This window comes from Garra rufa, chromosome 3 (assembly GCF_049309525.1).
Source record: "Garra rufa chromosome 3, GarRuf1.0, whole genome shotgun sequence".
Classification (NCBI taxonomy): domain Eukaryota; kingdom Metazoa; phylum Chordata; class Actinopteri; order Cypriniformes; family Cyprinidae; genus Garra; species Garra rufa.
Window position 1 is genome coordinate 11,579,017 of NC_133363.1, and position 144,179 is coordinate 11,723,195.

The 144,179-nt window shown below is 38.4% G+C and overlaps 1 protein-coding gene across 1 annotated transcript; it reads right to left on the reverse strand.

Moving 5' to 3' along the window:
* Positions 1-9,823: 9,823 nt before the first annotated feature.
* Positions 9,824-86,526, reverse strand: LOC141330994 (neogenin-like). Its single transcript, XM_073835813.1, has 2 exons — positions 86,117-86,526; positions 9,824-10,203 (listed from the first exon to the last, which is right to left on the reverse strand). Exons 1-2 carry the CDS (start codon positions 86,187-86,189, stop codon positions 9,824-9,826), a joined length of 453 nt encoding a protein of 150 aa, XP_073691914.1. The 5' UTR covers positions 86,190-86,526.
* Positions 86,527-144,179: the final 57,653 nt, after the last annotated feature.

Genomic DNA, 144,179 nt, shown 5'->3' on the forward strand with positions numbered 1-144,179 from the left:
TGCGTGAACTCTGTGTATTCCAGTTCAAGACAGTTAGGGTATGTCGAAAAACTTGCATCTCAGAAGTACCCATATTCCTTGTCTGGGATCATTTGGAGCCTTTTGAAGCTGCATTTAAACTGCATTTTGGAAGTTCAAACTCGGGGCACCATAGAAATCCACAAAATGGAGAGAAATAACTGAAATGTTTTTCTCAAGAAACATAATTTCCTTTCGACTGAAGAGAGAAAGACATGAACAACTTGAATGACAAGGGGGTGAGTAAAGTATCTGTACATTTTTGTTCTGGAAGTAAACTTTTAATTTTTCAGTGAAAATTTTGGCTTCAAATGATCCTGATTAGACATTTTTAAAGGGTTGTTTCATAGATAGTGTTTTCCAACCCAAAGTACACATTTTGGATGTCTCACTTGCTTGAAATAACAAGAGTTCATTACGTTTTTATAAAAAAAAATCAAAGTCACTCCAAGCAAAGCGTTTGCAGGCAAATTTATCTTGACTCTATTTGAAATTAAATTGTCATTAGTAGATTTTTTTTTTACTTATTCTTCCTACACTCTCACATTTATAGTGTTTTTGGTAGCTACTAGCCTTCTTGCTGCGCTGCACTGACGTTTCCATCCTCTCACATTACTGCACAGTAGACATCTAACTGTCAGCACATTGACACTGAAATCAGTTTTTAGATGATAACAAAAACAGACCTTAAAATAGAGCAAGTTCCTTCATGCACAAACCCCACCTCTCAATACACCCTGGCTCCTGCACTAAATATTATTGATCTATTCCTAGATCAACACATTAACAAATGGGAAAATGGACAGCACAAGCAAGGCCAAACATGCCAAAGTCCCTTCAAGGCAAGTCAGGGCATTTCAGGGAGTATTTTGAAAATGCCCTCAAGCAGCTATGGTCATGCCAGGCAAGTACGGTATCTATGAAAGACCCCTAAACTACTGGCTAAGATTACGTTCCTGAAAGCATGTGAAACCGGACAACAATAGCACAGAAAAGCACAGAAAGTATTCTCATAGCTTCATAAAATTACAGTTGAACCACGGATGTCACATGGACTATTTTAACGATGTCTTAACAATTGGATTTTGTCTATCTGTCTATGCAGAGTCAGAAAGCTCTCAGATTTTATCCAAAATATCTTAATTTATGTTCCAAAGATAACCAAAGCAAGCAATTCATGACAGTTTTTTAATTTTTGGGTGAACTATCCCTCGAGCTGATTGGCTTATTAAACCTAAAGGCTTTTTTCCCTACAGCCACCATATTGAGTGCTGTGGTTTTCTCATTCATTTCTCTACAAGTGATCCATCTTCTCCCTCTTATGCTCTCTCTGCATGATTCTGTTTTTATATGTATGGGAGTTGGAATACAGCAACACAGACAAATGTTGTTGGCCTGTACACAAGCTAAAAATGCCCTGCACAGACTGCACAGCTGAAAGCCACAAGCGCGGGCAGTGGAGCCAATCCAAAGACAGACCTGAGTGCTCACAGTGAATGACAATTCAGGTCACTGAAGTCATGTGGCAAACTTTACCACGAAACAACGGATCTGTGTTCTCTTCCTGAGTGTGGATGTTGTGTAAATACTACTCTCTGGGAGGTTTCTGTGTCCCTGATTAAGTATAGGAATGAAACCTAAGCCCCTAAACTTGATCCATACTTATTGTCTACGCCCATTCACTTAACCAAAACACCCTCCAAATGACATACATATAAATACACAAGCACACACAAGTACTAATACAGACGTCAGTGGAACAGTAGAGGCATGTTCTCAGAAAGGCGCCTATCTGGGGAGTAGCGATATACTTCACCGCAGCACTGATAAAGCATTTCAAACTCAAATGAGCACACAATGAATTTCAGACAGCATTCATTGTCTGAGATATTATCTTGGGCGGCAATTCATTTCAGTGTTCAAATTGAAAGCTGACACAGGAGCAAACAAGCAATGCCTCTTCATAGCATTTTAGCACAATGTACCATGGCGCGCATACAGGCACTGCAAGTTTAATAGGATGTTCTGATTTTCTGAGCATAAGCAACAACAAAGCTTATCCATAACAGCACAACTGCTAGAACTGTACCGGAACCTGCACAAAATGAAACATCCAAAATATGAATGTTTCCAGTGTCACTGGTGTTTGAAATTCATGGCTGTTTGTGTGTTGTTTGAATTTCATTGCTGGGCCGGGTGAGCATAGAGGGCTGAAGTGTGAAATGAAACACTGATTGATTGAGAGACCAGCAGACAGCTCGGGGAACAGGACAACTCCACTCGAGCAGAGGTCACAGGAAGACGGGGATGCAGAAGGGCGAATGAGGGCTATGCAGCCGGGGTTAGGAAAGATCCTGGATTGATGTCACATTCTGACCCCGGATCAGTTCGTATGGCATAAAACATGCCCTGATTATTCAGAGCACCAGCACTCTGCAAACCAAATGTCATTTAAACTACTTCAGATACATTCATGGGAAAACTGTTGTGTCACTGAGGCACTTTTAAAAGAGAAAGTTCACCCAAAAGTTAAAATTCTGTCAGTAATTACTCCTCCTCATGTCGTTCCAAAACTGTAAGACCTTCGTTCATCATTAAAAGTGTGTTTACACTTGTCATGTTTGGTTTGATTAAAACGAACTCTGGTGCAATTGCTCTAGTAGTGCGGTTCATTTGAGTAAGTGTGAACGCTGCCATCTGAACCCTGGTGCGCACCAAACAAGTGGACAGAGACCGCAAAAAATGTGGGTCTCGGTCTACTTCCAAACAAACTCTGGTGCAATTGCTCTGTTAGTGTGGTTCATTTGAGTAAGTGTGAACGCTGCCATCTGAACCCTGGTGCGCACCAAACAAGTGGACAGAGACCGCAAAAAATTTGGGTCTCGGTCTACTTCCAAACAAACTCTGGTGCAATTGCTCTGTTAGTGTGGTTCATTTGAGTAAGTGTGAACGCTGCCATCCGAACCCTGGTGCGCACCAAACAAGTGGACCAAGACCACTAAAAAGATGGGTCTTGGTCTACTTCCAAACGAACTCTGGTGTGATTGCTTTGTTAGTGTGGTTTATTTGAGTAAGTGTGAACGCTGCCATCTGAACTCTGGTGCACACTAAACAAGTGGACCGAGACCGCTAAAAAGATGGGTCTCGGTCTACTTCCAAACAAACTCTGGTGCAATTGTTGTTAGTGTGGTTCATTTGAGTAAGTGTGAACGCTGCCATCCGAACCCTGGTGCGCACCAAACAAGTGGATCAAGACCACTAAAAAGATGGGTCTCGGTCTACTTCCAAACAAACTCTGGTGCAATTGCTGTTAGTGTGGTTCATTTGAGTAAGTGTGAACGCTGCCATCTGAACTCTGGTGCACACCAAACAAGTGGACCAAGACCACTAAAAAGATGGGTCTCGGTCTACTTCCAAACGAACTCTGGTGCAATTGCTCTAGTAGTGCGGTTCATTTGAGTAAGTGTGAACGCTGCCATCTGAACCCTGGTGCGCACCAAACAAGTGGACAGAGGCCGCTAAAAATTTGGGTCTCGGTCTACTTCCAAACAAACTCTGGTGCAATTGCTCTGTTAGTGTGGTTCATTTGAGTAAGTGTAAACGCTGCCATCCGAACCCTGGTGCGCACCAAACAAGTGGACCAAGACCACTAAAAAGATGGGTCTCGGTCTACTTCCAAACAAACTCTGGTGCAATTGCTGTTAGTGTGGTTCATTTGAGTAAGTGTGAACGCTGCCATCCGAACCCTGATGCGCACCAAACAAGTGGATCAAGACCACTAAAAAGATGGGTCTTGGTCTACTTCCAAACGAACTCTGGTGTGATTGCTTTGTTAGTGTGGTTTATTTGAGTAAGTGTGAACGCTGCCATCTGAACTCTGGTGCACACTAAACAAGTGGACCGAGACCGCTAAAAAGATGGGTCTCGGTCTACTTCCAAACAAACTCTGGTGCAATTGCTGTTAGTGTGGTTCATTTGAGTAAGTGTGAACGCTGCCATCCGAACCCTGATGCGCACCAAACAAGTGGATCAAGACCACTAAAAAGATGGGTCTCGGTCTACTTCCAAACAAACTCTGGTGCAATTGCTGTTAGTGTGGTTCATTTGAGTAAGTGTGAACGCTGCCATCCGAACCCTGGTGCGCACCAAACAAGTGGATCAAGACCACTAAAAAGATGGGTCTCGGTCTACTTCCAAACGAACTCTGGTGTGATTGCTTTGTTAGTGTGGTTCATTTGAGTAAGTGTGAACGCTGCCATCTGAACTCTGGTGCACACCAAACAAGTGGACCAAGACCACTAAAAAGATGGGTCTCGGTCTACTTCCAAACAAACTCTGGTGCAATTGCTGTTAGTGTGGTTCATTTGAGTAAGTGTGAACGCTGCCATCCGAACCCTGATGCGCACCAAACAAGTGGATCAAGACCACTAAAAAGATGGGTCTCGGTCTACTTCCAAACAAACTCTGGTGCAATTGCTGTTAGTGTGGTTCATTTGAGTAAGTGTGAACGCTGCCATCCGAACCCTGGTGCGCACCAAACAAGTGGATCAAGACCACTAAAAAGATGGGTCTCGGTCTACTTCCAAACGAACTCTGGTGTGATTGCTTTGTTAGTGTGGTTCATTTGAGTAAGTGTGAACGCTGCCATCTGAACTCTGGTGCACACCAAACAAGTGGACCAAGACCACTAAAAAGATGGGTCTCGGTCTACTTCCAAACAAACTCTGGTGCAATTGCTGTTAGTGTGGTTCATTTGAGTAAGTGTGAACGCTGCCATCCGAACCCTGGTGCGCACCAAACAAGTGGATCAAGACCACTAAAAAGATGGGTCTTGGTCTACTTCCAAACGAACTCTGGTGTGATTGCTTTGTTAGTGTGGTTTATTTGAGTAAGTGTGAACGCTGCCATCTGAACTCTGATGCACACTAAACAAGTGGACCGAGACCGCTGAAAAGTTGGGTCTCGGTCTACTTCCAAACAAACTCTGGTGCAATTGCTGTTAGTGTGGTTCATTTGAGTAAGTGTGAACGCTGCCATCCGAACCCTGGTGCGCACCAAACAAGTGGATCAAGACCACTAAAAAGATGGGTCTTGGTCTACTTCCAAACGAACTCTGGTGTGATTGCTTTGTTAGTGTGGTTTATTTGAGTAAGTGTGAACGCTGCCATCTGAACTCTGATCCACACTAAACAAGTGGACCGAGACCGCTAAAAAGTTGGGTCTCGGTCCACTTCCAAACAAACTCTGGTGTGGTTCAAATGAAAAATGAATGCAACAAGGACCAAATACTTATAAACAAACCAAAAACAGGAAGTAATGACAAGATGCAATGCTATGCAACTTTGTTTCACAAAGGGAACAAGCAGTGTCTCCAAAACAACACGGAGCAACGAGGAGATAAAATACCTTTTATGAGCTCTTTGTGAGTTTGCAGGTGGTGAAAATAAAATCATGTACACGCAACAATGAGCGCACTTAGTTCATCAGACGGCATTAGGTGTATTTGAATTCCGTCACGAAATATACGTCATTTAACCCGACCAATCAGGTTGTGAACGTATCACTATGACTTCAGGTTCGGTATCTTTAGGCTCACTGTCAAAAATACCAGTTTGAATGCTAAGCGGACCAGAACAAATGTATCATTTTCCTTTTCGGTCCGGACCAAATGAACCAAACGAACTGAACTACAAGTTTGAACACACCCTAAAACACAAATTAAGATATTTTCGATAAAATCTGAGAGCGTTCTGATCCTGTGGAGACAGCAACGGCCCATAAAGGTAGTAAGAACATCATTAAAACAGTTCATGTGACATCAATGGTTCAACCTTAATGTTATGAAGCTATTAGAATAATTTTTGTGCACAAAGAAAACTTACAATTTTTCTGGGCCTTGAACGTGGTAGTTGCATTGCTGTTTGTGCAGGGTCAGAAAGCTTTTGAATTTCATCATAAATATCGTCATTTGTGTTCTGAAGATGAACAAAAGACTAACTAATGACAGCATTTTCATTTTTGGGTGAACTATCCATTTGAATCGCCTTTTTTATTGTGATATGACAGATCAGTAATGACAGGAAGCGAAGTGGGAGAGAGATCGGGAAAGGTCCTTGAGTCAGGATTCGAACATGGGATGCCCGGAGCGCAAGGGCGCTGTATTTATTTATTTTTTTTACTTAACAGGTTCCAGTGAGAGAAAAACTCTCTCAGAAAAAAAAAAAGAGTACTCTCTCAAACAATGACAGAAGGGAGTACCAGCGGATACTGGCATGGATCATGAGCAAAATGGCAGATTTCCATGCATGTTTTAGGGAGGCATGTGCCAGCAGAGCAACTGCCATTGAAAAGTATCAGAATGCCAACAGAAAGCTTTCTTCAGGTACTATAGACCTCTTTTCCCTAAGCCAGGACCAACAAGAAAGGTGATCCAGGAACATGTCCTACTTGGCAAAATCACTTCTAAACGAGAGCGCCAAAAGCTGATTCTACACGGCAACAGTTTGCCTCATTTTTAGAACCTGGAAGAAATGCCGAAAACTATTGCAGCTCTTCCAGAGTAGCGGTGGAGCATACAAACAAGGTCTTTCATTTCAGGTGTTCTCTTTGGCATCCTGAACGACCCCGCTTCTAGTCTGCCTTGAGGAGTTGGATTTAAAGTGTGGAGCGTGCTGTGAGGCGGCACGAGCTAGACAATTCCCATTACCCACGTCTTGCTCCCTGCCCTGCCATCTCGAGCCGACGCTCCACGAATACAAATAGCCAAGGCCGTGGCTAATCCCCTCTTCTGAATGAATGCGGACGTGACGGCCACTGTCTCACTGCTGCAAAGAGATAGAAAAGGGCCTTTGTTTTTATGTGTGGTTAAGCAGGAAAAGAAGAGGTAAGCGAAAGAAAACACGACTGATGGAAGGAGGGACACGGTTTTCTTCCATCCATCATGTTGATTACTCTCGCATTTGTCTGAGTGCCTGTCGCTCTGACGTCTCACAGGTTGTGGCGGCGGCGGAGCTGTTCCCAACGCAATGGCATTGTAATAGCCCACAGCAAAGACGCAACAATTAACCTTTTTATTACACGCCTGTCAGCCACAGCAGACGGTTCATGGTCTCAAAGAGAATAAAATGTGGGAGTGCAAGCGAAGAAAGGCAACTTTTTATAAGCTCACCTGAAAACAGAACAAAACACCACAGGCATTGTTTGTGCTAGTAATACAAATAAATCTGCTCTTTTTCAAGGTATCAAAGTGGAAATCTCATTTTGTACAAAACAAAAGAAAGCTGTTATAGCATATAGATCATATGATATGACTCTGGACCACAAAACTAGTCTTGAGTAGCACAAGTATATATGTAACAGAAGCCAAAAATACATTGTACGGGTTTTTTATGCCAAAAAATCATTAGGATATTAAGTAAAGATTTTTGTAAATTTCCTACAGTAAATATATCAAAACTTAATATGCATCGCTAAGAACTTCATTTAGACAACTTTAAATGCAATTTTCTGATTTCAGATTTTCAAATAGTTGTATCTTAGCCAAATATTGTCCCATCATAACAAAAACCTATACATCAATAGAAAGCTTATTTATTCAGCTTTCAGATGATGTATAAATGTCAATTTCTTATGACTAGTTTTGTGGTCCAGGGTCACATATATACGTGTAATTTTATGTATATATTATCACTTATATACATAAGTACATTTAGTTTGGTTTTACAAGTGCACACTGTGATAGACATCCATTGTCAGTGCATGCACGTATATGTTTTTTGGAAGATGATGGTACTGCTGTATATGATTTATTGATGATCTTCCCCTCTTTGACTCCTAGACAGCAAAGGTTGAGAGCCATACAGTGTAGCAACCCAGCACATACAGAGAACTTTAATGGCTTAGAGTTTTCTATTTCAAGCTCAGGAGACTTAATGGGATTCTCTGTTATTTTTTATTTAAATGTCAGCTTTGTCACTGACATTTAAATTAAGGTTTCGTAAGGCAGAAAAACCCATCCTTATGTGGCATTACAATGAATGTACATACTGTATGCTAAAAATTATCTAGTTAGATATGTGTAATACAAGTCATGTGCTTATTGAAAAATTAAATGATTCAGTTTATTACCATTAGTAAGGCGAAGTAGAAACTAAGAATACAGAGTTATACAACAAATGTGGATAGCATAGCTCAGATCATTTGTTCTAGAATACATTTGCTGAGAAATGTCTTTTACATTTACAGTTGAGATCAAAAGTGAACATACACCTCGCAGAATCTGCAAAATTGTAATTATTATTTTACCAAAATAAGTGGAATTATAGTACAAATTGCATGTTCTTTTTTATTTAGTACTGACCTGAATAAGATATTTCACATAAAAGATGTTTACATATAGTCCACAAGAGAAAATAACAGTTGAATAATAGTTGATTCTTAATACTATGTTGTTACCTGAATGATGCTTCAGAAGGAAACACAATGCATAAGAAGTCGGAGGGTGAAAACTTTTAGAATTTGAAGATCAGGGAAAATTCAACTTATTTTCTCTTCTGGGAAACATGCATCTTCTGTAGCTTCTGAAGGGCAGTACAAAATTAGAAAAATATGATATTTAGGCAAAATAAGAAAAATGTACACATCTTCATCATGTTCAAAAGTTTTCACCCCCTGACTCTTAATGCATCGTTTTTCCTTCTGGAGCATCAGTGAGCGTTTGAACCTTCTGTAATAGTTACATATGAGTCCCTCAGTTGTCCTCAGTGTGAAAAGATGGATCTCAAAATCAAAACAAACAAACAAACAAACAAAAACAGCTGTGGATCATTCAGATAGTATTAAGAATCAAGTGTGTGTAAACTTTTTAACGGTCATTTTAAAAAAATACTATTATTTTCTCTTGCGGACTATATGTAAATGTCTTTTATGTAAAATATCTTATTCAGGTCCGTAATAAATAAAAGATATTATGCACATTTTGTAAGATAATTAACATTTTGCAGATTCTGCAAGGTGTATGCAAAATTTTGACTAGACTGTAATTAAAAAAAGGCTGCTTTAGACTAGACATATGCAAGACCACTACAGTCTGTTTCTCAAAGCAAAACTATCTAGGAGAAACATTTGAGATATATAAATTGTGATTTTTCCATCCCAATGGGAAAATCCCTAAAACCAGTAGGATTTTCGCTGAAACACCATTTAAGCTGTGTGGACTCAGAAAACCACACACTTTGGTCCAATCTGTTGCACAGCTGAGAATACCTCACTAAAAAGACCAATGAAAATTTCCAGCTCGAAATGAAAAGCTTGTTCACTCAAAACAGTCTTCCAAGGAGGAAAGACTCTTGTGCTCCTTCAAAAAAAGCATGTGTCTCCGAACTTTCAGAGCAAAACTCTTCAGAGAAATTTTAGTGAGGTTACACAGTCAACTCTGTGAGACTGCAAAGGCTTGATGTAACTTAATTGCATTCCTTTTCCCCTCCAACAGCAAATTGAATTTCAGGGTAAGACCCAACTCAAACACCTCATAATCCCCGCTGTTTGCCTCCTGCAAATGAAACAAGGTCACTTTCATTTCGACTCAAAGGGCCCAATATAGCAGCAGCTGTACTGCCAAACCTACCTGCTCTCACACATTTACAACAATGGTGCTGCATCAGCAGACGCCCTGACTGACTTATTAAAGTCCACTGCAGGCAATAACGCTGAAGGATGAAGACAGGACAGACAAACAAAGCTCTCCCATTGTCATCATGTCCTTGAATTTATAACAACAAGGTTTTGAAGCAAAACCAGTTGAGAGCTACTGGCCAACATGGGTCAATATATGTAGCAATTTGTGTAAGAAAATCCAACGTGGCTTACCTGCGACACTGAGTCTAGCTGTACGGCTTATGATGGTGCCCAGGTTGTCTATAGTGGCCACGCACTGGTAAACCCCCTCATCGGGTTTATTGTGTTTAGAGTGGACCACTGAGCTGATGAGCAGAGAACCGTCGGCCAGGACCTGCCTGCGATCGTCCGAGGCCAGGCTGAGGAAAGAGCCGTCTTTCTTCCATTCGATCTTGGCAGGAGACTCGCTGTGGACTGAGCAGTTGAGCAGCGACGGCGCTCCTCGCACTGCCAGCGTATCTGAAGGCTCCGTGGAGAACCGGAATGGACTGAAGCTCCTCACTGCTGATCCTACGAAGAAAGAGGATAAAATCAGGACTGGATTTCTCATCATAACATAATATGATGAACTGAAATTAGGTTGAACTTTGGGTTGAGGGATTTAATAACAGAGGGTATTTGCATCACTGCAATAAAATTCAAATTATGTGAACGAAGCCATGGCTTCAGATTCCAAACATTTAATATATTTCAACATTTGTTCATCTGTATATTTATTTTATTCTTGCATTTGAGAGCCAAATACATCAATTCAAATGTCAAAGCTTTATTACTAGTGTCCAAAAACGACCAAACATTGAGGTCAAGAGAGGATAACACTGAGCAAATGCACTGTAAATCATTTTAATTACAAACGTAAAATTACAAACAGAGCCCTTGGACATAAGGAGATTCATTTGAATAACTTGTTATGCCTTCTCTCGAAAAGAAACGGGGGTTAGAAATGACAAGTCTAATGCAAAAAGTCAAACTAAGCACAATTACTTTGCATTTGTCCTCATAAATTATTCAAATCTCAGCCTCGAGAGTCATCATGACTTTGTGTGGATAAATAACTTGAATCATCTGTACTTCTTGGATGGGAAATGAATAATGAGCTTTTTAAGGCTTTTTTAAATACTGCACCAAGTGATGAGTCGAATGCTAAATATAGCTGGAAGCAGTTGAGACCAGTTTATGGTGAGTCTACTAAGAGACGGCATGACTGGGGCCAGGACAAAAACCAAAAGTCATCATTCTGACATTTTAAGTCATGGGTTAATGTCTGGGATCACTGCTAATGAGGATGCCCTTCTCCTCTCCTAAATTCAAAACTGAAGCTGTTGGAATCACAAACTGTCAGAGTAGTACTTTGATTTGTTGAATTTGACAGAATTTACTTGATACTATAAGTAAACACTACAACTGGCGCATTGATTTCAGGGCGGTCACCCTCTTTCCAAGGATGCTGCAAAAAAAAAACTGATTTTTGACACTCATTATAACCAAGGTTTCAAATTTTTGAAACTAAATTCACTTTGACATATACATGAATTGCCTATTGAGAATCTTAGAGAGGCAGATCCAGTGGTGCCATCCAAATCCACTTTCCTGTTTTCCAGCTTGATTTAAAATCCACTCTGCTACTTGAAAATTGCAAGCAGGTGTTTTTGGAGCAGGGCTGTTACTACTGATAGTCATTCTAGAGGAAGGCTGGCAAGTGTGTAGTAGATGCGTTCCATGATGTGTCATAACACAAGTCTTAGTGCAACCTAACTAGGAGTTGCATTGTCAGCATTGCCACAAAGACACTATAGCATCCATTAGCATAAACCACCTTCTCTACAGTAAGGGCGAATTCCATCTGGAAGCGAGCATGCCTATTCCTTGACCTTGAAGTGGGGACTTTCAAGGGAGCAAGGCAATTGCGTCTCATAATATGACTGTTTGGAATGACCTTCGGTAACAACCATGAGGGAGGGAACGCTGTGAGGTAGTTATGTTGCTTATTTTCACTTGGAATGACCCTTCGTGTGACGTCTCCTTCATGAAATGCCCTTCAAGGGTGCAAAAATGTTGTTTGGAATTCGCTCTATAGTGTTTCTTTAAAGGGATAGCTGACCCAAAAATGAAAATTCTGTCATTAATTATTTGCTCTCTTGTTCCCTGCTGAAAAAAACAGCTAATACCAGACTGGCCAGGCTGGAAAAGTGGCAAAAACCCCTCTAAAACCAGCCTGCCTTCCAGCTATGACCAGCTAAAATCAGGCTGGTTGACCAGCTAAAACCAGCCAACCAGCCTAGGCTGGTTTTAGCTGTTTTTTTCACCAGGGTTGTTCCAAACTTGTAAGACCTTCGTTCATCTTTTAAATACAAATTAAGATATTTTTGATGAAATTCTGAGAGCTTTCTGACTTATCATAGACAGCAAAAGGAGTACCATGTTCTAGCCCAGAAAGGTAGTAAGGACATTGTTAAAACAGACCATGTGACGTCAGTGGTTCAACCTTAATTTTATGAAGCTATGAGAATACTTTTTGTGCACACAGAAAACAAAAATAATGACTTTATTCAACAGTTTCTTCTCTTCCGTGTCAGTCTTCGACGTGCGTTCACGAGAGTACCACACTCTCGGATTTCACCCAAAATATCTTAATTTGTGTTCGGAAGATGAACGAAAGTCTTATAGGTTTGGAATGACATGAGGGTGAGAAATTAATGACGAAATTTTCATTTTTGGGTAGGCTATCCCTTTAAAGACACCTACTCTCATGGAGAACGATGAAAGTTCAACTGTTTACTTGTTTGTAGCTGCCAATCTGAAAAAAATACATTTACTATATTGTGCCATAACGTAACTGTTTCTGTGTCCAAGCCTCTACTCTACTCAAGTGAGAATACTATCTTAACAGCCGTTTATGAACACTATTAATTTATAGTGGACCTTTAAGTACTCTGCCGTCTCCAGGCTCACTATCAAGGACAACAATACTTAAAGACTCAGATAAGATGAATCACTGTCTGGCAAACTGATATTTCTGTATGGAGATAAAAGTTAGGCTCATGATTTTTTTGGCAGTACTACAACACAAAGTGAGTGTACATTAACATTTTGACCTGGAAACAGCGACACATGATGTCAGACTTAAAGGATTAGTTCACTTCCCGAAGAAAAATTAACATTTAATTTACTCAACCCCTTGTCATCCAAAATGTTCATGTCTTTCTTTTTTCAGTCGTAAAGAAATTCTGTTTTTTGAGGAAAACATTGGATTTTTCAGCCTACAGTGGACTTCAATGGTGCCCGCGAGATTGAACTTCCAAAATGCAGTTTGAATGCAGCTTCAAAGGGCTCTAAACAATCCCAGCCAAGGAAGAAGGGTCTTATCCAGCAAAACGATTGGTCATTTTCATAGATAAATTACAATTTGTACATGTTTTAACCACAAATGCTCGTCTTTTCTAGCTCTGCTTTATGTATGCACATTGCACTCCCGTCTCATTTTCTCCTTCAACTTCAAAATCGTCCTTCATCACTGCAGAAGTACCAGCCCAGGGTTTACAAAGTGAAAGTCAAACGTCCTTTACAAAAAAGGTAAAACAGCGATGTAGGATGATTTTGAAGGCAGAAGAGAAAATGAGATTTTTGACATACCCTAACTGTCTTGAACGGGAGTGCACAGAGTATCCATGTACGTCACCGAGCTAGACAAGACGAGCATTTGAGGTTAAAAAGTGTAAAAAAAAATAAATTCATTTATACAAATGACCAATCTTTCTGATAGATAAGACCCTTCTTCCTCGGCTGGGATCGTTTAGAGCCGAGTTCAAACACGTGGGCACCACAGAAGTCTGCTATATGGAAAAAAAATCCTGTAATCCCTGCTGAAAAAAACAGCTAAAACCAGCCTAGGCTGGTTGGCTGGTATTAGCTGGTTTAAGCTGGAAGTAGCTGGTTTTAGCTGGTCTCCCAGCCTGGCCAGGCTGGTCAGGCTGGTTTTAGCTGGTGGTTTTCCAGCCTGACCAGCTAAGACCAGCCTGACCAGCCTGGCCAGGCTGGAAAAATGGCCAAAACCCCTCTAAAACCAGCCTGGCGACCAGCTATGACCAGCTAAAACCAGGCTGGTTGACCAGCTAAAACCAGCCAACCAGCCTAGGCTGGTTTTAGCTGTTTTTTTCACCAGGGATGCCTCCTTCAAAAAACTATTTCCTTACAACTAAAGAAAGAAAGAAATGAATATCTTGGATGATATGAGGGTGAGTAAATTATCTGTAAATTTTTGTTCTGGAAGTGAACTGTTAGCAATAACTTGGTTCAATGGCACATACATTTGAATGTCACCTTAATGTGGAACATTCATATGCATTAAAACTGCATTTGTGTATACAGTAGATTAGCCATTAGCTACCACAAGCCTCACTATGACCTATTCACATAGTGGAAGCATATTTCCTATCCCAAATGGTTTTAAGGTCTCTTGTAATGGAGTTAGGGGGTGTTGGTCAGATAGGAAGTATCGGGGTCTGTGGGTAGTAATTGTGGTCAACCCTCTGTCCACTAAGAGAAGCCTCCTGGAACCAAACACTTCTGTTTATGCGCCGACTCGCACTTGGACTTCTATAGAAACAGCACCGAGAGCTTTACAACAACTGCTTTTGTTGGCTGAACTGCTCTCCTGCTATATAAGATAATTGCGCTCTGGCAAATGTTAAGCTTTCCTCGAATAGTTTCCTTAAGACTGATGCGAGGCAACAGTTGTTCCAGCATAAACACATCTGGATTAGATTAATTCCTGTAAGATAGATGCACTTTCTGTTCACAAACATCATTTGCACTCCGTAGTCCAGAGGTAACTGTTATTTAGCTTTCAACAAAGAATTGCAATAAAGAAACTGCGTTTATAACAGACACCAATAAACTCTGGTATACAGTGGGGTCTGAATGTTTGAGACCACTAGGTCTCGCACTTGGTCTAACGCTACATTCCAATTTATATTATCATCATAAAAACTCGAGTGAGAAGTTTAACTTAAATATTTACATGAATTTCAGGTACAAGATGTCCCCCTGCTAATGACATCTCATATAAACTGTAGAAATTTCTGGAGTGCTTCAATGGAAAAAAATCGGACCTAACCTGAAAAGTTCAAATGGTCAATTTCACACGTTTCCTATCACTATACCATGTTTCCACCATAGTATTTGGTGGCGAGATTCCAAAATGGTTTCCACAGATGGAGAGGCCTGTATTCCACTGGTGAGAAGGGAATTCCACCCTGCAGCAGAACATCAGAAGATCAGCATACTTAATCATTAGCATGTTAATGGCTGTTTGGATCACGCACAGAGGTGTGCAATACAGCTCATCCAGCTAACACTTCACCATCAGCTACAACTGATGACCATCTGCTGCTGTTCAGAGCTTGCATCCCAGAGTCCCACAGTAAAGCTGATATTGACACCACATTCATGGTCTCCTCCTTTTAAGCAATATTCAAAGCTCATTAGGCTTTTAGAGCTCTGCTACACATCTATAAGCCATAGCAGGGACAAAACAACTACTTTAGCATACAAACCAGAGAAAATGATTTGTGCTGCTACCTCTGGATATATGAATATAAGAGAACTCTTATATGGTTGAAACTGATTGGTAAACAAAGTGTAAAGCTGAATGTACACTCTTAAAAATAAAGGTGCTTCACGATGCCATAGAAGAACCTTTTTGTCTAAATGGTTCCATAAAGAACCTTTAACATCTGAAGAACCTTTCTGTTTCACAAAAGGTTCTTTGTGGCAAATAAGGTTCTTCAGATTATACAAAGGTAAGCAAAAAATGGTTCTTTAAAGAACCTTTGACCGAATGGTTCTTTGTGGAACTAAATTTGGTTCTTCTATGGCATCGCTTGAAGAACCTTTTGAAGCACCTTTATTTTTAAGAGTGTATGTTGGTGTTAGTGGTCTCAAATTCCATTCATCTAAATGGAGTTTGGATGAAGTTAAAGTTGATTTTCATTATCTATTTGGTATTTAAAACCCTCAGCAGTTTACAGGTATCTATAGTCTAGGGATGCACAATATATTAGAGATTCTAACAATAATATTATAGAAATTGGTATTGTTTAATATTCTTAATTAGGACAATTCCAATATTTTCTAAATTTACAATGTTTACTCTGGTTGTTTCGGGTACGATTTTCTTTGTTCTGTACATTATAGTGTTTTAATTTCTCTAATAGCTCTAGTAGTGATTTCACTCAGTGTTAACCATAAAAAAACTGAATGTGTGACCCTGGACCTTGGAGATTTATCTAAAAGCTGAAGCTTTCCATTGATGTAAAGTTTGTTAGGATAGGACTATATTTGGCTGAGATACAACTATTTGAAAATCTGGAGTCTGGGGGTGCAAACAATCAAAATATTGAGAAAATCGCCTTTAAAGGTGACCACATGAAGTTGTTAGCAATGCATATTACTAATCAAAAATTAAGTTATATTTTTATGGTAGGAAATTTACAAAATATCTTCATTTAACATGATCTATATATCCTAATTATTATAATTTTGACCCATAACAAATATATTTTTGGCTACCAGTACTAGTATACCCCTGCTGCTTAAGGTTTTGTGGTCCGGGGTCACATTTTATGAGATTTATAATACTGGCAATAATACTGTATATTGGTCATAAATTATCTGTCTCAACCAACAAATTAGCCGAGTCCAGTTTGTCTGAATTTGTTACTACAAGGAATTTCCACAAACATGCAAATATCTCTGGCTCTTGTAATGAGATTCTCGTTCAGTTTGCAAATATTTATGCTCAAGATTTAAAGCTGGAACCATATTTATCATTTAATGGGCACAAAACACAGAGGAAAAAAAGTGCAGCATAGGCCAATTACACAATCTCTTTAGAGTCACTTGAAATTCAGATTAGATACAAGGACTCTGCGGGCGTGAATGATTTTAAATACTAAGCAGGTCAGAAGAATATTGGATTTTCACAGGAATAGTGTCATATAAATGATGAATAATGAAAAAGAGAACAACCTTGACCATCCCCGCTGAAGGATTAGAAATATTTCTAAAATACAGCCCACTTATTTAACCACCTCAATGATTTTGAACTTGTCAAGCCCAGAAAATAATATCTTCTCATGGTAACATAGCATATGGAAAGGGAAATCAATGCAGCTGTACTAAAGATTAAAACATTGTTACCATGGTATTTGTCTGAAATACATATATTCACAATCATATGTTTTTGTTAGTGACTCAATAGTGATTTTTGGTGTCAGGTTTGGTTTTCACTGCTCAGGAATTGACTTGAAAACGTGTTCTGCAGTCCACGGTGCAGGGAACCAAGAGAAAATGAGGTTGTCTGTTTGATAAGTATGAGCTGTTACTCCTGTCCCTAGTCCTGTGAAATCCATTTTATTCCACATCCAAAGAGCACTTCAGAGCCACAGCTCCAGTCATCAGAAATTTCTGAAGCCAGGCAGATAGGGAAGAAAAAAAGGTTTGTCTTGTGCCTCATCCAAAGACTTTCACCTCTATAAAGTGTCTGTCAGACTGTAGAGGACAGATGGGTAAGATAGCTACAGAGAGTTCTTTATGATCAGCAAGTATGCAGCTTTAATATTTTTATTAGAGATCTCAGTTCAGAAAAGCAAACATGTATTTTCCTGGGTGTTAAAGTAAAAATACATATATTTGAATGTAAATTTACTACATATTACTAATCTTAAAATGTGACTGTATCTCGCAAATCCAATGAATGTGACTCTATATCTACTAATATGTGACCCTGGACCACAATACAAAATCTAAAAGCTGAATAAAAACCTTTCCATTGATGTATGGTTTGTTAGGATAGGACAATATTTGGCCAAGATACAACTATTTGAAAATCTAGAATCTGAAGGTGCAAAAAAAAAATCTAAATACTGAGAAAATTGCCTTTAAAGTTGTCTAAATGAAGTTCTTAGCCATGCATATTACTAATAAAAAATTGAGTTTAGATTTATTTTCAGTAAGAAATTTACAAAATATCTTCTAGGAACATGATCTGTACTTAATATCCCAAGGATTTTTAGCATAAAACAAAAATCGATAATTTTGACCCATACCTGCCTATTTTTGGCTATTGCTACAAATATACCCATGCTACTTAGGGCTAGTGGTCCAGGGTTACATATTCTCTTTTATCTTATATTAAGAGAAATGTGCTCTAACCTACCGCACTGCCAGTCTCCTATAAGTAAAATATCCACACAGAGCTCTTCTGAAACAAAGACCTCCTGTACCTGGTTTCTTCACAACAGGAAGCCACATGGTCTCTGCTGGCTTTCACACAAAGACCGAGCTGTGCCAATCAGGTACTGTACACAACCTTCATTTTCAACAGCAGTGTGACGAAAGACCATGTTCCCTCCGGATCACCTCTTAATGAGGCTCAAGTCATTTCCAGAAAACATTACGGGAATTCCACATAAACATATAACCAAATCAAAACAAATCCCTAAAATAAAAGAGCGCACATTGAAATAATACAAAGCAGTCTTTGAGACTAAACTAAAATAGCTAATTTATTGCACCATGTAGAAAGAAGATTAATAAGCTAAACTATCAGTTTCTTATTAATCAACGGGATCACATCTGGAAATTACATCCGAGTACGCCTTTTTTGCCAGAATTTCTGTTTCTAGTTTATCCACTATAGTGAAATTGCCCTGCGGCTTTGCATTATTGAGTAGAAGGGGCTTCTGAGCTGTTTGACCTTCAGCTGAATAAATATACTTAGGGCAAAAACCGTTTGCGCCTTGGAAAATAGCCAGTCACAGGTACAGATTTTATTTCCAAGATATCATGCAGCTTCCTCTGCTCTCCTAGACTCAATCCCAGTTCTTTGTCGTTCCTTTCCAGGCTCATTAGTCCGACTGGAAAGCCTCATTCCTTTCATGTCTGTCCACCTCCAGTTTGTCTGCTTCTCTCTCGGCTTGCCTTTATCTTCCAGCATCATTTCTTCCCCATCTGTCACTGCTGAGCAGTGAGGAATCAGCAGTCATCTGCTTACGAGAGACGAGGCTCTGAGTGTCAGGGAAGTGACTCAAGGATGTGTAACTTAGGTTCGGACTTCCCTGTGGAGATATCGCATTTTAAACCCATCTAATAAACTGTTCTCTCTGCGTACGCTTTATGATCTCATGCTGAAAGCTAAAACTGAATATCATTTTCACACACAAATTTACAAATGAAATAAACACTGTTCCTTATGAGCACCTCAGGCCTGCTGAGAATCGTAATCTTAAGATATTCTTTGGCAGCAAATGTATCTTATTAAACTGGATAAAGATCACATTTCACTTTCATTGTATACAGTTGAGGTCAAAAGTTTATATGCACCTTGCAGAATCTGCAAGATGTTAATTATTTTACCAAAATAAGAGGGATCATTCAAAACTGCACTGACCTGAATAAGAACATTCACATAAAAGATATTAACATATAGTTTATATAGAGTATACAAAAAATAGTTGAATTTATAAAAATGATCCTGTTCAAAAGTTTACATACACATGATTCTAAATACTGTGTTGTTACCTAAATGATCCACAGCGAGGGCTGGGCCTATAAACGATATCATATCGAATCGCGATCAAATTCATGTTAATAACGATGATAAGCTCTAGACATTTTTTGCTCGACATGGATTAATCTAAGAGCCAATCACACAGCAGAAATATGCGACAACAGCCAATCAGTGTGCAGCGTGCGTGTGCACGTCAAAGTACAAAGTTAATTTCCTACCGCACTTTGCGCAGCAAACTTAACACCAGGACGAAGCAGCGACGAAAGTGAATCTAACCTAGAGTTATTATCCAAAGATGTTGAAATTGTCGAGAAAAAAGGTAGCACGAATTCCGTTATATAAGTGGTTTGGCTATCTGAAAAGTGACTCTTAGTTCAGCTGGGAGTTTGGCGCGATTGTTAAAACTGAAACCGAAAGCAAAACACGCACACGCATTCGAAAGCAATTTTAATCCCCCTTGTTTAGAGAGTGACTCCCCAATGCACGCAAATTAGGCTCCATGACATATCTAGGCTGTTATTAGTATGTAGGCTATAAGAGGTTGTGTATCATGCTTGAAATATTCGGTCTCTATTTGCACTTTGAATATTTAGAGAGTAGCCTACTTTGATTATGGCTGAATTGTCTGCACTTAATACGATTAAGAAAGAACTGTGTCGTAATTGTTTGTTATTTATACTGTTTTAAAATGCAGTGGTTGCCTCTAATTTAAATAGCTCAACCTATAATAGAGAAAATAAACAATTGTGTTAATAATAAATAAATAAATAATTGTGTTACAAATTATGTTTTTACAATAATTTTATGTTTACATTTTGTACATTTACTCTCATGTACCATACTCTGTCACAACTTTTATTTTTTTAATTTATTTTAGTAAATTGTTTTAATTTTTAAGGCCAAATCTGTAATCTGTTTTTGTTAATAAACTATACTTTAAAATGTAATTTAATGAAGCCGTTCATTTTTGTGGCTTTAGTCATTGTTGGGATACTATTTTAAAGCTGGCAACATCAACAGCTTATATCGAAATATATATCGTTATCGTTCAATATGGGAAAAAATTATCGAGATCACATTTTTGCCATATCGTCCAGCCCTATCCACAGCTGTGTTTTTTTTTTTTTTTTGGTTTAGTGATATTGGAAGAGTCCCTTGTTTGTCCTGAACAGCTAAACTGCCTGTTGTACAGAAAAATCCTTCAGGTCCCACAAATTCTTTGATTTTTCCGCATTTTTGTGTATGTGAACCCTTTCCAACAATGATTGTATGATTTTGTGATCCATCTTTTCAAACTGAGGACAACTGAGGAACTCAGGTTCAAAATACTCGCTAATGCTCTAGAAAAACAATACAGTAAGAGCCTGGGGTGAAAACTTTTGAACAGAATGAAGATGTGCCTATTTTTTTTTTTTTTTTGCCTAAATATCATATATTTTTTTCATTTAGTACTGCCCTTCAGAAGCCACAGAAGATACCACAGAAGTCAAAATAATTTAAATTTACCCTGATCTTCAAATTCAAAAGTTTTCACCCCCGGCTCTGAATGCATTGTGTTTCCTTCTGAAGCATCAGTGAGCATTTGAACCTTCTATAATAGTTGCATATGAGTCCCTTTAGTTGTCCTCAGTGTGAAAAAATGGATCTTAAAATCATACAGTCATTGGAAAAGGTTCAAATACAAAAAAATGGAGACCTGAAGGATTTTGCTCAAGAAAAACACAGCTGTGGATTATTCAGGTAACAACACAGCATTAAGAATCAAGTGTGTGTAAACTTTTTGCACAGGGTCATTTTCATAAATTCAACTTTTTTTTTTTTTTGTGAACTATATTTATACGTCTTTTATGTGAAATATCTTATTCAGGTCAGTACTAAATAAAAAAATAACATGCATTTTGTAAGATCCCTCTTATTTTGACTAAATAATTAACATTTCGCATATTCTTCAAGGTGTATGTAAACTTTTGACCTCAACTGTATATAAATTACCACAATTAGAATTTAGAAGACATGAATTAATTGTACTGAAAACTGGGTTTCCTTTTCAATACAAAATAAAAAATTACATTGTGTATTGATTTTTTTAATGAAATGTGACCTGTACATACATTAAATAAATTTCAACCAGTTACGTTGAATATTGACTGAAGTTTACTCTCTGGTACAGAGTTGCCTTGTATCAAGTATCCTTTTGGTTTTATTGACCCATTTAAATGAGTCATGTTTTATTGTTTGGCTTTAGGGGTCTATTCAAATGCTGACCTCCTCTCAAATCTTGGATGGATAGACTACAGTGATAATAGCGGGGTGGGAAGATGAGCCATTTTTAAAGGTCACTGTCACCACAGAATAAAGAAACGAACAGAGAATGACAGTCTCCTGTATTGTCTTCAGCACTCACTTCCTTTTTTTTTGTGTGTTTCACAGATGCCCACTTCATCTTTCACAGTGGCTACTAAGAACAAAGCCTGCTCTCCCACTCAGGACCCCTGGCCAGCGGCAGCCCCTCACCCCATGGTCTGGATGTTGCGATAGTGCCTTTGCCCTCTCGACAAGGGTCCAAGGTGTAACGGCTGTACAAAATGATTGGTAAGCCTCCATGCCGGCTTTATTAGTTTGGCACACGCTCAGCTGGCAGAACAGAGGCAAAAGGATACAATTTTCGCAACTCAAAACACCTCAAGCTACCCTTCATTCTCCTGCCAGGGAGCATTTCCAAGGCTTAAAAAATCCTGAGCACAAGCTTAAGCCAATTCTGTCCCCCCGCTACCGTATTTAGCAGAATTATAGGATATTTAGCTGAATTAATTTTTGACTCTAATAGACCTGCGAAAAAACAACACCTTTATTTTGATGCTGTGATTCCCTTTGCTGTATTATTAAAGGGATAGTTCACCCAACATGAAAACTGCCCCATGATTTATTCACCCTCAAGCCATCCTTGGTGTACTTTCTTCTTTCAGACAAATACAATCTGAGTTACAATGAAAAAAATATCCTGACTCTTTTGCATTTTTTAATGGCAGCGAATGGGGGCCAAAATATTGAAGGCCAAAAAAGTGCATCCATCCATCATAAAAAGTACTCCACACGGCTCCAAGGGGTTAATAAAAAGGCCATAGAAAAAATATGTTCAGAAACAGAAGAATAAATATCATACAAGTTTGAAATGACTGAGTAAATGATGGAAGTTTTTATTTCAATACTTTAAGGTGAAAGCATTTACCCAAAAATGAAAATTCTGTCATAATTTACTCACTTTAAAGTTGTTCCTAAAACCCTTGTGATTTTCTTTCTTCTGTGGAACACAAAAGGAGGTATAAAGCTATTCCTATGCCTCCTCAAGACTTGAGCCATATAGACTCCACTCTCTTGAGCTTTTAAGGCTTTCATTGTATAGAAATAAGCAGCTTGGATAGTCAGCAAAAATATGTCCTTTTGTGCTCCATGTAAGAAAGTCTTCTGGGATTGGAACGAGTAAATAATGACAATTCTCATTTTTGTTTCAGCAAACCAAGAGTTAGCTATCATGACTGCTTCGCAATTCACATCTATTTGATATTTAAGCCTTAGAGAAAAAATGTCTATTCCATTTGTAAATACCTGGGGATGCATTTTAGTATTCCAATTTTCTACAAAATGTTTAAAACACTCTAGGTAAACAACAACTATAACACTTTTCAATAGTGCAAAAATAGTGCTCTTCTCATAAAATGCTCGGGAGACTTAATTTAGGCCCTGTCCCAAATGGCACCCCCTCCGACTCTACACTTTGCCACATAAGACTGTTGGGTAATAGTCCACTGTGGAGTTCGCACTAGTGGATCATAAATCATAAAATGACAATTGGAATACCCTACAGTCCTATGGACTTACGGAAGTGCCACAATACTGCAATTTTATAAGAAGTGCAGAGTTTGGAACACAGCCTTACAATTGATTCCAACGGTCTGACGTTAACACTCTCTAATAAGCACAAAAATCTATAACACACAAATATTGAATACAACAGTCCATATGTAGATGCTTCTCTACCTTTTATACTCAAAGGTTCCCTTCTGTCCAACACAGTATTCAAAGAGCCCCATAATTCAGAGCTGACAAAAATATCTGTTCTACACTTTTAAAAATCAAGGGTGTTTTTGCAGTGATGCCATAGAAGAACTGTTTTTGGCTCCCTAAAGAACCTTTCAGTAAACGGTTCTTAAAATAACCATTTTAAAGAACATTAAAATCATCTAAAGAACCTTTTCTGCATTTGAAAGATTCAATGGATGTTCAAGGTTCTTCGTGGAACCATCAATGCCAATAAAGAACCTTTATTTTTCAGAGTGTAAGAAGGTGTTGCTAAGGTTCATACTACGAAAATGTTATTTCTAAACATTCCGAACATCAAAAACGTCTCTTTTTTGTTATGCAAACTTTCAGGGAACATTCTTTAGAATGTTCTACTTTTAAATGTTCTCAGAACATTCTAAAAACATGAAAAAAAAAGTGTTAGATAAAAGTTTAACTAAAACACTTGTGTATAAATAGCATTTTTGTGCTAATGTTTTGAGAATATTTTATTAAAACACCAGAAAACTCTGAATGAATGTTCTATTAGCATTACTTGAAGAGCATTTGTTCATAACCTCACACTCTGCTGTAATTACAGCAATGGTTCTTGTTTTCATACTTTTTTTTAATTAACAGATATCAGGAATGTTAATATATGCATTCTATAATTTAACCATGGTTCATTTTTGTGATTCATAAGATTAAATATTGTAATAAAAAGAACTTTTCTGTCTAAATGGTTCCGTAAAGAATCTTTAACATCTGAAGAACCTTTCTGTTTTATGAAACGTTCTTTGTGACAAAAGAAGGTTCTTCAGATTATAAAAAGGTAAGAAAGAGATGGTTCTTTAAAGAACCTTTGACTAAATGGTTCTTTGTGGAACCAAAAATGTTTTTTCTATGGCATCGCTGTGAAGAACCGTTTAAAGCACCTTTATTTTTAAGAGTGTAGAGACTGCATTTCTCTTATCTTCCACCATATTGGATTTTTTTCACTCAGGGATTTACTGGTTTGAATTATTGGAATTTAGTTGCTAGAAACCAACATAATGTTGCTACCTGGCCAATCAGCCTGTTGGGAAAGTGTCTATGATGTCTTAAAATGCTACTAAACTCTTTAAAGGGTATTTCTTTTTTTTCTTTTTTTATACTTTATTATGTCTTTTAAATAAAAAGAAGAACATATTCAATACATTTTTACAAAAATAAATATTTCTTTAAAGACATACATTTTCTTTTTAAAGTTATTCCTCATTTTTTTCTCTCAATTTCTCATCCATTTTTTCCCTTTGTGGTAATACCCACCACCCACATAATCAAAAAATTATAAAAAAAATAAAATAAAAATCAAACCTCATTTACATACATAGACATCATTAAAAAAAAAAAAAAAAAAAAAAAAATCAAATATTCATATCAAATTCCTTGTGATCCTCAATTCCAAATAATTTCAATAATGTATATATGTATATTTTTTTTTAGCACCAACTAATAATAGTATTTAATCCCATAAAATAATAAACAATAAAATTAAAAGAGCGGGAGGCTTATGTAGAGAATAATTATTAGAATATATTTTATTTATAATAAATACTTTACTTTTAGGGGAGCCCATATCTTTTCAAAAAATACCGTTTTATTTTTTTATTTTTATTTAAAAAAAAAAAAAATATATAAAAAAAAAAAAATAAAAAAAATAAAGGGTATTTCAAGCAATGCCATAGAACAACCATTTTTGGTTCCATAAAGGACCATTCAGTCAAAGGTTCTTTAAAGCACCATCTCTTTCTTACCTTTTAATAATCTGAAGAACCTTCTTTCGCACAAAGAACCTTCTGTGAAACAGAAAGGTTTTTCAGATGGAACCATGTAGACAGAAAAGGTTCTTCTATGGCATCGTGAAGCACCTTTTTTTTACTAGGTTTGAAACAGAGGTTAAAGCTAAGATGATACATTTTTAAGTTCCACATTGGTGGTGGATTCTTCATACTGGCTTCCAACTGCAGTTAGCGATCTATAATAGATCTGAAAGTAGAACCGTATGCCAGTCAAATGCAGATGGAAGCTCCACAAAGGTGCAGCTGAACATTGCAGCTCAGATGGGGGAAGGGCAGGGAAGTCCACGTGAAGCAGAAAAGCCTTCCAGCAGCAAATGAATGAAAATAAGATGATACGAATCTGATATTGGGAGTCGGGAGCTGTCTCTAACAGATAGCGAATCCCCTGAGCACACAGGTAATTTCCCGCCTGCAGAAAAGCCTCGCTGCATGCACACCTCTCACCTCAGTTGGACATAGTAATTAACCATGCTGATTGGAACTCGATCTCCTTCAATCATCAAAGCTGGCCAGCTCGCTCTTGAATCAAGCGGTACAGAGACAAGGACACAGTCAAAGAGGAAAGAGAAAAGAAACACAAAAAGCTTCACCTTTTATTCTCCGCCAGGTGCTACAGCAAATGGGACAAAGCAGATTGTGACAAGAGACACAACTATGCACCGCTGCCTTGAACATACTGTCAAAAAATGGTTTTCGAAGGCAAAAAAGGAATGCTGTGACGAGACAAATCAGATGCGCTCCTTGTAGCTAATATGAATGCTCACTTTTTGAGACGTCAAGCGAATGTGTTAAATACCGAGGCTCCCGTGTAATTATATCAGTTTAAATCCACAGGGGTCCATTATGTGACACTTCACTACATTAAGACTGCACACCACGAATGTGACACACCAGGATAGACAAACTCTATCAATAAATGATGGGACTGCTTGAGGCAGGACCACCAGACACTGGAAGGGGGGTTAATCGGGAGTGCAGTGACCTGATGATGGGCTGTCTAAGTTCTCACTCGGACCACTCCCACAGCTGCCTTTGAGGATTTTTACTCTCTCGCTACAGGGATCATATCGCATTAAGCCGAAAGTATACTTCCCTTGTGTCTTTTTTTTTTTTTTTTGTCAAAACAGTCAATGCTAGAAAATCATACATCCATGCTTACTGTCACTGAGCTCTCTCAATTGAATTTGTGGATTAGTTTCCATTAGATTGTTTCATATGTTTTTATGTCATTATTTTAAAAATGGATTGGAGCACTATATTATTGTTTTATACAAAGGTGCATTAGGGTTGCCAGGTTTTCACAACAAAACCTGCCCAATTGCTATTTAAAAGTAGCCCAATCATGTTTCGAGGGGGGTTCCTCATTAAAAATCACATTCTGAGTTGTAAAATACATGCTTTTTGTCAGGGCTCCCCTGGTAACTCGCATTCCAGGGGCTAAATATGATGTTATTGTGATCATTTCAACCAACGGAAATCAAAAACAACCGCAAACTTGACAACATAGATGGTAGCGCTCGCTAACTTGCTCAAGTACTCTTCTCTGTGCCAATCACAATAGGCTTGGCCAGCTGACCAATCAGAGCTAAGCAGGCTTATGGAAAGAGGGGTTTACAAACATTACGCTTGAAGCCGCTTTAAACAAACCTTTTCGAAATCACTGACAAACGACTATGTATAAATGTATATTCTGAAAAAATGACATTGTTTTCTGACCTTAGATGCATTTAAACAATATTAGGACACCAAATGCACTTATACCTAGAATCTGAACACGTATGCATGCCATGACGTCACTGTTTTCGCAAATTCATGTTTTTGAAGTTCACACAGAGACAATAATAGTATCACTTTTAAAAACGTGCACTTTAAAACCTATTTTCAAAAGTTTTCAGCCTCCCACAATGCTGTTGTTGTGTAAATGTTTCCAAAACGCATTAAAAGCTTTGTTTTTAGTTGAAAACGCTGAGCGCTGAACAAGTCCATCTGCGCTCGTTGTCAATGGAGCGCACTTTAAATGGCTTGCACGCTCAACTGTGCGTAAGAAGGGGTAGAATGCGGAATATGAAGCATACTTGGGGGTTTAAGGAACGCTGCTGAATTGAGGTGATTTAAACACATTACATTTGATCTCCACCTTAAAACAGGTATATTTTTCTTAATGGTGCTGTGTGTGATTTCTGTAGTCCCACTGCCAACTCTCACCATTGGTGGAAAGAATGTTTTTTTGTTGGACCCCTACAACCACAAATGGACCACAAAGAAAGCAATTTTGTGGGAAGCACTCTTTTGAAAGCACCACAAAAGACATTTCGGCGAAATCAAGCTAGTTATTTTCTTCCACAGTAACTTTAACGTTAAAAACAAAATTTAAAAACATTGCTCATTCCAACACGTCTACTTCCAACTCAACCAAATCGTGTACGTTTGGATGGTCTATTTGAAATAAAATGTTTCTGTTACTTACTATACTAAATGCTAGGTCCAAAATCAGAAGGCTTTCCAACATTCTGACTGTTGTGATTCTTTACAGATGGCAAATCTGCACAGTTGGGTTTTTGACAGACAAGCCTGGCTAAGTTACCATCTTTGTTAGCTAAATGTTATGACTCAAAATTATTTCATTAAATAATAATAAAAATAAAAACGCTTTGCTTTACAGGATACATGCCATTTGATGTATGTCCTGCAGTGTCAGGTTCTCTGTAGTCCTTTTGCTCATTTGTTGTGAAACTTCATTGTTCTGTTTGTCACTGGGATGATAGAATGGCGGTGTCTATACAAGCATATCACAGGGAAAGCGATGTGCAGCACTTTGCTAACCAGAAAGCTTGTGCTGTGCTCTTCATCTCCAGTGGCCTGAGGCAGATGAGCGAATAATACAGGAGGGACAGAAACATTTATCTTTCTGTCCTAATAGTAAAGAAAATGAAGTGGTCGTAATTAGATATACTATGGATTTTTTTAATGCAATACAATACAGTGTTTTTTCCTTTTTCCTCCCTCGCATGCACACCAGAAAAATCAATATACTCCAGCAGAGCTTTGCAAAGTCGACCACTGTGCAGCATCAGATTTCAAAAACCAGGAAATCAACTCATATTGCTTTCAGAGTTCTTTCTTTCTTTGTAGGGGCACACGGAGCTATCGGCCGGCTATAGGACATTGTTATGATGGTCTTTGTGCTTTAGTTAGGGGTCATCTGCAATGCTTCATTTGATGTCTAAAATGTGGCTCTAATATAACTAGATATTAGTCTTATTTAACTAGAATAAAAGCACACGACTGCATAACATGGGGTCATTTTTATTTTTTTAAAGAAATTAATTCTTTTTTGTTCAGCAAGGATGCATCAAATTGATCAAAAGTGACAGCAAAGACATTTATAATGTTACAAAAGATTTGTATTTCAAAAAAGGTTGGTTGTTGTTTGAATGTTCTGTTAAACAACGTATCCTTATTCCAAAAAAAAAAAAAAAAAACATTTCCACAAAAATATTAAACATATCAGAATATTTGATTTCTGAAGGATCATGTGACACTGAAGACTAAAATGATGGCTACTTAACCCTCTAGGCTAGGGCCTGAGGGTGTTTTGTAGAGGTCGACCGATGTATCGGTTTTGCCGATTAATCGGCACCGATAGTTGATTGGCCGACCTATCGGTTATCGGCAAAAATCCTTGTCGATAGTTTTTCGGGTTGCGTTCTTTGATGAAGCGGCTCACGCTCCGCTCCGCTGTCATAGAGTATGAGAGGTTAAGCCCCAGACCAATGTTTAATGTCAGGATTGTTACCATATATTTGTATTGATTTATATCCAGCTGGTCATATTCTTAGGCAGCAAAGTTGCAGATTTAAAGACATGACGTGAGAAAGCAAACTGTGTTCATTCAGCCGACAGAATCCTGCCGAGTCACAGCGGCGCCATAGTTTTACAGATTACAGATCTGTCCCAAATTATTGTTAATGTTCATAAAGACTTGACCCTGGGCTGGAAGATTGAGCAAAATATATTTTTTATTTCTGTAGCTCTAATAATGTCTGTGTGCTTCATATAGAGCTATAATTTATGTTTTAGCCTTTTCGTCAGGCAGCAGAAGCATAGTTACGCACTTTATTTTACAATGCCATTTTCCTGTTCTTATTTTATTTTAATAACTGATCAACAAAAATATCTATTAAAAATTAAGATAAAAATTATACAAAACGAATTTCGTTTAAGAAGGGATTTTCCACAAATAAAAACGTACTAAGTGGTCAAAAATTTTCTGACCCTCTCAAATTCTCCCGGCGTATTGCCGTCCAATTCATACCACGTCCTTTATGACATTTACAAATTACACAAACTTCTCTGTAATTAATATATTAAACTGAAACAAAACAAATAATATTTAAACAAATGTAAAACAGAAAAGAAATTGTTTCTGAAATGGCTGCAATTGACGATATAGATCGCACTTTCTCTTTCCGTTTGATCTGTTCTTTAATCTAACCTTTGCCGCTTTTTTTATCATTCTTGAAGTAAACATTTGCCCGTTTGGTGATTAAATAAACTGTTTTAGATTTCTGCTTGAACTACACAACGTGTCCTGTGTGTGTTTGATACCTGCAAGTTATCCGTTAACGCAGCGCTGCACTTTTGTCCGGTTTCATTAAGGGTGGGTAAAAAAAAAAAAAGGATTCTCGGATGCATCGCAATCCTCTCTTCAATGAGCGTGTGTTTTCCTCGCAAATGGCACGTGCGTGCGCTAGAGACGCGGCGGGCTTCATTGCACAGGATTTGCACTGTGAGCTACATGTGCATTGTTTGACAGTGTGAACTTTCAACCGCAGTTTTTTTACTTTACATATGCCTTCATTTCTGCCGTTTGTAATGCAGTACTATTAGATGCACAAAACTCGCGCACTGACAGACTTTCACTTGTGCTTTGGGTTTGTTTGGGTTTTATACGAAACTTATGTACAGTAGCCTACAGTCAGTTATGTTTTTAGAGCAGGACAAAACATTTGATATATCGAAGTAGATCTGTGCATTCGTTTTAATGCAGCCTGTTAAAGAAGCTACTGTCTACGATCTCATCAGTAATAATCAAATGATAAAGAAAAAAGAACACTTATTTTAAATAAGTAATTGTTTAAAAAAGTAGCCTGCTTATATAAAGGGAAAATCAATTAGATATAAAATGTAAATGAAAATTTAGCCATGTGCAGTAATATTGAAAACTGAGAATGTGACGCATGGTTATATTTAGTTGATATTGAAAATTTTAATTAAATTGAATCTTAATTTAAGATGGCAGTAGGCCTAAAGAGATTCCAAATATAAACAAAAAGGCATAAAACCAGCAATTTTACATATTGTTCAAATGTAAAGATTCACACCCCTTTACAATGAGCCCATTTGTAACATCAACTAAGATTGATGAAAGCTGTAGAATAGAATTATTGTTCCTTGTTAGAGTCTGTTAATTTCAACATTTTCTGTAATATTGTTAAATTTTGAAATTTATTTTGTTAACATTAATGAACTATGAAATAACTTTAATGATCAATATATAATTAATATTAATATTTGTATTTATTTACAAAGTATGGTTTAGTATTTTTTTTTTAATAGTAGATTACTATTTTAGTTGCCGTTCAGTATCCATTTTCAAAAACTATCGGTTAATTAATCGGTATCGGCCAGTGTGGCCCAACCTAGCTATCGGTATCGGTAAAAACCAATATCGGTCGACCTCTAGTGTTTTGGGGCCCTGGAGAAGTTTTGACATGCCCTGACATTTGTGCTTTTTTCAGTATCTTAAAAACATATGAATGGTCTAAATCTGATTACATTGTAATCAGCACATATTGGGCTTTCACATAATTCAGCTTTGCCATTACAGGAAGAAATCACATTTTAATATATTAAAATAGTACAACGCCATTTTAGTGGCATGTTAAAAAAAATCTAAAATTACGAAATTAAAGTCACAATATATTCCCGTAAATTCTCATTTATTCTCAAAATATTTTGACTTTATTCTCAAAATATTTCCACTTTATTATTGTAATTTTATTTCCATTTTATTCTCGTGATTTTTACTTTTTTTTCTTGAAATATTTCCACTTTATTCTTGCAATTTTATTTCCATTTTATTCTTGTAATTTTGACTTTATTCTTAAAATATTTCAACTTTATTCCCATTTTGCTGCAACTTTTTTCTCGTAATTTTGACTTTATTCTCAAAATACTTCAACTTTATTCTCAAAATACTTCAACTTGATTTTCGTAGTGCTGACTTTATTCTCATAATTTTGACTTTATTCTCAAAATATTTCAACTTTATTCTTGTAATCTTGACTTTATTCTCAAAATATTTCAACCTTTTTTTCGTATTGCTAAGACTTTTTTCTTGTAATTTTGACTTTATTCCCAAATATTTCAACTTAATTCCAGTATTTCTAAGACTTTATTGTCGTAATTGTGACTTTTTTCTATCAAAATATTTTAACTTTAGTCTCGCAATTTTGACTTTATTCTCAAAATATTTACACTTCAGTCCTGTATTGCTATGATTTTTTTCTCAAAATATTACAGCTTTAATCTGGTAATCTTTTTTTAATTTTTTTTATTTTTAAACATGCCAATAAAACACTGTTGTAAAATAGAAAACCGTTATTTTAAATTGTAGTAATATTTTATTAACATTTTTACTGTGTTTATGATCAAATCAATACACTACTTTGAAAAATCTGGCCATCTTTTAAACAGTAGTGTATGTTTGTGTTTTAAGTTACCACACAAAGGTTTAATACCAACTTTTTTTCCAATAATCAACCACTTTCACCCATACACACACACGCTCAAAGCTGACACAATCTCAGTACAGGTTCATTTTGTATTTGGCACCATGTACTCCTTCATTACCAGAGCCAGTGAGCAGTAGATCCTGTTAAACCTTTTTAATTAGGGAGCGATTCTAAAACTAACAACTCTAAACTCCCGAGACAAGCTCTTGATCTAATCTCTCATGGCGGAGTCATTCAGGAAAGTCAACGCTAGAACAACGACTCATAAACTGTAGGGTAACTAGATGAAATACAACTGGTTGTTCTTCCACTAAAAGAGAAAAGTCAATCCTGTGTTGGGCCAAAAATAAATCAATGACTGTCTTGATTCGTATCGGTCTTTACCAAGCAATAAGGTCCTAGAGATCGAGTCTAAAGGCCTTGATCGACTTAGCACAGTTAGTACAACTAAAAAATGTTATGAACAAAATAACTGTAATTTTAAAACATTGTAAATCATTAAGTGGCATTCTTCCGAAGATATAACGTTTGAAATGGTTGGAACGTTGCATTGACCAATCAGCATCCAGGACCAGAATTGTGCAGTTTAATAGAAAATTCAATGAGCCGTGGGAAACAAATAAACACTGTGCATGAATTCTTGTTTAGTCGTTTCGTAAACTCACTTTGATGGCAGCATTATCCTAAGCTGTAGCAGCTCCCTTCTTCCTGGAAGTTGCAAAATAAGGGGGATAAGTGTCCGAAAGTCAAGCACGACTGCAAAGATAAGGTAAACTGAATCCAAGTAGAGCAGCCATAATTAGTTAGAGCTATTTGCGCTGATGCTATCTTCCCGGTTGCACTGGTTAAAAGCCGGGTCTGCCGTTCCACTGAGATTCCAAGGAATGGAATTTTTTTTTTTCCAGGTCCGGCAGTCGATTCTCTTCTGTTCCCTATTACAGGCTTTTGTTTGCCTTTGTTCTGCATCGAAAGATGACTTTGTGCAATAGAGCTTTGTTTGATCACAGTGTTACAGCCCTGCTGGAAAAACCAAGTCATACCAGTTTATAGTGGTTAAGATGTTTTTGGAACATGGTTTCTGGTTTGTTGCTCATCCAGTGTGGACAAACAATTCTAACCAGCTTGACCATGGTGGTCTACTTGGCCGAAAAACCATCTAGAACAACTTACACCAAAGACTCTAGATTTAACAATGTCATGCCATGACCGACTTCGTGAGAACTTAAAAGTAACAGATGATAATGTTCACCACATGATAGACTCACAGACAAGACTATCTCTTGACTACTGTATCAGTATAAACTCTAGTCTACTTTGCAAGATATAGTGGACTTCTATGGTGCCGTAGAGTTGGAACTTCCAAAATGCAGTATAAATGCAGTTTTTAAGGGCTCTAAATCCCAGCCGAGAAAGAGGAGTCTTATCTACTGAAACGATCTGTTATTTTAGTACAATTTAAGTATTTTTTAACTTCAAATGCTCATTTTGTCTAGCTCTGCATGTACTCTGGTTCAAGAAAGTTATGGTTTTACTTTCTCCTCCAACTTCAAAATCCTACATCGTCTACACTACTGTCTTAACTTTACTTGTTAAGGGTTTGATCTTCTTTGCGCATAGGATGATTTTGAAGCTGGAGGAGAAAATAAGATGGGAGTTTTTTAAACTGCATTTTGGAAGTTCAAACTCCGGGGCACCATAGAAATCCACTATATGGAGAGAAACCCTAAAATGCTTTTCTCAAAAAGCTATTTCTTTACAACTGAAGAAAGAAAGACATGAACATCTTGGATGACAAGGGGGTAAGTAAATTATCTGTAAATTGTTGTTCTGGAAGTGAACTTCTCCTTCAAGGTATATTTGTAGCAAAACAAATGTTGACAAGAGAATGCGCATTAAAGACTGACACGGAAGAGAAGTTATTTTTGTTCTCTTTGCGCACAAAAAGTATTCTCGTAGCTTCATAAAATTAGGGTTAAACCACTGATGTCACATGGAGTATTTTATCAATGTTCTTATTACCTTTCTGAGCCTTGAACGTGGTTGCGCTCTTGTCTATGCAGGGTCAGAAAGCTCTCGGATTTCATCAAAAACAACAATTCATGTTCTGAGGATAAACAAAGGTCTTACAGGTTTGGAACAACATCAGGATGAGTAATTAATGACCAAATTTTCATTTTTGGGTGAACTATCCCTTTAACATCTGTTCATTTGAATTTAAAATGTATATCACTTAGAATTTTCACATCATGTCAATAGGTCTTAAAGGGATGGTTCGGAGTAGAATTGACTTCATTGCTATGCACTCCGAAGCCCATGTAAATTCCCCATCCGAAGTTTTTTTTTTTACCTTAGTCAAACATTTATGGAGATATTAGAGTTTTTCGAATTGCTTGTTACAGGAGTGAATGGTACATGTGATGTATCTCGTAAATTGCACCACTAAACGTGCAAGTAATCTTACCAAACTTGTACAGTAGTGTAAATAGGTTATGTACTCACAAAACGCTGCATCAGAACATTTGTAAGTCCACCATGAGTGTTTTAAAAACACGTTTTACCCGATCACTACTAGTCTCAAAAACTACAAATAGCGACACGTCGACGTCACTTCCCTGGTTTGAAAAAAGCACGTAAAAGTCCTCCTACAAGTTGACATGCACACAGATGTAGTAGGAGGACTTTTACGTGCTTTTTTCAAACCAGGGAAGTGACGTCGACTTGTAGTTTCTGAGACTAGTAGTTCTCGGGTAAAACGTGTTTTTAAAACACTCATGGTGGACTTACAAATGTTCTGATGCAGCGTTTTGTGAGTACATAACCTATTTACACTACTGTACAAGTTTGGTAAGATTACTTGCACGTTTAGTGGTGCAATTTACGGGATACATCACATGTACCATTCACTCCTGTAACAAGCAATTCGAAAAACTCTAATATCTCCATAAATGTTCGACTAAGGTAAAAAAAACTTCGGATGGGGTATTTAGATGGGCTTCGGAGTGCATAGCAATGAAGTCAATTCTACTCCGAACCATCCCTTTAAGACAGGATACAGCCGTCTAACAGACATGCCAAGTGTTCGAAACAAGGTTTGCTTTGTGAAAATGACTTATAAGTCTGTAATTAGATGTAGGCCATTTGACTGTAGACAAAAACATGGTAGATCTATATAGCCTGATTGATTTTGAAATGCCTGCACCAATGTAAAATCTGAATCTAGAGAGTATTACAGATCTATATTTGTTTTTGGCATCTAGATACAGTTGGTATAACAGAACTGTCAAATCTTACTAGACAGAAACATGGCTGCAGCTCTGTGTGTTTGCACGCTGGAGGGGGATTTACTTGAAGTGACGGAGATGAGGGATTCTATCTCTCTGTCCTCTATCTAGTCGTTGTCATCTCAGTGCCTCTCTCATAAACACAGGAAGGAACACACTGAAGCTCTTGACACAGATGCCATCAAAAAGCAGTCTTATCTTCAGACCATGACATGCACAAAAGCTCACAGCCTAGCCAAGAATATGACCTTCATATCTACACAAGACACACAGAGATGCCAGTGGAATTGTACACTGTATGCGTTTCTGCTGTAGATACTATCACTACAGTATGTGTGATGAGTCTTTCTTGAGCTCTTTGACACTTTTATGGACAGGGAAATGAAAACGGGAAAATGTAGCGAGCTGGATTTAAACTCACAAGGCTTAATGTGTAGTGCCACTAACCTTATTTGTAATGTTTGCTTCATCCCTTCACAATATTTATGACCTGGAAGATGCAATCCTAATGAAAGCATAAAAATCTATAAAAATGGATGGCGGGATCTATTTAATATTCTCCATACATCATATATGGGTGGATATGATGAATAATTAATAATATTCTATTGGAAAGGGCTACATGTGCTGCGCAAGGACTTTCAGGTGCCTTCAGCAACATTTAATCAAACCAATAAATGCAAAGACAGAGCTGAAATGCAACTCGCTGCATTTCCGCCCCCGGTTCCACTTATTTTCCCATTCAAAAAGCAGATGTAGTGATAGCAGAACACGTTTGAGTGGGAGGGAGTCATTTGATAGACACCGTAAAGCCTGGCATTTCCCTGTACTCATTAAACGCTGCCTTGATGGCCACATTTCTTTTGCATGTGCAGAGCAATCCAGCTGCAGAGCAAAACTGTCCATCAATGCATAGGTGCTTCGAGCCTCGTTCAATAAATCCATTTCCTGCTAAGATCTAAGGCCGCCTTATCAAAGTGAGCAAGGCCAATTCATTCCACCTTGAAGGACATGGTGCACAAATGCAGCGGCAGGGATCCAGGAGAATGATCCTGAACTAACACTGCATTGCCAAAAAAAGAAATAGGCAAATTTTCTGATTAATAAGACATTGACCTTCATACATTCCAAAGGGTCTGCTGGACGCCCTTTCTGAAATAATTTAGCTTTTTTTCCACCGAATGTTGGTTGCACAACTTGACATTGTAATAATAATAATAATATTCTAATATTTTTTAATAATAATAAATAATTCATAAAAATATATTGCATGAAACTACTTTAAATGTGATTCTTTATATTTTTCTTCATTATGAAATGATGAGAGTTCAATCACCCTCACATTTTTGGCTTTATGCCCCCCAAAAGAATCAAAATTAACTTTTTTTTTTTTATATTCAAGAGGTATTTCAAATCATTTATGTTTTTATGTATATTTGAATAAATAAAAATATATATAGTGTCATTGATGCATCTATCATTCATATCAAAACCCCCATTTAAGAAAATGTGCATACATTAAATGATTGTGGCATACAAGCAAAATATTAAACAAATATTATAAAAAGTAGTTTTGAAAGTCAATATCAATGTTGTTATCCTTACCTAAAACTATTTTAAAACATTTTGTTGATTTAAAGTTGCAATAAAATATAAATATTCAATGAAAAACAAACTAAACAAAAACTGAAATATAGAAATATAAAAAATAATAATAAAAATGAAAAAAGCACATTATAAATGTACATTTAAATAAGGATTTACATAAAAAAAATCTCATTTAAAAGATAAAAAAACTATATAAATAATTAAAAATAATGGTATTTATATTATTATTATTATCATCAATGTTTTAAAAAGTTGAGCACATTTTTATAGGTTTGCTTGATGAATAGAAAGATCCATTATGAATTATAATTATTTTATAATTTTAGAAATTGTTTCGAAATTTTTGTGAAATGTTTTTTAGGAGCAAATCAGAATATTAGAATGGTTTCTAAAGGATTATGAGACTGGAGTAAAAAATTATGCTAAAAAAAATCAGGTTTGAAATCACAGGAATAAATTATATTTTAAAATATATTCAAATAGAAAACTGTTATTTTACATAGTAAAAATATTTCAAAATTTTACTGTTTTTGCCATACTTTGGATCAAATAAATGCAGGCTTTGTGAGCAGAAGGGGGAAAAAAAACAACATTTTGACTGGTAGAGTGTATATACATATACATAATTAATTTAGGCAATTTTGACAAACTCACAAACAAACAAAAAATGCTACAGACACAAAGTATATTTGTACGGTTTGTATAGTCCCATGTGCTTTCTTGTAAACATTTTTTTAAATCAAGCAAGACAGACTGCAATGCAACAAGAGTAGATCTTCAGTAGCATGAAGTAGACATGCAGTAGTGAAAGCAAGACACAGATGAACATGGTTTGGACAGGCAAAGAGAGAGTCACCCCAGCATGGCTGCCAGTTTGGGCTGTGCCAGCCTCTTCAGAGCTGAAAAAAGAGGGGAAGGTCACACAGACAGTTCCCCCCGCAGCTGTGTTTGCGTGTTAGTTTGTGTGTGTGTCTGGAAAAGAGACACTCTGGCTGAAGCTGGGTAATTATTTGTGTTTTCACAGAGCCCTTCCCTCTAAACACAAGGGTTCTCTGGCCGTGAACCCTTCATACCCTTTACAAGCCTATTTTTATGTTGTGTGCATCTGCTTTCATGGCTCTCCACTCTCATGAATGTATAAATACACAAGGAGTCGCTGTTTCTGATTGGCGGGGAGGAGAGCTATTTAAAATGCCTGCAACTACAAGCCCTCGAACACAGAGCGAAAGCAACTTACGCCGTGTTTGTCTTGTGCCAATTACTCACTCTATCCCAACTAACCCACGAGGAGAGGCTATTCAAGTTTATAGAGACAGCTAGCTGGAAAATTGACGTCTGTTCTCTGTAATTCAGGAGGAAATGACAAAAGAACAAACGGCGCGTCCGTAACCGCAAATCTGTGAAGAAAAAGCAATCACGTCCAAAAAAAACAAATGACAAGCTGACGAGCTAGCAAACACGGAGTGGAAAAAACAACAATACTATTAACACCAACAAACAATTTTTATATTTAATCAAGAAAGCCTCTTTTCACAGCTGGAGAGCTTTTTCCCCCAGGCCTTGACATCTCCTCCATCACGCTAAGAGGGTGCGATTAATTATTCATGCGGACCTGCAGCAGGTTAGAGATAGACGTGGCGTCTGCGTGCCGACTACACTCGTCCCCTGCTTGTTTACACGCACAGACCCGGTGACGGAGTACAACCTTGCGCCTGCTTCACTCCAGCGCCACATAAACATGCAGCAGTGCCTATGAATCACACTCATTCAATTTACATGCACTAAGGGCCCGGATTTCAAAGAGACAAACAGCAGAACCGGCGACAGCTTCTCCTGCGGCCTTTCTGCGATGATCCGATGAGGTCAGAGTCAGAGATCACGGCCCTGATTCCACACAGAGAAGTGCGACAAGCTATTAGAAGCTACAGCCTTGCTGCTATTTTTCTGAGGAAAAAATACAGATAATGCAGGAGATGATGTGAGTTTCTTTGACTGATCGAAGATTGGACGATCTTTCGAAGATGAATTCCCTTGGTCGTCTTCATCTCTAGACTGCCCATAGGAAAGAAATAGCATAAATATTTAATTTAAAAATGAAAATTCGGTGATTGTTTACTCTTACCCTGTTCCTTGAGGCACACCAACAGCAAACATGATAGATGTTTCACTTATGCCGCCCATATAAATGATTTTTAAAGTGGTCGCGTTACACAATATTTCACTAGGAGGAATCTCTGACAAATCTTGGTTATGAAAAGCATTTGCAAGAAGTTATACAGGGAAACACATAAGACTACGACTCTTCCCAGTGAAATTTCCCTAGTCTGTATCTTGCTTTCTCATTGGCCGTTGGTCATCGCCTTCGCACTGCAAGACTCTGAATCACGTATGCGTCCAGATATTTAGCTGGCGCTTCTCTCTGTGATCTCTAGTAAACTGCCGTTTTTGTGAAAATCGGGCCTTAAATTGTGTAGTGTATACCTGGCATTATCTGATGGCCTTCATTTGAGGTCTTGCAGTGTCTGCTATCAAGCTGATGAATTGAATCAAGTGTGTTTGATTTGAAAGCTTTTGAAAATCTGTGTCTCCACATCTGTTGGTGTGACTCTAGGAACAGTGATGAACAGTGAAACACTTGAACACTGATCCAGATGTGTCCAGATATTTGACAACTTCCTTTTTTATAGAGTGTTTTCACATCACGTCATCAATCGGCCATATTGGCAGCACTAAGCGTGAACTATGCCACTGAACCGGTTGAAACTCGGATATTATGGTGATTACTGATGCTGTTTTGGGCTGTACTAATCGGTCAGATGGGGAACAAATATTTTGAGTATTATAGACTGCCATAAGTCAGAACAAATCAAGGAGAAGAGCGCAAAAGGAACAAAAGGCTTTTGTGGTTGGCCAAACTGAACCAGGAATTTCAGGGCAAGTATCTTGACAACAGTCATCTTTGTTCTTCACATTTCCAGTCATGTATGTGAAATATTAGACTAATATTTTAATTAATACTGCTTATATGTATCTTTACTACCTATTAACTTTAGATTGTCAAAATATTGCGCCCTTTCCTGCTTACTAAGTCCTTCTCTATATGATTTAGAAGCTTCCACACATTTTTCCTGTGGTTTAGACAGCATAAATGAGCAGAACCATGTATTCAGTAGTGCATTAACCGTACAATCCATGCTGTACATCTGAGAATCTACAATATGGCCACTCAAGTAACTGACCAAACCGTGACATAAGCGCAAACACTCCATTTTTAAATTGCTCCTTGTCCAAACTAGTGTTTTCCAAAAGTTGCTCATCCAATCTGACACATTTGTAAATACATAAATTTACAAAAAAAACAGGGGTGTCAAACTCATTAATGCGTGTTGTTACAGACTATGACTGACTGGTATTGATGGTAACCGCAACATTTAAAAAACTGATATCTTGTTAAAACTATATGTGACCCTGGACCACAAAACTAGTAGCACAGGTTGAAATTATTGATTTTTCTTTTATGCCAAAAATCATTAGGATATTAAGTAAAAATCATGTTCCATGAAGAAATTTAGTAAATTTCCTATGTAAATATATTAAAACTTAATTTTTGATTAGTAATATGCATTGCTAAGAATTTCATTTGGACAACTTTAAAGGCAATTTTCTTAACATTTAGATTTTTTCACCCTCAGATTCCAGATTTTCTAATAGTTGTATCTCGGCTAGTCTCAGCCTCAGACATCACGCCCAAGAAACGTTGGCTAAACGTCTGATGTATATGGTACGCTTAACTGGAAACACTTCAGGAATGTCGAAGTCGTCATCTGATTAGTTGAATTTGACCGGATTTCCGGAAGACACGAGTGTCGCGTTTATTTTCGGTCCGCCGGGAAACAAAGTGCAGACTGATTTACTCGCCGTTTTGCTAAGATGTGCTTATGCAGACGGCATTGTTGTTATACACATATGCAACGTTCGCGAACAAATTACTGACTTACTGCTTGTTCTCCCTCTTTTTCGTTATCTTTAAATGCTGGTTATTTCAATGACTGACTTGTTGCACGCCAGTCTGTTGTTGTGGGGGCATTTCCCACGCACAGAAACGTGACGCTGAACGAAACGAACTGTAATTGGTTGTTTGACATGTCGATCAAACGGTCTTATGGGCGGGACTTGGCCAATGAAAGCTGCCATGAGTTCCAGACTTTCAGCCGTCAGTCTGAAGGTCTGGCTACGCGAAACTATATCTCGGCCATACTATTTATTTATCTTTCAGATGATGTATGATGATGATTTTGTGGTCCAGGGTCATGCATGTATAATATTGTAAATTATCCCACATGTTGCACTTCAGTTGCATAAAGATGACACACAAAAGCAAGACACCCTACTAGCACCCAAAAATAGTTACCTTGCCAGTGTGGGAGTATTTTGGATTCTGCAAAAAAAAGAGTGTCTGCAGGAAGTGTCAATCAACGGTAAGAGTGAAAAGGGGAAATACCACCAACTTGTTCACCCACCTTTTCCTCCTGCAGATTTTGCCATGGTAGAAAGAGCAGTGAGAAACATCTGATCCTGACAGCCCTCAAACCAGTGTTGTTTTTGACAACCATCTTAGATTTAGTCTTAGTCTTTTGGACTAAAATGCTTCTTAGTTTTAGTCAAATTTTAGTCACTTCTATATGTGATAGTTTTAGTCCAATTTTAGTCGACGAAAAGTCAAAAAGGTTTTAGTCTAGTTTTAGTCGACGAAAAGTCAAAAAGGTTTTAGTCTAGTTTTAGTCAAAAAAAGGGAAAAAAGTAGTCTTTTAACAAATTAATGTAGGTCAGTAAATATTTTGCTGTTGGGTAGTGTCACTTATAAGTTCTGAAAATAGCAGATCTATAGTTCAACACAATGTGAGCTTCCGGATCGACTATTTTCACCAATAATTACAATAATGAAGGAATGTTTTAGAACATAAAAGACAAACAAGGATGGAATGCTAAAACGGCTTGCCATACTAGTACAGCAAAGAGTATTTAATGCTAAAACGGCTTGCCATAGCGTCAGATACTTTTTAAGTTTTAATTGGCATGCACAATAAGCGGAAATGTCATGCATTTTAAACGTCTGACGGACCACCCACTAACATTTTCGTCTATTCTCGTCTCGTCAACGAAAACTCACACACGTCTCGTCATGTTTTAGTCATCAACGAGCCATTTTTATCTCGTCATCGTCTCGTTATCGTCATGAAAAAAAGTGGCGTCAACGAAATGATTTCGTCATCGTCAACGAAAACAACACTGCCTCAAACAAACCCGTAATGCATACTTGTGAAATACGAATGTCAAATATATCTTATAAAGGCCTCCATTGTGTCCCCAACAGAGTTTTAGAAGAGATCTAAATAACTTCTCAAACTGCGCTCAGATTTGACAGAGTATCAAAATATGAAACACAAAAGAAAAACTTTTTACAGCTCTTACAATGAATCAATGTCGATTATTGTCTCATTTCCACTTATTTTCCACTTATAAACATCTGATAAAAAGTTTATACTTAAATCATAACCAAGAATAACAGCGTCTCCCATGAAAGAGTAACGCAATTTCCGCTTTTCTCTCATATCTGTTTCAAAGAACACAGACCTGCTTGTTTAAATCAACGACTTTAACAGCAATAACAGAATCACAGCTAGGGCCACGGGGTTCCTACAGCGTCCTTTGAGTGGCCCGCTCCTTACACTGACTGAACAAAGGCGATTCCAGTTTGGCTGCCGCTTTCTGAGAAGTGAATAAATCAGTGAAAGCTAGAGAGGGTGACGGCAGGATTTGAATGTCTTAATTCAGTCCCGACAGCATGCTGGGCTGACTTCACAACACCTTTTCATGTCAATTCTGGGGGCACCTTTGTTGAAGCACCCAGTCAGTGCACACTAGACGATTATGACAGCCAGTTTTTCAGGACTGTTTTGTTATCCCTTCTCATTTGAAGACAACACAAACCAAATGAAAGAAAAAACATTCAGAGGGAGAGATTATGGCTGTTGGAAAGAGCTGAAATCGTCTTTGTGTTTCAAATAAAACGTGCCCATCTTGGCTTTCCCGGCTGTGTTCTGACTTGGTCGTCGGCAGTGTTAAAGGTGGGGGTGCTAATTGGTTCGGCTCCTTTGATCTGCAGATGAACACTGTAATCCGCTTTAATCATATTAACATAACCCCTTCTCTGCAAGATCAGGCCGTCTATCCACATCCTACATACACACAATTGTGGAGTCTCAAATCTCGGATGCATTTAAAACACAAGGTGAGATTTTCACTTTCCCAAAAGTCTCTTTCTCTTCATTCATGATTGAATTTAGAGAAACTGCATTACCAATATGTGGCTGCAAAAGCGAGATAGAAATGAGCAAAGCCCATTGTATCGCAACAGAGCATGATAACGTCAGATCAGGGTGAGGCAGAGCCTCATTTTCTTGGAAATCTCCAGAGAATGGCTGGAAGTGTGTGAGCGAGCAGGTGTCAGCTCACCAGGGGGCTAGTCAACAGCAGCATGGGACTGGTGGGCCAACATGTCACTTCCTGTATATCCTCTGCAAATGCAGCATTACGGCCCCTCGGGAGCATATGGTATCGTTACATGTCTCTGACCTCAGACAGCGCTGCGACCCTGCAGGCGCAATCCAGACTGGCTGTTTTAGTGCATAAATCATCAGATGCTTTTGCTCACGAGGGGAAGATTTACTCACATTTAGTTACTCATTTTTTTCAGTAATATTCTGTGGGCTTTTATTTTTGTTGGCTTCTTAAGTTTCATGAGCTTTACTGGGTAAATTGCATCATTAGCTGCGTTCCCCAGCAGTGATGTGTATGTAATGGTAAAGGGAATAATTAATGTGATGTCATTTATACAGATTTAGCAGTATAATCTGGATGAATGGCAGGTCTGTTTAATTGGTAATTACTAACTGCATTGATTTAGGGGGAAATATGGGGAAAATTGTACAGAGTGGAAACTTAAAGGTGCTTTCCACATTAAAAAAGCTGCACTCAAATTAATAGTACTGCTGAAAAATATGTTTGAAATCACATCATTTTAAAATGAAATGGCTGCAGTGTTAAAATCACATGACCTTTCAAATATGAATCACTTTTATTCAAATATCCCTGCATTATTCAACATGTTAGCTTAAAGAATAAATTAATCGTGGATAACTGAGCCGATTCTGCAATGGCGTCATTAGTTGAAATCTTTGGGGTACGTTTTTTCATATCAATTTGAACTTTTATTTAGAAAGGATGCTTTAAATTGATCAAAAGTGACTGTCACAACATTTATCATGTTATAAAAGATTTCCATTTCAAGTAAATGCCATTGTTTTGACATTTTTGCTCATCAGAGAATCCTGCAAAAAGTATGGCTTCTAAAAATAATGAATTTACTCGCCTAAATGTCATCCAAGATGTTCATGTCTTTCTTTCTTCAGTTGAAAAGAAATTAAGGTTTTTTGAGGAAAACATTCCAGGATTTTTCTCCATATAGTGGACTTCAATAGGATTGAGTGGGTCAAAACTGCAGGTTCAATGCAGGGTTAAATGGCTTTGCACTAGCCCAGCTGAAGAATAAGGGTCTTATCTATCAAAAAGAGCTGTCATTTTCTAATAAAAAAAAAAAAAAAATGTGATACTTTTTAAACCACAAATGCTCGTCTTGCACTTGCTTGACTTCACGCATTACGTAGTCATATTGTAAAGGTCACGTTTGATGTAGGCGGATTTACCAACCCTTTTAGCTTTACAAAAAAAGGTAAAACACTGATGTGTGGTGATTCTGAAGTTAGAGGAGAAAAAGAGATGGAGTTTTTCACCCGACCCTACCTTTTTTAACCAGAGTACACTTACAGTGTGTGACCTTTTCAACATGATTGCGCAATGCATGAAGTCGTGGACACAGAGCATTTGTGGTTAAAAAGTATATAAAGTTTCACTTTTTTTTTTGATAATGACAGGTCATTTTTAGATAAGACCCTTATTCCCTTAATTGGGATCGTGTAGAGCCCTTTGATGCTGCATTGAAACTGCACTTTGGACTTTAAACCCGTTGATCTCAATTGAAGTCTACAATATGGAGAAAAATCCTGAAATATTTTCCTCAAAAACCTTAATTTCTTTTCAACTGAAGAATAAAAGACATTAACATTTTGGAGTGAACTAATCCTTTAAGCAGCATTTGTAAAAAAAAGTTCACTTCCAAAACAAAAATTTACAGATAATTTACTCACCCCCTTGTCATCCAAGATGTCCATGTCTTTCTTTCTTCAGACATAAAGAAATTATGTTTTTTGAGGAAAACATTCCATATAGTTCTCCATATAGTGGACTTCAAAGGGGTCCAAGAACTTCCAAAACGCAGTTTAAATGCAGCTCTCAGGGGGTCTAAATGATCCCAGCCGAGGAATAAGGGTCTTATCTAGCAAAATGTTCACTTTGTAAACACTTGGTCAGTTCTTCTGCAGCGATGTAGGACGATTTTGAAGTTAAAAGAGAAAAATGAGATGGGAGTTTTTTGCTTGACAAGAGAAGAATTTGTGGTTAAAAACGGTTTAAATATTAATTTATTTAAGAAAATGACCCTTATTTCTCGGCTGGGATTGATAAGAGCCCTTTTAAGCTGCATTTAAACTGCATTTTGGAAGTTCAAACTTGGAGGCACCGTTGAAGTCCACTACATGGAGAAAATTACTGAAATGTTTTCCTCCAAAAAAACATAATTTTACAACTAAAAATAGAAAGACATGAACATCTTGGACAACAAGGGGGTGAGTAAATTATCTGTAAATTTATGTTTTGGAAGTGAACTAACCTTTAATAATTGAGAACCAATAATAACTAAAAAAGAACTGAGCACCAAATCTGCATATTAAAATGATTTCAGAGGGAACAACACAGAAGACTGAAGTAAATACAAGACATTTTAAAATTTAACAAAATAAAGAAAACTTTGTCATAGTTTTATGAAAAATTATTTTACTGTATTTTTGATCAAATAAATGCAGCCTTGGTAAGCATACACTTCTAGTATCTCATAGTATTTTGATATATACCATCATACTAACTAAACTAACAGTTGCATACGATAGTATTTTGTATATTCGCATATCATGGTATTTGATACATGCTACATGTGCTTCAAAGAATATCTAAAAAACCTGGCATTTACCATTGTGCCTTTACATAAACGCTTTTGAAATGCAGGAAACACAAGATGGAGATGCTGGTCAAGAGCTGCCGGCCAACCAGTGATCCTCCTGTTGCAGATCAGACCCATACCTTCTTTCTCCAACCCCCAACACACACACACACACACACACACACACACACACACACACACACACACAATCTCTCTACATCTTCAAACACACAACCGTCTCCAGAGCGCTCCCTTATGAGGGCAGGCGTGGCTTCAATCCAAAGCAGCACCATCCATCATTGCACAATTATACCGGAACAATCTAGCGCACACAATTACTGCCCTGTAAGTCTGCACCGAACACTTCCATGCAACGCACACATACAAATGCATGCAGTCATACCACACCGCCACTCTACGAGCTGTCAAAAACACCCTCACTCTGTCCTTGGCCAACAATAATGTAACATAGTACGACAGGCAAAAGAAGAGAAGCGGACAGAGCGAACGAGAGAGAGAGAATTTCGTGTGCTGATTGGGGAAAATGGTGAGGGAGGTTGGGGGAAGGCTTGGCATTGTTGTGGGAATCACATACCAACCGTTACCATGGTGACCTGCTGTCAGTGATGGACTCCTCGCAGTAATGAGTGTGCTGGGTCCCAGAGAGACCCCTCTGCCTAACCCCTTAACACTACATCCCCCACCGCCCTCATGCCTCCGGCGGAGCCAGGGCTTCGCTCCAAATGGACACAAATCAGTACCTCGTCCAGTATTTCCCAAATTTAGAGCGCATAGTTTTGATGGTTTTAAAACCTCAAGGCATGAATGAACAAAGACACGCAGCATGACTGACAGGCAGCGCCCCCCCCTTGCCCGCACAGGTGGGTAACGTCGAGTGGGCGGGGTTTGGCCGTCTGCCAGATACGCTCTCACTTAGGTGGGCTGTAGCGGTAATGTGGGCAGCCCCCGCAGACAAACAAAGACGTTTACAGAAAAGCTCTCGCACCACTAATAATCAGACTGTTTTAGTACACATCGCATTCAAAATAAAACAAAAGAGGCCCGGGAAGCTTTTGAGGACGCTTGCATTAGAGAGAAGCAAACGTACAGGTGAGGGACTTCTGTTAAAGGAACAGAGGCAAAAAGTACCGTGGTTTCAAGGATTTTGAACATGGTTTTAGACAATAATTCGCCTGTTGGAAAATCCATCTCAAGGTGATAGTTCTCGGTGGGTCTATGCTGGTAGATCATTTTGGACCACCAACAACCAGCTGGTCATTTCTGGAACGTTGTGGCTAGTTGAAAAACTGGCCTAATGACAAACTAAAATAAATTTATTTAATTTTAAACACAGCTTAAACTCTATTTTTTTATCAGGGTCAATACCAAAGTATCATGGAGCCATCATACCATATTTATATATGTGACCCTGAACCACAAAACCAGTCATAAGTGTCAATTGCTGAATAAATAAGCTAAGATACAACTATTTGAAAATATGGAATTTAAGGGTGCAAAAAAAATCTAAATATTGAGAAAATCGCCTTTAGAGTTGTCAAAATAAAGTTCTTAGCAATGCATATTACTAATCAAAAATTACATTTTAATATATTTAAGGTTGAAAATTTACAAAATATCTTCATGGAACATCTTCATGGAAGATCTTTACTTAATATCCTAATGATTTAGCAATTTGGCAATTGCTACAAATGCTACTTAAGACTGGTTTTGTGGTCCAGGGTCACATATACCTTTAAAAACTTTAGGGTCAATATCCAACCTTATTTTTTTGACATGAAAGTAAGCCTATGAACAAGACTTTCGAATCATTAACTGCTACAGGAAAGTAATGAGAAGAATAACAATACTATGTATATAATAATGTGCAGTAAACAGTAAAAATGTTTGTACTATGAACCAGTGTGTTCATAATTAAGATGATACTCTGAAATAATATGGTAAGGCTCACCTATTTGCAATATCAAGCAGAAAAACTAGCTGTTTTGTACAGCTAAAAATAGCTGGAAGCGGATGAGACAAGAAGCCAGGCCCATAAAATTTACAAATGGCTGCGCCGCTTTTACAGGAAAAATGAGGTGGACAAGATTTTCTTTGCATCAAATGGATCAAAGGTGGCAGCAATAACTTTTAGATTGTTACGAACACACTCTATTTAAAGTAAATGCTGTTCTTTTTATCAAAAAAATCTAGTAACAAATTGATAATAAAAAAGAAATGCTTCTGAAGCAGCAAATCATCATATGTGACCCTGGACCACAAAACCAGTCATAAGGTTAAATTTTACTAAACTGAGATGTATATAGAATATGAAAGCTCAGTAAATAAGCTTTCTATTGATGTATGGTTTGTTAGGATAGGACAATATTTGGCCGAGATACATCTATTTGAAAATCTGGAATCTGAGGGTGCAAAAATATCAAAATCCTGAGAAAATCACCTTTAAAGTTCTCCAAATTAGGTTCTTAACAATGCATATTACTAATCAAAAATTACATTTTGATACATTTACAGTAGGAATTTTACAAAAAATCTTCATGGAACATGATCTTTACTTAATTTCCTAATGATTTTTGGCATAAAAGAAAAATCAATAATTTGGACCCATGCAATGTATTTTTGGCTATTGCTACAAACATACCCCAGCGACTTAAGACTGGTTTTGTGGTCCAGGGTCACATATTAGAATGATTTCTGAAGAATCAGAAATAAAACATTTGAACAATTTGAAAGTTTATATATTAGAATTTTCAAAAAAAATTCCCCAAATAAATGCAGTCTGGATGCAATGCCCTTCATTCAAAAACATAAGAAAATTTCTTTCACACTGTAATATAGATATATACTATATTCTATGAATTATGAATTGTTATTTAATGTAATTCTATATAAAGACATGAACTGGATAGTTTAATTAAAGGAACCCTTCGAGGTGAAGGTTATTCTGTCACATATGAAAGCACTTTCAGTAATGTGAAATACAAAGTCACCTAAGCCTCAGATATGATTTGCTAATATAGTAAGGAGGGACATAAAACCACATATTCCTCACATTAATTTCCGTCTATGATCCTCTGCTGTGAAGAAAAAGAACTTTCCCTGACCACAAGAATTCATTACTAACCGAAGGCAGAATATCACGCTCTCTGCCTAAATTTGAGATCATGGTTTGTATTTTTAACCTCGTAATCCAAGAAGGGTGTATTGCTGTGATATAGATCGGCCATATTGAGACTATAAGAGAGTGTCTTCCTGCGTTCGTCAATAACAAAGGCCGTTTAGCACCTGAGAGCAGCTCTAATAACAGTGTTACGCTCTAGTGAGCTGTGACTATTTGCACATTTCGTCTATTGTGCAGGTATGAAGCTGTCCTCCCACAGACACGTGTTACCAAAAAAAACGAGAGAAAATGAGGGGAGAATGCTGCTCTGACAGGCACACAAACACTCGTCTCGCACACGCAAACGCAGTCTAGCATTTTGTTCTCATTGAAAGCGTTCAAGGCATGCTTCCTGAGACAAATAGGAGAGGAAAAACACTACGACTTGAGCAACTTACTCACTCCCCCGCTGAAAAGACTTTCCAGGGAGAGTCGCATTTCAGTTTAATTACAGGTCTCATGTAGGCCAGATCTTTCTCCAAAAGCTCTAAATTGGAGGGAGGAGGTTTCGAACGGTCATATCGGCAGCTCTATTCCCAGTGGTTTTAGAAGATTATAGTTACAAGAAAATACGAGAAGAAAAATTCATTTCGGTGCAATTTAAAACTAGTTTGAAAGAAATGCTTGCTAACCAAATAAACCCTTAAGCCTACGTATTAAACCTTGCATCCTGATACACTGAAAGGACAGTTCACACAAAAATGACATCTCTATCATGTCCTTCCAAATCTGTAAAACTGTGGAACATGAAGATATTTTGAATAATTTTAGTAACCAAACCACAAGTTTCCAAAGTTGGTAACCAAACCAACAAGTTTCGGTTCACAGGGACTTCTATTGTATCTTTGACCATACAATGAAAGTCAATGGGAACTGAAACTGTGTGGTTATTCAAAATATCAAAATATCATATTGTAGGCTCTGCAAAAGAAAGAACTCCATACAGGTTTGGAACAACATGCTATCCCTTCAAATCATATATCTTGTTCTTTGTAGACCGTAGTTAACAAAGCCATGTATCAACGCTAGTGAAAAGTGTCCTGCTTTCCAAACAATGACGACAGAGACGGATAACAGCCTTGTCCTGAAGCTCCTCTGAGAATCTCAGTTCACATCTGAGCAAAATAAACATGTCTGCACAGAGCAAACCTCCGCTAGATGTCTTCATTTCTGTCAGCGGGAGCCATGCAGCCTGTCCTAGATCCGGATCTGACCACTTTAGCTCTGCTCCGATCAGCCAGTTAATACATCATACGACGTGTCATTGAGTGCACACTGTCCCACTTGAAAACATGTTCGAAAAAGAGGTTTCCAACCCATTTGGAATCTGTAACGTATTACAGTTATGCATTTCAGATTTAAACATTCAATGACCAAAAATGCAGGTCAGGACTCGATTTTGTTTAAAAAACGAGGAGGTGATCTCAGCCAAAAAGGTAAGCTGTTTCTGAGGCCAACGAATAATTTGATAAATGATTCTGAAAACAAACATTATTTTTCTTTGGAACAGCACACGCCGATGAATCATGCACAGTAAGGAGCATGTATTAAGAGAGTAAATAAGGTCAATTATGACTTCATGTTGACTTATGTCAGGTGGGTACAGGTATATCCACCCATGTCTGTGAGAAATGAGAGACTGGTTTTGCCGGCTTAGGAGGACATATTTTGAAAAATGTATACAGTGTATGGGAAAACAGGATTTTCTTTGACTTTCTAAGTTTGATTTATGAAGAGTCTGACCTATGACAGTCAATCATTACAGGTCTTAAAGGAACAACAGCAAAAAGGTTTTTGAAAGAGTCAAAGAGAGATTATGATTATTTGGTTAAAATTATTTTTGTTGTGTTTTGGTAAGAAAAAAACTTTACTAACATGATCAAATTAAATAAAATGAATGAGTTTGGATATACAGTTGAGGTCAAAATTTTACATACTCCTTGCAGAATCTGCAAAATGTTAATTATGTTACTAAAATAAGAGGTATCATACAAAATGCATGTTATTTTTATTTAGTACTGACCTGAATAATATATTTCACAAAGATGTTTACATATAGTCCACAATACACAAAAATGTATAAAAATTCAGAAGTTTACATATACTTTATTCTTAATACTGTGCTGTTACCTGAATGATCCACAGCTGTGTGTTTGTTTGTTTTTTGTTGTTGTTGTTTGTTTGTTTGTTTAGTGATAGTTGTTAATGAGTCCCTTGTATGGCCCTTCAGGAAAATCCTTAAGGTCTTTTTCAGCATTTTTGTGTATTTAAACCCTTTCCAACAATGACTGTATGATTTGAGATCTTTCCACACTGAGGACAACTAAGGGACTCATATGCAACTATTACAGAAGGTTCAAATGCTTACTGATGCTTCAGAAGGAACAGGGGGTGAAAACATTTGAATTTGAAGTTCAGGGTAAATGTAGCTTATTTTGTTTTCTGATAAACATATAAGTATCTTCTGTAGCTTCTGAAGGGCAGTACTACATGAAAATATAATATTTAGGCAAAATAAGCTAAATATACACATTCCGTTCAAAAGTTTACACCCCCAGCTCTTAATGCATCATGTTTTCTTCTGGAGTGAGAGTTTGAACCTTATGTAATAGTTGCATATGAGTCCCTCAGTTGTCCTCAGTGTGAAAAGATGGATCTCAAAATCATACAGTCATTGTTGGAAAGTGTTCAAATTCACAAAAATGCTGAAATTTGTGGAACCTAAAAGACTTTTCTGAAGAACAGCAGGCAGTTTAACTGTTCAGGACAAACAAGGGACTCATGAATAACTATCACTAAACAAAAAAAAAAACAGCGTACGGTGTATGTAAACATTTAAACAGGGTCATTTTTAAAAATTCAACTACTATTTTCTCTTGTGGACTATATGCAAATGTCTTTTATGTGAAATATCTTATTTATGTCAGTAATAAAAAAAAGATCCCTCTTATTTTGGTAAAATTATTAACATTTTGCAGATTCTGCAAAGTGTATTTAAACTTTTGACTTCAGCTGTGCATCATTTATTATCAATTTTGAACATTTTAGAATAATAGTGAAGCGATTAAAACTATGCAATACCACATTTAAATACAGATATTTGAAAAAGCTCTCTTATATTTGGGTTTTGTCATATGGTCTTCTGCCAACTAACATCATGAAGTGCATCAGGAGATGCTTTTTGGAATTTTTTGACTGCTTTTCCTTGACTATTCGATCCATCTCCTCCATTTAAAAAAATAGTAATAGTACTAATAGTAGTATTTACTAATAGTAGTAAAGGCGTCTTTACACAGAGTTAAGGCTGCTCTGGGCCTCAGAATTACATATGTAATTACATATTGACATACAGAAATACATATGTAAATACATATTGTAGCATAAAAGGCTGATCAGGGTTGCCAGGTCTATGCAACAAAACCATCACAATTGGTACTCAAGATCAAGTCATGTTCGCTTCAACCCTGCAGACTAAAACAACAACTCATGGCAACAGTATAAAAGTCCCCTCGGCCCCTAATATAAAAGCATACAGTAGTGTTTGCTATGTTAATGCATTCATCCCACTTCCGAGCTGCATTAAACAGTGTAAAGACACCTAAATGCCACTTCAGAAGTGCTTCTGTACCACTTTTGCGTAAGTGTAAATTTTGTATACAAATGACTAAAATATGTCAAGAACATCAGAATACTTGTAATCAAACAGCTTAATCAAACTCTGACCTATTATCACGTTAGTAAAGAGACAAGCACAGAAACTAACAGTGAGAAATGAGCTGTCCCAAGCTGATTGAACCATACTGTAAATCTCCAGCCCACAGAGCACCACAGGGCCTCGCCAAACTCCTGGCAGTGATGTGTCAATGGAATGAGTCTATGTGTGGCGCCTCCAACTGAGCTAGTTGTTCCCAGCAGAGAGATCTGTTAGTCTGTAGGGCATCCTTCTCGGTCGGCTGCCTTTTGTGACTCCTGGTCCTGAATTCTCAAAGCACTCTTATTTGCATCTCATTTTCGAATGACAAAGCGGCAGGGGTTAAAATTTCTGGTATGGAACTGATTGCTTCCTGTTGAGGTCTTGGGCATGTATGCTGATCATAGATGCTCTTCTCAAAGAACTGAATCACTCGCACGTCTACGACAAAATAAACGCACACTTTCCTTTTCAATAAAGGAACACAAATGCAAATTTCCAGGAGCAGAAGAATGCCAGTAAAGCTAACAATGTAAAACATGTCAACAACTAAAAACAAAATTTGCATATCCTCTAAAAAATACCAGTGTTTGCAAGCAGAAAAAAGTCTATCGGCCATGCATTAGAAACAGGCGGTGTCCGAAATTGAATACTCTTTTGAGTTGGTACTTCTATTGAATAAGTAATTACTTCACCACCATTTACAATAGTATGTTCGTGTGTGTGTGTGTGTGTGTGTGTGTGTGTGTGGTATGAATGTAATCCTGACATACTACATTTGTCATGTTTACTATGCTAATGTCATGTGACTTACCAACGTCAGTCATATAGTTTCACTGCCATTTAGAAATCCTTTCACATGACCTAATAGAATAGTTAGGTATCCACTAGATAGGCACGTAATGTTACACTAATATCACGATACTGAACTCATGATACGATACTGTTGCGATATCTAAGCCAAATAAAAGAAAATTTGGTGACCATTTCAACATTTTGAACACTTAAAACTGTATTGATTTTTGAAACTTTAATCATTGATTTTGTAAAAAGTGCAGAGTTTAAACCAAAATGAAAGACCATGCTAGTTGTAGCACAAAAAATAAAAGTAGACCTATTTTCACTGAGCATACGTGACCCTGGACCACAAAACCAGTCTTAAGTAGCACTGGTATATTTGTACCAATAGCCAAAAATATAGTGTATGGGTTAAATTATCAATTTTTTTTGATGCCAAAAATCATTAGGACATTAAAGATCATATTCCATGAAGATATTTCGTAAATTTCCTACTGTAAATATATCAAAACTTGATTTTTGATTAGTAATATGCACTGCTAACAACAACAAGACAACTTTAGAGGCAATTTTCTCAATATTTAGATTTTTTTGCACCCTCAGATTCCAGATTTTCAAATAGTCGTATCTCAGCCAAATATTGTCCTATCCTAACAAACCATATGACCGCTTTTGTGGACACATATGGCTTTTTTTTTTCTGCACTGGTCTGAACAAACAATTTGCATATGAAAATCAGACTAAACATTTGTGTTGGTGTGAATAGGCCTTAAAACTTCAACTTAGCATAATTCAATTTGCATTGCACTTTTTCGCAAATCGCAAAATTCTAAACTGCAATTCTGAATTATTTGCACCAAATTGTGTAGAAGGATGACAATAAAATTTAAAACACTGTAATTATCCGCTGTGAAGAGTGACTGCGAGTACAAGAGTAGGACACTGAGGCAGTGCGGGACAAGTATTAATTGAGACATTACCAGGATCGCCAGAGGGGCCAAAACACAGATCTGGTGGCCACTGGAACAAAGAACATTCGCAGTGGATTTGACATTGTCCAGACACGGCGTGCCGGTGGCAGGGGAGGAGTTCCAGGCTGAGTGAATGCATATGAGCTCAGTCCAAACACTCTGACATCATGTGCACATTCATGCATGCCTGACACCCCCCCCCCATGCCACACACACACACACACACACACACACACACACACACACACACACACACACACACACACACACACACACACACACACACATTCACACAAATGTTCTCAAAGTGCACAAAGAGCTTGGTTAGAAATGACACACTTTCTTTCTCCAAAGGTTCAAGGTACATTGTTATTCTACATTCATACTGACAACCAGGAAAAATCCCTTCAACAAAGACACTTCCTGAGGAGGCTGTGCATTGTGCACCGATGAAAAGAAACATCTATAGAGAAAAGTGAAAAGAATGGCAAAAAAAAAAAAACAAGGCACTCAAGCACAAAGACAACAGTTATAGTTTGTTGGACTGGACCAGGAGACTATTGCTGAAAGACCTCAATCTAAGATCTAGAACGAAATGCGCAGAATCAGAATCACTTCATTCACTGAATCATCCGAACAGACAATTCGCTTTAAAAATTTGAATTACCATGTTGAACAATTGTGTTAAAATCACAGCTTAGAATGCACTCTTAAAAGTAAAGGTTCCAAAAAGGTGTTTTTACAGTGATGCCATAGAAAGAACATTTTAGTGAAATGTTCTTAAGGAACAATCTAAAATCTAAAGAAACTTTTCTGCATTTGAAAGATTCCATAAATGTTCAAGGTTCTTCGTGGAACCATTGATGCCAGAAAAGAACCTTATTATTTATTTTCTTCTCATGATCTTTAAAGGAGTAGTTCACTTTCAGAACAAAAATTTACAGATAATGTACTCACCCCCTTGTCATCCAAGATGTTCATGTCTTTCTTTCTACAGTCTTAAAGAAATAGTTTTTTGAGGAAAACATTTCAGAATATCTCTCCATATAATGGACTTCTATGGAGTTTGAACTTCCAAAGGAAGAAGTGTCTTATCTAGTGAAATGATAGTTTTTAATTACAATTTCTATACTTTTTAACCTTAAAAACTCATCATGTGTAGCTCAACTTCGTCTTACAAAATTGTCCTACAATGCTGCAGAAGTACCAACCCAGTGTTTACAAAGTGAACATGCAAAGAATGTCAAACATCCTTTACAAAAACAGCCCAAAAGTGATGTAGAACAATGTACGACCCTTCTTTCTCATCTGGGATCATTTAGAGCCCTTTGAAGCTGCATTTAAACTGCGTTTTGAAAGCTCAAACTCGGGGGCACCATAGAAGTCCATTATATGGAGAAAAATCCTGAAATGTTTTCCTCAAAAAACATCATTTCTTTATGACTGAAGAAAGAAAGACGTGAACATCCTGGATGACAAGGGGGTAAATACATTATCTGTACATTTTTGTTCTGGAAGAAAACTACTTCTGAAATTCTGAACTGAAATCTGAATTAATTGCACAAAATTCAATCTAAGATGTAGAAACAAAGAATCAGAATCACTTTATTCACTGGATCGTCTGAACAGACAATTCATTCACTGCACTGATGAAGTAGAATTAGCCTTTTTGGCATAAAAACACACCAACAGAAAACAATACACAAGAGGAAATGTTATTATTAACTAGAAATGTATATTTTGTGAACAAAATGTGAGTGGTTTAAAATTAGCTACAATGCTAGCATGTTTTCCAGGGTGTTTTGGTTGGTTTATCTAATAAAATAAACAACAGAAACTATCACAGAATTTGTAATAGTTTTAACGGTTATAATGGGAATTGTATTGGTTTTAATGGAAACTGTAATTGACTCTGTTGGTCTCTACTGGTAATTGGTCGCCTTCTATTGGTGGCTTGTTAAAAACACTAAATCCTAATGGAACATGTCCTAAAACACACTACAGTAAACCATTTAATGGTTTTAATGGTTAAAAGTTAATGGTTTGTAATGTTTGTAATGGTATTTGGAAGCCTTTAAAATTTCTGTGACCGTTTCTATTGTTTTTTTCAGCAGGGTTCTTACTACCCAAATCAAAAGTCTTAACTCTCAAGTCTAGAACATTCAGTTCCCAAAATAAACATCCCTCTTTCAGTGTATGTTTTGTCCACCACCCAAAAATCACAATAGTCAGCACCCACCTCATTTTTCAACGCAAAATTAAGCAATTTCCTCAGAATATGCAGGACGTTCGATTCATTAGTCACTATGGGCAAATATCTAGAAGAGTAACAAAGTACATTTAATGGAAAAAGCTGCTTAATGGATTGTTGTTGTGCAGCCAAAATGACTGGAAACCTTGAGGCTAGAAGCCTTGCATTTTAAAATTAAAAATGGAAGCACCACTGTTAAGTTAAAAATAAGATGGATACAGTTAAGTGGACATTATTCAAAAATACCTGAATACAGAACGCCGTAACTGACCAATCAGAATCATATTCAGAGGGCCGTGTAATATATTATGCTAAGTAACGAGATTTGACATTAGTCAGGCCCGTGAGGAGGTATTGGAGGGTAGATATCTCTGTCACAGTTCCAGGAGCTCATAAAAGGCCAGCCTGATCCCCATCCACAGCAGCATTTATCTTCATTCTCCATACATGGGTGGGATAGTCACTGATGGGGGGGAGTGGAGGCTCTGACTGATTACACCCCTCTACCGCCCTCTACGACTGCACAGTGGGGTGGGGTGGGATGGGGGACATTCAGCGATTGAGGGGTGCCTTCGTTCGCCAACATCCTCCCCTGGGTAAATCACAGGCTGGAAGGTGCATGTTGAGGCTACAAGTAGAGCGGATACAGGCTAATTGTTTATTGCGGCCTTGGACAACTGTTATGGGGCAAAGGGTGCGAGAAACAATCAATAAAAACATGACTGTGTGGGGCCGTCAGTTCCTGAGGCAGCATCTGTACAGCGCTGAGCCAAACTGCATGATGGTTCCCTCACACAGTCAATTAGCCGTATTAATTAACTGTCCAATACATATCATTTAAAATCAATTTAGCCCTCTTTATGGACTCTCTCAGGCACAATTTCAGGCCAAATAAAGCTGAAATAAACACAGCCATTATTCATGCACAAGGAGGTCTGGTATCGCAGACTTTATATCACAATTCAGACGAACTACAAGATAAAAAAAAAAAAAAAAAATCAATTAAATACATATCAATCCATTGCAAAAAAAAAAACTAAGTCACAAAAAATATACAAACATTTTACTTTCAAAATTGTACAAAGAAAAGTACTTGTCAAAAGTATTGGCATTAGTGATGCGCGGATGGCGGTTATATCCGCGGGCGCTGCGGATAATCCGCGGGTCGGGTGGGTCGGGTAATAAAAAAATGCATTCTGATTATTTGCGGGTGGGTCGCGGGTGGATGAGATAAATCAATAATGATGCAAATATTAACTACATTTTCTAAAACTTGAACGTGTTTTAAATATGTTTTTCATCAGGCAGAGACGATTTCATTTGTGTGCGTGTGTGTGTTTGCCTGTTCTAAGTTTTTGGTGACAGAAACGTTGACATTCCATATAAAGTTTGAAGGGAGTTATGCCTGTGCTAATGCTATTGAGCACGGTAATGCAGCGGTGTAGTGCATTGGTCGCTTTGCGTTTACCCACGTCTCTGATGCGCATCATTCAGAAGTGTCCTGCATTAGCCAAAATCATGACAGTCCAACACATGAATAGCTAATTCAGTCGCATGTTAATAAATTGAAATATTCCCTAAAAACACCCAGTAAAGACAGTGATGTGGTCAGGACCGTGGCGCCGGCTTCTTTTGAAATATATTTGACGATTTTGCCTGATGCGTCCATGCTGCCTGTTCATTCTTACGCGAAAGCATGTCAGGCTAGACGCGCAGTGGTAGGCTATAATTATTATTGATTACTTATTTGAATCAGTAGATTATAATGAAAACAATACCTTAAAAATGAAAAGAAGCAGATTTTTATGCTCAGACCTTTCTTAAACTGGTGAACCCCTGTAAACTTCAGTCCAAGCATGCGTTCAAATACTAAGCTCAGAGCGGCTCTAATAGAGAGAAAACCCGACCGATTTCGTCAGAGATTGCGGAGAGTCGCATCCAGATGTCAGTTAACGTTATTCTTTTCTGCATGGATTTGGCTTAAAATCATGAGTGATAAACGTATAAGTGTGCAGCGATTTGCAGATCAGCTGAATCAATCTGCTGTTAACATGAACCATCAATTTATCATATCATCATGCAAAACTAAGAATTACAATAAGTGTAATATGACGATCGGGTGCGGGTCGGGTGCGGTTATCTAAATCAGAGAAAAATATAGGTGCGGGTGGGTGGCGGGCGGATAATTTATTTGAAGCTGCGGATTCGGGTGACGATTGAGCCCATCCGCGCATCTCTAATTGGCATACTAAAATAAAGTAAACTTTGGCAGACATATGGTTATTTGAATTTAAAAGCTGTGGTGAATAATGACTTATGTTTTGGTCTGTTTTGTATGGAAGCCCATTTCTGTCACTAAATAAAAAATAAAAAATGTAATTGTGACTTTTTATCTCACAATTCAAACTATTTTCTCACAATACCAATTTTTTTTCTTAGAATTATATGGTACAAACTCGCAATTCTGACTTTTTTCTCAGAATTGAGATATAAATTCGCAAGTACATGTTATAAAGTCTCAACTGCGAGATATAAACGTTCAAAGTCAGAATTGGGAGATAAAAAACTCACAATTGTGACTTTTTTTTCTACGAATTCTCGCAATTGTGACTTTATATCATGCAATTGTGAGTTATCAAGTCAAAATTGTAAGATATAAAGTCGCAACTTTGAGAAATAAAATTGCAAGATATAAACTCACAATTGTGAGTTATAAAGTCAGAATTCCAAGATAAAAACTGGCAATTCTGTCTTTTTTTCCTCAGAATTGTGATATAAACTCGCAATTGCGAGTCGTAAAGTGGGTTTGAGGTGAAAAAATACTATGTTTTAGAATTGCGAGTTTATATCTCATAATTCTGACTTGATAACTGACAATTGCGTGTTATAAAGTCAGAATTACGAGATATAAATTTGGAGAAAAAAAGTCACAATTGCGAGTTTATATCTCCCAATTCTGTCTCAGATATGCGACTTTATTTCTCAGAATTGCAAGTTTATGTGAGTTTATAAATCACAATTCTGAGAAAAAAGTCAGAATTGCGAGTTTGTATCACGCAATTCTTAGAAACGAGTTAGTAGATAAGTAAGATAAGTAGCAGTTACCTTTTTTTTTTTATTATTAAGTGGCGGGCTTCCAGAGTTTTGCACACAAATCTGTAGTAAAGTTTTAGAAATCTTGAAATAGTTAAATAAACTAAAACAAAATCTTAATTTCAGTTAAAATAACTACAATAAGTTATTTCATCTAAAATAAATTACATTTTCTAAAAATTATTTAGACATTAAAAAATACATAAAAGTAAAAATGTCAAAAACACTTATATAGCGCATATGTAGCATAAATTGCTTTATGGGGGTTTTATGCCATTTAACTTGATATCATTCATCCCCATTCACTTTCAGTGTGAGCATTATGCATAAGATCTCCTTTGTGGCCTACAGAAGACAAAAAGTCATATGGATTTAGAGTGACATGAGGGTTAGTAAATGACACCAGAATTATCGTTTTTGGTGGAACTATCCCTTTAAGTCAGAGCACTCCTCTGGTAGTGGATTAAGACAGTATGTCTGTGAAACAAAGCCGCTGTAAATCAGCGAAGCCAGGAAGAAAACAGCAGCGCCGTCCACACAGGGCAGTCAGCAGCACTAATGCTCTTCACGGACAGACTCTGTCTACCGGCCAAACTAAACTGCTAAGACTGACACCAATTTGTACAAAGACAACCGACAGTGCCTCAGGAGCAAAGCCTTGCTGTCAGATCTCATGGAGCTCTGTACCAGCATTGTGTGGAAATGTCAGCAACGGTCTCTGCTGAGAAAACATTTACGCTAAGACACTATTCAAATACCATTTACTTGCATTATGCAACACCCTGAGAGAGGGAGAAACAACCATTCATCTATAAGCCAATTCAAAATGCTTTCAGGCTTTCTGTGTTTCGCAAAGAGAGACAATAACTTCAAACTAATCTCTTATGGGATCATGCAAATCATGATTGAATTATCTTTTATGTTAAAAATAGACCTCCTTCTGTTTCTGCTGTGCAGAAGTGCTGTTTTGTCTTGTTTTGTCTCTCTGAAGACCTAACTCATGCCTCTGCTTCACTAAGCTCTGTATTATCCTACCCAGAATTCCTCTCAGCATTCCACTGAGCTTCAGCACAGTTGATTCTTCCGGTTTCACGGCTAAATGGTACCTACAACTAACACATGAAAACGACATTGATAATGAACAATGATACCATAGTAATACACTCAGAAATGGTCTGAATATATGATTGAAGTGCAATACTTGTGCAACAAAGTATAATAATGTGAAACACAATGCAGTACTGTGATACACTTGTATCACATGGCCATGGTTTAATTCACTGCATGACTTCCAGTTTAAAATATAATTATTGTACATATTTCTCCAATTTTATGTCAAAATGGTAGTATTCAAAGAGAAATTTCTTGGCTCATTCATCCCACTCATCACAAAATGAATAGTAAGGTGAGTGCATTGCATTGGGTTCAGTGTTACACATTCTGGTTATATACTGCACATATTTGCAGTCATAAGGGTCAATTTTTTGTAACTTAGATTTAAAAAAGACAAATAAATAAGATTTCCATTGATGTATGGTTTGTTAGGATAGGACAATATTTGGCTGAGATACAACTATTTGAAAATCTGGAAACTAATTAAGAAAATTGCTTTTAAAGTTGTCCTAATGAAGTTCTTAGCAATGTATATTACTAAATAAAAATTAAGTTTTGATATATTTACGGTAGGAAATTTACATATATTTATACTTAATATCTTAATGATTTTTGCCCTAAAAAAAAAAATCTATAACAATGTATTTTTGGCTATTTGTACAAATATACACGCTACTTAAGAGTGGTTTTGTGGTCCAGGGTCACATATGTGACCCTGGACCACAAAACCAGTCTTAAGTCGCTGGGGTATATTTGTAGCAATAGCCAAAAATACATTGTATGGGTCAAAATTATTGATTTTTCTTTTATGTCAAAAATCATTAGGAAATTAAGTAAAGATCATGTTCCATGAAGATTTTTTGTAAAATTTCTACTGTAAACCTATCAAAATGTAATTTTTGATTAGTAATATGCATTGCTAAGAACTTAATTTGGACAACTTTAAAGGTGATTTTTAAAGATGTATCTCGGCCAAATATTGTCCTATCCTAACAAACCATACATCAATAGAAAACCTATTTATTGAGCTTTCATATGATGTATATATCCCAGTTTTGTAAAATTTAACCTTATGACTGGTTTTGTGGTCCAGGGTCACATATAGCTCTGAAATGCGATACTATGAAAAGATAATATTTAAATCACACAGATATGAAGTTTCCTTCCAATAGAAATAAGACCACTTCAGTAGCTCAGAAACCCTTCCCTTATTCATGAAAAAGTACTAGTAAAAGTGTTTCTGTGAAAAAAATAAATAAAAAAGGTTGTACACATAAAAGAGATTAATGTTGAAGACATTCTAAAAGCCTTTCAAGACTAATAGTATAAAACTATCTAGGGGAATATTTGAATCTTAAAGACTTAAAAGATTGCGAATAAATAATGAAAGAAAATCTTTGAAACCAGCGCTTCTGAGGCACCGAGAGATTTCAAATCAAATCTATTTTACATTTTTGCCTTTATGGCAACAAAATATTAAGACAAGTACCAAGCAAAGTAAAAAGAAATCAGCAGGCAGAAGAAAAAAGACTGTGATAATCAAGGGTTTTTTCTGTACAAAGACCAAAAGGTGTACATAAAATACTGGAAAGGACCTGAGGATGAGATATACACATACACACACATAGAATTTCACAGAACTACTATTAAACACACACACACACACTCTCAGAATAAGAGAGAGAGAGGTCTTTGGATCATGAACTGCTCCAAACCTGCATAGTAAAGATCCTGTGGTGTGAATTCCTAAACAGGGAGCCAGGAATAAGGATGAATTATTTATGGCGGCCCTTTGCTCCATGTCAGCGGCTCCACTGGATGAAATGATATTTATGAAGTCCCATGGGCAGGGGTAGTTAAAGTGAGGGGGGGAGGAGGCTTCCTGCTCTGATGGGAGAAAACCAGCCACTGATTGAGGGATGCAGCATGAGAAGATGCTAATAAAAGTCCAGAGGAGGTGGAGGAACATGTTTTCATCAGCAAAGAGAAAAAAGAACGGATTGAGAAAAATGAACATAGTATGGGCAAATAATTGGGCCTGCACAAATAAATAAATAAATAAAATCTAAGGAGATGACTAGCTTGGACAGCATTGCACAACAGCATCTCTTTTTTTTCACAGTTTATTTAATCAGCCTAATAGAGCAGACTGGCAGCAAAGACTGTTTGCCTACAACACTGTAGCAAAAATCACCATTCATGTCTAAATTTGTCACACTTTCTGCAGAACTAATTTTTGTTGCATTCATTTGTCACCATTTACCAACTTTTGTGTTTTCAAACCAGTATGACTTACTGTATGTCTTGACATATGTGTCTTAAAGGGGTCATCGGATGGCCATTTTCCACAAGCTGATATGATTCTTTAGGGTCTTAATGAGAAGTCTATAACATACTTTGGTTAAAATTTCTCAATGGTAGTGTAAAAAACACTCTTTTTACCTTGTCAAAATCAGCCCTTTTTAGAGCGAGCTATTCTGTTGCATGTTCCTTTAAATGCTAATGAGCTCTGCTTGCCCCACCCCTCTTTGCCGTTGGATGATGAGCCGTAATGTTTACTTTAGCCACATTTAGCTGTGAAACTTGCAAACTAGCACATTAATAAGGAAGGCCATTTGCAAAGAAGCATTAAAAAAACCTTATACTTATTTTTGTTGTGGGTGAAGCTACATCACAAATGATTCGCACGAACATAGACGCATAGTGGCTCAGATGTCAGGAGTAAATGATGACTGCTATGTCCATTTGTCAATCGCTCAAACGGAGACATTCTTGTCTTCCCCTGCACCTGAGTCGACACAATGGTGATCGGAATCGGACTGTTTCAGCTCGGTGAGGGCGGGTCTAAGGTAAGGCGCTCATGTCAATCAACTATTGTGGGAGGGGCCTCTGTTGGTGTGTCGTCACACCGACAAGAAGCTGAGAATTACCTGAATTTAAAAAGGGGATATTACTTTTAAAGATTAAAAAAATACCACTGGGTGGATTTTTATCATCGTAGGGTGGTTGTGTACACAAACTGCCAACACACATTAATGTTCAAACAACATGTAAAAGTGAGTTTTGCATCCGATAACCCTTTTAAAAGTGATACTGTGAAATATTACAGTTTAAAAGAAATGTTTCCATTTGTGATCCTGGACAACAATAACCAGTAACAAGTGTCAAATCATCTGAAAGCTGAATGAGCTTTCCATTGCTGTATAGTTCGTGAAGAAAGGACAATATTTGGCTGAGATACAACTATTTGAAAATCTGAGATATTGAGAAAATCGCCTTTAAAGTTGTCCAAATTAAGTTCTAAGCAATGCATATTACTAAAAAGTTTTGACATATTTATGGTAGGAAATTTACAAAGTATCTTCATGGAACATGATCTTTACTTAATATCCTAATGATTTTTGTCATAAAAGAAAAATCGATAATTTTGACCCATGCTGGTACTTCTTATGACTGATTTTGTGGTCCAGGGTCACATTTGAATTAGTCTCAGCCTCAGACATCACGCCCACGGAACGTTGGCTAAACGTCTGATGCATATGGTACACTTAACTGGAAACACTTCAGGAATGTCGAAGTCGTCATCTGATTAGTTGAATTTGATCGGATTTCCGGAACACGCAAGTGTCGCGTTTATTTTCGGTCCGCCGGGAAACAAAGCGCAGACTGATTTACTCGCGTTTTGCTAAAAGGTGCTTATGCAGACGCCGTTGTTGTTATACACATTTGCGACGTTCGCGAACAAATTACTGACTTACTGCTTGTTCTCCCTCTTCTTCGTTAACTTTCAATGCTGGTTATTTCAATGACTGACTTATTGCATGCCAGTCTGTTGTTGTGGGGGCATTTCTACGCCCGAAACGTGACGCTGAACGAAACGAACTGTGATTGGTTGTTTGACATGTCGGTCAAACGACCTTATGGGCGGGCCTTGGCCAATGAAAGCTGCCATGAATACCAGACCTTCAGCCGTCAGTCTGAAGGTCTGGCTACGCGAGACTACATTTGAATACATTTCAAAATGTATTTTATTTCTGTGATTTCAAAGCTGAGTTTTCAACAGCCATTACTTCAGTCTTCCGTGTCACATGATGCTTCAGAAATCATTTTAATATGCTGATCTGATGTTTGGAGAAAGCTTTTTTAGAAGAAATTAATACTTTAATTCAGTCCGAATACATTACATTGATCAAAATCAATAGTAAAGACATTTAGACAAAATATTTATATTTCAAAAAAATGCTGTTCTCTTATTCAAAGAATCACATTTTCCACCAAAATATTAAGCAGCATAAACTGTACTCAACATAGAGAATAATCGGTTTCTTGAGTACTAAATCAGTATATTAGAATGATTTCTGACAGATTTATGTGACACTGAAGAAATAGATGCTGAAAATGCAGTTTTGCCATTACAGTAATAAATTATATTTTAAAATATATATTGAAAATGAAAGCAGCTATTTTAAGGGGAGACACTGCAGGCAAAAACAGTGTTTTTCATGCACCTGTCAAGATTAAGAATTTGGGCTTTTTTTGTTTTTTCAGACTAGTGGAAAGAAAACATCCAAAAGACACCATTAAGTGTTTCTTTTTATAGCACTTTATCTATTTGTGTCAATAGATTTAAATTACAGTACATATTTTTTAAAGGCCGTTTTCTCAAAATGAGTTCTTAGTATTTTCTGAATTATGGAGTGACAAAATGAGATAACCAAAATCCCTTCTGTAAAAACATTTGACTCTAAAATGTCAAAAAAAAATTAAACTGACTTCATTCAGTGTTTAGATTTTTGTACTAGAAATGTATACAGAATTTCATTAAACAATGCCTCATTTGCATATAAATCAACTGAGTTAGTAAGGTGATAGCTATTAGTTATTTTTTTTACCCTATTCACCAGCAGTGTCTCGCCTTAAACTGTAGTAATACTTCATACTTTTTAAAGACTATTAAAGAATTTAATTATAGTGTATGAACTATATTACTTACACATTAAATAATTTTCTTTAAGCATATTTTAACACATTTAAGGACAAGTGGACACCTTGTATCAAGTTCCACACAGTCATCGTTTGAAATGAATTCTTGGATTGTGCGCTCGCCACAGTTTGAAATCTTGTGGTTTCTTTCCATGGTCTTTTTTTTCCATAGCTGAGCATAACATCCACATTATCACCACGTTTCCAAACTCACAGTGTGGGAGGTGTCAGTCTAAATGAAACAGATTGAGAACGTTTAAACTCAACATGTAAAAATATCCAAGACCACACAGGGTACGTTTAATTAAAGAGCGTAAAGATTATAATTTACCCTCGCAAAACCCTTTAAAAACCATTCGTGTTTGCTAAAAGTCTGCTGGAAAAGTAAAAACTATGCCAAGCCACTGACCAACACCAACACACAATGAGAAATAGAAATCATCTCAAAATAAGGCTCATTTGATTCCCCTTTGAACATTTATGTGCTGTGTGAACGAGAGTTCTCTTCTCTTTAAACAAGGGGAACATTTGGGCAGTTTTCTTGATCGCTAGGCAGTAACCAGAGAAAATGGGTCTCAGTACAACTAAATTTAGGCAGAAATTTATTCAGCACACAGCAGTAGCTGAAATATGTCACTTTCCATTTCTTTCTCAAGTCATTTGCGATCAGAATCAGATTTTTGTTCCAGGAGTGATGCATCAAAACAAAAACCTCAAAACACACGTTTACCCCTGGGTGAAGAACCGCTCATATCTGAGAGCTAATATAATAATGTCTGCCTTGACTTTTATGACACCATCTCAAAACATGATCATTTTTTCCAGCAGACACAGATTTAGACATCTGATATCCAGTATACAATCATTATTCATGCACTATTCATGCACATCGCTCATAATAACACATAACCCTGCTTACGCCAGCCGCTTATGAAAAACATTCCCGTCTGTGGTGCAGCTGAAATATTTGCTTTTACAGCAGTTGTACAGAAGCAATTAGCATATTTCATGGCAATGGGCAAATAACACTGCTGTGAATGGTGCTCCACACACATACTTCTCCAAACGTGATTGGTGTGATTTCTTTGAGTAGCTTTTGAGGTTTACCAGTGTTAACGGTAAGTGCAATCATAATTAAGAAAAAATTATAGTTTTTAGTTTTGTTGCTGCAGGCCTGTTCTACTCATTCTGCTTGTCTTTTCATACAACTGTCTGCTTTCACATCTGCTTTACAACTGAAGTGTGTTTGCTATTCTACTATAGTTATTGCTTATGGTTAGGAACTAGAATACAAACTTTGATTATGTATAAAATCTTTCTATCCCAAAAAAATGACGGGTTAGAAATCCCATTTCACATCAATCCCATTCAGTTTGAACTAGAGAGTCATTAAAATATCAAATTATGAAATATTACTGAACTTGAGACACTTCAGAGGTCATTTCTATGATATCATTTTCAGTTTTTTTCTTTCTTGATTTATGTTTCTTTATTTTGGTTGCACCACATGCCTGTGATTCAGCAGACAAAAAAGTTTGTCAAATATTTACAATTTGTTCATTTTTGACTTCAAAACTAAATATTTTTTGACTTTTTTGACTTCATGTCACAATCTGGTTTTCCTTTCAAAGTTGTGAATATAACTTATGCGCAAAAATGGAATATTGCATAAAATATTTGAGAATAAGCACCTTTTCCATCAAACTAAATCATCACTTCCTGATAAACTGCCACAAAATATCACTAAGAAAAGTAGGAGAAGCCACTGAATATAATAATTTTCATATATAATAAATTACTTGCGCCTCAGAGAGTGCAGAAGAAACACAATAAATGTAGGGCTTTCGCAATTTGTCGATTCTAATCAACTATTAGATTTTTAAAAATCCTCAATTTCGTTTTGCCCACATCAACTAACCGGCAAAATACAGGAAGTGTATATTCGGAATACACAAGTATATATGGAAGCTTATTCGCAAATGTTTTATGCAATATTCCAATTTTGCGCATAAGTTATATTCGTGACAAAGTCAAAAAAGTCAAAAAATATATTCATGTTTTCAAGTCAAAAATGTTTTTAAGACTGGCGTATTCTTATATTACTACCTAAATAAATATAATTTCACAGAATGCATTATTAGACTGTTTTCCAAGGCTGCAATATATATTAAACCCACTTAAAAATCATAATTATGCATAAATAGCCTAATTATACTTATAAGGTCCTATGAAATCTGTTTTATTTCCAAATTCAGTTTTTTCCGTTTTAATTTTTCTATACTCTGTTTTAATGGTTAATTTTTTTTTTTTTACCAAAAAGCCTGTGTAATTAATTGACTTTTACAGTTTTATTTTTTACCAAATTCTTTTCCATTACTTTTCTGGATTCCATTTTAAATGTTCCATTCAAGTTTAATAATCAAAAAATAATATGCTCTCAAGTACAATTGTCAATTTTGTAGAAATTTAGTCATTTAGATTAATATAGGAATTGTAGAAATTATAGAAAAAAAGTGTTTTTATTTTGAATTAACAATGGTTTTACTACAATTAAACCCCCTAAAAACACATTTAATACATTTAAACCACAGTAACCGCAAATTAACCATGTTTTTGACAAACTCACCATAGTTTAACCATGATATTTATAGTAAAACTGTGGTTATTACTAGGGCTGGGCGATTAATCGAAAATTAATCGAAATCGACATTCAGAACCTATAATCGATCAAATTTTTCCAGGTCGATTATTTCAATTACTTTCCCTTTAAAAACATTACTGCGTGTGGAGTCAGGTGACCCCGTTCCGTTACGTTCCGTTATTCCGCCGACATGTCGATGGAGAGCTTAAACAGTATTTATACAGTAAAAAGTATTTACAGGATATACAAGAGTAAATTTATTTAGAAGAGATACTGCTTATTTTCTACTTTTAATATTTATTATTATTTTATAAATAATTTATTTTGTTTCCAAAAGTGCAAGTTATTTTTTTCACTAATTTAAGAAAAATGTGACTTTTCGTTTTAAGCAATGTGTGCTTTAATTTCAGTTGTTCAACACTGATGTTCAATAAATAATCATAGATAGTAGATAGTGTGTGCACCCTTCATTCAAAAATCTCTCACTTGTAATATGTGAGCATATTTACTGTACAAAACTTGTCAGTGAACTATGAGGGCAAAAAAATAAATATTATTTAAATATAATTAAATATAATTTTATTAATGAATAAAATAATCGTTCATTAATCGTAATCGGGTTAAAATGTTCAATTAATCGAGATTTTGATTTTAGGCCAAATCGCCCAGCCCTAGGTTATACAAATGGTAATCAATTAGCAACAAAAAACATGTTTAGTACACTTCTATTATAATAAAACCACCTAGCAACTAACTGAAATAAAGCTAAACAGAAATCACAAAAGCACTTAAAATTACAAAAACAACGTAAAATTAAATAAAACTAAAAAGTATTACTAAATACTGCAATAGCATATAAATTATACTAAAAAATCACTGAGGTGAAGTGTGAGTTCACAGACACAATCACAACCCTAAAACCATACAATGTCAAAAGGACAGAAACATTCCCAATAGTAATAATGAATTTAGCAAGTGAACAAAATGGAGGTAAAATCCCTAGAGTATATTCATAATCTCTATGTCGAGAGAAAATGATTCCAGTGCTATTTTAGCACATTCTCAATGTCAAACATCAATAACTCCTCCCATCTCCTTTTCAGCAGCCTCTTCTACATATTCATGAATGCAGGGATCAATGAGATGACAGAAAGACTGATGGACAGAAGAAATCGCCTTTCAGACGACAAACGCCCTGGAAGCCCTTAAAGTAATTCTGACTGAAAAGTAATGTAGAGATTATAAATGAATTTCAAATTAAAGAAAATGAGATTCACAAAGCTCAGATAAGCGCTTCACCGCAGTCAATATTGAAAAACCAGAAGTTAAATTAGTGGCACACAATGAGCGGCTGAATCATCAAATAAATAAACTGCTCTGTAGACTGAGCCTTCAGATCATTTTCATAATTTACATCTGCAAAGTTCAGGCAGGTGGTGTTTACACACATTACTAAACAAGCACCGTCAGCATTCGCTAACAACGACTTCTAAAATTAAGTTTTAATAAGCTCCTAAACGAATCTAACTCAGGCAGAAAAACACCTGTTTGGGCGAAGATCTTTAAAGCATTTGACTGAAGAAATGTGATTCAGACTACATCCAGACACGAGAGCTCTTTCTCTAACAATTACAGTTAATGGTGGTGGTGTGATGGACATCTGAACACTGGTCTAACATAATGTTCAGGTTCTGCTACCGCCTGAAATGGAAAAAAGTGGAAATATGTTCTCCAGAAGCCCATTCAACTATGCCGGATCAATCCAGACACCTCTGTACAGAGTGATATTACCGACTAGCTCCTCAACGGATCAGTGAACCTCTCAACATATCCTCATACACATCTCACAGCTCTCATTTCAGCAACAGCAGAGCTTCTGAGGTTTATGGGTAATGCTAGTATGTGATAAAGTGAGATGGATGTGTTATTAGATTGAGAAGGCGGTTCTTCACTACTGAAGCATCTAGCTGAAATCAGGGTTTTTCATTTATAGCCATTAGCTGGTCCAAGCCGGTCAGCATGGTTGATCAACAGAACTACCACCTGAAAGTCTGAGTTTCAACTAGGTAGATGATCTTCAGTAGCATTTGTGGCATAATGTTGATTAGGCTATCATAAAAATGAATTCCCACTTGGCCTCTCTTCAAAAACATTGGTTTAAGTGAGGCGCTGTCAAGTCATTTGTGACCCTAGACCACAAAACCAGTCATAGGAGTCACTTTTTTTAAATTGAGTTTTATACATCATCTGAAAGCTTCCCATTAATGTATGGGTTGGTAGGATAGGACTAACTATATGAAAATCTGGAATCTGAAGGTGCAAAAAAATCTAAATATTGAGAAACTCACCTTTAAAGCTGTCCAAATGAAGTTCTTAGCAATGCATATTACTAATCAAGAATTACGTTTCGATATATTTACGGTAGGAAATTTACAAAATACCTTCATGGAACATGATCTTTACTTAATATCCCAAAGATTTGTTGCATTAAAGAAAAATCGATCATTTTGACCCATTCAATGTGTTTTTTGGTTATTACTACAAATTGAACATGCTACTTAAGACTGGTTTTGTGGTTTTAGCAATACATATTACTAATCAAGAATTAAGTTTTGATATATTTAAGGTAGGAAATTTACAAAATATCTTCATGGAACATGATCTTTACCTAAAATCCCAATGATTTTTGGCATTAAAGAAAAATGTATAATTTTGACCCATACAATGTATTTTTGGTCTGGTTTTGTGTTCCAGGGTCACCTTTATTTACATAGAACTTTATTGCATAGTGTTTCAAAGAAGCTTTACATTAATAAACATGAATCAGTGTTAATGTTATAAAACTCATCAAATACTAAACAAAATCAACTGTAAAGCAACTCTACAGAAGATAACAGTGTTATTATTCAGCTCAAGTTAGTTCAGTGCTGTAATAGATAATAGAGCTGTAAATGGTAAAATACTCATGATTTAAAATGAACCTTTTCAACTCCTTGGTGTAAAGATATACTGCATTTATGGTATACATTTAAAAAAAAAATAGGAGTCGTATTGTTTTTAGTGTAAGTACTTCAATGTAACCTGTGGACAAATTGAAATTTATTTCATGGTAATCAGCATTATGCCACAAATGCTATTGTTTAACTGAACCCAGAATATTCCTTTAAGCTGATTCGATCTGATAGTCCATCTCAGACCTTCAACAAACCAGCGATCACATTCCAAATACCAGCCTGACCCTCTTCAACTGGTATGACCTTGTTTTTCCCCCAGGATGCAGAGTTCTGAATCAGCTCACCATGAGCCATGCTTTAATTTTTCCTCATTGATTCATCACTTTCTTCATTCATTGTGGCAGTGGGAGTAAGCCTGGCCAGTTTCTTACATCATACACTTGGCATTTCTCACAGCTCTCCTCTTCAACTCTAAACTAGCCATAAATCTCCAGTGCTCATGCGGCCCCTGACCCCTCTGCATTGTGCCACTGCTAAAAGAGAAGGATAAAAAAACCCACATGGCTCCTTGAGCACAGCATGAAGGTATCTGAAGCATTGTCCAGTGTGACCTCAACAAAAGAGAGCAGCATTTCTATTAAAACGTCATCTCGTGGCAGTTGGCTTTGTAACACAACAAAGCAGACACCTCCTGATGCACTTGGCTAAACCAACAATGGGAGTAAGTCAGAGTGGAATATGATGTATAAGCTCAGCCCCGAACCTAACCGGGATAGTCAATGATGGGAACCACAGCGGAGCAATGTGGGGGGCTGGGAGGGGGAATTTGTGCCCTGCAGGACTCAGATGGGGGAGAAACTAGCATCCATTATTAATGGAAGTCGGCTGCAAGGGGAAATGCATCAAATGTGGCTTTTGGTGGAGCTACTACCTGAAAAACATGAATTATTTGTTGTTCATCGCACAAGCTTTGTCCTTTTCGTCCTCCCTAAATGTCTTTTTCACACTGTCGGGTACAATCTCATTTCAAAACCTGCTCATTTGATATCACCGCAGAGACCGAAGAGATTCAGCGAGCGCCATATGGAAAGGTAGAGAAACTGCAGAATTAGCATTTCCCAGTATGGGATGCATTTGTAAGAAACACACGGTGTCAGAAGCGGAATAATTCAATCACACATTATGGTAAATACGCATAAAACATATGGCTGGTTAATGGAGTCCAGGAGACAATTATGCTCTTGAACCCCGCAGAGTGAATGACATGGGCTAAAGGAGCAATGCTGCTACCACAGCACATTTAATTCAATATAGCAAACTAAGGTGTGGTAGATGTGACAGCACATGATGAAGTGACACACAACAAGGAGAAGGAGATGGAGGTAGGGAGGGGGTTAATATTGATTGTACCACCTCCAGTCTGAGATCAGCATGTTCTAGCTGGGGACGTCCGTAAAAATAGAGTGTTTGCAAGCCCAGCGGCTAGCAGTTTACGGCATGTGCCCCCTGGGACGCGAACGGACACAAACGAGCCTCAAATGAGTCTCCGTCGGTCACGCCACATATTCCACCTTACCTCCATCCCCCATGCCTTCACATAACAACACATCAAGCGCTGATTGAAATTCAAATAGGAGCAGCGCACGACGGGATAGACGTAGCGAGGCATCGCGGAGGTTCTCAGGGGCCCAATTCAGCACAGCTCCATAACCACTTAACTACTAGTCAATTTTCCACTGAGATTTTAAAGTGATATTTGGTGATATGTGATTTCATGGATGATCAATGCTTTGTATAACATTTTTGGTGAAGAAATCCAAAGCGCGAGTAGGCAACGATCTTTTTTTTGCATTTGCCATTCACCAGAAATGCACAAACTTAATGGTCACATTTACTTGTTCATTAGCAGAAAGAACTCGCCGGATGAAAATGGACGGCAAAGCTTGAAATTATATTAGGAAAGGTTTACCTTGAGTAATTCAGTTACGAGGGTTCAATAACAACAACCTGAATGAGTTCCAGAGCTCGTCAAGGACTTTAAATCAATTTGTGCACAACAAAGCATTAGAAATGAACGAAGGTTTATATCAGGTAAATCTCATTCTGAAGATCATCGCTCACGGTACACTTAAATTAGCCAGACTCTTGGTTCTCTAAAACATTGAAAGACTAAAGGCTAAAATGAACATCAGTCCAAAACTGACTGCTGTGAAAGGATGGTAAAGTGATAGCAACAATTTGAAGAGTACTGAATATTGAAAACCATGATAAGGGTTAAAAAAATTTGACTCTGAACCACAAAACCAGTCATAGCGTAAGTAGCACTGGTATATTTGTAGCAATATCCAAAAAATACATTGAATGGGTCAAAATTATCAAATTTCCTTTTATGCTAAAATCATTAGGATATTAAGTAAAGATCATGTTCCATTAAGAGCTTCATTTGGACAACTTTAAACTTTAAATTTAAATTTTTTTTTTGCACCCTCAGATTCCAGATTTTCTCAGACAAATATTGTCCTATCCTAACAAACCATACATCAATGGAAATCTTATTTATTTAAATATTGTATAAATCTCAATTTAACAAAAATTTACCCTTACGTCTGGTTTTGTGGTTCAGAGCCACATATGATGGGATTCCAAGTGTTTCCAAAAACAATATTGATTGCAAGCATTGCTAAGACTTTGACATTTATGTCATAACAATTTTGCTACATGAAAGATAACTAATATCTAAGAGATGCTAGATAACTTAGAAACTAATAGCTGCATTGTTTCTTTTTTAAACAACTGAACTTACAATTTATGCTTTTGGGGCAATAAAACATGTTCACAAAGAACTTCAGACTTGGCCCAATAGGAAACCAATTAGTAACGCCAAAAAGTATTGAAACTGAAGTATTTATTTGGCTGAAAACCAACAAATATATGTACCTACAATCCAATTGTAGTACAGTTCTTCTGCAACTTTCAATCAATGTTTTAGGCCCTCCCTCCAAAACTATTTCAAACAAAACCATTTTATTTTCCTTGCTGTTTTGGCTACACAGTTTTGTTTGTTGCATCACTACCAGCAACTATCCAAAACAATTAGGTAAAATATAATAACACAAAAACATCAATTTAGAGCACCTTAGCATAGCAACTACATAATATGTGACCCTGGACCACAAAACCAGTCATAATCATTTTTTATGATTTATACATCATATGAAAGCTTTCCATTGATGTATGGTTTGTTAGAATAGATTAGAATAATATTTAGCCGAGATACAACTATTTAAAAATCTGGAATCTGAGGGTGCAAAAAAAAAATCTAAATATTGAGAAAATCACCTTTAAAGTTGTCCAAATGAAGTTCTAAGCAATGCATATTACTAATCAAAAATTACATTTTGATATATTTATGGTAGGAAATTTACAAAATATCTTCATGGAACATGATCTTTACTTAGTATCCCAATGGTTTTGGCATAAAAGAAAAATCAATACTTTTGACCCGAACAAATGTATTTTTGGCTATTTCTACAAATATACCCATGCTACTTAAGACTGCTTTTGAGGTCCATGGTCACATATGGTTACTTCAGAAAAATAACCTCAAGCCTCAAAAACAAACCATCAACTGTTTTCCCTGATAGAACACATCCGAATGTTGTTTTTCTGTGGGTTTTGTTGTTCATTTCACAACAAAATTATCTTCACAAACACTAAAGCTCATCCATAGTGCTTACACAAGGGGCTAGACACTGTTTACTGGCTGCAGATAGATGTGAGGCCCAGACTTCCTAATGGCTTCCTGTATTTCACAGAACAGTTTCCTCTCAGGAAATTTTATCAATACAAGCCGCTTCAGCACTGACCCAAAACCACAATACACAAGTCACCTACTTTAATTAAAAGCGATTGAATGCGCTGAAGGCGCGCTTCCACTAAGAGCAATGAAACGAAAGAGAGTAACTATATAAAAAATGAAATGAACTGGGATGGGTTTATTGAACTAGAAACAAGAAGCGCGAAAAACTTCATTCAATCTCACATAAGACTGAAAAGACAAATCTTTTTCATATCGCTATATTGCGATCTAATCAAAATAAGTGTTGAAAAGCTTCTAGGAGAAATTACACGAGGAGAGTCGACATCATAAAGTGAAATGGAACTTCTGACCTACTGGAGAATATTACACACTCTTTAAATAAATGGGGCATAGAAGAATACGTCTGGAGCCCGTGGGCTCAATGCTGGCTGGCACAAGCGAGTGGTCCAACCCTCATTAGAAATTAATTACTACTGTAGTCAGCGTGGGGCAGCTGTACAGTCACTATGTATCTAAGGCTTTACCCAGGGGGAGCAATTGAACCCCTGACCCCCCTCTTTTCGGCAAGCAATGTGCAACACCACCCTGACCGTGAATTACTGGCCCAGCCATGCTGGGAATGCAGGCAGCAGCAGTAAGACTATGAGTGGACTGGGTCGGGCCAGTCCACTGCTCAGTGAAGAGGTTCATTATCTTACTAACTCGATATGTACAGAAAAAAACCTCCTCCAAATGTCTACTTTGCCCCCCAAAAAATGCAAAGGGTAATGACTGCGATATCATCTGATTGCAACTGCTAATTATCCAATCATCAAGTTATTGTACACATGATTCTGCTTAATTCAGATGAAGTGGGGCGATTGTGTAAGTGTCTAGAGGTGAGAAATGGAAGATAGAAGTAGCATTTTGTATAATTAATTACCATATGTAAAAAAAGATCCCGAAATCACGGCTTCCTGTAATTGCTTTTTGATGAACATAATAGGCCTGATACCACTGCTGCAAAATCATGGGCGATTGCTATGTCTTCCAAAATTGTCCAATTACCAATATCAAACCTTATTATAAGGTAAGGAAAAACAGAAACAAGAAAAATATAATTTGTGAACCTTTGATAAAAGAATCCCAGGAAGATTTTCCCTCTGCCTCAGAAAAAATCCTACTTTAATCTAGTCAAATATTAAAAGCAAATCGTCTCCCAGCTAATTTGCTTCATTTTCGTGTACCTAAGTGAAAAGGGGCACATTTGCATAGGTCTGTAAAAGCGATTACTTATTTCAAGGCCCGCATGCAATCTGCATATTCTGCAGAATGAATTTAAATGGTAAATGTGTTAAACTGCTCAGAGTACTAAACTCTTAATAGTAGCTGAAAGTTACTAGTTCGCTCAGAGAACTTTCCAAATAAAAAGTTTAAAGAAACAGAACATTTATACATCGGATGAAACTTTCGTGAAATGATAATGCGCTGGAAAACTGTGGAGCTTTCTGTGAATCCACGTAGGCATACTTATTCCACAGGTAGTCTGTCAAATATGCATTTTCATCAAGTTTTCATCCATAAAACAGCTCATTAGGCATATTTAGTAACAGCTGGCCTCCCTCTAATGATGCCTCCTCCTATTCAAGCACACTCGGTGGAATCATGTGACACGTGTCCATGGGTCCAGTGCTGGAATGTCAGGCCTACTCTGCAGGTGCTTCTCTGGCTTTATCTTCTTCTCCTGGCTGTTTTTTCTCTAGCTGCGTTTATCCATCGTAGGGTCAGAGGCCAATTCTTGAGGTCAGGGACCCAGAGCAGCTGGTTTCCATCATTCCCGCTGCTCCTAACCATCGGGAGGAAATTCTTCATATCTCATCTTGCAAGCACTGCAGCTGCAAAACCATCTACAAGTTATAAATGCAACCCTAGAAACCACCCAGACTGTCTTATACCATAACAATGCCTAGAAAATTGACAAATCTACATTCATTTGGGTGTAATGTGAAACACCATAAAAGGTCAGTAATGCACAGCTCCTCCAGGCTCTCTGACATCTGTTATCTCATAAGGTTCAAGACTCATAAAGAGCAGATCTAACAAACACGAAAGCAACTCTATCAGACCTTTCAGAGACTTATTTCAGTCAAGATACAGTATTCACAGGATATGATGTAACCTAGGCTAATATAAACAGATTCTGTAGTCCTTTTAATTATGAAATACATAATCAACATGCTTTATAACATATATTCAGAAAAGCATCATATGAAACAACTTCTATAAAGCGAAAACCTTGACACATCCTGCCTTTATTTGTCAAACAAGTATTCTGAGAATATTCAGCCATTTATTTACTCTCATGTTGTTCATCAATGTATGATATTTTTCAATGGAAGCTTGTTTTTGTGCTCTTCTCAATTGGCTCTACATTCTTTTCAAAAGGGTGTTTTTGCAGTGATGCCATAGAAGAACCATTTTTGTTTCCCCAAAGAACCTTTCAGTGAACAGTTCTTTAAAGAACCATTTTAAAGAACATTTTAAAAATCTAAAGAACCTTTTTTGACTCAAAAGAACCTTTTCTGCATTTGAAAGGTTTCATGGATGTTCAAGGTTCTTCACTGAACCATCGATGCCAATAAAGAACCTTTTTTTTTTAGGAGTGTGGCCAAAAGTTTTGAGAATTACATAAATATTGGAAATTGGAAAAGTTGCTGCTTAAGTTTTTATAATAGCAATTTGCATATACTCCAGAATGTTATGAAGAGTAATCAGATGAATTGCATAGTCCTTCTTTGCCATGAAAATTAACTTAATCCCGAAAAAAACTTTCCACTGCATTGTTAAGAAGGCTTCAGGGCGTCCAAGAAAGTCCAGCAAGCGCCAGGATCGTCTCCTAAAGAGGATTCAGCTGCGGGATCGGAGTGCCACCAGAGTGCCAAAAAGTATGGCGAATGGACTGCTGAGGACTGGGGCAAAGTCATATTCTCTGATGAAGCCTCTTTCCGATTGTTTGGGGCATCTGGAAAAAGGCTTGTCCGGTGAAGAAAAGGTGAGCGCTACCATCAGTCCTGTGTCATGCCAACAGTAAAGCATCCTGAGACCATTCATGTGTGGGGTTGCTTCTCATCCAAGGGAGTGGGCGCACTCACAATTTTGCCCAAAAACACAGCCATGAATAAAGAATGGTACCAAGACACCCTCCAACAGCAACTTCTTCCAACAATCCAACAACAGTTTGGTGAAGAACAATGCATTTTCCAGCACAATGGAGCACCGTGCCATAAGGCAAAAGTGATAACTAAGTGGCTCGGGGACCAAAACTTTGACATTTTGGGTCCATGGCCTGGAAACTCCCCAGATCTTAAAACTTGTGGTCAATCCTCAAGAGGCGGGTGGACAAACAAAAACCCACTAATTCTGACAAACTCCAAGAAGTGATTATGAAAGAATGGGTTGCTATCAGTCAGGATTTGGCCCAGAAGTTGATTGAGAGCATGCCCAGTCGAATTGCAGAGGTCCAGAAAAAGAAGGGCCAACACTGCAAATACTGACTCTTTGCATAAATGTCATGTAATTGTCGATAAAAGCCTTTGAAACGTATGAAGTGCTTGTAATTATATTTCAGTACATCACAGAAACAACTGAAACAAAGATCTAAAAGCAGTTTAGCAGCAAACTTTGTGAAAACTAATATTTGTGTCATTCTCAAAACTTTTGGCCACGACTGTATATTTCAATTCTGAAGTCTGAAGCCAAAAATTAGCTTTGAGTGAGCAACAAATTGAAATTTATTCAATATTCACTGAAAAACTCGGAATGTGTTCTTTTTCAAAGCTTGAAAGCTCCAGTTTATATTCATTGTAATATGAAATAAAGATCAACCAATATATTACTCAAAATTTCCAATTTTCTATCTTGCGGAACCAAAGAAGATATATGGATTTTAAACCACTGTCATAATTTTAAGTAAATTATATTAAAATGGTAATTATTAGGTGAACTACACCTTTACTGATTAGTGACACCTGGAAAATACAGGTTACTAATTTACATATGAAAAAAAATGAGCAAATATTGCACTGTTTAAATATAGAGTCCCAGCTTTCCGTTTTCACACTTCCTTGGTTAAGCAAAAGAAGCAGTGTTTGCTTTTCGAGCAGGCAGGTATGACAAGCCCTTTCCGGACCTTTGCGATAAACCAAAAGCCAACCTCAGGATGGGGCGGCGAGAAGATCTTAAGCATGTCTTGAGCTGCCAAGAGCAACAAGCTGAGTTCAGGCAGACTGGCACCTTTTATTGAGCTCATTCACAATCCATCTTCAGTGATACGTCTACAGACTACAGCTCGTCATCAAAGTTCAAGCAATGTGCAACTACAACAGGGTGCTTCAATCATCTTCAATGATTTCACAGCTTTAGTCTGCCGGAATGCTTGGCACAGATATCAGTTCATGCTGTCGTTACTCACATATAACATTTACTGCTGAGAACCGGGAACCGAATGAAGGGAAATACAGCACAAGTTCGCTTCAGCAGGTGTGTGGAGACTGTAATAACTGGTCCATTCAGATTTTCGTGATTAAGTGAAATGCTACAAAACAGGCCATAAAGAAAACAGACCCCATTTCATGACAGCTCAACTACCAGCACAGGAAGATGGAGAAAGAACAATACTAATTAATACGGTAGTGCATGTGAGCAGCCAAGCTGCCCGTGCATTGTCGGAAAGAAGTACAAAATCGAAACATTCCAAACTAACTGGGTCAGCAATAAATGGGTTTTATTTGGACTGAGCAGTGAACAGATCGGTTTTGCACATGGAAAAATGGTTTCCCGCAATTGAGTGCTCATATTTGTTCTAGTTCAGCGGTATGGTGCCGACTGTGAAATATGCAGAACAGAACGGTGCAGAACAGAACTCCGGAAGTTGGGGAGAAATCACACACACACACACACACACACACACACACACACACACACACACACACACACACACACAATACAGAATTAATGTTTACATTTTCTAAAGATAATTGAGCTGAGTGATGTTTAAAGGGATAGTTCAGCCAAAAATGAAAATTCTGTCATTAATTACTCACCCTGATGTCGTTCCAAATCTGTAAGACATTAGTTCATCTTCAGAACACAAATTAAGATATATTTCATGAAATCTGAGAGATTTCTGACCCTTTGTACTACCACAGTCAAGACACAGAAACAGACTAAGGACGTCATTAAAACAGTCCATGTGACATCAGTGGTTCAACTGTAATTTTCTGAAGCTACGAGAATACTGTTTGCAAAGAAAAAAAAAATATTTCACTTCGACTTTATTCAACGATTTCTTCTCTCCCGGGACAGTCCGCCACCATTATCGAGAGTACCACAAAAAGTAATCTCATAGCTTCATAATATAATGGTTGAACCACTGATGCCACATGGACTATTTTAATGATGTCCTTACTACCTTTTTGGACCTTAAATGTGTCATTTGTGTTGCTGTCTATGCAGGGTCAGAAAACTCTCGGATTTCATCAAAAATATCTTCTGAATATGTTAATCAATATATATTAATACATGTTAATAGATAAACAGCGGTCTTACAGGTTTGAACCAACATCAGGTTGAGTAATTAATGACAGAATTTTCATTTTTGGGTAAACTATCCATTTAAAGGTTACTTGGGAGTTCTGGGTCACTTAATGGTCTCTATAAGGGAGCGATTACCAAACACCGTTTTCAACTAAAAACAAAAAGAATTGTATGTGTTTTGGCCAATTGTCCCATTCTTGGGTCTTCCTTTAAGATAAAGAGTTAATTACTCATCCTCATGACATTCCAAGACCTTTGTTTATCTTCGGAACACAGATTAAGATATTTTTGATGAAATCCGAGAGCTTTCTGACCCTGCGACTACCACATTCAAGACCCAGAAAGATAGTAAGGACATTGTTAAAATAGTTCATGTGACATCAGTGGTTCAATCTTAATTTTATGAAGTTAAAAGAAAACCAAAAAAACTACAAATATATTCAACAATTTCTGCTCTTCTGTGTCAGTCTCTGCCACACGTTCATGTTTTTTGGGTGAACTAACCCTTTAAGTGATGTACTTATGATGTACTTGTGAAGTAAAATTCTGGACAATGCAGATAATTATTGTAAAAATAAGTGAAACAAGTATTATTATATATATTATTAAATATTTTATATAAGCCAATATATACAATATCAAGACTGGATTATGATTTGCAGCTGCAAAACAACTAATGTAGGACAAGTTACATTCTAAGAGTTACATTCTACAGTTTGTTCAAATCTGTAACCCTTCGTATAAGCAACAGTAATAGTGTTGCCTGTCGTTGCTAATAAATAGATACTGTTTAGCTAGTCATAATTGAAGCTTTTCAAATACAGTTTCATATGAACCCAATTCTGGACTTGCTAGGGTGAACACAATCATACCAAGAGGAAGACATTGCAAATGGCTTATCAGAACCACTAGTTGGAGTACAAGCATTCATATCACACATGCATCATAATCTTCTCCAGCTGCTGAGGCTGGCAAAAGACACGGCAGTAAAAGAGAGATCCACTGGGAACTGTAGCCACTCAGATCCCAAATGAGGGTGTTGACCACCAAACATTCCGTAGGCATGACCATTCCATCGGAATTCCTTCAACAACAACAAAAAGCCGTACACTACCTCGTGTGTATTTGCGTAGACCGGTCATTTTCTCAAACGCTACACTAAAATAGTGCACTCAGTAACATAATGATACACTACTGATGGTAATGGTGCAGATTTGAGCTGGGCTGGCTTGGATCATCAGAAATCTTTCCAATAACCTCACAGAGCGGAAGCTTACCATTTTAATAATTGGACTCAAATTTTCACAAGTAGCTTTAACCATTTATACCTCAATTTAGCGACCACTAAAAAACAAATGCTGGTGAACAGTCTGTGTTGATGTTAAGGTTTCCTGACGCAGCCTATGTAGTAAAGGCAAGCTCGGAATGGAATATTTGAGCCTACGTACCACTTACTATATACTGTGCAGTACATACTGTACAATTTTTTTTAATAGTAATTGAAACAGCATGTAGCATTGAACATTTCAAACTGTAGTGTGCTAAATTGCTGCCATATGATCTCACTACGTGGCATGTTTAAAACCACAGCTTACATTCAGTCGTCGAAATCAAATATGCCAATTCACACTCCAATTTTCCTCATTTTCGCTGTCTGATCTAATGATGAATCAAGAAAGTGAGATGATATGGACCATCCGTGTAGATAGTGGGAAATGGCAGACAAGTCGAATGCACTGCATACTGGGATACAGAATCCTATGCAGTGTGCTCCGGTTGTTTCCTCCTCGTTTTGGCAAACGTAGTAGGTTATTCATTCCATTCTTTGCAAATACATATTTTTTACATGTAGTATAAAATAGTAAGTATGCCATTCCAAACATACCAACACACTGCTATATCACTTAGTACAAAGTCAATGCAAGGGTTTGATTTCCTCACCCAAACTCAAATTATATGTTGACAAATATCAGGTCAAATTATTAACCAGCACTTTCGCCGCTAGTGGAATAAACAAATATCTCCATCAATCATAATCCATTTACATGCTACTATCACCCCTTCATTTGCACATTAGGCAATTAGCCAAGGGCTCATTGTCCATCTAAATTAATAAAGAACATTGATGGCTAGATCTCTCAGCTGGAGCTTATTGTGACGCCCTATTTCCAGCGAGATTCAATTGCTGACAATACTTAATTTGTTACTGTGATATTGATCCTCTTTGTTCCCTGACATCTGAAAACATGCAGCTGCTTCAGTAATGATGACTTTGGATAATGATTACAATGCAAAACAACGGACAGGCTAGTGCACTGATGGGATATTACCAGAAAAGGCATCTATTTATCTATGATAAAAATACATCTCTCCATGTTCTATAAATAAGCAAAATACAACACAGCTTTTACTAAAAGCACTCTGCTGGTACTATGGTCTAGTGATGCCATTAGATATGTGCCATAGTACTGAATAATGAAGTAACTCTAGTAAAGAGCAAAAAACATAGTGTTGCCATTTTACATTTTTTGTTAAAAATATATATGTGACCCAGGACCACAAAATTGAAATTGAGAATTATCGATCATTTAAAATCTGAATAAAAATTCTTTGAAAAAATCACTGATTTAGGCATTAAGACAGGACAATATTTGGCCGAGATGCAACTATCTGAAAATCTGGAATCTGAGGGTGCAAAAAAAAAAAAAAAATCTAAATATCGAGAAAAATCTAGAAAAGTTGTCCAAATGAAGTAACGATAATTTTGACTCATACAATGTATTCTTGGCTATTGCTACAAATATACCCATGTTATTTATATCTGGTTTTGTGGTTTTACCGTATCTAAACTGTGAATGAAATTGACACATGGCCTATTCCTGGTTGCTGAAATGTTGGTGCATCACTTGGTTATAATATACTAATATCAAGTTTATTACTTCACTAAGTTTTATAATGAAGTGTCGCTTAGAAATAAGTTAAATACAGCATTGTAAAGCTTTCTAATGATCCACTCAAAAAATATGAAATTATTTTACTTATAATACCAAATGTTTTGAAATAGTAGAGAAAAACTTTGCTAGAATAGCACAGTCCTCTTGTTGAGGGTTTGCTTAGGTCTATGCAATGAAGGCCTCTGCGAAGAAAGCAGATCTCTTAGTGGTTGCAGACAAGGTTGTGAGGGTGTTTATACAGTTTAGCATGATGTTTACATTGTCCGCAGGGAAGCCATCAGCACACAAATCTCTCCCAGCAGGATTATGCAGATAAGATGGGATGTAAAGGATGCAATGACAACTTTCCCCAAAAAAAAAAAAAAAAAAAAAAAAACTCTCACATGAAGACATGCCCATTTCCTTTCCAGCCCAATGAAAAGTTGGAATGCCGTTATCGACAAGATGTAGGTCACCTGAACTTTTAAAAAACGCTTTTGGTTCGCATTTGTGTGCTTTAGGACCTCAAAAAATGTGTTTCAAATAAACACATATTTTCGGAAGGGGACCCCACAATTAGTAACTTGAAACTCGCTCTCCGCATGTAGGTCCAATTCTCTGGGATCAATCAAAACTCCCAAAGGAACTCCCTGTTCCCCCCTTAATCTCCTGGTTTTATTACTTTCCAGACAGAGTCTGCCCGTTCCACCCAGCCCCCCATTCCTCCCTTTTGTACTGATCTCCAGCAAAGCCTGTGATTTTTTACCACAGCACATTGCTTTTCATGCAGCAGAGCAGCTTTCATCAGCCTCCGCACGCAAGACAGCCCAGCCGCAAACTCCACTACGGCCTGCTCTCACCGTACGTGATCCTAATAAACAAGCCCAAGATCCAAACTAGTGAAAACCTGTTGCCAATACTAATGAAAGAGTTAAGTGATTCATCACGCAAATTAAATGTGAGCCTTTTCATATTCAATTTGAACAATGATTATGAATGAACTAACAAAAGACTGATAGATTCAATTTCTTTGCTCTGAAGGAAAAATCACAACCACCTTATCTAAAGGCAAATTTGCACAGCTGATTTAAAGGCTGCTTTGTGTCGGCTCCATGTTCTGTGCAAGAATGTAGTGTATTAGCACATAAAACAGTGCTAAAATAACATATGGTAGTTCTGACCCAGCTCAGTCCCTGTATCAAAAGCGCCTATGATGCTGCATTGGCTGTGAGTGCAATTGATTCTTCATTCTTCATTTCAAATAAATATTTAAAAAATTATAATCAGTATAAATGCACTTATGTTGCATATGTGCAACATAAACCAGTCTAAATGCACCTTTTCAGGTATATATGCAGCTTCTATGCTGCCTTTTCACTGTAAAGACACCATTACATGTGGCATATGTAAGCAATGGTTTTTGTCCCAGGTATGTTTTCTTTTTGGACACTTGGACTCCAAAATAAATACGTTAGACGTTCTTTTTAAAATACCATGTTCCTCTTTTCTTTCAAGTGTGCAGTCAAAACAAATAGCCTACCATGTTTAACTTATGGCGTCTTTACAAAAAATAACCACTTTTTTGCATTTGTGATGCAGAAGATCTATAATTTCTTACATAGTGTCTAAGGTGTAAGTGACACTCCAACAGTGCGTGAGCTCTGATTTTAAGCCCAGACAAGAGGTTATTAGCCTATAATTACGAGATTTAATTTACTTCTTTTCCATGAGGCCGGTTTGGTGACTCATTATTTAATAAAGGAATGAGGTTTTCTATTCAGGTGAAAATGTGAAGGTGTTAATGCAGATCACACCCTTGCAGTTAATGAGCCTTTTCAGAGTAAATATAAAGATTGCAAAGCGATATCACGCATATGTTTTGATTTATGAGGCTTGAACGGAGCGTGTTCGATGAACTGGACAAAATCCTCGATTCTGTGTTAGTTGTCCAAGTTATTAAATGTTAGTCACACGTACTCACTCCTGCACTTTCCATAAATTTACACGCATTTCACACATTTGTCACTTTCACGCTAACAGACGGCGGGTCGCAGCACAGAAAGTTTGAATGCTCTTTAATCTCTGTCTTACCTTTTTCAGCATGTGAAACTGTGATCGTGAGGCAGAAAAGAGAGAGGAGCAGCCGGGCTCCCCGCTCCGCCATCACTTTAAACACAAATAAAAGAAGTGTGAAAAGCCTCGAACACAATCCGTATTAAAAATCCTTCTGAACGCGCGCACGGATCAGTTCAACAGTGTGAACACATCCGGAACGAGTTACTTCCGAAAGTTGCCGAAGGAAACATGAAGCTCGTTGAGCAGAGAGGCACGACCAGCCGGAGAAATGCGCTTTAAAACTTCAACAGGCGACCGAGTAAAATCAAAGTCAATCCATATTTCCGAGATTAAACCAACGCCGAGCTGGAGAGGAGCGAAGTGCGAGGCGTCAGTGCAGACATAATGTGTAAAGGTGAAGAGAGAGAGAGAGCCAGTCCGGACGGTTGGAGATATTTTTCACTGATCTCACAGAGAGAGAAAGAGAACAGCAGGAATTCAGATCGGAACCTGGGAAAACCGGAACTGGATCGCAAAGAGATCAGGATTCATCTCATGTGGCCATCCCAAAAGCCTGGAACGGCTTTAAACGGGTTTCCCATCTTGAAAACTATTTGAAGTCATTTTATAGGTTCTTTTGAACAATTTAAGATTTTAGTTAAAATTCAAATCCATATGTTAAATATTTTTAAATACCACACAAAAGGATCTACCTGATCCTTGATCTGGCAATCTGGTTTTGAAACCAATATTGTAGCCTATACTATAATGTAATATTATATAAACCCAACTTAAAACCTTAATAAATAAATGAATACAGTTGAAGTCAAAGTTTGCATACCTTGCAGAATCTGCGAAATGTTAATTATGTTACCAAAATGCATGTTTTGTTTTTTTTATTATTTAGAACTGACCTGAAGAAGATATTTAATGTAAAAGATATAGTCCACACGAAAAAATAATAGTTGAATTTATAAAAATAACCCTGTTCAAAAGTTTACATCCCCTTGATTCTCAATACTTTGTTGTTACCTGAATGATCCACAGCTGTGTTTTTTGTTTAGTGATAGTTGTTCATGTTCGTTCTGAACAGTTAAACTGCCCGCTGTTCTTCAGAAAAATCTTTAAGGTCTTACAAATTATTTTGTTTTTAACCATTTTTGTGTATTTGAACCCTTACCTACAGTGACTGTATGATTTCCAGATCCATCTTCAAGATCCATCTTTTCACACTGAGGACAAATGATTGACTCATTTACAACTATTGCTGAAGGTTTAAAAACTTTTGAACAGAAGGAAGAGGTGTACATTTTTCTTATTTTGCCTAAATGTCGTATTTTGTTCATTTAATACTGCTCTTCAGAAGCTACAGAAGATACTTACATGTTTCCCAGAAGACAAAATAAGTTAAAGTTACTTAAATCTTCAAATTCCAAAAGTTTTCACCCCTGGCTCTAAATGCATTTAAACCTTCTGTAATAGTTGCATATGAGTCCCTCAATTCCCCTCAGTGTGAAAAGATTAATCTCAAAACCATACAGTCATTGTTGGAAAGGGTTCAGATACACAAAAATGCTGAAAAACCAAAGAATTTCTGGGACCTGAAGGATTTTTCTGAAGAACAGCAAGCAGTTTAACTGTTCAGGACAAAAAAAAAACACAGCTGTGGATCAAGGTAACAACACAGTATTAACAATCAAGTGTATGTAAAAAAATAAATTCAAATTGTTTTCTCTTGTGGACTATATTTTATGTGAAATATCTTGTTCAGGTCAGTACTAAAAAAATAACATGCATTTTGTGTAATCCCTCTTATTTTGGTAATTCTGCAAGGTGTACTTAAACATTTGTCTTCAACTATACATACACAATAATTATTTGTTAAATATCTCTAGTGAAACAAACTAGCTTCCATCTAGTTGCAAATGCTCAAGTTTTTTGGGTAAAAACAAACAGATTCAATGTCACAAATTAGTATTTCTTAGTTAATTATAGACTAAAGTTATGTTGTGCTGTTGTGCCAAACATTTCCACTGGGATGTTACGTTGTGCCAACCGTCTCTACTCACACTCTTTTCCTATATGATGTTTGCCAAGTGGCATAATTTATCATAGGCTTCCAAATACTATATCAATATGTAACTGGTTCCAGTTCATTTTTAAATATTTGTATAATATATTTTATGCCAAGGCTTTTTTTAACATAAAAATAACAGAGAAAAAATGTTAACAACTTGACAGAAGCAATGTGGCAAAAATCTGTTCATTCAACTGCCACTGAAAAATGCAACACTGTCAGATCTGCTCTGGAAACATTCACTTGGAAGAGCTCCATCTACTGGCAAATTCACTCAATGAACTGTGGTCCAGTGATGGAATCAAATGGTAATACCATGGTACGTAAATGATTACCATGTTCATGTGCCATTGTGTTCATGTGCTATTTCAAGATCTGTAAAAACATATTATTGCATGGTTTTTTGTTGGTGTAGAATTTTCTTCTGATTGAACAGGATATTGTGGGGCATTTCTTAAATTAACCATGCACTGTTTACCTGTGTAATATTATATCCCTTTTAATCTGCTTCAGTAATTATTATTCACCATTTACCTCTAGTGTACACATTATTTGCTGTGGTAAAATTGGCAGCAATGTTCAGGATGTACCCATGAGGTGCTGGGTGTTATTTTATGTTAATAGTGATATGGGATCTTGTACCACTCACGGCTGAACATGCTTCTCTTGATTAGCTTGAACCTTTGGGATCGCCTCAGTGTGTTTCTGATCCCGAAAACCTTGCTTTAGGGTTTCAACAAGGGCCTCTATTTGTTCCTGTTTGGACAGACGTGAAAGATGAAAGTTGGAATGATGGACAGAACCGAACTGTACGTCTGCATGGCTACTTTAGTATTTTTCACACTTGGTGGCTGAAGGATTAAAGCACTTGGCAGTGAAACCGCTGAGGATTACAGGGATTTATACAGGTTTAGAAAACGCTGGCGGAATTAATCTGATCACTGTAAGCACTGAACCCTATTAATTTAAGACAGATTATTTGGTTGTGGACAGGGACATCATATGTCATACGGACACCAGTGTTTGGTGAATTGTCAGTATTGCAGCCCACAAACTTATCCTGACTGATGCAGGTTAATATATCTTCACCCTCTATGGCTTTTGTGTTGACATTTCATCTACTCACTTCTTTCTAACTGTTTTCTATGTCACTCTTCTTCTTTCCAAAAAGTTTCCAAGTTCTTCCAAAAATAAAAGAGAAGTTGGTCATTCCAAATCTGTGATTTCTCAAATATTGCAGGTATACAATGACACAAATTCATTCAAGTCCACCAAAAAGGCTGGTCGTCCATGTTAGACAAATGCACAAGACAGGATAATGTGAAGACTCTCAATGGGCAATCGGTTCATCACTGCAGCTGGAATTGCTCAGTGCTGAGCAGGGTATAAATCTGTCTCTGCATTTTAAAAGAAGTCAGATTGAAAGCACACTCTGCAGTGACCAAGTCTCTCACCAGCAGAAAGAATCAAAAGGTTAAGCTTTGCTGAGGAGCATGTTGTGTGGACAGAGAAGAACTGGTCCAAGGTTTAGTGATGAGAGCAAGTTTAATTTATTTGGGGTTGATAGAAAATATTTTGTTTGGCATCAAACTTGGGAAAGGACTGAAGGCGTAAAGAAGTCAGTGAAAGGTGGAGGAGGAAGTGTCATGATTTGCGGGATGTTTTCTCCAGCAGGAGCTGGGCCTCTTATACAGTTACATGGCAGGGAGAATGCAAATATTTATCAGAACCTTCTTCAGCAACATGTGGTACCTTGCCTGCAAGCATCTCCCAGTCAGCCTGCAATTTTTATCCAAGACAATGTCCCAGTCACACTGCAAAACAAAGCAGTTAAAGCAGTGCCTTAAAGCTAAGAACACTGAAATAATGAAATGGCCTGCCCAAAGTCCTGATCTAAACCTGATTGAGAATCTCTGGAAAATCCTTGTCGACAAATTTATGGCTAAGAAACCCACCACAATTACCGAACTATGAAGAAGAGTGGACCAAGATCACACCAGCGCAGTGTGAGAAACTAGAGCTGTCCTGCGGCTGCAGATGTGCTAAAGTCATTCAAAGCAAGGGCCGCTAAACTTCCTACTAATTTCTGACAGCTGTGACCCTCCAAAAGTTTAATTGTAATCTTCTTTTGTGGTCCAGTGGTTACTGTTTTCTAATTTTGTTCACTGTGTTTTTTACAAAATAAAAGTTTTTGTTGAAATGCCTTGGTTATTTTGTCAAACATGTTGGTAGAACAGCAATATACCTACAGATAATATTATATAATATAAAAAATCAAGTATTTATTGATTGTTCTCTAATTTTGATCTCCAGTGTGTGTGTGTGTGTATATATATATATATATATATATATATATATATATATATATATATATATATATATATATATATAAGCTTTGTTTGTTTGCAGTTGTAACATTTATATCGTCATCTAATACAGTGAAATTCATACATTTATAACCTATGTATGCAAATACTAGTCACTGTATATCAAAATATCATGGTATTAATGTTAATTTTATTGTGATTGTACTAAAAAAAAAAAAAAGTTTCTCCCTTTGCATTTTTGAAAATTTTTACATATGGCCGACAACATTGTAAAAACGATCCCATTCACATGGATCCACGAAAACGACTAAAAACACTTAACCCTTGTGCGCTCCTCGGTCATTTCTGACCGGAACATTTTACATTTAGATTTTTTAAAAATCACAGCTTCATCGGAATGATATGAAACTTGGTGACTTTTATGGCACTGGGAATGTGAACACAGAAAAAAAATTAATAATTAATAATTAATAATTCAGTAACAATGCAGAAAAAAGCTCAGAGCAGTGGGCAAAACTGACACACACTGGAAATTAATTTGAAATCTGCAGTAAACAGTGATGAGAAGCAAGCACTGCCTCTTGGGTTTGTCAGTGCAGTGCCGTTTAGGATTGACTATAATCATAATGCAAAAATTAATTTGAAATCATTATTTATAAGAAGAAAATATCTAAAACTTCACAAAAAGTACTCTTTGAGAATGTCTGAATATATTTTAAAGTCCATTACTTATTATATAAGTAAGCAATTATGTCTAAAACAAATTGGGAATTCACTAGCATCTCTATTGATGTCTATACAGGCCTCTAGTGGTTACACTGTGAAATTGCTTATTTTTCTTCCTGTGCTCCCACCAGGTGGTGCTAATCTGTCTTCAAAAAATTGATTTGGAAGGCCTATACTCTATTTTAATCTGAAATACTGCATTCATTGAAAAATAATTTTTAAAAATTAGGATTTTTAATTTTTTTTCTATTTTCAGTGGAAAAAATAGATCATAATTATTGCATAAATAATCATTAGTACCATAAAATTCTCTAAAATTACAAAGGAAAAAAGAAAAAATATTATGGAACAAAAATATATTAGATTGGTTTTACTGAAGAAAAAAAAAAGTTACATTTCAGGTGTCCGGTCACTTTTGACCGTGAGGAGTATGAGTGTGACTCCCAAATGAGGAGCGCACAAGGGTTAAATGTGCATGGCAGACCAGTAGTTGGTGATGTCACTTTGTAACGAAACATGCATACCCAGAAAATGCGAAATATGGATACATTTTTACAAATTTTCACAGTTTTCACAAATTCACTTTTTGGTAGTTTACACATAACTACCAAACACATAGACCATATCATTTTCAAAAACTTGCATTTTAAAACCCATTTGTGAAACGGCTACGTCTACATTAATCCGGATACATTTGAAAACAGAGTTTTCGTTTTAAAACGCTCTCCGTCCACACTAGCGTTTCCAAGCGTTTTCCAAAAGATTCTCGTCCACACTGAAACGTAGGAAAATGTCAAATTCGCCTTACTGCGCATGCGTAAAGCCTTCAAAATTATACAGAGGTAATAAGTTTTCACGCAATTCTTCTGCCGGGATCATTTACGGAAATATCTCATCGTTCACTGACGCGTCTATGTCGCGCTCACTCATATTTTATCTGAAAAGCAGTTGTCGTCATGTTTTGCAGGACAGCAACTGTGAGTAAATTTTCTGTCATCATTTTAGGACTGTAATTTGAAGAGTGTACAAGGTAAATCTCTTTAGCAGCAGTGTGACAGTGAATAGCACAGGCACAATTACTGCTGTAAACATAGATATCTGTTGGTACAATATGCGTCACATGACTAAATATGCGTCATCGTTTTCAAAAGACTCCGTTTTCACAGTCCACACTACAAGGCGAAAATGGCGTTTTCAAATTTATCCACTTTGGAGAGCGTTTTCAAAAAGCTCCGTTTTCCTTGACAAAAACGCCGTCTCAGTGTGGACGGAAGGCTAAAACGGAGAGAAAAAGATGCGTTTTCAAACGAAAACGTATTAGTGTGGACATGGCCTCAAGTATTTGTTTTCAGGTCGCCGTTTTTGTTGTGTAAATAAATGGCAAAATGCATAAAAAGTGTTCCATTTTTAGTTGAAACATAGAATCGTGTAAACACTTTCCTAATGGGGTTCAGCTGGACCAAATACAACCAGGGCTGATTACTGCCAGCCCTGTTCAATTAGGCTAAATCAAAAAATATTTTCAACAGCATAAAGATGGTTAAAACATTTTACCCAGTAACACACTATGCCAAAGGTGACAAAATTCCAGAAATGATGAAGAAGAAAGAAGAAGAATGATGAAGAATGAAACTCAGTCTGGGAAGAGCTACAAAATTTCAATGGATTTTGGACTCCAGAGAACCACAATGAGAACTATTACCCCCAAATGGAAAAAAACTCTGCACAGTAGCGAACCTTTCCAGAAGTGGCTGACTTTTTAATATTCCACAGTGACCACTCATCCAGAAAGTCACAAAAGACCCAAGGACAACATTGAAGGAACTTTCTTGCAGGCCTTTCTGTTCATGACTCTACTATCTGAAAGACACTGGATAATAGGCATGGGATGATAACCGGTTTCAAGGTTTACCGCGGTTTGAAAAAGTCACGGTTTCAAAACCGGAAACAAAAAAAGTTATACCGTTCCTACGATATGCGCATTTTCTGTGTCAAAGTGAAAGCGCAGGACTCCCTACTAGGTTGTGTGTGTGAGTCCCTGCAGAGAAAACAATGCAGTGTTGCCAGATTGGAAATGTCCAAGTATCGTACCAGAAGCTCAAAATTATCGTATTTGGGAGAAAATTGTCGTATTTTAGTCAAACGTTCAAAATAAAGATATTTATCTAGATGTTACAGCTATTTCTCCTTTTTAGCACTCATTTTCTATACCTTATTGCAATGCTAAACTAATTATCTTACCCGAGTCAAACGTTCAAAATACAGCTATTAATCTAGATGTTACAGCTATTTATCCTTTTCAGCACTCATTTTCTATACTTTATTGTTAAACTAACAACCTCAGTTTTGAAACAACTGACCTAAGTACGACAGGAACGTTAACTTGTGCTCGTGAGAGAGAGCCATTCTCCACGATGATTGGTTGAGAAGACGTAAGATTGGATGAAAGGCATGCGTAACGCACGTTCACGTCTCCTCACAATCATGAAGGTAGACGTAGTATCCACACAGCTAGATCTTTGAGAATAGAAGCTCTATAATTACAACGACCATGGTGTCACAAAATTCTGAAATTATCGTACATTGTGGTATTATTGATCGTACATCGTACAGAGGTCAAAATTATGGTACAAATACGATAATTATCGTACGTCTGGCAACACTGAAACAATGCAGCCCCTCCCCCACCGGTTAGTGCTCAGGCGCGTGTCTGTGTTTGTGCACGTGATCCACAGTCAGTGAGATTCAGCAGTAATATAAGTTCAGGACGGCCAAAGGAGGTGAACCCCCACAACACAGAGTGGGGAATAGCAGACTATATGTACTAATTTTACGTTTCTGTGAACTTTAGCACAACAATTAAGTTAAAGTGAAATCACGTCTTTGCTTTTAAGCTTTCTGTCACGTTAAAGGTGCAGTGTGTAGGTTTTGTGGCATCTAGCGGCGAGATTGTGAATTGCAGCAGAGTACCGCTCACCCCTCCCTTTACAGAACTACGGAAGCCGATACAGGATTTAAATCTCACCTTTTTTTTGACAGCAACGAATAGTGAGATTTCTTTTAAAATGTAATTTAAGGAATTATATTAACTTTATCATTCAATAAAACTATGTTATTGTGAATATTACTTGTTCATCATTGTGTCAGTGTTTTTTTTCGCAAGCTGATTCTATGTTAATAAAAACATAATGGTTAATTAAGGTCTTTATGCACCCCTGAAAACATAGTTATTGCACCACTGTCTAGAGATCATCTTAAATATTACACGGGGCACCTTTAACACAAGTGACTGCAATTTAATTTAATTAAGAAGATTCAATTATTTATTTTAATTATTTTGCCTTCTGTTCCATGTTACAAAATGTTCTATATGTTTCCTAAAATAAAATATACTGTAATCCGTTTGGGGAAAAAAAGGTTGTTTTTTTTACCCAGACATTTAAATGTAACATTGTAGAGCAGTGATTACAATACCGTAGTACCGTGAAACCGTGATATTTTTATCCAAGGTTATCATACCGTCAGAATCTTATACCGGCCCATGCCTACTGGATAAAAAATGGAAAAGTAGCAAGGCAAAAACCACGGCTAACCTAGAAGAACATTAAAGGTGACCTATTATGCCCATTTTTACAAAATGTAAAATAAGTCTCTGATGTTCCCAGAGTGTGTATGTGAAGTTTTAGTTCAAAATACCTGACAGATAATTTTTTATGAAAATGTCAGAAACTCTCAGTAGTGGTGTTCAGCCTTATATGTTCGAACTGGAATCCGTTTAAAAGTTAGATGAGGAGCATGCCGTGTTAAAAATAAGGACATAGCTGGTCTCATGGTGCCTTCACAAACTTTCTAAGTCCCACTTGTCATTATGAGCACGACATATTCAAGCGGTCGGCTTTCATATGCAAATTTTAACTATCACATTCCTATTTACGATAATTTTGGTAGCCAAGAAGCTCTTTCAGAAAGGCAATTTAAAAAAAAATGTGTGATACTTACTTTGTCTGGAGCTGACACTCAAGCACAAAGTGTTGGTATTGATTCATAAACATATAGGGGACTTTACCGATTTTTTTTTTCCCAGGACAACCACAGTGTCCTCAGGGGCTCAGATGGAGGGAGTCAATGGAGACTCCTATGTTCCTTGGTACATCCCAAAACACAACATTTGTATAACTACAGCAAGATAACAATAATGGCAGACTGCTGCTTCTCACTCAGTGCTGTGTCTATGCTAATAGGGCAGAAATTGTAACAAATGGGTGAGATATTTCTCTACGATTACATCAATGTAGTGAGAAATCTAGAATAGCATGTTCAGAGAGACTGTTTATGATTTATTAGGATTACAAAAAAAATGTGTGGGTGGATTTTTACCATTATAGGCTGGTTGTTTTCACACACTGCAGCCACACAGCTGTGTTCAAACAGCTTATAAAAGAGATTTTTGCATAATAGGTCCCCTTTAGGGCTCATCTGAATTGCCAAAACACACCTTGATAATCCTCTAGCTTTTTAGAAGAATGATTTGTGGAATGATGAGTCTAATGTGGAATGTTTTGAAGACTGGTATCTGTTACATCTAATCTAAACCAAACACAGAATTCCACATACATGCATACATAAATAAATGAACCTACCTATAACCTACAGTCAAGAATGGTGTTGGCACTGTGCTGGTGTGGAGATGCTTTAGTGCTTCAGGGCCTGGGTAACATGAATTTTGCTCTCTACCAGAAAATCCGAAAGAAAAATGTCTGGTCTACAGTCTGTAAGGTGAAGCTCAAGAGATTATGCAGTTCATGCTTGAAATGTGTTCTAATGTGGTTGAACTAAAGCAGTTCTGCAAATAAGGCCAAAATCTTAGTTATCAGTTATCGGAAGCATTTGATTGCTAAAGGTGGTAAAACAAGATTTTAAAGGGGACCTATTATGCAAATTTTTTTAGAATATGTAATATAAGTTTTAGGTGTCCCCAGAATGTGTCTGTGACATTTCAGCGCAAAATACCCAACAAATCACTTTTTATATCATTTTGAAAATGCCTATTTTGAGTGGAAGCAGAAACATGCTGTTTTCATGCATGGCTCTTGAAATGCAAATTAGCTGCTGCCTCCCACCTCCATTTCCAGAACAGTACTATGCCTTTACAGCTCGCACCTAAAGCCGAGTTCAGACTGCACGATTTTCAAAGCAATCGCGTCACAGATGTTTTCACACTGCATGACTATCTGGGCTAGCATTCTGTCGCTGCTGTGTTCACACTGCACGATGGATTGGAGACAGGGGGTTTCACACTGCATGACTTTACAATAGGAAGAATCGCCGACTTTGTCCCGGTCCGCAAACTACGTCTCACAGCCAAACACACGCGAGAAGTGACATGGAAACAACGCGAGGTCAGGCGTGCAAGTTCTCACGTGAGACTGGTATTATTATAAAAAAAAATGGTAGCCCGCAAGAAGCTTGTCATACAAATAGCATGTGCACTCATTTGCAGCGAAAAGAAAAGAAGCCGAAGCTATTCTTGTTGATACTGTGGTCTATACCTTCATAACTCCTCCCCCAACTTCCCGCTGGCCTGGATGTTGCTCTCTCATTGGCTGTAGGTAATCGCCGATGTGATTTTCAGTCAGATCACCTTTCACACGGCATGATTTTGAATCGCCGACAGGTCCAGATATTTAGCATGCCAAATATCTCACGGTTGTCGGCGACACGTCGGCGATTCTCTCAGATCGCGTCTTTGATGGTTCACACTGTGTGATTGTCACTCACGTGAACGAGCACCGATTTGCCTGTGATTTCGGGCATTTGTCGGCGATTTCTCAAAACCTGTCGGCGAGTCAAAATCGGGGCTAAAATCATGCAGTCTGAACTAGGCTTTAGATGCTCTGATAAAAAAAACCCATCAGTTTGGTTTTGATTATTGAAAGCATGCGCACAGAAACTGTCTGTCACGCATGTGCATGTAAACTAAGTTCTCTTTCATGTCTTATTGCGCTTAAACTGTCAAATACACACAAGTTTATTTTAAAAACACACATTAGTTACAAAAACAGTTGGTTATTTCTGTGAAGGTAAACAGCTGAGAAAAGAAATCACGTTTATACTAGATCTGTGTAGCAGCAGCATAATAATACAGTTTACACATTAACGATGTACTTAAAATGTGAAAGTTTTTCCTTTTGTGTTTTTACAAAGGTTTTTGCGTACATGCAACAATGTTGTCAAAATGATCCCCATTCACACATCCACGAAAACAACTAAAAATGCTGTAATATATCCATGCCATGCCAGTAGTTGGTCACTTTGTAAAGGTTAAATATGTGTCTGTGCACATATTCCTTCGGGGTCCAAACGCTCTATCCGATGCCACAAGAAAGCAACACATGGTGCTAATATACACTCACAATGTGATATAATACTACCAACAAATTATAATCCTAACCTTGATCTCCACATCAAAATCCCAGATGGCCAGACAATGATTCATCTTTTATAAATCATTAAAATATTTGTGTCTGGGATGCTGTGAGCATGGAGACTGTAGTGTACACTGTAGTTTTTAAACGTTTAGCTTAAATGTGTAATATGAATAAACAGTGCTTAAAAGGGCTGTTGAGATACTATTCTCAAGGGAAACGAGTAGAGGCTTAGACTCAAAAACAGCTTTCCTTATGTCACAACAAGTGGATATATATGTGCATGACGTCACTGATTTCACTAATTTTTGTAGTTTAAACAAAGACAGTAACAGTATCGTTTTCAAAAACTTGCATTTTGAAACCTTTATCAGGCCCCCTAAATGCTGTTAAGCAAAATTATTAGAACACTAGTATTTCCATCAGCTAAAAAGTGGTTTTAAGTTATTTCTATCTTTTGCTGTAGTGTGTCAGTAGGAAATATCAGTTTACATTTCCAAACATGCATTTTGCCATTAATTGTAATAATCCAGTGAGATTTTTGTTTGCACAAGGAGTCAGACAACAGCCAGTGCTCCACACAGAGATCTGATCTCATCATCATCCAGTCTGTCTGGAATGGCATGAAGAAACAGAACAAACTGAGACAGACTAAATCCAGAAGAACTGTGGCAACATGTTAAGATGTTTCAAGAAACCTACCTGCAAAGCTACAGTACTGTTAAAAGTTTTAGGTACTTGTGTAAAAATGCTGTAAAATGAAGATGCTGTCAAAAGTAATGTCAATAAATTGATTTTCTCTGTCAACTAACTTCAGTTAAAGGGATAGTTCACCCAAAAATGAAAATTTAATGTTTATCTCTTTACCCCCAGGGCGAAGGGTGAACATGTTCAGGACAGTAGAACGTTGCGGTGGATCAGAGATAAATAATGATACTGTTCTGTTTTTTGCACAGACTGATCATTTTGTGTCTTAAGACCTCAATGTATCATCACAGGCCACAGGGTTTAATTTGGTTTTGTCTGTGTATGTTTTTTAACTCGTAACGATTTGGTAACCATTGACTGCCATGATATGACTGACAGACTGCAACGGTTTGAGTTAAAACTCTTTGTTTGTGTTCTACTGAAGAAACAAAGTCACCTTAATCTTGGATGACCTCGGGCTACGCAGATAAACATCAAATTTAATTTTTGGGTGAACTATCCCTATCCCAAATATCACTAAATTAAATCAACATTTGGCGTGACCGTCCTTTGCGTTTAAAGCAGCTTTTGCCCTATTAATAGGTGCACTTGTGCATAGTTTTTCAGCTAGCTTTGGATTTAGTTAGTCTCAGTTTGTTCTGTTTCTTGATCAGATTTCTGTGTGGAGCACTGGCTGTTGTCAGACTTCTTTTGCAAACAAAAATCACACTGGATTATTACAATTACTGGCAAAATTAATGTTTGGAAATATTGATACACTACAGCAAAAATGAGAAATAACTGATTTAAAACCATTTTTAGCTAGTGAAAATACTGCTGTTCTAATAATTTTGTCCACCACTGTATATGAACAGCTTGATATATATGTATGTTTGTATTTATATTATGGTTTTGTGTTTATAGAGCAAAACAATAAATCCTCTAAATAATGCTATTTTTCAATAGTACGTAAGGTCTGTGTTTGTAACCAATATTCTCTCTTGATTTAACACACCAAAGATTTCTCTCATGATACTCAGGGGGCTGCAGGTAGTGAATTCCCTTTGGAGTGGCACTCAAAAGCATGCTACAACATGGCAGTGGTTTTGACACAAATCCCTTTGCTTCTCAGGGTGGCTTATGAATATGATCTCAGAAGAACCGAACTTTCCAAACAGTAAATCCTTAAATTTGTCTTAACTTGAAAGCGTTTCAAAGCAGAGAACAGTTCATTTGTGTGGAAGATTAAAACATTTGAAATGTAGAGAGCAGAGACTAATGATCTTAAGTGGGTCGGCCATCTTTCACCCCACCGGGGGGCTTAGTATGTGGAGGCTGACTTGTCCCACAGCACAGCGGGGGAGCCATACCGAGATGGAATGCCCTAAAATTGCCTGCCACAAACTCAGAACAAATTCTGGATGTCTTGTGCATCACAGAGACAAAGCCTCTTAGAGCTTGTCAGGGGAAAAAATCAGCTACAGCACGCTTGAAACGAATGTGGTTAATTTTACAGATGTTAGTGTTATTGATAGACAACATAATTACAAAGTACAAGAGACAATGCTGCACTTTATTTAAAATATATACAATAAACATGACTGATTAGTGTAGTTATATTTAACGTAATTGAATAATGATGTAAAAGGCTTTTTTAAACAACAGTTACGCACATAAAGCACAATGAAACAGCACTTCAGCACAGCTTTTTAATTCCAAAAGACTAAAATGGCCACATTTCGACATTCTCCCAGCCTGAGCTTATGTGGTTAAGAGCTTTCTTCCTGCCAGAAGAGGAGGTGGGCTGTTGTTGTTAGAATGAGTGTGATCACTTAAAGGGGTTCTTTCAATCGTAGTGACCCTGTGAACTCGCAGGACACACAACAGTGAGGGAATATGAAAAACCCACGTGTTTATCTTACATTTGTTTTAAAACCAATCTGAATCATGAATCTTTCTGCCTGACAAGCACGCAATCAATATCTTGAGCATTTGATAAGAAAATCCAACTTCACATCTTATTTATTCCACGTCTTGCACAGAGGATTCCCTTCTGTGATAGAAAATTAGATTGTATGTTACGTATTTCTGTCTATGTTTGCATGTAAAATAAAACATCCATTAAAAGGGTCTTGATGGAAAGATAAAAACTGTTTGAAAAACTGAGAGGAAATGTGGGGGTGATTATGTTTTTAAATTATGTGCAATCATACATTGTAACAATTAGTTTAGCAATGTATTATGCATAAGCATGTACTCTGTTTCTCTGTTTTTCTTGAAGAAGTCATTGACCTTGAACTCCCTGGAACTGTGGATTTCAATTCACTGGCCATTATTTATGTTTATTTATACATGTTCTTGGCAAAAGCTTGCTTGCCAAAGCAAATTTAAAAAAAAAACGCAGATACTGTGCTGTGTGTAAGTGTCCAAGTCAAGTATTTGGATGAAAACCGCTGTAGTGAGGCAGGAGTTGGGAAATTAGAAAGACATAAAAAAGTGAAGGAAAGATGTAAAATGTGAAAATCATGAACTATCAAGAATTACACAAGATGTTGGAAAAGTTAGATGGGGAAATGATGAAAATGAGCCGATTTAAGTCCCTTGGTAGAGAAAGAGATGAAAGAGTCTTGGTAATACTTGGGTTCCAGATGTTTATGCAATAGGAAACCAAACTAAATCGAATTGTCAGAGCCCACATTATACTTGATAATAAATCTACTGTCACCGTGTAAACATTCATATTCCCAGTGTGATGGATCTCCCAGATGCGTGTTCTGACTGCCATCAATACTGTAAACACTGTGAATGATTCACTGTAAACAACCTGACTAACAAACCCAAATATTCTGCAAGAGAAATGTTGATCAGTCTCAACAGATTGTGAATTTCAAAACATGAGAATGAGTGTGATAATATGTTCTACTGAAAGGAGGGAGAAAGGAATTGCCTATTAATCTTCTAAAATATTATAATGAACAGGGAATACATTTACCTCATCTACAGTTTTGCTTACTTTTGGTCTCACTTTAAGTTTCAGAGTTTTGCTGTGGAAAAGGAACCTACTAAGGATCGACATTTGAGCAGACTTCCTTGAACAGTGGAATGCTGTTATCAGGTTAGATTACTTGAGCACACATTGAGTGTTTTAGACCCACCTGCTCTAGTGATAAACAGTTAATGCATGTTGACAAATGTCAACTTTGTCAAACTCATTTCCTTGAAATCCATTTCAGGATATATGATCCTTTTATTTTCTCCTGTGGGCTTGACTGTTGAAAACTCAAGGCAAAAGAATGCATTTAGATTGTTTTTTATTGAGACTTATACATGTTAAATACACATTGAAAGAGCATCAAGATAAGCTTTTTTTTAATATTCTGATGTTTTGTTTCATAGCAAGTGACAATTATGGTAGTGTAGATTTAGAATGCAATGAGGACCTAGACATCTATGAAGTTAAGGAATGGGGACCAGGATTAAACATTTCAAGCTTAGATTTTATAGAGCTGTAAGTTTTTCCATATTACAATGTGTTATTAGAAGATTAAACCATGGTTTGTTTGGACACCATCCAAGCTTATCTTAGTCTTATCAGACATGTTTTCAGTAATTCATGCTCTTGGACAAGTTGTCTTATGCAAACTGTTTGTGGGCTTTCTAATGAGCCAGCTTCAGAAGAGACTTCCTTCTGGGATGACACTTATGCAAGCCGTGGCCTAATGGTTAGAGAGTCGGACTTGTAACCCAAAGGTTGCGGGTTCGAGTCTCAGGTCCGGCAGGGATTGTCGGTGGGAAAGGTGAATAACCAGCACTCTCTCCACCCTCAATACCACGACTGAGGTGAGTCCCTTGAGCAATGGCTGTCCACTGCTCCGGGTGTGTGTGTTCACTACTGTGTGTGTGCACTTGGATGGGTTAAATGCAGAGCACAAATTCCTAGTATGGGTCACCATACTCACTTCACCTCCTTTCCTTTCAAACCGACTTGTTACAGTGTGTGGCGCATGGTCTGAGCACTGACAAGCTGACCATCTACTTCTGCAACCTTTAAAGCAATGCTGGCAGCACTCATGCATCTCTTTTTTTGAGGCCAGGTTCTGCACCTGACACACAGAACGAGTGCTTAACTTTATTGACTGACCACTGTAGTATAACTCGGTTTCAGAGTGCTACTGAACCTCTGATAGCCTTGGCCATCTTTGTGGAGAGCAACAATTTTAATTCTCAAATCCCCAGAGAGTTCTTTGCCATGAGATGCCATGTTGAACATCCAGTGGTCATTTGAACTGCTCTAATACAAGATACACAAGTTTGTATGGTCCTGTCAAGCAGATAAAACATAAACATGATGAATAGGACATGTGGCTTTGCATGGTTAAACAACATACTGCTGTTATAACTTATGGTGTACTCACTTTTGTTGCCAGCTATTTTGACAATAATGGCTGTATGCTGAGTTATCAGAGTACAGTAAATCCATACTGCTATACAAGCTGCACACTGACTACTCTAAAATATATCCATGTTTCATTTCTATAGTATTGAAATGTGAAGGTTGTACTCTGTTTTGTGAGATACTGTATGTGTTTAACAAAACACGTGTAAACTGTTTGTAAAATGCCTCTTTCAGCCAATAAATTCACAAGGTAACTGTAAATATCTTGGTAAAATGTGTTTTTAACAGCACAACACAACAAATACCTAAGTTGGGAACTCACAAACCCTTAACATTTCAGCAATATTGCTCAAATTCCTTTTTCAGATAACTGTGGTTCACATGTTGTGACAACATTTGGGGGAATTCTGTTGGTCTAACTTGGGATTTTATGTAGTTTTTAAATAATTCACTTTAATAATACTCTTAGTATTTGTAATTCAAAAGATCTGATAAATGGTCAATTAATGTATTTTTGGCAAATATGGATGATTTGTTAGAATCTTGAATGAATGTGTGTAGCCTACATCCATTGATATCTATACTAGCCTATACTAGATTTCATAGTCATTTGCATAAATGTATTTTTCCATATATATAACAGTTGTCTAATCAGAAAGAATGAAGGCAGAGCATTATCTTGAGAGCAGACAATTTGTTGCCAGCTGTCTCAAGCTTAACAGTTCAGAAATAGCACATCTGTTTGCAGCTGTGACACTTTATTCAATCACTATATAATTACAAATCCGCCTGAATGCATTGATGCATTTATGCACTTGTGTTCATGTTTTATCACTGAATGTGTCTGACACTTCGATCCCTGTCAAGATTTCTGGAGATAGATCAATGTTTAAACAAGCTTTAACCAACAATATTCAATATTTATTAATATGTAAAGATTTCAGTATAGTAGAATGGTGACATACTTTTTTTATGTTTTAGTGTTAATTATGTCAGTACATCAAGAAACACTATGAAAATGCGAAATGTTGCCTTTGCAACTAACCAAAATAAAATAAAATGTGTGTGTGTGTGTGTGTGTGTGTGTATATATAATTTTAAATGTTAATCCATTGCTAGTTTCAAATACACCTTTTAGACAAAACAGCAATTTATGCAGAAAATTAGTTCAAATAAGTAAGTTAAGTTAAATAATATTATATGCATTCACAACTCTTGTTTTATATCTTCTATCCACCTTATTTTTCCCATAAGAGTGGGTGCTGCTTCAAGCTGTTTTAAGCTGTACAAAACAGCTTGTTTTGCTGCTTGATATTCCAAACTGGTGTGTATTACCATATTAATGTATTATCTTAATTATGAACACAATTTACCATTTACTGCACTTCGTTATTCTTCTCGTTATTTCTCTACAGCGGCCTACGAACTGGAGGTCTCAAATATTACCAGATAACAGCTTGAAAAATAAGGTGGATAGCCACTAGTAACTTCTTTCATTCTGTCTCATTTTTTACATTGTTATTTATTTTGAAGCATATTGGAATAAGGTGTTTTATTGGCTGTTATGAATGTACAACAGGGTATGGATTGGGAGGCGCAGTAGGGATTGGTGTTGGCATGACATATGGGCTTCCTCTGCTAGAGCTCCTCCAGTTCTACTGAACAGGTGTAACAGCAATTTACTGGCGGGGACAGCTCAACAATAATTTGATGAGCACCAACTGGCAGCGGTCCCTCATCACTGGGTCTCAGAGCCAGGATATACAGCACTCTGCCAGCCGAGGCACGATGCCCACAGCACCAAAAGCAATGCCAACGTCCTCATAAATGTTGTGTTATGAGTTCATGCATTCTCATGCTGTAATGAGGGTCTAAAACAAAGTTTCTTGGATGCCGATATGTACAAAATGATGTAATTGTTTGATTCTAGCACTGTTTGCCTTTTGAATTGAGGAAGCAGTCATAATGGAGAATTTAGTTTAAATTTAAATGAGCATACACATCAAAATGGATTTTATATGAATTTTGACTTTCATAGTATTTAAAAAAAAAAACTATAGAAGTCAATGGCTACCATCAACTGTTTGGTTACCATGAGTTTTTTTTTTTTTCAGGGTTGGAGATAAACTCTGCAGGACTGACGTTGTTCTAGACAAATATGCTGCATCCCAAGTTACATACTATCCATCCTAAATAGTATACAAAATTAGAATTAATGTGTCCCAAATAGTATGTTGAAATGAGAATCCCAAAGGTACCCAAATGGTTTATTAATTCCAGTGGAAATTTGAAACACAACCCATTAGGCATTGGATGACATTTGATTAGAACTACAAATGCAGAAATTGTTAAAAACTACAAACATGGTGGATGTGCGAGATCACCGGCAAAAGGGATAGTTGAAAATAAAAATTACCCCATGATTTACTTACTCTCAAGCCATTCTAGGTGTATATGACTTTCTTTTTTCGGACAAATACAATCTGAGTTATATTTAAAAATGTCCTGGCTCTTCCAAGCTTTATAATGGCTGAATGGCTGTTGATATTTTGAAGCAAAATAAAGTGCATTTATCCATCATAAAAAGGACTCCACATGGCTCTGGGGGGTTAATAAAGGCCTTTTGAAGCATTTGTGTAAGAAAAATATCTATAATTAATGCATTTATATAATTAATAATACAAAGAAGAGAGGAAAACAAAACACCAGTCACTAATTAGAAGTACAAAATGAGGATTTATAAAGAAAAATGTTGGAGGATTTCTATATAAGCCAAGAGGAGACTGGTTTTCCTTTGCTGTAAATAAAACTTAGTTCACTCCAGACTAGCATATTCTTGAATTTTACACTATACCTACATTGTACATCATTCACAGGAATGCCACTCTCTTGTAAACGTGAGATTCGGAGATCGACACCTCTTGACTGGCAAGGCGGCCGCGAGCGAAAACTCAAACAGTGAAAGTGAGTTGTTCAAAACCTTTCTTTTTAGTAAACTCTGTGTACACAAACAATGTTCTCAATGCTCGAGTTCATGTGTAGAGACCCAGGCGATACTTCTAGCAAAGTTTCATGGTGTATCAATCCTTCTTAGTGTTGTAAAAATATAGATTTTGATGCGCTCAAAATTATGCCCCTAGTATTCCCATTCACCGGCCATTGAAAACAAAACCACGGTCAATCTCAAAAACGGCTCGTTTATCGTAATTATGCTTTTAGATATATGTTTGTCTCGTTTACAGTAAAAAAAACAGGTTGCATTTTGGCAATAGTTATCCTTTAATAATGTGCTTGATAGCAAGTTTTGCTGCTAAACGTGGCTAAATGCGGCTAGATGTGGCTAAAGTAAACATTGTGGCTCATCATCCCATGGCAGAGAGGGGCGGGGCGGGGCGGGGCGAGCAGAGCTCATTAGCATTTAAAGGAACATGCAACAGAATAGCTCGCTTTTAAAGGGCTGATTTTACAAAGGTAAAAAGAGTGTTTTTTACACTACCATTGAGAAATTTTAACCAAAGTATGTTAAAGACTCCTCATTAAGACTAAAGAATCATATCAACTTGTGGAAAATGGGCATCCGATGACCCCTTTAAGTAGAGAAGTTTAGATGAAGGGGCTCAGGTAATGAATTATCAATACCTAACCTGATGAAAATACTGAAAATATTTATTCAGCGTTATCTGCGTTATATCTCATCTGAACAATGTTGAACAATATTTCATCAATAACTTGTAAATTCGTCATCATTATGCAAACACATGGCAAGAGTTTTCGGCATAAAAGACCCACGACTAGAACAGAACTATGCGCTGCGCCTTGGTATTTTTGATAATGGTGGAAGATGGTGACACAGAAGAAAAGAATTGTTGATAAAGGTCATTACTTTGTTTTCTTTGCGCACAAAAAATATTCTCATAGCTTCGTAAAATTGCGGGATGTCACAATGTTCTTACTACATTTCTGGGTATGGGTACATTTCAGTTACATTGCTCTCTATGCAGAATCAGAAAGCTCTCGGATTTAATAAAAAAATATCTTAAATTGTATTCTGAAGATGAAAGGTCTTACAGGTTTGGAATGACATGAGGGTAAGTAATCAATGACAGAATTTTCATTTTTTTTTTGGTTGATATCCTTATGACAAAGTGATGTGTCCCAAAGCTTTTCTTCTGCACACTCAAAAGTATGTACTTTCTTCACTAAAAGAGTACATACAATAATCATTTACCCATAAATGGTAATCCAAATTATTCTCCCACATGTAAAAAGTCTGCATTCTTATTGGTGGAATCAGTTATTCAATCTTTTAAATAACGAGCCCCTCTCCAAAGTGCTCCTCTTCCATTTTCTCTGTCCAATTTATTCTGCCCATCATTTGTACTGTGTAAGTCAGAGTGAGAGAGGCTGTAATAAAGCAGGCTGTTCGTATTCCACAGGCAGAGCGATTGCAGGTAGCAGACAAAACCAATCACCATAATGTGTTATTCATCACCTCAGAGCTGTTCAGCGCAAGGCCACAGCGTGATACAGACACACACCTGATACACAGGCACGCATGCACAGACACGTACAGATGCACGCATGGCCTTCTAGCCTAACCGCAGCACTGACACTTCTTTTTCTAAATCCAGCACATTTTTTAGTTTTCACAGCGGTTGTCCAATTTGGCACAGTGTTCACATTTTTTCCTCAACAGACTGGTGTGTGATTTTATAACAAGCTTTGTAGAAAGAATAATTAGGCACCCAAGGTATAACATAGCTAATTATGGATGCACTGCAACAATCTAACTTGGAAAAGTGAACATACAGGCTTTAATCAAGTAAACACATGAATACAGTAATTATTCTCAATGACGGTGCTCCTTTTATCCTTTACTTTCTGCCTGTGGTAACTTCATAGACAATTCACAGAACAATTTGGAAAACTTTTATAAACTATAAATGACACGCAAATGCTTTTATTTTATATAAAAAAACATGCTTATATTTAATTTTTAGTTTGGTTCTGCAACACACAGGTCAAGTCTGTTATCCCCAGTATAAATAAAAGCAATTTCACTGTTGTCATAAATCTGTTTGGAAAGTTCTATCTGGCGGTTCCATCTAATTAAGTTCACGACCTTGGATTTTCAGCAGAGGGAGCTCTTCCTCCCAAGGGTTTAATAAAGCACATTGAGGATGTTTACATCTGATACTGCTCAAGTTGATAGAGGGAATAATGTATTAGCATAATGAGAAAGATGTAATCTTCAAAAAGTCATCTTAAGGACAGATGATGTTACTGGTCTCTTTTCCTTGTGTGAATGTGTATTTATGCTTCTGAGGCCTAAACTTAGACCATAAAATAGAAATGAGATCTTAATAATATTGCAATTTTATCTCCTTCACAGCAGTATGATTGAGTGAAAAGCAAACCGACTCTTGTATCTCAGATTTTTCTCCCGAGACTCTTATAATTCCTCTAGAATGTCAGATTTGCCAGATAAAACATTTGCAGTCAAGTCAAAGATTTCAGAAGGAATTCAAAAATGATCATACACTTTTTTTTCAAGGCAAAACTGTATGAGCAATGCTAAGTGAAAATTAGCCAGCGTTAGATATAATATAATATTATAATGAATTAAAGGTATGGTTCACTCAAAAATGAAAATTAGCCCCTGATTTACACACCCTCAAGGCATCCTAGGTGTATATGACTTTATTCTTTCAGACAAATCGAATCAAAGTTATATTTAAAAATGTTCTGGCTCTTCCAAACTTTATAATTTCAGTGGGTGGGTGAACGGTCCAGAATGGCTTGTGCTTACAACAGTTGGCACAAGCTAGAGAAAACGGTTTTTAGCGCTTTAAATATAGATATTTTTCTTATAAAAACGCATTGATTCGCTACAGGAGGACTTTATTTACCCCCCTAGAGCTGGAATGGATGAGCTTTATTGGACTTCTTTTGGACTGTTTAACAAAAACACCCGCCCACTGCCATTATAATGCTCGGAAGCCATATTTTTCAATATAACTCAGATTGGATTCATCTGAAAGAAAAAAGTCATATACACCTATGCTTTGAGGGTAAGTAAATCATGGGCTAATTTTCATTTTTGGTTCATCTAACTCTTTAATAACGACATGAGCTGCCTGCTGAAAAAAAACAGCATATGCTGGTTAGGTATGTTTTGGTGCTGGGATGCTGGTTTTAGCTGGTTTATGCTGGTCTTTTGCTGGTTAATGCTGGTCCTTAGCTGGTTAATACTGGTCCTTTGCTGGTTTATGCTGGTCATGTTGCTGGTCAAGGACCAGCATAAACCAGCAAAGGACCAGCATAAACCAGCTAAAACCAGCATCCCAGCACCAAAACATACCTAACCAGCATATGCTGTTTTTTTTTAGCAGCTTTATTCACCACACAACTATTTTAGTTACTGATGTGTGGTGCGTTTCCCAAAAGCATTGAGCTCTATTGGTATCAATGGAACTTGCAACCATAGTTGCTTTCAGGAAACACACCTCTGGATTGTGTTTCCCAAAAGCATTGTTAGCCAACTGGTTGCAAGTTCTGTTGTTATCAACATAGTTTAACGATTTGGGATTTGGTGTTTCCTGAAACCATAATTCTAATGAACATTTGCAAAGAGCATCACAAACTTACATGGTTGGAATTACAGCTCTCAACCTGTGAAATATTTTAGTGTATAAACAATCTACACCCCTAGGCTGTGTTTCCCATAAGCATTGTTAGCCAACTATAGCTGCTAGTTCTGTCATTACCAACACAGTTCTAGCATTTGGTGTTTCCCCAAAATCCACAGTTCCAACAAACATTTACAAACAACAGCACAAAGTGGTGTGGTATGGTGAAAACACAATCGTCTTAGTTCAAAGGGCACATGAACCAGTCATCTCTTCCTCTTTACTACTAGTTAAAGCATGCACTGAAACACCATAGTTAGATTAACTGATGTTAATCTAACTCTCCTGTTTGGGTTATTCTATCTATCTATCTATCTATCTATCTATCTATCTATCTATCTATCTATCTATCTATCATCTTTTTAATTAGATACAAATTTCATTGAATTTCTTTTAGATTAAGAAAATTGTAGCACCATTTTTAAGAGCCAACATGTGCGTTTATGTTGTTTTACCATGGTGAACCCCAGAGTAATGTACTGTAAGAAAACTTGCAAAATAAAACTAAAACAGCGAAGCAGTAATGAAATTATTTGCAGCAATAAACTGACATTATTTTTAACTCAAACTGATTAATTAACAGTTATCACTCCACCACCAGCTTGACATCATTAATGACAGTTCTAACCAAGGTGGTTCAAATGACAAATGTGTGACAAAGTTCCTATGTTTACTGGAAACATTCGTGACTTGCTAGCTACTAGTTTCTCCAACAAAGCAGTAAATGTAGTTAAGCAGCCTGTGAAATGCACCCAATTTCTTTTGTAATTTTCATCCAGATCAAGCAGACAATGATGGGTGGAGTTACTGTAAATAGCCTTTGTCAACAAGACTTAAACAGACTTAAAAAAAAAAAAGATTTAAACAGACAGTCATTATGATTTGCTCTAAACCCTATAACAACAATTGTCTGATTTGTTTTCTATTTTTAGATAATTGTCAGAGAAAAATCTAAATTTAAATTTAACATTTTTAAATGAGCAATACAGTTTTCCACTTGTTTGGAATTCTGGTTGAGTTTTGTCACCTCCTCACGTTTGAAAACTAGAAGAATGGCCAATTTGTTGAAGCATGCTCAACATACAATACCTCTGCTTGACCCTGTGGAGAAATTAAACAATGCATTCATTACATTCAGCCGAGGCAAGGTTGGAGAGACAGCATGGAAACTGTAAACATCTATCATTAGAGCTCTGCAAACAAACTCTGAAAGCAGATTCCACAGGCTTTTCAGGGAACAGCTAATGAAACTAAATCCAGGGCTCTGCATCTATCCTCTACACCCCCGCCCTCGCCCGGGTCATTATGACTGATGAGGTGCTACTCTACGTTCCTGACCCACTCAGCTCTCTGCTTTCTACAATGGAGCGCACACACTCATGTAGTCTAACACGGAGGCCATTATCTGCTGAACAATATTCTCTGCACACAACCGGCTCCATTATATGGCCTCATGTCTCTAAAGACACGGGCGGACGGGAGCGAGCTCATTTCACACTGAAACACTACACCTGAGAGGCAGTCTTTTAAGGGAGAGGTAACACAATAGATTTGAATCCAGACCAGCAGGATGACGGGAAAGCAAGGTGTGGGATTGTCAAATTAATCTCATTATTGAACATTCAAAGCAGAGCAGCGCTATCTGATGTGACTTTCTTCCCACAACCGCTAATATTCTGCTTTCTTTTGTTCAGTATAATAGTTGATGGGAACCCCCACCACACAGACACACTGAGTTGTCATGGGATACCCAAACCCCTCCCTCCCACCAACAAGAACCAACACCAAAGAGCTTTGAAGTTCAAGCTTGACAAATGAAAGAACTTACAGCAGATAAATGATGGGCCATCCGTTTCATTACATGCATGATGAGATATGATGAAACCATATGTAACAGCAGGGTATATTTTGGTTTCTGACTGAATTCATTTCTAGTACACATGTTAGTTTTACTACTACAAAAGAACATTTATTTGCTGTATTATAAATTAAACAATAGATTTGTGCATACCTTTATTAAATCAAACTTTTGGTTATCCATTTAAACAGTGAAAACCCTGCTGAAAAAAACTACTAAAACCAGCCTAGGCTGGTTGGCTGGTCTTAGCTGGTTTTAAGGAGTAGCTCACTTTCAGAACAAAAATTTACAGATAATGTACTCACCCCCTTGTCATCCAAGATGTTCATGTCTTTCTTTCTTCAGTCGTAAAGAAATGGTGTTTTTGGAGGAAAACATTTCAGGATTTCTCTCATGGACTTCTATGGTGCCCCCGAGTTTGAACTTCCAAAATGCAGTTTAAATAAGCTTCAAGGGGCTCTAAATGATTGATCCCAGCCAAGGAAGAAGGGTCTTATCTAGCAAAACGATCGGTTATTTTTCTTAAAACATTTACAACATATATACTTTTTAATCTCAAACGCTCATCTTGCTGAGCTAGACAAGACAAGCATTTGAGGTAAGTATATAAAAAAGTGCATAAATTGTAATTCTTTTTTTTAGAAAATAACCCATCGTTTTGCTAGATAAGACTCTTCTTTCCTCAGCTGTGATCGTTTAGAGCCTTTTGAAACTGCATTTTGGAAGTTCAAACTCGAGGGCACCATAGAAGTCCATTATATGGAGAGAAATCCTGAAATGTTTTACTCAAAAAACATAATTTTCTAACGACTGAAAAAAGAAAGACATGAACATCTTGGATGACAAGGGGGTAAGTACATCATGTGTAAATGTTTGTTCTGAAAGTGAACTACTCCTTTAAGGTGGAAGTAGCTGGTTTTAGCTGGTCTCCCAGCCTGGCCAGGCTGGTTTTAGCTGGTGGCTATAAAACCAGCATGGTTGACCAGCACGGAACACACATGAAAATGCAAAAAGTGTTGATATTGTTAAAATTGCATTACTTAAACTTTAGAGCAGGGATCTAGGATGTAGATTAAAGGGTTACTCCACCCCAAGGAGTCCCCATGTCTTTCCAACCCGTAAAAGCTGTTTGTCTTCTTCTTTAAGATATTTTGGATGAAAACCAGCCTAGGCTGGTTGGCTGGTTTTAGCTGGTCATAGCTGGTCAGCAGGCTGGTTTTAGAGGTTGTTTTGGCCACTTTGGCCAGGCTGGTCTTAGTTGGTCAGGCTGGGAGACCACCAGCTAAAACCAGCCTGACCAGCCTGGCCTGTCTGGGTGACCAGCTAAAACCAGTTATTGACAGCTTAAATCAGCTAAGACCAGCCAACCAGCCTAAGCTAGTTTTAGCTGTTTCTTTCAGCAGGGATGTCATCAAAATATTCCATCTGCCGTCAGTGGTTCAATTATAATTTCACTAAGCTACGAGAATACGTTTTGTACGCAAAGAAAACAACAATAACGACTTTATTCAACAATTAGGCTACGTCTACATCACTGGTCTTAAATTTAGTTCCTGGAGGGCCACAGCTCTGCACATTTTCGCTCCAACCCTAATCAAACACACCTGATCCAGCTAATCAAAGTCTTCAGGATTACTAGAAACTCCAAGCAGGTGTGAGCTGGAGCTGGTTGGAGCTAAACTCTAGGCCCTCTAGGAATTGAGTTTGAGACCTCTGGTCTACATTTATCCAGATACATTTGAAAACTGAGTTTTCATTTTAAAACGCTCTCTGTCCACACTAGAGTTTCCAAGCATTTTCCAAAAGTTTCTCATCCACACTGAAACGTAGGAAAACGTCAAATTCGCCTTATTGCACATGCGTAAAGCCTCCAAAATTATACAGACATAATGGCCCGGTTTCACAGACAGGATTTAGACTAAGCCAGGATTAGGCCATAGTTCAATTAGGACATTTAAGTCATTTTTATAAACATGCCTTAAAAAAATAACATCAGTGGTGTGCATCTTGAGACAAAACAAAGGCACTGATATATTTTACGATCAGTCAGTGCAAGTTTCTTTTAGTTAAAACAGCTCAGATTTGCATTTTAGTCTGGGACTAGGCTTAAGCCTTGTTTGTGAAACCTGGGGAATAAGTTTTCACACAATTCTTCTGGCGGGATCATTTACGGAAATATCTCATTATTCACTGACGCGTCTATGTTGCACTCAGTCATATTTTATCTGAAAAGCAGTTGTCGTCATGTTTTGCAGGACAGCAACTGTGAGTAAATTTTTTGCCATCATTTTAGGACTGTAATTTGAAGAGTGTACAAGGTAAATCTCTTTAGCAGCAGTGTGACAGTGAATAGCACAGGTACAATTACTCGTGTAAACATAGATATCTATTGGTACAATATGCGTCACATGACTAAATATGCGTCATCGTTTTCAAAAGCCTCCATTTTCACAGTCCACACTAAAACGCAAAAACAGCATTTTCAAATTTATCCACTTTGGAGAGTGTTTTCAAAAAGCTAATTTTCCTTGACAAAAACGCAGTCTCAGTGTGGACGGAAGGCTAAAACGGAGAGAAAAAGATGCGTTTTCAAACAAAAACATATTAGTGTGGACATGGCCTTAGTCTCCTGCATTTCACCGTAGGGCCATTTTGGATAGTATCCCTTGGACGCAAATGTATGCTGTTCTCTGTCTGCTGTGTCACGTGGATATGTTTTCTACATTTATTTATGCTTTGATTCGAATGAATACAGTGTATCCAGCTGAAAGAGAACAGCGTATGCTGTTTGCGTTCAGGGAATACTCTCCAAAATGGCGCTACTGTGGCGCGGAGGAGACGAATTGTTGAATAAAGTCGTTATTTTTGTTTTCTTTGTGTACAAAAAGTATTCTTGTAGCTTCGTAAAATTATGGTTGAACTGCTGATGGCAGATGGACTATTTTGACAACGTCTTTCATACTTTGACAGTGTTATTTACTTAGCAGTCAATGGGACAGTCAAACCTCCCGGTTTTCATCCAAAATAACTTAAATCGTGTTTCGAAGACGAACAAAGCTTTTACGGGTTCGGAACGACATGGGGGTAAGTGATTAATGACTAAATTTTCATTTTGGGGTGGAGTAACCCTTGCTATAAAAACATTGCTATAAAATTCATGTGAATAGCATATTAGATTATTTGGGGTTCACAATTTGAGACACTGTGGAAATGGTATTAATGAAAGTTTACTGCACCGTCCTGCAGATTTCAGTTCCAACCCTGTTCCAACACACCTGCCTGTAATTATCAAAGTGACCTTGAATACCTTGATTAGCTGGTTCAGGTGTGTTTGATTGGGGTTGGAGCTGAAATCTACAGGATGGTAGCTTTTCAGGAACAGGGTTGAAGAGCCCTGCTCTAAAGTTTCAGTAATGCCCTTTCAACAATAGCCCTATTCAGATGGTAATTGTTTCACATTTTGGACATCTCATTTGGACATCTGTAAAAATAAATCTACATGGCACCTCAGTTAAAAAGCTTGTGGATTCAGATGGTGATTTATTGACAGTGGATTCATTGACAGTTCTGTGATTCTACAAACCCACAAATGTTTGATGTTAATAAAATGTATTTAATTTATATATGTGACCCTGGACCACAAAACCAGTCTTAAATCGCTGGGGTATATTTGTAGCAATAGCCAAAAATACTTTGTATGGGTCAAAATTATTGATTTTTCTTTTATGCCAAAAATCATTAGGAAATAATGTAAAGATCATGTTCCATGAAGATTTTTTGTAAAATTCCTACTGTAAATAAATCAAAATGTAATTTTTGATTAGTTATATGCATTGTTAAGAACTTAATTTGGAGAACTTTAAAGGTGATTTTCTCAGTATTTTGATTTTTTTGCAACCTCAGATTCCTGATTTTCAAATAGTTGTATCTCGGCCAAATATTGTCCTATCCTAACAAACCATACGTCAATAGAAAGCTTATTTATTGAGCTTTCATATGATGTATACATCTCAGTTTTGTAAAATTTAACCTTATGACTGGTGTTGTAGTCCAGGGTCACATATAGTATGCGTTTTATTGTTGTTTTATTTACATTGTTTAATTGACAGGGACATTGTACATTAATGAAACATTCCTGTAAATGTACCAGAATGTGCCACAGAGATGCACTAAAAACAGAGAAGAAGACTTGAGCATGCACATAAACCTTGCATGCTCTACACAAACCCAACACTGCGACAACAAGACGAAGACAAACATGGAACAATACATGTATTACACTACAAGTAAATCTTAATGTTTAAGCATATAATGATATTTTAGGGGATTGTGTGCTTCTAATTTTACAGCAACAGTTTTAAAAGGACCCTCTTCAGTTCCAACATGACAATGCATGTGGTTCAAAAAGAAATGACTGATTCAGTCAGTGTGGAAGAACTTGACTGGTCTGCAGAAAGCAAAGCCCTAATATCAGCTAAACACCTCTGGTGTGACTTTAAATGCAGACCTTGAGCCAAAAACTCATCACCAAACACCAATAACTTGTACATACACTATATGGACAAAAGTATTGGGACACCCCTCCTTTATAAATTGTATTTCCATCTCTGTTGCAACCGTTCGGAAGTGTCAAAAATGACTGTACCCATAGTTACAAGTCATTGGTGTTTGGTGATGAGTTTTTGGCTCAAAGTCTGCATTTAAAGTCACTCCAGAGATGTTCAGCTGAGATTAGGACTTTGCTTTCTGCAGACCAGTCAAGTTCTTCCACACGGACTGACTGAATCAATAATTTCTTTTTAAACCTTGCCCTATACACAGAGGCATTGTCAAGTTAAAATAAAAAGTGTCCTGTCAAAGCTAAAATTAGAAGAACACAATTGTTTGACTATTGTAGTAATTTTCATGGGTACAAACTGTAATGTTTAAGCATATAATGATACTCTAGTCATTATATGCTTAAACATTACAATTTGTACCCATGAAAATTACTACAGTAGTCAAACATATTCATTAGAAAGGGGTGTCCCAATACTTAATACTTAACGATACAGTGTTTCCAAAAACGCTTGATCCGTCTGGACTAAACGGCAATACATTTTTACATTATACAGCTAAATGCATCTTTGTGTGGACGGGCCCTCAGTTCTAACCCTGCTCCAACACACCTGCCTGTAATTATCAAAGTGATCTTGAACACCTTGATTAGCTGGTTCAGGTGTGTTTAATTGGGGTTGGAGCTGAAGACTGCAGGACAGTAGTCTCGCATAGCCATACCTTCAGACTGACGGCTGAAGGTCTGGTATTCATGGCAGCTTTGATTGGCCAAGGCCCGCCAATAAGGCCGTTTGACAGACATGTCAAACAACCAATCACAGTTCGTTTCGTTCAGCGTCACGTTTCGGGGCGTAGAAATGCCCCCACAACAACAGACTGACATGCAACAAGTCAGACATTGATATAACCAGCATTGAAAGTTAACAAAGAAGAGGGAGAACAAGCAGTAAGTCAGTTATTTGTTCGCGAACGTCGCAAATGTGTTTAACAACAACAGCGTCTGCATAAGCAGCTTTCAGCAAAACGCGAGTAAATCAGTCTGCGATTTGTTTCCCGGCGGACCGAAAATAAACGCGACACTCGCGTGTTCCGGAAATCCGGTCAAATTCAACTAATCAGATCACGACTTCGACATTCCTGAAGTGTTTCCAGTTAAGTGAACCATATGCATCAGACGTTTAGCCAACGTTCCATGGGCTTGACGTCTGAGGCTGAGACTAGCAGGACAGTAACTCTTCAGAAGTACTGTAACACCATTTCAACAATAGCCATTTTTGGACGGTAATTGTTTCTCATGTAAAGTAAAATAATTTAAAAATAATTTACATGGCACCTCAGTGATAAAACTCATGGATTCAGGTTTCCAAAATGCCAGATCTGTCAGGACAAAATGGCGATACAATACAAACTTTTTCGAGCCCTCAGAGATGTGGATTTGGGCGGCAAAAGAGCAGGTCATATGGGTTTTCAATAATATCTTTTTTTGCAGTTTGTAACGTAGCTATCCTTCAGTTAGTCTCAAATAGTCTGCAAAGTTGTTCATCAAAAAAGTGCATTATACATAAAGATACAAAAGTCTCTCAAAGGAAATAGTCAACTCAGAATCGCCTTAACGAGTCGTAAAATTTTCGAATTCATAATTTCATAACCGCTGGCCAAATTCGAAAGCAAAACTAAAATGATATCTCTTTTGAAAACAAGGGGGGCCCCTGGTGTTTCGGGGGCCCTATGCAGCTTGTGTATTTTGCGTATAGGGAGGATCGGCTCTGCTGTAACTGGTCTACATCACTGTGTAACACATTTATATAATGCCTGCCTGGTTTTGTTTTCATTTCCGGAAAACGATGATGTGAAGAATAAATAATTAAAAAAAAAAAATTCATGATACCATAGAATTTAAACCTTTTGTTGTGTGCTTGTCATTTGACTAAGGGCTGCTTCTCTAATCTTGGCTTTTATCTTCTTTGGCTTCGAATCTTCTAAAAAAATGGACTAACAAGCATCTCTGAACCTCAACCTGTAAGTACGATTGATACATTATATGTACATTTTCAAGTGAGTGCTCAAAATGTAATTTTTTTTGTGCTAATATGTGTTATATACCTAGTGCAGCTTTAGGTTTCCAGGTAAACCATGATATTACTGTCTTACTGAAATAGTTCTGATAATTCGCCTTGAACCCACTATTTCCTAAAAATGTGTCGATTAATGTAGACTGTTGTTGTTCTAACCACTTTGTTTAATAGTAAAGAGTGAAACTTAGACTAGGGTGACCATATTTTAGTTCCCCTTCAGTCGAATCACTTCGACGTTACATGGGAATTCGCTTAGAATCCAATCATCTCTGAGCCTTATACAAAAGGCCAATGAAAATTGGCGAGTGGCATTTGCATGACGCGCCACGCCCCGTACATACGGGTATAAATAGCGACGTCATGCGCCAGTCAGACAGCTTCTTCGCTTCAGATCCGTCTGATGTTGAGCCTGCTATTCTCTCTCTACGAGACTTCTACAACAAAGAGTTCTTCAAAAGAGTTCCTGCTCTCTCTCCTGACGTGCTGCCAAGACTAAAAGAGCTTTCTGTTTGGCGGCCGTCAGCGATCTCCTGCGGGCTGCCGTTTTCACGGCCATTACAGCCGCACTGCATTCCAGCGAGAAAGTCCCGTTGAGTGCACAGCCGCCCCGCGGCTTTTTCCCTGGGCAGACCGGGAGCTAAAAGAGCAATTTCTCGCGGCCGCAAGACGTTCTTTTCAGAATGGCTTTTCGGCCGTGCGCTTCAGGATGCGGTAGTTTCCTCCCTCCTGCGGACGGACATGATCACTGCCTCACGTGTTTGGGGAGTGAGCACGCTGAGGCAGCGTTCATGGATGGTGAATGCATTCATTGCGAATGCATGACCATGAGCACGCTGAAGTCCCGCCGCTCGTTCGCGAGGCGGCTCCCCCCGCCTTCCTCTCGCGGTCCGTCGTTAAGCCGTCAATGCTTTTCGGCCACCGCGGCGAGACGCGGGGGGGACTTAACTGTCACCGTGCAGAACGCACCGCCGGCCCAGAAAGCCCTGCGGTCTTCTGTCACACAGCGTGGTCCCGTCGAGTTCCCGGAGCAGTACGCTTCCCCGCCCAGCGGGCTGAGCGTCTCCTTCGGTGCTCCTGCGGAGGATGAGATGTCGACCGCAGCATCAGAGGGAGAGTCGGTTGGCGAGGCGGACGCTTCGGCGGCGCGGCCCCCTCCAGAGGTGGCCGCTCCGTCTGAGGTGGACGTCGAGCTATCGGCTATGCTCCTCCGGGCCGCCAGGGGGATCGGTTTGGAGGTGCCCCAGGCGCCCCCGGCCGATCCTTCTAGGCTGGATGATTGGTTCCTGGGGAGGGCCCCCGCGGCTCCACCTCGCCCCCCCTCGGTCCCATTCTTCCCGGAGTTGCACGAGGAGCTGACCAGATCCTGGCGGGCCCCCTTCTCATCACGGCCCCGCCCCAGCTCCTCTCCCCTCGCCACCCTCGATGGCGGGGCGGCCAGGGGGTATGCAGCGATTCCCCGGGTCGAGCGCGCTGTGGCGGTGCACTTGTGCCCACGCGGCGCCGCCACCTGGAGGGATCGTCCGCATCTCCCGTCCAGGGCGTGCGAGCGCTCGTCCGCCCTTGCGGGCCGCGTTTACCACGCCGCTGGACAGGCCGCCACCGCCCTGCATGCTATGGCGATCCTTCAAGTGTATCAGGCCCAGGCCCTGAAACAGCTGCACGAGGGTGGTCCCGACCAGGGGGTTATGGAAGAACTCCGCGCCGCCACCGACTTCGCCCTACGGGCGACGAAGGTCACGGCGCGTTCCCTTGGTCAGGTGATGTCCACAGCCGTGGTCCAGGAGCGACACCTATGGCTCACTCTGGCCCAGATGGCAGACGTCGACAAGGCTCGCTTTCTTGACGCTCCTATCTCCCAGAGTGGCCTATTCGGCGACACTGTCGAGGACTTTGCCCAGCAGTTCTCGGCAGTCCAGAAGCAGAGGGAGGCCATTCAACACATCTTGCCCCGCCGCGAGTCTAGACCCATCCCGCCGCCGGTGGCTCAGCCTCCCCCCGCTCGTCGCCGAGGGCGCCCCCCCGCGGCCCCCACCAAACCTGCTCCGTCGCCTGCTGAACCCAAGAAGGAGACGGCCCGACGTCGAGCCGGCCGCGGGGGTGCGGCGCCGCCCGCCTCTCAGGGACCTGCAAAGAACACCCGCAAAAGAGCCGCGAAACGTCCCTGACGCGGGCAACCCGGAGGTGGAGAAGTTTGTTCTTCAGGGGACGAGAACATCTACGTCCCCGCTCCCGCTGGAGGGCCGGGGGTTGTTGTGCACTTTAACGCTGCCGCCGGCCCACGGGTCGGCGGTACCCACAACTTCAATAAAAGAGCAATTTCCTTCACCTCCGGGGCCTCGGCCCCGTGTTCCCGTTCCGGGCGGCACCAGGATGCCCTCTCGGAGCCGGACTCGGAGCTGTCTTTCGCCAGCGCGGGAACCTGGGAAGAAGGTAGGCCCTGCTCAGAGCAGCTTGTCTCCCCTTCCTGTTCCCCCCCTAGGCTGCCCCACCACGGTCACGTCGGTCAACGTTCCCTTGACACCCCTGTCGAGGCGCTTGGGGGCCTGGCTTCAGCTCCCCAGCCCCTCGCGGTGGTTGATACGGACGGTACGTCTCGGCTATGCGATTCAGTTCGCCAAAGCTCCGCCCAGGTACAGAGGTGTCCTTCACACTCGTGTCCACTCAGACACCCACGCCGCTGTCCTGCGTGCAGAGGTCGCAGTCCTACTGGCGAAGGATGCGATCGAGCTTGTCCCTCCAGCCGAGATGAGGTCAGGGTTTTACAGTCCCTACTTCATCGTGCCCAAAAAGAGTGGTGGGTTAAGACCCATCCTGGATCTCAGAGTCCTGAATCGGTCCCTTCTCAGGCTGCCGTTCAAGATGCTCACGACGAAGCGCATGCTCACATGCATTCGTCCCCAGGATTGGTTTGCAGCCATCGACCTGAAGGACGCGTACTTCCATGTCTCGATTCTTCCTCGCCACAGGCCCTTTCTTCGGTTTGCGTTCGAGGGTCGAGCATACCAGTACAAAGTTCTCCCATTCGGCCTGTCCCTCTCTCCTCGCGTTTTCACCAAGGTTGCGGAAGCGGCCCTGGCCCCTCTTTGGCTGTCAGGTTTCCGCATCCTCAACTATCTCGACGACTGGCTTCTGATAGCCCACTCTCGAGAGGTGCTATGCGACCAGAGGGACCTGGTGCTTCAGCACCTCAGCCGCCTGGGCCTTCAGGTCAACCGAGAAAAGAGCAAACTCTCCCCAGTGCAGAGGATCTCTTTTCTCGGTGTGGAGCTGGACTCGGTCTCCATGACAGCCCGTCTCACCAACGAGCGCGCTCAGTCGGTGCTGAGATGTCTAGATTTATTCAGGCACAAGACAGCGGTTCCTCTAAAAACTTTTCAGAGGCTCCTGGGGCATATGGCAGCTGCGGCCGCGGTAACGCCGCTGGGGTTGCTTCATATGAGACCGCTTCAGCACTGGCTACACGACCGAGTCCCGAGACGGGCATGGCACCGTGGCACACTCCGGATTGGCGTTTCCCCGCAGTGTCGCCGCCTGTTCAGCCCGTGGTCAGACCCTGCCTTTCTCCAGGCCGGAGTACCCCTGGGGCAGGTGTCCAGGCACATCGTGGTTTACACGGATGCCTCCACCACGGGTTGGGGTGCTGTGTGCAACGGGCAAGCAACTTCGGGCTCCTGGACAGGACCTCGACTGCAGTGGCACATCAATTGCCTCGAGTTGCTGGCTGTGCTTCTGGCCCTTCGTCGCTTCCGACCGACGTTGCGTCAGAAGCACGTACTTGTGCGTACCGACAGCACTGCGACTGTGGCTTATATCAACCGCCAGGGCGGCCTCCGCTCTCGTCGCATGTCACAACTCGCCCGCCGTCTGCTCCTCTGGAGTCAAACGTGGCTGAAATCGCTACGTGCCATTCACATTCCGGGGGAACTCAACCGTGCAGCCGATCAGCTCTCACGGCAGTCCACCCTCCCTGGAGAATGGCGACTCCACCCCGAGACAGTCCAGCTGATTTGGAGGCATTTCGGGGAGGCCCAGATAGATCTGTTTGCCTCCCCCGAATCCTCCCACTGCCAGCAGTTCTTCTCCCTCAACGAGGTATCCCTCGGCAGGGACGCTCTGGCCCACAGCTGGCCTCCGGGGCCCAAGTACGCCTTTCCCCCAGTGAGCCTCCTTGCACAGACCCTGTGCAAGATCAGGGAGGACGAGGAGCAGGTTCTCCTGGTCGCCCCATACTGGCCTGCCAGGACCTGGTTCCCAGAACTCAATTCCCTCGCGGCAGCCCCTCCCTGGAAAATCCCCTTGAGGAAGGACCTTCTTTCTCAGGGGATGGGCACTATCTGGCACCCACGTCCCGATCTATGGAACTTGCACGTCTGGCTCCTGGACGGGACGCTTCAGACCTCGCCGGCCTTCCACAGGCCGTGGTAGAAACCATCACTCAGTCCCGAGCCCCCTCTACAAGGCAGGCGTACGCACTGAGGTGGGGTCTATTCGTCGACTGGTGTTCCTCACGAGAACAGGACCCACAGAGATGCACGATTGCAGTAGTGCTTTCCCTTCCTGCAAGAGAAGTTGGAGCGCAGGCTGTCCCCTTCGACTCTCAAAGTGTATGTTGCCGCTATTGCCGCACATCACGATGCAGTGGATGGATCATCCCTAGGGAAGCACCCTCTGGTCGTGAGATTCCTCAGAGGCGCTAGGAGGATCAATCCTCCCAGACCGCGCCTCGTACCCTCTTGGGACCTCTCCGTCGCCCTCCAGGGCCTGCGGGGACCTCCCTTCGAGCCCCTCGCCTCAGTTGAGCTTAAGTTTCTGTCATTGAAGACAGCGCTCCTGACTGCGTTGGCCTCCATCAAGAGGGTGGGGGATCTGCAAGCTTTCTCTGTCGACGAAGCGTGCCTGGAGTTCGGGCCCGGCGATTCTCACGTCATCCTGAGACCCCGGCCCGGCTATGTGCCCAAGGTTCCCACCACGCCTTTCCGCGATCAGGTGGTGAACCTGCAAGCTCTGCCCTTGGAGGAGGCAGACCCAGCTATAGCATCGTTGTGTCCAGTCCGTGCTCTGCGCACCTACGTAGACCGCACTCGGCACTTCAGACGCACCGAGCAGCTCTTTGTCTGCTTCGGAGGTCAGCAGAAAGGGAATGCTGTCTCCAAACAGAGGTTGGCGCATTGGGTGGTAGAAGCCATCTCCCTGTCTTACTTATATCAGGGAGAGCCTTGCCCCTTAGGCTTGCATGCCCACTCCACACGGAGTGTTGCATCTTCCTACGCGTTGGCACATGGCGCCTCATTAGCGGACATCTGCAGAGCTGCCGGCTGGGCGACACCAAATACCTTTGCCAGGTTTTACAACCTTCGCTTAGAGGCCGTCTCTTCCCGAGTTCTGACAGGTGACCGGGAGGACGGCTAGTGTCGGCTTGCTGCGCCATTCCCACGTGGATCCGTGCGCTATCTCCCAGTTTGTTCCCTCCGGCGAACCTGGGTCCTCCATGCCCCTCAGTCCGGGCTAGACGCGGAGTAGCTCTTGACTGTGCTCCTGCCGGGTCTCCTTCGCCCCGCAGGTTGTGGCTATTTTTCTCTATATTTTTCCAGGGGTCAACCAGAAGGCCTCTGTTTCCCTCGTATATCCCTAAAACCCCCTTATGGATATATTAAATTTCTTACTTTCACATGGACAGAATTCATGTCTCCGCCCCCCCAACCCCTGCTTCAGTTTCTGGCATCCCTGGGGACCCCCCTTCTCGGGCCCCAGGGCGTTGGGAAGGTTACGTTAACGTCCGCCTGTTGACACGTCCGCCTGCCGGCACGTGGTCGTTGCGTAACGCGGCGCAGGGACGTGGCTTGTTCCATAGGGTCAGTTCCCATGTAACGTCGAAGTGATTCGACTGAAGGGGAACGTCTAGGTTACGTAGGTAACCCTCGTTCCCTGAAGGAGGGAACGGAGACGTTACATCCCCTGCCACGTCCCTGTCGTCGCGCTGACGCCGGCTCAATCCGGCTCCTCAGCGAAGAACCTGTCTGACTGGCGCATGACGTCGCTATTTATACCCGTATGTACGGGGCGTGGCGCGTCATGCAAATGCCACTCGCCAATTTTCATTGGCCTTTTGTATAAGGCTCAGAGATGATTGGATTCTAAGCGAATTCCCATGTAACGTCTCCGTTCCCTCCTTCAGGGAACGAGGGTTACCTACGTAACCTAGACGTTTTTAAAAAAAGAGGATGTAGGTTGGGGTCTAAATATGTAATTTCCATATCAAAACGACATATTTTACAGTCACCGTTATGCAGATTGATCATAAACACAGCTAAAGCTTCCTACCAAAGTGGCCATCCTTCTACAAAACTAATATCTACCATAGTTTTATCAGTTTTATTTCAGTCAAATGGAATTTATGCAATATTTCAAACTTTTAACCCATGGGAGAAAATCAACCCACTGCAACTGTTTAAAATCAGCCCAATTCCGTGGAAAAAATGTGGATTTGGCAACCCTACATCCAACATGAGCTGCATCCAAAACGTTTTAAATACTCTGCATACTGAAAGCGACTTCGTGATGTGCAACAATTTTATTCAATATTATATGTTTGCTTGAGCGGGATTAAGAAAACAATCTTGCGCAAGGCTTACAAAAACGCACACAATGAATGGCGACTGTAGAAAGCAAAAGCCAAATCCCGGACATTTTGGGCGATTTAGGAATCCCGGCCGGACGCATTTAAGTCCAAAAAGAGGACATGTCCGAGGAGAAGAGGACGTATGGTCACCCTAACTTAGACATATTTTGGTTTAAAAACGGTATTCTTTAATCAGTTAGTCACGTTAGCACTTAGCTACGTATCCACCATTATTGTTTTGTGAAGTGTTTACAGTTTAGCAGCTAAACTTTAGCAGTGGGTATGATTTGCTTGCATAAGTGTTAAAAGATTTTTTTTATGTCATTATTTTAAGAACGGATTGGAGCACTATATTAGTAATTTATGTAAAGGTGCATTAGGGTTGCCAGGTTTTCCCAACAAAACCCGGCTAGTTGCTACTCAAAACTTGCCCAATGGCGTTTTGAGGGAAGTCTTCTGTTAAAAATCGTGTTCCAGGGTGTAACTGCACGTTTTTTGTTGGTAAATTCGCATTCCATGGGCTAAATATGACATCAAATGTCATGTTCAACCACAGACTTGGAAACACAGCACTCGCTAACTTTCTCAAGTACTCCTCTCTGTGCCAGTCACAACAGGCTTGGCCAGCTGACCTATCAGAGCAGAGTACTCTCATGGAAGGGAGGGGTTTACAGACATTATGCTCAGAAATGGTTTGAACGAACTGTTTTGAAATCATTGACAAATAACTCAAATAATGTATAAATGTACATTCTGAGAAAATTACAAAGTTTTCTGACCTTAGATGCATTTAAACCTGCTGTAAGGGAATCTAGCACAATATAAGAGCACTTTGAAAACCCATATGACCTGTTCTTTAAATTACCACACAACCTTGGTGTAATTCAGTGGGTAATTCAGCCGGGGATTTTTACACAGGTGGTGAGAGATAAACACCAACAATCTGGATTCGGACAGCAATAAACTCACAGTCTACCCCTGTAGATGGTGAAAATAATCATCATGAGAAACAATTACTGTCTTAATGAGGCTAAAGTCTTAAATTGTGCTCAAATTTGAAAATGAACTTTCCATTATGAAATTGATTTTAATTGAGCTATCAAAGTAAATCCATTGAGTTGAGTAATTAAATATATGGTTCCGAGCAACAAATTATCTTGGATAAACTTTCCTCTAAACAATCATTTCATTTTCATCTCATAAAAGGCGAAAAGTTTTAATATATACGTGACCAGAAATTAGTGTTCTGACCTACTTTTACCCACCTTCATTCCAAATCTGTCACTACAAGCCTTTAACCAGACTGAGTTTGTTGCAGCTTTTACATTTTGTGCTTGTGTATTCCAGGTGTTAAAGGGAAAATTCACCCTCTGGTCAATGTTTAGTCATTATTTACCCACACACGTTGTTCCAAGCATTATTCCATAACCTTTTTTTTTAATGGAACATTAAAAGACAAAAAAGCACCACAAAATACTTAAAATGGCACAAATGCAATTGCTGTCAGAAGCATTTTAAATAAAATTTTAGATTTAAATTTTAAAACAGAAATTTTAATTAAATAATCATTCCTCCTACTGAAGTTCTGAAATCTAATTCACATCACCAGGTTCAGATTTAGAAATAGTGTTGCTGTGCCACACCCGGTGACACCGAATGTCAGTTGTTCTTTAGTGTCGTAACTGAACTCAACCTGCCAATTTGCATATGTATGTGTAATAGAGAATCAGATTTAAGAGCTGAATGAGGCCACAATTTTTATTGAGTAATGAGTTCAATTTCAGACTTTTTTTCACAAAATTTGGTATATATCACATAAGACAAATGTGCTTTTATTATTTATTTATTTATTGGAGCTTCACAGAATTTAGCATTTCTGGCCAAACTATTGTTTTAATGACTGTCAGGCAGTTGATCTGTATTATGCTGTTTTTAGACGTTGGTTCAGCGTGAATGACTAGCTTTGGAGGTAATGTGAGAGAGCTGGCTCGGCGCTCGCAGCCACAGGGATTTGGCAGCCATTCTGAATGATGGACAGAAGATGATTTATGAGAACACCGCATGCAGTCGAGGTGGAGCTCCGCAAACCCCCTTCCATATTTATGTGGAGTGTTGGGGCATCAGCAATCCCAGAATCCTTCCCTCCCTCCCTCTAGCTTTCTGATTGGTAACAGGTGGCTGAGATGGATGTTCAGGCAGGAGGGAGAGAGGAATGGTTGCCTCACAAGCAAATGAGTAACACAGTTATGATGAATCCCCAAGTGAATGACTCGAGTGCTGAATGAAGCGTCCTCATGACATCATCATCACTCACAGCTAACGACTGATAATGACTGAAATTACACGGCCTGGGACAAACCTTCATGTTTAGGCCCCCTTTTAATTTATCTGTCAGCGGAAGGTCCATCTCTGTTCTGTTGAGTGGTACGTTGTTTCTGCTTGCCATCCATACAAACAAAGGGAAGCTGTAGTCATGCAAGGATATCAAAGATAACACAATTAACAAGACATCTACAGAGCCCCTTAAATAACATGGATGAAAAAGATATATATCATGGTCACAATTTAAACAAACTAAAACTAAACTTAAAATGAGAAAACTAAAATAATGTTCAACTTGATTCTTGTACAGGTTCTACAGTGGTGTGAAAAAGTGTTGCCCCCCTTCCTGATTTGTTATTTTTTTGCATGTTTGTCACACTTTAATGTTTCAGATCATCAAACAAATTTAAATATTAATCAAAGATAACACAAGTAAACACACCATGCAGTTTTTAAATGAAGTTTTTTTTTTATGAAGGCAAAACAAAATCCAAACCCACATGGCCCTGTGTGAAAAAAAACAGCATATGCTGGTTAGGTATGTTTTGGTGCTGGGATGCTGGTTTATGCTGGTCCTTTACTGGTTTATGCTGGTCCTTGACCAGCAACATGACCAGCATAAACCAGCAAAGGACCAGCTAAAACCAGCATCCCAGCACCAAAAAATACCTACCCTGCATATGCTGTTTTTTTCAGCAGGGGGCCCTGTGTGAAAAAGTGCCCCCCCCCCCCTCCCATTAAAACATAGCTGTGGTTTATCACACCTAAGTTCAGTTTCTCTAGCCACACCCAGGCCTGATTACTGCCACACCTGTTCGCAATCAAGAAATCACTTAAATAGGACCTGCCTGACAAAGTAAAGTACACCAAAAGATCTTCAAAACCTACACATCATGTTGAGATCCAAAGAAATTCAGAAACAAATGAGAAAGAAAGTAATTGAGATCTATCAGTCTGGAAAAGGTTATAAAGCCATTTCTAAAGCTTTGGGACTCCATTGAACCACAGTGAAAGCCATTATCCACAAATGGTGAAAGGAGTGGCCGGCCGACCAAAATTAGCCCAAGAGCGCAGCGACGACTCATCCAAGAGGTCACAAAAAACCCCACAACAACATTTAAAGAACTGCAGGCCTCTCTTGCCTCAGTTAAGGTCAGTGTTCAAGACTCCACCATAAGAAAGAGACTGGGCAAAAATGACCTGCATGACAGAGTTCCAAGACGAAAACTGCTGCTGAGCAAAATGAACAAAAGTCTTGTCTCAGTTTTGCCAGAAAACATCTTGATGATCCCCAAGACTTTTGGGAAAATACTCTGTGGACTGACGAGATAAAAGTTGAACTTTTTGGAAGGTGTGTGTCCCATTATATCTGGCGTAAAAGTAACACAGCGTTTCAGAAAAAGAACATAATACCAACAGTAAAATATGGTGGTGGTAGTGTGATGGTCTGGGGCTGTTTTGCTGCTTCTGGACCTGGAAGACTTGCTGTGATAAATGGAACCATGAATTCTGCTGTCTACCAAAAAATCCTGAAGGACAATGTCCAGCCATCTATTCGTGACCTCAAGCTGAAGCGAACTTGGGTTCTGCAGCAGGACAATGATCCAAAATGATCAGCAAATCCACCTCTGAATGGCTGAAGAAAAACAAAATGAAGACTTTGGAGTGGCCTAGTCAAAGTCCTGACCTGAATCCTATTGAGATGCTGTGGCATGACCGTAAAAAGGTGGTTCATGCTCGAAAACCCTCCAATGTGGCTGAATTACAACAATTCTGCTAAAATGAGTGGGCCAAAATTCCTGCACAGCGCTGTAACAGACTCATTGCAAATTATTGCAAATGCTTGATTGCAGTTGTTGCTGCTAAGGGTGGCCCAATAAGTTATTAAGTTCAGAGGGCAAACAATTTTTCACACAGGGCCATGTGGGTTCGGATTTTGTTTTCCCTTGTGTTATCTTTGATTAATATTTACATTTGTTTGATGATCTGAAACATTAAAGTGTGACAAACATGCAGAAAAATAAAAAATCTGGAAGGGGGCCAACACTTTTTCACACCACAGTATGTACAGGAGGCCTACATAAAGTGCTAAATGAAAAGTGTTTCTGTTGACAAATATTGCATCTAATTCACTTCAGGGCTAAAGTATGCAAACAAATGTGAACAACACTGCAAGCAGAAAGTGTCCAACTTGGCTTCGACTGCAACAGTCTCCTCCCTGATCGGTTGAAACCAGCCACAACTTAATTCAGACACACCTAATAGTATCTTGTCCAAACCGGTCAAGAGGATGTTCAGATTACCAGTTGAATCTGGTTATTATACCTCATCAGCCATCTTTGCTCAACCAGACTTGACCAACACCTGTATGTTCCAGAAGGAACATAACAATTTGAATTCATGACATGATTATACCATTAGTGCTTGACTAATTTGATTCAGTCTTTTATAGTGGGTGTTTTTCTGTGCCATGTTTTGTGCCTGACTGCTCTCATAACAGCTCTCTATGTGGTGGTGCAGCTGTAGGCCCTCTGAAAAATGATGCTTCTTTCTTGGCCATTTTCAGCAGGCTGCCGCCTGTAGTAATCACTGCTGAAGCACACAATGGAAGTCTATATTACCTATTGTCCAGAGTGACTGATGAAGGCTAAATTAGAGATTATGAGTAGATGAAAGGTACATGACCCAGTCAGCAAAGGATGAGGAGGGAGACAAGATCAGATGAAATGGCCAGAGAAACGATCTGAGCACTTTCAGCAAACTGTTACAAACTATACAATACACTAATGTTCAGAAGTCAGTGAGTTAGTTTTTTTTTTTAAGAAATTAATAGGCCTATTTTTAACAGCACTGATGCATTCAATTGTTTAAAAGTGACAGTTATAAGGGTACAATATTTCACATAATTTGAAAACCAGGGTAAATTTAACTTATTTTGTCTTCTGGGCAACATGTAAGTATCTTATGTAGCTTCTGAAAGGCAGTACTACATTTAAAAATTATGATATTTAGGCAAAATAAGAAAAATGTACACATCCTCATTCCGTTCAAAAGTTTTCACCTCCTGGCTCTTATTGCATTGTGTTTTCTTCTGGAGCATCAGTGAGCATTTGAACCTTCTGTTATAGTTCCATATGAGTCCTTCAGTTGTCGTCAGTGTGAAAACATTGATCTCTAAATCATACAGTCATTGCTGAAAAGGGTTCAAATACACATGCTTAAAGAATTTGTGGGACCTCTAATTAACGAGTCATAAGTAATAGCACTCAGTTGAGCATGGTAGTTCATTAGCATTAGCTAATAAGTAACTAGCCTACTGTTTTTTTTTTTCATATCTCCCGGAGAACTACTAAGAACTACTATAAACATGTCAATAATTAATGTGAATAATGCAAAATGTATAATTAATTCTAAAGTGAAGATCATGGTAATGCACTAGTAATGACTCAAGTATTACCAAATCTGTCAGAAGGGATTACAAATTATTTGGATCAGTATTCTTAAGTGAAGATCATGACAACTCCCTAGTAAAGACTAAAGTCATTAAAAACTATTGAGGTTTTTGTAAGGTTTTGGATAGTAATACTTCCGATGGCTTTGGTAACACTTGAGTCATTGTTAGTGGGTTACTTTGATCTTCACTTTGGAATACGGATCCAAATAATTAGTAATTCCTTTAGAAGGATGTAGTAACACTTAAGTCATTACTATCCAAAGCCTTACATATACCTCAAAAGCTTACAATGGTTTCAGTCATTACTTATCATGATCTTCACTTTAGAATACGGATCCAAATAATTAGTAATCCTTTTGAAGTATTTGGTAATACTTGAGCCATTACCATAATCTTTACTTTAGAATTAATTATACTTTTTGCATTATTCACATTAATTATGAACCTGTATATAGTATTTCTAAGTAGTTTTCTGGGAGATATGAAAAAAATAGTAGTTACTGATTAGTTAATAGTGAACTACCACTTTCAAATGAGTGTTATTACTACTATTCATTAAATTATAATTTGTTGTTAGTTATCTCTCAAGGCAGGCATTGCTAATTTGCAACAGTTAAAAACGAACTACCTTATTACTCCAGATACATATTGTGACGAGTCGGCTGCCTTCCCCCTAAATATCATCACCACCCCGTCCCTTATTCGCCGCCCTTCTCCAGGCCCCCGACAGGAGTGGGTGTGTAGGGAGAGGAGGGGCGCGAAATCGTCTCGGGCTGGCGGCGTGTGATGAGGGCACCTGAATGGAATGAAGCCTCATCACCGCCGCTGTTTAAATGCCGAGCGCGCCTCTCCTCAGGAGACCGGTCTCTTCCTCCGTGCATGCACGCTGGTGTCCTCGTGGGTCCAGGAAGGGGTGAAGAGGAAGCCAGCGCCGGCAGAAGACGAGCAGCCGGACCCCGTGTGTCCGGACGAACGCCGCACCCATTAGTCGGCTGACGGGCCAGGTTGCCGGGCCGTTGAATCCCCCGAGAGTGCCGCAGAGCAGCAGAAGGAGGACGTTGCTGCAAGAGATGCCGCCGCCCCTCGCGCTCCGGACCTAAGCGGGGAGCGCGAGCGGCCGCCGGACTCCGCCCCTTGCCTGGATCCTTCCCTATTGAACACTGCCCCCCCTTCACGGAACCCCCTTCACAACGAGGACACCAGATCCCCCATTTATTTGGACACTTTTATTTCCCCTTTTGGACACTTTTCGTTCACTTTCTGTTTAATAAAAGCCTCTCCGAGGCCTGATGCCACACCCACTGTGTCTGTCGTTTGCTCCTCCCGCCACAGTGGTGGAGAATGCGGGCAAGGCGGGGCTTAAACAGCGCAGTGGGCAACACCTGATGACGTCATCCCCTCTCGCTCGCAAAAGTTCGCGAAAACCCGGACGGGGACGGGGACGGAGAAACAACGGAGACGGCCTCCCAGCCGCAAAAGGGGTAAGTGATGTTTAAGTTAGAGTCACTTATCCTGCAGTTGGTTGAGGCTGTCGACTAAATACCGGTTTTTCTGTCCCTGTTCCGGTGCGCTGCGAGAGGGAGTGTTGCCTTGGAGAGGAATCCCCGCCCACTCCGACCGCTGGAGCCTGGATGAGGAAGGTAGCACTCCTGCGTGGGCGGCGACCATGCGATGGGGATGTCGCTTGGGGGGGGGGGTGTGACGAGTCGGCTGCCTCCCCCCTAAATATCATCACTACCCCGTCCCTTATTCGCCGCCCTTCTCCAGGCTCCCGACAGGAGTGGGTGTGTAGGGAGAGGAGGGGCGCGAAATCGTCTCGGGCTGGCAGCATGTGATGAGGGCACCTGAATGGAATGAAGCCTCATCACCGCCGCTGTTTAAATGCCGAGCGCGCCTCTCCTCAGGAGACCAGTCTCTTCCCCCGTGCATGCACGCTGGTGTCCTCGTGGGTCCAGGAAGGGGTGAAGAGGAAGCCAGCGCCGCCAGAAGATGAGCAGCCAGACCCCGTGTGTCCGGACGAACGCCGCACCCGTTAGTCGGCTGACGGGCCAGGTTGCCGGGCCGTTGAATCCCCCGAGAGTGCCGCAGAGCAGCAGAAGGAGGACGTTGCTGCAAGAGATGCCGCCGCCCCTCGCGCTCCGGACCTAAGCGGGGAGCGCGTGCGGCCGCCGGACTCCGCCCCTTGCCTGGACCCTTCCCTATTGAACACTGCCCCTCCTTCATGGAACCCCCTTCACAACGAGGACACCAGATCCCCCGTTTATTTGGACACATTTATTTCCCCTTTTGGACACTTTACGTTCACTTTCTGTTTAATAAAAGCCTCTCCGAGGCCTGACGCCACACCCACTGTGTCTGTCGTTTGCTCCTCCCGCCACAATATTTTATGAGTTTTTTTTACTCAGAAGTACCACTGCAGGACTTGGTTGTCCATTAGCAACAAACAGTTTCCCACTTGCTCACCAGATGGCAGTGTAGTCTCACTTCTAACATGTCTGTTTCCATGGGTTCACTGAAACTGATTTTCTTGGCATCAATTTTGTGTAAGTATCACTATCAACTTCCATTAATTTGAAACTAAAACTGCATAAGAAGAATCATAAGTGTATATAGATACAGTAAATGCCAATTAGTAGATTTTATCTCTTCTGGATTTTTCCCCTGGTGCAGCTCTATTTCAACGTAGCAGATTTGCAACGTGTGGCCAGATAGGTACCACTGGATACCACATGCTTTATCTACTAGTTTGCCTATATTTTGAGCAACAGTTTATACTAGGGTTATTTTCCTATCACCAGTGTTTACATATTACTTTGAGGTGTCACTGAGGGTATATCATATGGATAATTTAATAATTTGGAGTGAAGTTACGAACAATCAGAGGCAGATTTGATCAAAAGCAATGGCACAATACCATGTTCATTTGACTGTGCAGTGAGGAAAACTGATGTAGGCTGAATTCCATGGCACTTTTATTAGTACAGATCATTGTGTCAAAGCATTTTTGGCAAACTACCTTACAGAATACTCTCTATGCAGGATTTGCAGTGTGTTATGGCAGGTAGACGAAAAATTTACTCAGCCAGGGAAGTCATTGAGTACATTTGCCTTCCTGATGGCGCTTTATCTGACACAGAATCCATTTCAGACGATAAAATTGCTGATCCAGATTTTGAGGAATCTCCTGAAGCATACGAGTCTGACTCCAGCTTTGATGATGATAAGCCACTGGCAGCAATACCAAAAGCTAATCTCAACCACCTTGATGTTGAAATTCATAACATACATGCAGACAGTGACACTGAGGTCCCAGATGACAATGAACCTCAGCCAGGCCCAGCTCCAGTCAACAAAGAGTTTTCTTGGAGGCAGAGGAAACCCCCAGCAGCTGACATAGACTCTTCATTCCGAGGACCTGCATTCTCACCTCCCCCAGACGAAATACCAAGTCCAAAGTGGTATTTTGATCAGTTCATGGACAAATCTGTGTTTGAACATATTTCTCACCAATCTTACTTGTATGCAGTTATGAAGAATGGCCCAGAAATGAAAACAACCCCTTCTGAAATAGAGCAATTCATTGGTTTACACATCTTGATGACCGTAGTGCGTATGCCATCGTACCGCATGTACTGGTAGACGGCAGCCCGCTACGACCCAATTGCGACAGTCATGGGACGTAAACGATTTGATAATCTGCGTACATACATCCACATGAACGACAATACCAATGTGAAGCAAAAGGGTGAGCCTGGATACGATCCATTATTTAAGGTGCGTCCAGTTCTTGAGAAAGTCCGTGCCAACTGTTTGAAGGTTGATCCAGAAGAAAACCACTCCATTGATGAGCAGATGATCCCCTTCCAAGGAAAGATTGGAATGAAACAGTATATCAAGAACAAGCCGCATAAATGGGGAATCAAGGTCTTTACTTGTGCAGGTGTCACTGGACTAGTCTATGACATTGAAGTATACGCTGGAAAAGGGACCGTGACCAATGAGCGTAGACTTGGTGTTGCCAGTGAAGTTGTGCTTCGTCTCGTATCAGAAGTTCCAAAAGGACTAAACTACAAGTGCTTCTTCGACAACTGGTTCACTTCCCCTGAACTCATTGTGGAACTGAAGAAAATGGGAATTCTAACAGTTGCTGCTATCAATCATAACCGTCTCCCTGGATGTACCCTCAAGAGTGACAAGGAACTCTCAAAGGCCGGGGTTGTTACGTATGAAGTGAAAAACGAAAAGACAAGTGGGATGTCCATCGTGAAGTGGTATGATAACAAGGCAGTGTTGCTGGCATCATCCTTCATTGGCCCTGAACCTGTTGAGAGATGCAGAAGGTGGTCGAAAGAGAAGAAGGAATATGTGGAAGTGGACAGACCCCACATTGCCAAGGTGTACAACCACAACATGGGAGGAGTAGACTTAGCAGACATGTTTGCAGCTCTCTATCGCATTGACATCCGCCCACGTCGTTGGTATCTGCGTATCTTGTACTACTTGATTGACCTATCACTGGTCAATGGTTGGCTCCTCTATCGCCATCATCTCACCCAAAAGCAGGAGAAGAAGTATATGCCACTTCTTGACTTCCGTGTTCAAGTTGCAGATGCCCTCATCAAGGTTGGCAAACAGGCTGACTTGAACAGTAGGAAAAGAGGACGACCGTCATTGGAAGATGATCCAACGTCCCATCAAGCTGCCCCACCTCCACCTCCTCTTCAGAGGATCTCTGCACCATCGGTTGATGTGCTGAAAAGCACTTTGTTACATTGTTTGAAAAGTTGTATATAAAAAGTTATTGTTCATATCATATTCAGTCGTCAGTGTCTAATTACCACACTGGGACAATGTTGCAAATCTGCAACATCCCAGAACTTGCATGTGAAGGTCTCTCTAAAAAAAAAAGTCAGGATTCTATTGTACTACCCCATATGATAATTTTCCCCAAATATCAGATTTTTCCTGTTTCTAAAACTTAATTTGAGCCTGAGAGGGTTTAATAGTAGTTACTATAATGTTATTAGTGCATTAGTCATTTGTTCCTGAGTAGTTATTCATAAATGACTGAACAGTATTCTAAAGTGTTACCCAACTAACACAAAAAAAAAAAAACTGTGGATCATTCAGGTAAAAACACAGTATTAAGCAGTGTTGTTTTCGTCAACGATGACGATGACGAAATCATTTCGTTGACGCCACTTTTTTCCATGATGAAAACGAGACGATGACGAGATAAAAATGGCTCGTTGATGACTAAAACATGACGAGACGTGTGTGAGTTTTCGTTGACAAGACGAGAATAGACGAAAATGTTAGTGGGTGGTCCTAGTATGGCAAGCCGTTTTAGCATTCCATCCTTGTTTGTCTTTTATGTTTTAAAACATTCCTTCATTATTGTAATTATTGGTAAAAAAAAATAGTCGATCCGGAAGCTCACATTGTGTTGAATTAGCCTATAGATCTGCTATTTTCAGAACTTATAAGTGACACTACCCAACAGCAAAATACTTACTGACCTACATTAATTTGTTAAAAGACTACTTTTCCCCCAGTTTATTGACTAAAACTAGACTAAAACCTTTTTGACTTTTCGTCGACTAAAACTAGACTAAAACCTTCTTGACTTTTCGTCGACTAAAATTGGACTAAAACTATCACATATAGAAGTGACTAAAATTTGACTAAAACTAATAACCATTTTAGTCCAAAAGACTAAGACTAAGACTAAATCTAAGATGGTTGTCAAAAACAACACTGGTATTAAGAACCAAGTGTATGTAAACTTTTGAACAGGGTAATTTTTTTTTATAAATTCAACTATTATTTTCTCCTGTGCACTATATGAAAACATATTTTATGTGAAATATCTTATTTAGGTCGGTACTAAATAAAAAAAAACATGCATTTTGTGTGATTTCTCTTATTTTGGTAAAATAATTAACAATTTGCAGATTCTGCAAGGTGTATGTAAACTTTTGACTTCAACTGTGTATACACACACACACACACACACACACACACACACACACACACACACACACACACATTGTTTCTTGAGCACCAAATCATCATAATGAACGATCATTTAACACTGAAAATTCTGCTTTGCCATCACAGGAATAAATTGCTTTTTAAATAAAATTGAAAGCAGAAAACAGCTATTTTAAATGTTAATCATTTTCACAATTTTACTGTTTTTACTGTATTTTGATCAAACAAATGCAGCTTTGGTTGAGCGTAAGTGACAAAATGTATATATATTACCTTATTTACCTTTTGGTAGTATCTTCTGGTAGTGTCTTTAATCTTTAAATGTATTTTTTTTTTTTTTTTTGGAATAAACATAAACGCTATTGTCCGTTAATGTGCTGAATATCATTGTCTTTATTGTTATAGTTATCAATAAAGACAACAGAGGGACTCATGTGCAACTATTACAGAAGGTTCAAACACTCACTGATGCTTCAGAAGAAAACATGATGCATAAAACTTTTTGAATTTGAAGATCAGAATACATAAAATATTTAAACCAGATTCCTCCTTAAAACAGATTCCTCCCAAAAATCTGCCTGTCTTGTCATGATGTTGCATGGACTCTTTCTCTCTGGAGTAGTGTTTACATTGCACAGTCACTTCATTACCAGCCCATTTTTGAGCATTTTCACATTCAGTCATCACATAAAAAGCTGTTACACTTGGAAGGCAACAGTGTCCATTTCAGTTTCCTGACAACCTGTCCTTAGAATGGAGACAGATGATCACTACGAGAAGGGTGTAGAAGACCACTGGGAAATCTGAGGTCCGTTTAACGCTCCCTCAGCCTTTTTCTGAACTCTAAAAGCTTGTTTGCTTTAGCATTTGTTAGCACTGTTTGTGTACCTAATCATCTTTTTTCCTGTGAAGCCCATTTCCAGTCCCAGTGATAAAAGGCAGTCACATCTAAAGATTGTATATGCACAGTCAGTAATAAAATATGCTGTAACTAATCTCATTTATTTATTTTGCTGACTTAATAAATATTATAAATGGCATCCATTTTGGACTATAGAGGGTTTGCACTTACATCACGGTTTGGTCAGTCGCCTGGATGCGCGGCCATATTGGCGATACTCAGATGTAAACAACAGCATGGATTGCATGGTTAATGTACTACTTAATACATTGTTCTGCTAATTTATGCTGTCTAAATCACAGAAAAAATGTGTGGAAGCTGTTAAATCATATAGAGAAGGACTTAGTAAGCAGGATGGGGTGCGATATTTTGACAAACTAAAGTTAATAAATGGTAAAGATACGTACAAGCAGTACTAATTAAGATATTAGCCTAATATTTCACCTTCCTGACTGGAAATGATAAGAACAAACACAAATGTTGTCAAGGTTCTTGCCCTGGAAATCCTGGTTCAGTTTGGCCAACCACAAGCTACTTTTTTCCTCAGACAATCTTTTGCACTTTTCGCAGTCTATAGTACACCAAATGTTTTTCCCGGTCTGACTGATTAGTACAGCCCAAAAATATTTTCAGCAGCAATAATAAGCAAAATATGCGAGTTTTGTTCATCCCATTTTTTGAGTAGACAGTGTCTCTTTGGAGGAAATGCCTATGTTAAATGGCACATTCATATTCACTGTATTGTATACACATACTGTATGAAAACATAATTTTAGGCAATATGGACCATGTCAAGAGTCCACACAATGGCTGTTCATTAACAATTTTCAATTTCTGTTGTATTCCAGGTATATTCTATGCCCTGTTTACTCACGGTGTGCTTCAGTAATGCTCGGGCCTGTGTTAAGGTGGGCCTTAGGGCAAGTGTGATGCATTGAACATAATAAATAACAGGTGTGTGGGCTAGAGGGGGTGTGAGGCTTCCAGCTGTCCCAGCAGTCTCAGGTCATGTCCTCCCCATCTGCCACTTCAGCTCCCTGTGTTTCCCAACACCTGAAGTGCGTCTGTTAGGTGGTGCCCTCGTTCTTACAGCCAGGGGTCAGAACCCCTCTCCACTAATGCTGCCAATCCTCAAGAGGGAGACCGGAGCCCTGCTGCTCATCCAATGTGTCTCTCTGAAACACATTTATGAAGGAAAATACAGCCTTTTCACGAAGGGATTGTGACATAATTTTGAAATTAATCATTTCAAAGATATGAAACAAGAAATTTTGTTATGACAGCTCTCTGAATAGTTTAGCATATGCAATGGATATGCCAATGTTAATGAATTTGGTCATTAACAGATCTGCTACTCTGCTGCTCCTCTTATTGCTGCTGCTGCTACTGCTGCAGAGCAAGTACATAATTACATTCATTTTTTTTTTAATTTTTACAACATTTTTTATTTTATTTTTTGTAATTACATTTAATTACATTTTAGATTTAATAGTTATTAAACTAAGAAAAAAAAAATGTTTATAGGCCATTCTACAGAATTGGTTCAAAGTCAGAGTTGGAAATGACTTGTGTCTTTTTCCACTAATTTTGTTTGTATGTATGCCAACTGTGTCATATCCAAAGTACACATTTCTAGTAATTGTGCAATTAGTATTTTCAGAACGATTTGGATTATTTATCCTCTCCCCAAATTTGTCACTACCAAAACAGTAATATATAATTTATTAAGAAGGGTTATAGTAACCTATTAAGATTTTGCTTACATCTACCTGGTAAATATATTTTTTTGCTATTTTATTAAAACGTTTTCAGAGGTTAATCAATAACAATTACAATTTTAACAATATTTCAGTCTTAGCCAGTGGACTAAAACATACACTAATTTGGTAGTGACATGAAAATGTGGGACACATTTTCTTACATAAAGTTTAATATTTGCAAAGTAAATACAAAATAAATACATATATTTTTAAAATGAACTTTTTAAAAAAAATCAAAAAGACATTATAATGGAATAAAATGTAAAAATTATTTCAATATGATTGAAAGTACCCACTAAATGGTGATTTTATATAGGGATGCACCGATCCGTATCGGCCGATCACTTGCGCGTTTTGTCAGTAAAGCCGGTTCTGTAATCAGCGGTAAATGCCATCAGGTGCGTGATTTCACGTTGAGCCGTATATACTACACACAGCCGTTGTTCACTGACGAGCTGCGCACATTCACACTGATAATGAACATTGATTTGCGCAGCTCGTCGGTAAACAACGGCTGTGTGTAGTATATACGGCTCAACGTGAAATCACGCACTTGATGGCATTTACCGCTGATTACAGAACCGGCTTTACTGACAAAACGCGCAAGCATGATCGGCCGATTCGTATTGGTGCATCCCTAATTTTATATATATTAAGCTTACTGATATTTTAAATATTATTGTGGGTTTCAATAGATAATCGCAGGTTCATCTAAGATCTACATCTAAGATTTGAATACTTAAATGCTTATTAAATGTGTATTTTGGTTGTGGGACAGCAGTTTGCACCAACTCTGTATGATGGCCCTTATACAAACTAAAAAGATTGTTATATTATATGTAAAAAAATACTTAATAAATATATTTTCTTCAGACATACGCTAAAATTAATGTAGGACAGTATAATAAGGATAGTAATGGAGAAATGTCATTTGCTTTTAAACATACCGAACAAAATAGGTTTAAACCGGAAACCATGATTTCTGATTAGACCAATATAAACGTGCACTTCCAATGAATGACATTGATTGGTTCACAATTTCAGTGTAACAGCAGTAAAGAAGTAGTAAAGATATTGCATGTGATAGTCTAAAGGTTAGCAATAGTAACAATAGATGGTGAAGTGGTTTGTTTATGACCTGCTGTTAAAACTCATTGCTGTCAGCTACAACAACACTCAGACTAGACTAAATGAATGAATCTTTCATCTGTTTTGTCTGCCACCATCTCCTAGTCTCACAACCTTATTTCAAATTATGCCTGTTTAAATGAAATCGATCCAAAGAAGCATAATTTCAGACCTGACCAGAAAGCAACCCCTAGCAATGCAATTATGTTCTAAGGGCATTTGTTACTTGTCCATAGGCTCTCTTAAACACAGTAATTGCATTGGCTGGCCGCCCCGGCCAAGTATTTATAACAATGCAACGACTGCTTAGGGAGCTATTATATTGTGGGACTGGGCTATGAATGATGGGATATCAAAGTGACCCCACCAATATAGCATTTTGCAATAAATGCAGCTTAAGTACATTTGACCAGAACACTCATACCTGCAGCGCTATGTCACAAAACGCAGGATTCTCAAACTGGAAAGGTTATTAACTGTTTAAGCACTTACCTAGGCCTTGTTGGATAGAAAAGTGCCCTATAACTACAATTGCACAGCTTGCTCACTAATTTTTGAACATTTTAATATATATACACTACCTGTCAAAAGTCAAAAGATTTTTAATGTTTTTTAAAGAAGTCTCTTCTGCTCACAAAGCCTGCATTTATTTGATCCAAAGTACAGCAAAAACAGTACAATTATGATTTATGAATAAATGAATTATGCTGAATATTTTTACGATTTAAAATAAATGTTTCTATTTGAATATATTTTAAAATGTAATTTATTGCTGTAATTTTAAAGCTGAATGTTTTGCTTCATTACTCCAGTCACATGATCCTTCAGAAATCATTCTAATATTCTGATTTGCTGCTCAAAAAGCATTTATTATTATTATTTTAAAAACTGCTGAATAGATTTTTTTCAGGTTTCTTTGATGAATAGAAAGAAAATAAATCTTTTGTAACATTATGAATGTCATTTTCATCACTTTTAAACAATTTAAAGCATCCTTGCCAAATAAAAGTATTAATTTCTATCATTTCTGAAGAAAAAATAAATAAATATATATAGAGAGAGAAAAGCTTTTTATTTCACATAAATGCTGATTTTTTTTGGTCTTTCTATTCATCAAAGAATCCTAAAAAAATTTACTCAACTCTTTAAAATATTGATGATAATAATAATAATAATAAATAAATGTTTCTTGAACAGCAAATCAGTATATTAGAATGATTTCAGATGTATCATGTGATACTGAAGACCGGAGTAATGATGCTGAAAATGTAGATTTGATCACAGGAATAAATTACATTTTAAATTATATTCAAATAGAAAACAGCTATTTAAAATAGTAAAAGTATTTAAAAAATTTTGCTGTACATTGGATCAAATAAATGCAGGCTTGGTGAGCAGAAGAGACTTCTTTAAAAAAACATTAAAAATCTTACTGTTCAAAAACTTAAAAATATAATGTAACACAGAGTTGCTATGTTTGCATAGCACATTTGTCTCCAATGTTTATAAACCTGTTGCAGAAATTATACAAATATAAGAGATTTTATATTTTATTTAGTACTGCCTTTTCCGAACCTACATAAAATATTTACATATTTCCAACAAGACAAAAAAACTATTTATACCGGTCGTCCTGTTTACAAATGTTTACATCCTCTTTGCCTTCTTGAGCATCTATGACTGTTTGTGCCCCTTTGTATACAAAGTCTGTAAAAATACAGGCCAATTGTACCATGTTAATTAGAGGCAATTTTGCATATTGTTTTTTTTTCTTCACAGGTATTTTGAATAAACATTGCCTTGTGTTATAGAGTTGAAGAAAATGTCCTTAAACTTATGGATATTAGTATGGAAATTATACTGCCAGGGCACAGTACTGTATAGAGTCCCTATAGAACAATATCAAATTAAAAGGTACTGACAAAAATTTAATCAATGCATATTAAAAATATATAATATTATGAATATTATAAAAAGTATATAATAATAGATTTATAGCTATATTAAATCATTTTTAAAATAAAAATTGATGAATAATATTTCAATTATAAAAATGTATAAATATATTTTTTTATATTACCTGTATCACTGCATTCTGTCACCATGCATACACTGGACTGTCTCTCAGTGGTGTCATATCACATAAAACTGTCTGAGCCTTGATAACATGATCATATTGATCCACAGGACCAGCTTGATCAGAGTTTTCAATTATTCACCAGCCCTTGCGGAGGTCATGAGATGCACTCTCTCATTCTCCATTTCAATTTTTCATCTTTTCCATATTCAGGGACACAGGTCTCCTCATCTCCCTTGCCTCTCCTTCGATCTCTTTCTATTTTCCTGTTTTAAAAGAACCCCATGCACAATTGTACTCAGATGCCCTCAATTGCATTATCAAGATGAAGAAACACTGAATGTTTAATGTGTATCAAAGGAATCCTGAATATAGCAGCATATAAGATATTAAAGTGTGTCTGTGCATGATAAATAACTGATTCGTTTGATTTGAGACTTGACTGGGATCTGCAGGTACCAGTGGCAGATGTGCAGTGATACAGGACACACAGATGGGATACTGGGTTTGGGACTGTCTGCTATCAGAGAGACTCGTGCTTTCAGTCTCATTTCTCATTTGCAGCAAATAGAACCTAGTTTGCGTTGTGCAAATGTATTATGACTGAGTGACTGAGATGAATACACCAGGAAGCGGTTTTAATGACTTACATTTTATTTGTCCATAGAACAAAAGCTGTCACATATCACAGAGGATGGACAGATTTTTTTTTTTCTATTTATTTGTTTTGTTTGACCGTTTATCTTTAAAGTGAAAATTTGATTTCGAAATTTGGTTTTAGAATCTTTAATAACCCTGCTAAAAAAAAACAGCTAAAACCAGCCAGCATTCTTTTTTTTTCAGCAGGTAGGCTTAATTGTCTGAGTTACTGAAGCTTATTAAGCACACCATGCTGAAAAAGCCTGGTTTTAGCTGGTTCAGCAGACTGGTTTTAGAGGAGTTTTGGCCACTTTCCCAGTCTGGCCAGGCTGGGTGACCAGCTAAAACCAGCTACTTCCAGCTTAAACCAGCTAAGACCAGCCAACCAGCCTGAATACAATAAAGTAGATTTAAAGTTTGAACAATACACAACAGGAAATGACCTAGCCTACATAGCATAACGTGTACATTTATGACAAGGGGATTGTAATGTACCAGAGCTAAGGGTATGTCCCTGTAACCCTAGTGAAAAAAAACAGCTAAAACCAGCCTAGGCTGGTTGGCTGGTTTTAGCTGGTCAACCAGCCTAGTTTTAGCTGGTCAGCAGGCTGGTTTTAGAAGGGTTTTGGCCACTTTCCCAGCCAGGCCAAGCTGGGAGACCAGCTAAAACTAGCGTAAACCAGCTAAGACCAGCATAGGCTGGTTTTAGCTGTTTTTTTCAGCAGGGAAGCTTAATTGTCTAGGTTACTGATGCTTATTAAGCACACCCTGCTGAAAAGGCCTGGTTTTAGCTGGTCAGCAGGCTGGTTTTAGAAGGGTTTTGGCCACTTTTCCAGCCTGGCCAGGCTGGTCAGGCTGGTCTTAGCTGTTCAGGCTGGGAAACCACCAGCTAAAACTAGCCTGACCAGCCTGGCCAGGCTGGAAGATCAGCTAAAACCAGCTACTACCAGCCTAGGCTGGTTTTAGCTGTTTTTTTCTGCAGGGAATTAAATAAATCTGAGTTTCATTTACAAAATAAATACACACTATGTTATCAATGACAATATTACACCGTGGGGAGACCTGTAAGGTAGTTGTTTATTGTTCTTGAGGTACATGACCTGAGGGCAAAAACACGGCATTTGTTCCTGGATGTTCTCTGACATGTCCGACATCACATGACAATCCTTGAGCTTAACCTGCAAGGTTACATTCATAACAGAAGACTGTTTAATTGAAACATGGTGAAACATTTGTTGTAAAGTTGCATTTTACCTCAGGGTTTTAATTTCGTTTTTATACGTAACTGAGTGACATTAAATAGCCTATTTTACGTGACATCATGTGAATCAGCAGATTCGCTGGTTTAATTTCGTGTAGAACATTCTCACACGCTTTTCATCTAAACA

Coding starts and splice junctions, on each gene's coding strand:
- LOC141330994 (XM_073835813.1), bottom strand. CDS start 86,189: ATGGCGGAGCGGGGAGCCCGGCTGCTCCTCTCTCTTTTCTGCCTCACG. Junction 10,204..86,116: donor AGTTTCACATGCTGAAAAAG/GTAAGACAGAGA, acceptor CTTTCTTCGTAG/GATCAGCAGTGAGGAGCTTC.